This window comes from Anopheles ziemanni, chromosome 2, assembly GCF_943734765.1.
Source record: "Anopheles ziemanni chromosome 2, idAnoZiCoDA_A2_x.2, whole genome shotgun sequence".
In the NCBI taxonomy this organism is placed as follows: domain Eukaryota; kingdom Metazoa; phylum Arthropoda; class Insecta; order Diptera; family Culicidae; genus Anopheles; species Anopheles ziemanni.
In genome coordinates this window covers 13,613,491-13,755,930 of record NC_080705.1, presented here as the reverse complement: position 1 = coordinate 13,755,930, position 142,440 = coordinate 13,613,491, and the positions used below count along the sequence as shown (strand labels likewise).

Here is a 142,440-nt window from a genome sequence, read left to right as displayed (position 1 = left end):
ACGTGAAATCAACATTAGACGAGCGTTAGCAGAAAATTAATGTTTATTTGTTAACAAATTATGTCAACTTTTTGGATTGCTTCTGTATTAGACTCAGAGATTACTCTTCCTCATAGTTCTTACATATTTGCCATTAAGCACATTTTCGCTTACTTGTAATCAATAAATTTATTGCCTGAAAGCATATAATCAACTTATAGCACTACGCGGAAAATTTTACGTCAATGCCTCCATTGAAAATGCTTCATTCAACTTCTTATTGCAATCCAACTCTTACCATTTCTTTACCGTTTCCACGTCAACGCTCCGGTGCAAGCATTGAAAAATTGCTCGAAAGCAATCCAATACCTATGAATATTCCCCAACAGTTAGCTGCATAGGCAATGCCCTACAATGCATCCCAGTGCAACTTTGTCACCGTTTCCCGAGTTCAATTTATCGAGTATTGCTGCACGGGAAAACGGCAAGGATTGTTGCAATTTCGTGGCAGCAAATCGCAGCTATCGGTTGCGGATTCTAGTGCGAAAACGGTGAAATGGAAGCGCACTAGAGTGCCACCGAGAATGCAGCAACGACACAGCCGCGTGATGAAAGAAATACGCCGAAGAGGAATAAAAATCATCAGCGATTTATCACAAAAGGGCGGAATATTTATTTGCAAATTGAATGCAACAAGCTGGAACTGATTGTTTCCGCGAAGCTGCGCGATTTAAGCCGCCTGCTTTGTTGTTGCCGGAGCATTGGAACAAGCTTTCATTGGATCGGGTGATTGGGCGAGAGCATGGGGGTAGGGGTGGGATTGCAAATTGCACTAGATGCATTTGCGAAATGTTCCTGGCCATAGTGTTGCTTTTGCAACACGCAGCGTTTTCTTTTTTACGAAAAAAGTAAATCGCCATACTGCCGAGTGGATTTGCTTATAACCATATTCATCAATCAGAGCGAAACAAATGTCACTAATTCAAATGCCATTAGAATTGTTTTTGTCGACGGCAAAATTTGCTTACAACGAAGCTTACTGCTTTTATCACTCAGATGATTTTATTGTAATCCTATTCGTTAGCAGATAAAGATAACAATATTGAAACGAGATGAGTGTATTGTTTGATCGACAGAATTGCAATTTGCTTGTCTAAATGAACAAAAATGTTGTGTGATTAGACCTTATATACAAAAAAATATCAATTGTCGTAGGAGAAGACATATTTTCACTAAAGCAGAACAAATTAGTTTACTTACCCTTGGGTATAGTTGTTACAAAAATATCGTTCATACCGCACTTTCAATATACAACAAACCAGCTTGGTATAAATTTTGGTTAAAAACCTACATTGATTTAAAGAAACGATCGTTGAAAAATGAAAATTGTTACGTTGTTAAGCAAAATCCAATTAAACGGTACGCTCGTCCGATAAAGCTGCGCTTTAATCCGAACACGAAAGTCCTGCTCTCTGACAACGTGCGGCACCACACCAGCAGGCAGCATGTGTGGAAAACTATGAGCACCACCGACCGTGCTTGTGCAGCGTTTGCCCATGGAACGCGGACCGGAGCCGGCTGCATTTTCCAACGTCCGGGCCTCAAGCGCCTCGAAGCGGCTCTCGTGGATGGGACGCTTTCTTCCATTATGTAAATAATCTCAACACTCCAATCTGAATGGACGAGGAAATGTGCCCTTGTTCATTACGCCCGTGGCGAAATTTTGCCACTTATCTTGAAATCCGTATGCGGCAGCGCATCAAACTTTGCTTCTAGTGCGATTCCACCACCGAGGAAAAAGGATACTCCTTCACTCCATTCCACTGGTTTCCGCTGCCTCGCTACTTTTGCTCTGTACGTTCTTGCAGACGGTGAGGTCTATCAACTTTGAAGTAGCACACAACCAAACAGGCACACATACATTACCGTTTGCCACAAGTACATCCGCATAATGCGCTTCCTGTTTACATTAAATTCTCAGGTTCTCTACTCGGCGAGAGTAAATATAGTTTCCACTACGAGAATGCAGCTGACTTATTGCAAATTAATCGTTTTACTACAACCCAGTCCTGGTTTATTACATAAAATGTTCGCAAGTAAGAGACATTATTTCCTATATTTATTCTAAAATTGTTTTCATTGAATGCTGTGAAATGTTCACTCGAAATATATTTCCCCCCACCGGGTTGAAAATGTTTTCGTCTGACAAAATCTTCCACTCCACGAAAGCTAGCATAAAATATTCAAATAAAACATCCAGCATCAAAGGATTTCACCAGCTGTTACAGTCGTCTCATCTTGAAGAATCTTTGTTGGCAAAAGAAAAGGCCACTTTCATCGTGCTGGTCTCTTCCTAACACTAGTGGAAACCTTGTCGGTTGTTTTTTATTTTGCCAGCTGAATCTCTAACAGACGATGTCTGCTGCAACCGCCAAACATATCGACCGAAACCGAAGGAAAAGCATGTTCCACAGCCAAAAGCTCTGTCCCGAGCGTCTTTCTGGTGCGGAAAGTGAGTGCATCGGTTGTAATAGGAGCGCAACCTGATCGTGCACTCATATCGTGCAAAACAAACCCGCACGGAAGCGAAGCGAAGAGATTGCAACGAATGCATAAAATTGCAACAGACAAACCCATTCCAAGCGTGCATGTTTCAGTGCCAGCACACAGACACAGGACACAGAGAAGTACACATACGCACACGCAGTCGAAAGAAGAATATTCTGAAGGATTCTTATCACAATTTTACATTTATGAGCGCAAAATGCCACAGTCAGGAAAGATTTATGCCAATCACATGCATATGTGCACAAGGGAGGATGCATTCAGTACTATAGTCAACGTTGCAGTTCCAATGTACATAGTGGAAAATTAAGGACTAAGTTCGTCTAAAAATATATAAATTTTCCAATAAATACAAAAATATATCGAACAAGGATGGCATGTAAATACTCCTTGAAACCAATTATGATAATTACACAAATTATTCTTCAAGAAATAATTCTTTTATAGTACCTCATACAATAATATTTGCCTCTTTGGGTATTTTTCCCTTTTATAAGGTTAAATATTCTCTCTAAATGTTTATTTTAATATTTTAAATGGTGGAATTTTCTAAATCAACCACACAGTGGTCGCTTCTCGCCCATTGTATCACGTTCAGCATTAGAATGTATTAATGCAAACCAACAAACAACGTACGTTCATGTGAAATCTCTCGTTTTGCTTGTTCGATGGCAATATGCATAAGCAAGGGGCAAAGATTGCTTTTCGGAACTGTCTTTGCAGGTCGTCGTTGCAGCTGGGTGATTTTGTGGGAGACACTGGTACTCACTTTCTTGTCCCGAACGGAAGCACCATGAGGCAATCAATACGCTATATGCAAATGTGCTTAACGGTATTGTCAAACGCGGATTATGTTCGACGCAATACGTTTATTTCGCAATAAAGACCGATTCATTCGATTTGGCGTATGACGATTCGATAATGATCAATTGCAAAGAAGTCTACAAAAACACTTAATCTGATTATTATTTTTTGCCACTTTTCATCAAAAGTGTGTTTAGGTGCTTTAACTGCTTAACAGATTATTATTTTTCCAAATGAAAACTCTAAAACAGCATTATTTTGTGTGGGGTCGTATTTGAAGAATAAATCGGGACTATTGTAAAAGATTATTTGATCTTCTTGTAATAAATTTTACCAAAAAGTTGAAGAGCTTTGAAAAAAGCTCTAAAGAGGTTGGGAGGTACTAGAAAAATTTCATCTAATTAATGATGATTTGAACACTAAAAAAGTATTTTGCAGCAGGATACATTCCATTATTATCTTTTCCATAATCGCTTAAAGTCATGTGATCCTAACAAAAGTTAAAATTTTTCCATAAAAAATACACCCTGTCTTGTATGCTAACCTCTCAAAACAAAAGATAAGCTCAACATGAATAAACTTTTGCAATTAAAATATCTTTGTCAAACAAAGAGCACGCCGTTCAAATTCTCCGTTGATAAACAACGGAAGTAAGTTAAAACATCATACCAACTTTAAGATTCTTTCCAAATTCGTGTCCGTACAGTTGCCCCTTTCAGCTCATCTATCCACTGTAAAAGTATGTATGACTGCACATATTGACATAAAAGATCAGAGAATTGATCATAACCTTTCGTAACATTCCCGCCAACAGACTCGTTACACAAAGAAACATAAACACACATCCGCTCCAGGGAGGTTTGTTCCCTGCGCGAGGTTAAATAGACATCCCCGAGGGGTTGGGGGAAAATTCTTAAATCTTTCAACTCACCGGCCGCATCCGGTGTAGGAAAATCATTACATTTTCCACCGTACACCCTCGATTATGCGCGTCACTGCGGCAATGAACAAGGTGCCCATAATTACATGCAATGTAAATACTCACCCGGCGCTTCAATAAAAACCACCCTTCGAAGGGCGTTTTCCCGCCGTTCCCAGACACTCCCAAGCCTCGCTCGCTTTCGATTTGGTGATGATCCTTTCGAGAAACGCTTCATTCGGTCGGTTTCGTTTCCACGACTTTCTTTTCTCTATTTTAATATTTCCCAGAAGCTCGTGTAACATCGCCTCGCCAGAAAGATAACCTTCGTCATCATCGGTTTTGTTTACAAACCCTGACCCGTGGCCCGGACGGGTGGGGTTTACGTGTTTTGATTCATCCTTCGTCCTTCGTACGCGCGATAAAGAAGGGTGGCTTAGCCAAATATCCCCATCTTCCCATATTTCTAATTCCAGCATCTTTGGCATGTAATATTTCCACGCCGGGGCTAAACCAACCCTCGGGAAGAAGATAAAATGAAACGCGAATGGAAAGCCCAACCAAACCACTGGCACGGGGCCAATCTGTGGAATAAATCTGCCGAAGATACGCCGGCTAGCGCAAATCTCGACCAACGGAATAAAAAATGAAAAGCCCCTCCGTTTCGAGAGCATCCGAATAACTAAACGACCTGCCAAATGTCCCTGCCGGCTGCTGGAATGCTGGAAAGGGCAGGAAGCTTGCTCAAGGTGAATATGAACGATGGAAGGAAGGAAAGAAACAAACAAACAACGGTTCTTCAAACAAAGCAGGCACACAACGGAGAAGAAATGTTCAACCTTTCCCGCTCGCCGGTACCTAAATTATTCGCCGTTAGGCTAGCCCGACGGTCCAATTTTCACCTGCTGCCGGGATTGGGAGGGCCGGCCACTCCCATCCGCTCCCATTTGCGTCTTTAATTCCAGAGAAAACAAATCATCACCCAACACCCAAACGACCTTTCGGGCGACCGGAAATACGGTAAGCTTCCGGCATGATTGAACGGCGATCGACGAGGGTAAAAGTAGCAGGGCGAAGAAAAACGCACGGTGGTCTGCGGTGAGGGAAGCTGGCCAACGTGTGGAAGCGAACTGATCCGGCGGAATGGAAGTTAAACAACAGCGAAAACGCGACGCGTCAGCAAAGGTGGGAAAGATTTATCTTGCCGAAAATGAAGTGAAAATTTAAATTACAAAAAGCCCGTCGGAATCCGCGCGCGGAAATGGGTGGCCGTTGGGTGGGCGGCACGGGTGGAAAATGCCCACGCACCGAATCCGCAGGTTGCGGGCGCATGGGTTTTTGCAGCCGCTCGGCTGTGTAAGGGAGGAAATGAAAATTCTTCCACAGTTCATTTGCATAATGCGGCCCCGGGATGAAAGGCGGGTGTAAAACTTCTTCTGCAACAAACACTCTGCTTTCGGCGCGTTTTCGAGCGTTCGAGGGGAGGTGGGCGCGGTGTGGCAACTGGACGCAGGCAGCAATGATGGCTGATGATTTACAGTAAAACATCCGTCAACTGTCAGCTGGCCGATGAGATGATGAAGCCGTTGGATCGGGAGATGGATGGATTGCCGTGCAAGCAGTAGAGTGCAGGGGAAATGTGACGAGTAGGAAAACAATAATGGCTCCTCGGGCGTGGAAAAGTACCGCCCGGGCGATGTTTTATAGTACGAAGAAAAAGCCAACAAAGAAGTATTTTATCAAATGAACTTTTGTTAATAAAGGATGATTGGTGGCTCCACTGTTTATCCTCTAACAACTTTTAATGGAGATCTTGATGTATGTATGTTTAAGTTCGTTTAGGAAGAAAACACGTAAACACCTATTTTAAAGCATATTTTTCATAATTTAAACATTCCTCCATTCCAGTGCGCCCCAAAGCATGTGTTAAAGTTTACGAGTTGCTACAGAGAAAACCGACCCATAACACCGATCCTTGAAGCCTTTTCTCATTAGCATATTTATTGGCAAGTTAAAGGAAATCATTAGAGTGTGCAATGTAAATGGCCAGTATCACTATGTTTACCTGGTGGCGTTTGGCCGACAGAAAACGACAGGGCCTTGAGGACGCACCTGAATGCACCGTACGGTAGTTGCTTTCTCCCCTTGGTTCGAAGAATTCCTGGTGGAAGGAGCGGATGTGCTAGAGAATATGTAAATTTCTCGCACTTGCAAAGCAACAAGATGGGGGCAACCGTTTGTGGATGGGTTTTTAGTGGAAAAACAAGCCAACAGGGTGGAAGAGCATCGGTGCCTTCACTGTAGTGCAACATGATACCGACCGGTGTTTTCATCGAGAGCTGCTTTTGTGTCTGGTGCGAGTTGTTGCCCCGTGTGTGCACAATGAAGCATAGAAAGTTAATCAATCCAGATTAACTAAGCATACAGAGTGGGCCATTCGTTTGAACAGAGCCTTATGGTTGCATCGATTCTGGCAAGAGTGAAGCAGGAGGAAAAGGACGTATGGCCTGCCAATTGAGACAAGCTAATTATTCTGATTTATTCAATATTTAAAACGTTTCTTAAACAGATTTTTGTTGGCATTTCATACAATCTCAACGTCATACGTTTGTGCTATGCTGGTATAGAAAACATTTATAACAAAACATGTAGCAACTCTGCGTACATCTGCGTACATATGATCAAGTCTTGTTTTTAAATTGAATCATTTCATATAAATAATAATACAACAAGATAATTACGTATATCAAGTTAGATAACATAATACTAACAGGCAGATCAACATCAGAACAAATTCATCTTTTGAATGTCGCTCGTTAAATGTTTCATCTGAATATTAAATTTGAGTACAATGTTTAAAAAAATAAAATTTCAATTAATACATGCCTTAAATCTAAGAATTTTGGTAATATTTATTATAAACTATTTAATTCAATACAAAAAATATTTAAGATATGAGAAAAAAGAAGTGAACATATTCTTAAGAATTAAAAACTAAAAGTTACATCTAAAAAACAGGTAAGTGTGCCAAAGTCGTTAACCGAAAATAATGAAGTTAATCGGCTTTAGGCTATAAGCTTTGTTTTGTTAAAATAGTATCCCAAAGCTTGCAAACCAAATTATCTCGACTCACAATATTATGTTAAAGGTATACCGTCCAGGCTTAAAATACAATTTAATCAGCTTCATTTCGTACAAACATTACCGTGCTGCCATTATCGACCTCAGCTTTAAACTATCCATTTCGTTTCGGTCGTATATTTTCATTGATTTGAGTTAAATTTTCGTTAGCAATAATAGTTAAGACAATCCAATTAACACAAGCACTTATTGCGCCCATCCGGTCGTCTTCGGTTGGTAGGGCCGTTGGTTTGCCGTGTTCCACCCGCCGGAAGGGGAAACGCAGTTCCCGGAATCCGTGCGCACGACCCGGGCGGTAGCATCTGGTGAATTTGGAGTCAAACTTCAGCGGCGCAGAAAGTTTGCCCCGTCGACTGCCGTCATTAATTAAAAGTGATGTGATGATGAAACCATCCAAAAGCCAAAGCGCCTATGCTAATAAACAGGCCTGCCGCGTGGCGGGTCGCGTTTCACTCCCCTCGTCTCTTACCTCCCTCGCCCAGTTGACAGCCGCGAGCAATATTTTCGCTCCTGTTAGTGCCCTCCGCCACTCCTTGCTCCTGGGTTAAGGCGTCGACTCTGGCTCGCGAATGACTTAACCAACCAACCGCGTATACTCATCGGAAAGGCGAACGCATTTTTGCGCGGGGAAGCTGGTTCCAGACTTGGTTCCATCCGTCACGCAACGGCTGACACGAAATGGGGGAACCATTTTTTTTCCACCACCAGCAGCAGCATCGCTCAAAACGCCTCTCTGAATAATGTACTTTCCGCGTTCATCATAACGGAAAAGTTGCGCCTGAACTCACACATACTGCGTCCCAGAGGCCGACGTGGTTGCGGGTGTCGTGCATGAATGAACCTGCTAAAACTTTCCCAACGAGCTTTGCGAAATTATTTTCCGGCACACTTTGACTACGCCACGCTTTCCACCACCTCGCCCCCCCGGAGGGTTTTCCCCGGAGCGTTCCGTGTGTGGCCTAAAAATAATAATTCCACCGCGCTTTTCGGGGTGGAAGAAAATTATCATACACGAAATTGAAATGCAAATTGATTTACCAGCCACCAATCATCGTTTGATGTTGTTCCGTAGGCATTCACTCCGCTCACCGGGTGCTGGGAAAAGGGCACGATCACGGTGACACCATACCTCGCACACACGCGCCATGTAGAGTTGCCAAAAAGGGAACGAGTTTTGGAAGGAAGAAAAAGTCGACGCGCAAAACGCAAATCGAATTACTTCATTTAGGATATCGATTAGGGTACACAAATCATTTCACTTTTTGAGGTATTCCTAAAACAAACGAAAGGAAAAAGCTCTCCCGTTAGCACTTGATAAATCACGCCCGTGACATAACAAAATAAAAGTATCGCTTAATCTCTACGAAATTAGAGTTAGAGTTAGTAAATAAAGTAAATGGAAACTGAAACGAAAATCAAAGCAAATAAAATCTTCAACTTGATGACGAATATTTAAAATGAACGTAATCATGGGCATATTTTTTTTCAGCTTAAACTAACATCCTAAACAAAGATGCGTGCAATAGAATTAATCATTTCATTTCGAGCTTAAGCATTTAAAAAACAGCATATATTTAAATACAAAACTATTCATCTTCCAGATTGAATACATTTTCTAAATGGTTTCTCGTTGTTCTCGAATCCCGAAGGCATTTCTTAACCAAATTTTTAATTTACGCTGCAAAATGCATCTTTCTTATAAACATAATGGATTTATTATGTTTTCAGAATATTTCATTTCAATCAATTTAGTTTATAAATCTTACATCCATGATTTTTTACCTTTGATGTTAGGCGTTGATATTTTATAATGAAAACGAAATACATTGAAAAACACTCTTATTGTTAAATAGAGTACAATAAACAAATATTTTGAATAGAAATGAATACCTTATACAGAGTTAAATTTAATCAGGGATCCGAGGTTCGCTTTGGAAGTAAAGCAATTTGAAATAATATATCATTACTTCTCATCACTCAGATATTCAGATGAACACGACATTAAACAACGAACGAAATAAAACACCGTGAAAGTTTGCTTGACTACTAACGCTCATCCCACGCGTGCAAGAAGACACCATGTGTGATTTGTGGTTATTTACATTGCAAGATTAATGAAAAACAGATCATGTTCGCACCTGCACAAACCTCAACGCACCGCTTCCGGAAAAGATCTGCACCCTTTTCGTAGGGATTTATCCACCTCACCCCACCACCAGGAACACTTAGTGAGCACGTGTCGGTGGGCGGAAAGCGGATTAATTGGACCGTACGCTAAGATCCGCCCGATCCCGGGCGTTTGGCTTCCCGGCGCAAGTGCCGATCGTCGGTGAGGCAAACGCGACAACCACACCATCAAACGCCCGCGGCCCGATGGCAATATCCTGTTTCCGCCCGGGAAGTGGGCACCGTTAAACATCCTTCGGGTTGGGCATGCCAAGAAGGCTGTCGTTCCGTTCCGTGCGACACCGATAGCTAAACACTGGCAAACACCCACTGAGTGACAACGAGCATCACGCGTGCCTCCCCCCTCGGGACCCACCCCTTTCATCCCTTGCACCTCCCTCCCTCCGGCCATAGTGGGGAGTGCCTTTGATTAACTATACATGTGATTTATTCGTTAAATTTAATTTAGAAAATCAATTCAATTCGTGGCCACCCCTCAGTTTTCCCGGTTGCGCAGGAAGGAGGGGACAAGCAAACGACGCAGACTAACGACGTGTGTGTCCTGAGTAGGGAGTCACACGGTTTTTGCTCATCGCATCCGGGATCATTTCACACTTCATGGTACTTTGTGTTTTTCCGACATACCTACATGCCGTTTACTCTACACCTCCACCGGATTGCCATGCAGTAATTTTCCACACAAAGCATCGGCAAGGTTTAACGGAAGAAAGTACAAGTCCACCCGCCAACGCCTCCCCTTCAGTGATACAAGGTTTTTCCAGCGGAACGGAGCGGATGCGGCTGGAGCGGGATTCTTCCAAGACGCGCCGTATTGCGACACGCTGACTGAAAAGACTGTTTCTCCCAAACCACTCTCCTTCATACACGCACACACCGACAAACACTCCTTGGCTTACGGTTGAATGAAAGACGGAAGCGTCGTGAAGGCTTTTCAAATCAGGAAATTAATTTCGGATGTAATGAACTTCTTGTTGTTTGCCATGTTACGGCCATGGTATCGATGATACATTGGCGAAAGGGGGCAGGTGAAGCCAAACCGTGCGGTACGGATCGAATCCGTACGACCTGTTCCCCTGTCGCTGAGCGCGTGCTTGCGACAGCAGCGTCTTCGGGAAGGGTTTAGCCGTTTCCGGGAGGCCTCATCTTGGACCTCCGACCGACCGGAAGCCACCGGCAGACGCCGGAAGCGCAAACATCGTTAAACTCGGGCTTCATTAGGCAGATTGAACCGGGAGCGAGGCTGCTGTTTGTTTGAGGTTTTGCCTAGATGCCGACGATAATTTACTCACGGGGTAGGCTATAACAACAAACTAGCCATCGGTTGGCGTCTGGGAAAGCGTAGAGATGATTGTCGGGATTGTAATGGGTTTTATTTTGATTGCACTACAACTAGACGCAGTTTAAGGAGCAGCAATCAAAATTCAGCGGAAGAACCCAAACAACGCGTCTGGGGAGTTATCCTATTATCGCCTTGATTATGCACCGTTTCTGAAAACGTTCCATCACCGTCGGAATAATTGCAGCGCCAATCAAAAATAACGAAATAAAATCTGAATACAACTATAATCATCATTTAAATTTAATCAAGATTTAAAAATGAGTTCACTTGACTATCTAACCTGGTCCTAATTCCAGTAAAAATCAATGAAAATCGACCATTAAATAAATCGTTACCAGTTTTTTTTTTTTTGACAAAAATAAAACAAATATCACATTGATGATAAGTTTAGCTTCAGAGAAATCGGGTAAACTGAAACAATATCAAAAGCTTTTCCTTATAAGGTGATAACATTTTCTACATAACCAACAGTGTATATTCCGAGGGAATATCTGTGGTGGGGAAACTTTCTTTTTATAGAGCAGGCTCCCTTGAATTCCATTTTCCCACTGGCCTAGAGCGCTCATAGTACCGTTCGGACCAAAAATCGATAATCTTACCCCTTAAGATACCACGTACGCGATTGAAACATTATGTCTTCCGCTTATCTTGTATCAAACCTCGCGCGTAACGCCTCCATTAGCCATCGTCGGCCGGAGCACCACGGTTACCACCTGGCGTGGAATTGGTTTTCTTTCTTTTCGTTTTTTTTCATATTTCCCGACCAACCGGTAGCGCTGGGTAGGGCCAGGTTTTGCGGGCTCGGTCGGTATGTCCAATCCAGGTTTGGCTTGCATGGAAAGCAGAAAGCGCAGGAAACAAAACAAATCCTTTCCCTCCAAGCGTCAGCTTTGCGGTTCGTTCCTGGAAATAGAGCCTACACACACAAAGGCACACACATACAGGTACTCTCCCCAACATGGCGATGGTATACATCACGAGATAAAATTAAATGTTTGGCAAAGTCTGACATGAACATGCCGATAAATTTATCGGCCGACAGCAACCGTTGGTAGCAGGACGAAGCGGGACGGGAAGGTAATGGGGAAAGGGAGAAAAGACTGCAGGTAACAGTGTTCGATTCAGGCCATCGCTGCATGGGAAATGGGGGTGAAAAAAAAACATCCCAAAGAATGGAGAGAATACCTTCCGCAGTCCCGAAGTCCGTTCTGGCCGGAACCTAACCTCAAACTCGCGGAACGGTGTGCGATATTTTACTTCCGATAACGACCTGTAGGCCCTTGGACAAGCAATCCTACACACACACACACTCGCAAACACTCACACATCCACACATTTATCCTCCGTAAAGTTTGTATGAATGCATTTTCTGCAAACACCCCATCATGTAATTGCTTCATATACGCGAACGTGCCGGAGTTTTCCCGCACCCGATCGATTCTGGTCGATTTCCAAACCTAACCTCAAGCCATAAGCCTATCCTTGCGCCACCATCGTGTGTCCCGGACGCTTGCCACGGACGTTGTTGGGTGCCTGGCTTGGTCGAAGCTTTGGTTTGTTGGATGTTTTTCGTTTTTCTTTTCACCCTTCTGCCCGCCCTCCAGTAGGCCGTGTTGCTTTGCTGCATGGAATAGACTTTTGCTGCATGGGCCCTCCAACGCTGAGCGTTATATCGCACAGAGCGTGTCTCAGGTACGATCGAGCATAATAGATAGTAATGAACTCTGGCTTCCGGCGATGACGGGGGCTCGCGCAAGGGAAACGGAAACGAACCCTACGGGCCTAGTTTTCCGAACCTCGGGGGAGGTGAACGACATGTCGCCGGAACGAGATAGCAGCAAATCAAATCGGGGCGCACTGTGGTTAGCGTGCGCATGGAAAGTGGGCCAATAAACTTGCCAATTTATGAGCATGCTATAAAAACAAAAAACCCGGTAACTGTTGCTTTTTTCCAGGAGCATCTGTTGCAACAAACAATTTCGCTACAAAATTACTAAAACCAACCGACCAACGGATGATTCCACCGATGCGCACTAGGACGATTAAATTAAATACACCACATTGTAATTGTTCAACTCCCGCGCCACGGTTGCGTGGAATGCGCTTTCGATCGAAAGCATGCTCGAAATTAATACCAATTATTTGCGGCTATTGTTCGGGATCGGGAAAGAACTGCGCGGCCAACCCGACACACCACGACCTCCATACCGGGGGTTTCCGAGGCTCGATGCAAAATTAGACAGCTGAAATGAAATTTATTTACCCAAACGGCACACCATCCCGCCACCGTTGTGCGCTACACTTTACCAAACCGATCCAATCCCCCGAAACCACCGAATCCGGTCATCACAAATCTCTTGAGGGTGTCGTGGGAGGAGGGGGCAACCGGATACCCCTTTCAAAAGCCAAGCGCACGCACACATTGTGGCACCAACGTACGTGGATGCACTTCAAACCCATCGTTCGCCAGTGGAATTTTCGGCATGTTGACCCTTCGCTTCACGTCATCGTCGACGCGGTTTCTTCGCGGTTCGTCGCCTTTCGCAGAAAAGGGCGCATCGTCCTGCCCGAACTGTACCTGTCTAATGCTGCAGTCAAACCGGGCCGTCCTCAGGTCGTCCTTGATCGTAACTTTTGAGCTGCGTAGTTAACACAGTTTATAAATTTCCCACTTGCGAGCCCAGCGTTGTCCGGGTCGAAGCGTTCCGAAACAACATTGCTGCGTAACGCGGATGATGCACCAAAATGTGTACCGGCGTACCTGTCCCTGTCGAGGTGCTCCTGGGTCACAACGCAACGCACTTCGGCCCGGTTGTGGGCCGATGCCGGTGGCAATAATTATAAAAAACAAATAAAGCTATCCAATTTTCGTGGGGAAGCTCCCTCGCACGGTACGATTTCGCCAATCGCCAATCATGCACCATGCCGCTGCAGCTTCATTTTGTACAAAACACACATACATACACACACATGCGCAAGTACTACCCATAAACTAACCCTATGACGCCAGAGCAAACAACGACACCCGAAACGCCGTGACCCAAAAACAAGCAAAACAGGAACCGTTCGAAAACTGGAAACTAAACGAGTAAGAGCAAACTCGGGGAAATCCTTTCACCGGTGGAATGTTAGTATATCCCACCGCGTGAGAGCCCTTTGAATCCGGCCATTCAAATAGAAAGGCTTTGGGAAACCGAAAGCCTGCCGCACCCGTCCTGCCCCCGCGCTCGCACTGCAGGCGCATACAATTGAAAGCAAATACTGGCAATACTAGACTAAACAGGCGCAAAATTACACCGACCCGCTGCTTTCCTCCCAGCTGGCCGTTCGCGCGCCGAACCAAAAGCTAAAGCCAAACCACAAACATGGAAAAGCAGCATTCGAACCCGGAGCGAAAGAACGTTGGACGTGTTTCGAAAAGCTGGAGGGGTTGCCACCGAGGCGATTCGGCGAATGAAATTCCACTCGCGTAAAAGCGATTAAAAACGCACCGCACATGCACAACGCTGCAGTCAGCGTTTGTGTGTCTGTATGGCTGTGTGCCCGCCGGTGGCCCGGTCGGACTCGGTTCGACATTCGGCGGGGGATTTAAGCTCATAAAATTGCATAATTGTGTTTTCACCATTGTTTCGATTGCCGATTTCGACACTTCGCTTCGCCAATGTATGTAGTTTTGTCGTTGACCAACCGACGGTGTTGTATTCCACCAGGACATACCGAACACTTTTGGCGCACACAGGCTTCGTTTCTGTGCAAAAAAATGTTCAACCAGTGTCTAGTGCCTGCGTTGAGAAAGGTGCATTACACAATGTAGAAGCCATTCAGAGCAGAAATTTGTCCATTCATTTAAATTTGTGAAGTTAAATTTAACGTTAATTCAATACGTAAAACATGGTTCTTCAGGTAAACTTTCAAGAATAACTTTTCCTAACTTTTTTATAATGATTGGTTTATTATTTGAAAACCTACGAACATTGTAACTCTATGTTTATGTTTGGCAAATATTATTTTTAGCTTTTTCTGTATATTTTTTTTTCTGTTACGCTGTTCGTTTTTATTTTTAATTTCTCAAAATTTAATACTTTTGTTCATAATTCTTACGTGCTTGGTGAACAGCAGTTGTACCTAGTCGCGTCACATTTAGAGAATTAAAAAAATAATAAACATCATGCAAAGAGTTAAATAGGTATTCTACAACAAATCTCCTGAACAAGATGTTGTAGGATTCTATGAATAAATGTTCCTGGTATAAAATTACTAAAACAGTTTAATTTCAATTTTACCATTTAAACCATGCTTCAATTCATTTTTTTTCTTCTAACAATCAATAAACGCCTTCTAACTTATTTTGCTTTAAATCTGTAACATTTTTACACGTAAGCACCACAAACAGTGTCACAGAAAAAACACTTTCGCGGGATGTACACCAAGGGTCGCATGACTGCTCACCATATTTCCATCCATCTATCGACTAAGTTGCACACGCCTCATTCGCCGATGTGCACCGAGCGTACCACACGTGCTTTTTCCACTTGCCTTGCCGTAAATGGCGCTGGCTTTTCCACGGCCGAAAACTTTCCCGAAAACCCCTGGGTAGCCTAGGTGTGAGTTTAGGTGTATAGGGACTGTCCCGAATGTTGCAGTATATCAACAAAGATATTAACTTTTAGACACGTAATTTGATCCCATAGCACGCGGAGCACACACACACGGGCAGCACGGGATTCCGTGCGCCTACAAACGTTCCGCACGCAAACCACACCAAGCCAAACCCGACGCTGAGTGTTGTCCACGGGAACCCCTGAACACCTTCGGGATTGGGGGAGGCCGGCAAAAATAAACGAGACGGGCATCTTCCAGCTTCCCGCAGTGGCAACCATTTTCCGGGCATCGGGAAAAAACCCACCCAAAACCCGCGCGCCGGTGGAAGGCGTGGCCGGGGCCAAAGTTTTTAAGCAAAGTCCATCTCCCAGAAGATATATCGCTCACGTTCGCCGGCTAATAAAATGCTTTTCCGTGCAGAACAAATGCACAGCCGAAATCTTTCCGCGTAGCACGAAAACTTTTCCCCAACTCGGCACTCCGGCGCGTCCACCTTTCCACGCTAGCACCGGTCCAGGCCCCCCGTTTAGCGAACTGCTTCGGGTGCTTTCCGTGCCTGGATCGCGACGCGAAGGAATCATTCTCGATGATTCACGTCAAAGTTAGCGTTATTTAATCTTGCCGAAAGTTTCACTTGCACTTACGATAATGTAATGCGTTCGGAGTTTCTGGTTCCTTGCCCTTTTCCGAACACTGCTTGTTTTTTTTTTTTCTTAGAACGCGAGCGACTTCGAAACGTGATATGCATCGGGCGAATAAAAATCGAGGGCGTACGGGTGAAATGCCTTGGTCGATCATAAATCTATCCAAACGACAGGCGGAAAGCATTTCACCGACCAGACCGGTAAAGGAGTTTTATATAGCGAAAATAAAAACAGTCAAACGTTTGCAAAATGATAGCGGAAGGTGGAATGCTTACACAAACTTCAGGGAGCTTAGGAAAATGAATTAATCAGCACGTTGTTGTCAAAGCTTGAAAAATGAAGCTGGCACAAATGTGCACTTCTTAATAAATCGTTAATAAACTTGGCTCAAATGAATGATAGGTCGAACAACCGTCATGTCCTTTTTTGTCCGTCAAGGAGAATCTGAACTGTTCAAACATTGCCAAAGTAAAATCATTTGGAAAAGCCTGCCAAATACATATCTAAGTCATATTTTGCTTCATGATATTTGTTTTATGTTTTATATATTTTCCAATTTTCGGCTGAACATGGCTTCTCCTGTTTAGAATTAACACTTTATTTACAAGACAACACATTTTATTTCTAGCAAAAATTCAGAGACTCATAATCGAGTTTGTTTTTTGTGAAACCAAACAAATAAAAAAAAAAGATGTTTTTAAAATGGCAATGGAGGCGCCCAGTTATTCACTCGGCGTGGGAAAAATCAATTTTATGACAACCTTTACGAAAGCACGTACATCAACCAGCATTGTATTCCAAAACACTACGCAGCTTTTGTAACACTAGCTCAATTCCTTTAGTATGCTATAGTTTTCCAATTTTATCGACAAAAAAAATGATAAAAATTCAAATTTCATGTACGTCGTAAATGACGAAGTTCACGGAAATTAATCTCAATTCAACGTAAAATTTTTAAGAAATCTCTTTTATTCATAATCATGGAACGTAATCACAAACCATTTCACCAAGCAAACAAAACGAACCGGTCGAGTTTTATCATGTTTTTTCCTACCTCTGGCAAATGTGCGGAACATGAAGCAAAAACTATTTAGAAAACACTAGAACGCCCCATTTATTTCTGCAACTGACCGTTTGCACACAATTCTTCCCATTTCTCATCCTTTCTCCTCCCATTGAGTTCTGCTTTTTCTCTGCTTGCTACTCTTTTATCTCTTGCTAACGACGGTTGTGTCGCCCTTCGTTACGAATTGCGTTACGTTTGTCGTAATGTCTTCCTTTCGGTGCACTTTCGGGTGGCGCGTTTTTCCGCTGCCCAAAATCTGCATGCCGAAGAAAAACCCTCCCCTTTCCCACACCGGTGAAAGCAGATAAAGCGCGGCATAATTTTACCATTCCCATCCGGTGTTGAAAACGATGCAAATAATTCATGCATGATACATAGGAAACCTAGAAACAAAGGGGTTTTCCACATCGGCCACCCGGACTCGGGCTCCATCCCGTGATTCGGTTTTGAATTACGACCACTTTTGCGAGAACCATTCCGCCCTGCGCTGGCATTTTCGCCCCTCGCTCATTTCCGCCCCGCCCCGTTCCGGTTTGCGAATGGCTTCGATTTAAAGACACTCCGAGAAGCAACCGGGCCAAAGTGCGCTGGGTGGAAGCACAAAAACAATGCATCTTGCTTTCTGCCACCCGGTTGGAGGCAAGATCGCGCCCGAGAAGACACCGAGAGTCGTCGCGCACGCTCCCGGAACCGGATGGGCGCACTCAGGGACACAATGCCCCTAAATCAAAGTGCCGCTGAAATGAAGCAATCAACGGCAGCGGTAAGTAATAACCCGCACCGAAAATAACCCGGAACCGACTGCAAGTAAATGGTGCGATAAGAAGGTTCCCTCGCACACCGGGGACGCACGCGAGCACACCAAAAAGGACACTTGGTGGTTGGAGTTGGTGTGCGGTACGTGTGTATGTGTGTGTTTCTATGGAATTGTTTAGCGGTTTCTCTGTTTGCGGTTTACCGTGAACCGTGTTTCAAGTACTCGAAAGGTAGGCAACAACACAGGACAGCTCCATTGAACTTCGTAATGGGACTTTTGTCCTTCGTTTGGGATGCTTTGTCTTGGCAGAAAGCTATTTCTCAATTTACAAAGGAATCCTGTGACTTTGAACCACTGATGGTGATCAACTTGATAACGAAATTTGCTTGTCGTGTGATGTTGAAGAAGTACTATTCAATCCTTATCCCAATTTCAGTGTATGCATCGCTTTGTATAATCAGAAATTGAATTATTTTACTTCATTGTCTGCGTAAAAATATATGAAACCGTAATTCAATTAATATGTTTCAAACAAAGGTAAACGTTCTATACACATCTCAAATTAATCGAAAACAATCCTAAATCATCCCACAATACTTCATTTGCGTCAGATGATACAAAGTCTCACTGGAAACAAGACCTTTACTTTGCGATCTGGTTCGGGGAAACCTCAATGCAAGGAATATGGTTAAATTTATTGTTCTGAAATGAATCGTTATGTGGCCATCAAGGGCATTATTTTCCCTTCTCAAAGTTCGCGTTTTGCGTGTTGTTTTTGTCGCTTGAAACGTCTCACTCCACCCAGGAAGCCCAAACCGAGCCCTCCACAGGGAAACGGAACCGCACGCTCTACCAGCATCAAGCTCCCCATTCTACGAAAGCGAATTTTTCATCATCTCCGCCTAGCAAAACCATCGACAACGTGGCGCAATGGTTTCAGGGGAAAAACAACCGCATTTTAGAAGGAAAATAAAGGCACCTTATGCGCGACAGTCAACAGAAAAAGGGCGCAAACAAATGTTACCGAGTTACGTGTTCGTTCCTCCGCCACACGAAGCCAGCTTCCTCAACAATGCTTTAGGTTAAGAATAGTCGATCGTGGAGAAACCGGCACCACAAACCGACGCTACTAGAAGCCGGCGAAACCACTGGCACCGTAGGCGAGACTAACGCGGGCAGGAACCCGACTAAATATGCTTAATGAGAAGGAAAGGATATACTACTCTACCCAAGATTATGGGAATTCATTGCACTTAGGGATATAGTTTCGCCGTGGTGCATCGTCTGTTTCGGTGTGATTTTGCTTCCAGCTCCTTTACGAACTCGTTGCCTCGCGAAAGCTGCCGGGGTATGCTCGAGTTTGCAGTTTGGTTGCAGTTTGCGATTTTGTGAAGCGTAAAATAAGAAACACTTTGGTGTTTATGACACCATGCTTGACATAGTTTGCAAATGTTTAGAAAACGGCTGCTTTAAGGAGCAGGTTCCTGTGATCGTAAACAAGAAGCTTTCGTTTTAGAAGAATTTAGATGAAATCTTTGTAAGAAATACTTCATGGCGCTATAAAAGTTCAGAATGAAATTTTGTAGCTTTTAGATGTAGTGATCTCCATACATTGACTTTGATTAAAACGTCAATAACACTTTCGCTTAAAAAACAGCTGAAAAAAACTTCAATAATGATTGTAGCTTGTTAATAACGTTGGTATCTTTGCTCAAAAGCGTTGAAATTATTTAAGATGTATATAATCGAATAAATATCTGTTTTTATAATCATTGCACTTATGTAGTAGAGCTCTTATTTGCTTCAAACTTTATACATTCATCGTCCTCTTAGTAATGTTAATCAATATGGTACAAAAGCCAATCAATGATTTTTGTTTAGAATTTTTGTTCTTTCTCTTCTTCTGGAACCGGGTTTCAATTCTTTCAAACTCGGATTATGATGGGCTCGAGTTTTCTTCAGTATGTTTTACATCTGTGTTTTTTATTATTAGAAGTTTCTGTCAAAAACTAACGGTGTGTACCGCTAAGATGTTTTTGAAGTTTTAAAGAGCATTATACTCTACATACTACTACATGATAATTGTAGTTTATATTAATTCAACCATAGAAACAAGTCTCTCATCTTCATTATAGAGAGAAATTTATTAAAATGCATTAACCGTATTATTTTTTATTTCTATTTGTTTGAATGGTACGCACAATTAATGTTCATCAGAAATGTATCATATTCGCCGAAATTTGATGGATATCACCGCTAAAAATTACACCTTCATATGCCCCTTGATATTCTATCACAACTTACTAAACGAAAATGATAAATTGATGGTTTCCAACACTCACCATCCTGTTAATTGTACTTTTCAAAACAAAAAGCCCCACCCCCAGCAACGCACAGGAGCCAATTTCGGTAGATGACAAACTTTTCCGCCCTGTCAGCAGAATCATTCTCCCGAACGACTTCGGCCGACGCGGAAAATGGACTGCGACTACTGTATCAGCTCATTAAAAGGGCAATTTCCGGTTCCACGGGAACCCCAGCGCCCTCCGGGGGCCGCGCACAATCGTTAGCTGTAAGTGTCTTCTGCCGGTGTTGCAAACAAACAAACACACAACAACAGCAAACGAATCGAGCTCCGGAATGTCTAAAGACAACGGCGATGGTGGTGGCTAAGAACCAAGGGTGCAAGATAAATTTCTTGCGTAAAAACTCCTCCGAGTGTTATTGGTCGGAAAAGCGACTGATAGTCTAATGCGTCTCCCCTCCCCCTCGGCCCCGCGCGTCCCCCGGCTCGCGTTTGTCGAGTTCTGCCCGCGAACAGCGCCGGAAAACTGTACCTAGCTTAATGACTTGTTATTAGTGTTTGTGTTATAAAATTAAACAGCATCCATGTTTTCTTAATGACTACCCGGGCGTCCGTGTACACCGTGAATCATCCACCGAGCCAAGCCAGGCCATGTTGTTTCGAGGTTCCCGGTTAGCAATCTTCCGCGACAATACTAATTTTGTGTCCGTTCCGAGTGGGGGTGGGATTTTCATCGCCACCGACGCCGCAACGGCCACATTCCGCATCACGGTGAGAAAGATGATGGAACACAGTGCCAGCAAAGCTAGTGCCGAAACTTGCGCCCGCTTCCGAGAGGGAACGAAAACGATTACTGATAAATATATCATAAGCGCCGGAGCAAGATGGCACAACAGGGACGATCGTCCGTAGGTCACCGCCGACGGGTCCCTTCCGAGATAGAACGATTAGCAATGGCAGTAACGGGAAAGGGTGAGGGGAGGCCAGTGGTGGCAGGAGGCGATTGAACATCAGGGATAACTTCTTTAACGTGTACCCGTCCCGGCCCCTCCCCCCGAGAGAGGTGGAAGATTAATGCAATAAAGAACCGTAAGCTTGGTACCAGCTGCTGCCAGCGGAAACGTGATCAAACTTTTGATACTGACATCTTTTTCGGCGCTGCCGACCTCCTCGTCTTCGTCTAGGAGCGCCCACCCGGGGCCCGGATGTTTCGACAGTAACGGTTTTGAAGGCCTTTTTCCCTGGGCTCGATCGGTGAGTGTTGAATTGGACTTTAAAATTAAAGCCTACAAACAGTACCCTCTTGAACATCACTTACTCTCGCTCTCTCTCTCTATCGCTCTCGAAGGCACGAAGGAAGCCTCAGGGTGCTTCCCGGGTTTCCGGCAAACGACAAGCACTACACGTTGTTCACTTGCACGGCCAGTCTCGGCCTGTCGTATCAGGTGCCGGAGATAAATTTATATCGTACCGCAAAGGCAAAACCATTCCGGCACCCTTGGTGGTGTTTCAAGGGCCGGGAGGGGAAATTGTGTCTCCCTGGCGGAAGGTAGGATGCCCCTTCAGGTATGACGTATCGATAACTAAGCCACTTTCGGTTAGCCACGTTGTCGCTTCGCCCGTCGTAGGGTGACGAGGGAAACACCGGGGACAAACACAGCCGAAGAAACCGCGCATCGATCTCACGGGACGTAAATAGATAACAGTGATTAGGCAGAATGGCACGAGATATCATTAATAAAATATATCCACCACCAACACCAACACCACCACCATCACCGTGCCTTTCATCTGCACGTAATGAGATCAAATTGGTCCAAATGGCGCTTGTCAGTCCATTAGGCCGGCCCCGTGGCACAAGCAGATCCGTCGTTCCGCGGGAAAGTTGCCACGGCCGAAGAACTTTTGCACGGTGTAACGAATAAAAATAGAATGGACAAAGCTCAACCGAAGCACGGTACACGGGCCCCGGGAATGGCCGGCATTACTTGCCTTTCCACCCCCACCAACCCCTCGGTGACGTTCGCTTGAAGCATCACCACGGCGAGAACGGGCCGCATCATCCGTGACTCGGAGAAAATGAGCAGCTTCTGGGGCGGCGAGCAACTTTGCGGATAATTTAAAGTATTTTAATTAGTTTTCTAAGGCAATTATAAAATCGCAGGAAGATTTGCGCGACACTGGCACCGGTGTGGAATTACTTTTTCTCCGTTGCACTCGCCTGTTTGCTTATGGAAGATCAAAAACATAATTTATCAATTGCTTTACTTTACAACAAACGGGCAAATTTTTAAATTAATTACAATTTTTTTTATCGTCTCGAAACACGTGAAAACATTTGAGGAACCCTCCACACTCGCTTTGAGTCGGAAAGAATTAAGAAAGATTAATCAACCATTTGCACTCAAAATCAATGAGGAATTATTGTTTCATACGAATATTAAGAGGTGCAGTGTAGCATAAGAGAAATTATCGAGCAACCTTTTTGTTATAGGGACATACCATTGAGTGCTTTGTGCCACTACATACCACTATTGTAGTCGAAAAGATGGTCATATTATGGTTACTTCAGCACTATCTTTAAGAGGTTCGTAAATTAGGCTGTACAATTATTAATGGTATGTCCTACATTTGTCGGTTTTCAGCAAACACGGCATGCTTTAATCCCCCCACGAACCTCCGCAACGATAGGTAGTGCGAGGCGACTCGTAATCTCAACCCAGCAGCCTTTCAACGCTGTACGCGGCAGGCGACGACAGGACGACGTGGCCAGCTGCGATATAATCCAATAAGCAATTATTCTTATTAATACGGATAAGATGCTCTCCCAACCGACGATAATTAGATGCTGACTTTAACGGGAGTAACTGAATTGGCTTGCCTCCTTCCCCGTTCGGGTGAGCGTCCCCTGTCGGACACGTTCCCAGCACTAATATTATAGTGCTGCCGTAGCATAGTTCGTCCATACTGCTCCCAGCATAACCATCATATTTCTCCAACAACCACGACCGTTCGCCGGAATGGCCATCGGGCCCGTTCCCGTAGATAATGCGCTACCCTTAGACGCTGGAACGACGTTAGCCACCATCGACAAAGATGAGTAACGGGCTAATCAAAGCCAGCGAAGGGAAGGAGCCGCCGCGTTGGGTGGGGAACGTGATAGAATTAGCGGAAACTTTTGTTCTCTGTTGACTCCGGCTGACCATGGTGCGGAAAATATGCTGATTAATCAATGAGAAAGCATACAGATGTTGTTGCGAATACATTGCCTTGACCGGACCGAAAAGAAAACAACCGGTCGGAAACGGAACGATAGAGAAGACAACAAACAGGACGAGGCACTTGGGCGGGAACTCTATTAATTTACAGCCCATACAATCATACAAACCACAAACAAATGGTCTCTTGAGGTTGTGGGCAGCGACTTATGATTTTTGGTGTTTTTTTTTATTTGTTTATCTATTTATTTACTTCGGTATTTATATCCTGAAAGGAAGATGAAAGTGCTCTGCAATCTGTTTTCTTTTTCTGAAGTCATCAATATGCGAAAGAAAACAATGCATGAACGTAAGCAGTTAATTCTTTACAAAGAAGTAGGTAGATGATAAGTTTCTGGTTTATGCTATTCGTTGTTTAGAAAGTTTTCTCTTATAGAAAGATCTCTTATTTCTTTGTTTCTCAATTTTCGATAAACCTGTTTCGATTGAGCTAATGCTTTTCGGAACGCCATTCCTAGCAGAAAAAAATAGCTTCAAACAAACTTTCTACTTTCACTCATTTGTTTATCTTTTTATATAACGCTGTTCAATTTATTAATTCACATACATAGTTTTTAATTAATTTGGTTTGTAAAAGTAAAGAATTAGATATCAAATGTAGCATCGCGTTCGAATGAACAATAATCAATGTACATTCTCACCGTGAAATAATTGATAATGGTGATAAAATAGTTGTCCCAGTCCTACCTTTCTTGTTTCGTTGATTATTTTCCCTCCATACGAGGATGAGTCCATTCCAACAAACCCCTAACCGATGCCGATCGTTCGTAGCTGACTAAAAATGCAATTTCCTTCCATTAAACATACACCCCACGAAGGTTCACGCCACCTTCGACACTTTCAATCAAAAGCCTACCAACGCAACCATCCTTACGGGAACACCAGTCAAATGCCACCAAATAGATTCAATTTCCGGCGTTTGACACCAAACACGGCACCCGCTGGAAATGGATTGCCCTCCCTTTCCATCCGGAGGAGGCCCTAGTGTGACCGATACTACTAAAAGCGAAAGCATCTAACAGCACAACGCTTCACTGTGGTTGCCCACGAGAACGCCCATAACTGCCCTTTCGTGCCTGTTTTCCCTCCCTCCCCTCGCCATTTTTCCGCCTCGACCGTGATCCCGTGTCCGTTAGCAATCAGGTTTCATGAATGAGAAATTAATTAAAGCTAACAAAACTGGCACAAATTAACTCCACACTTTATGGCAGAAGCGTTTCGTGTGTATCGTGTTTCTTGCTCGCTTTCCGGACCTTCAGGTGTGGACGAGTGCCCGCTTTGCTGCCTTCGAGCAACACCGCGGTTACACCCTCGGGTTTTTGGTCGCTTATCGTTAGGAGCTGCTGCATAATAAAGCTACTTTTTCCGGTGGACGATGGAGCTGGAAAAAGAAAAAACATTAATGGAGTAAACGCAAAAACCAAACAAAAAAAAGTCGAGCTGCGTATCTGAAATTCTTCAGCCCATGGGGCATCGAAATGGCTCATCAAAGCCCCGGCCCCGGCAGTGGATTCTGGTGGTGTTAAATGAGCGAAACAAGGGGGAAAATATATAGCCTGTCAAAATATTGCCCACCTGCCTTCCCCTCCCCTCTGGTCATGCGGTGCTTGGAGAAAGAAAGAAGGGTATCATATTTTCCACAAACTACCCGCTCTGAAATTCCAACGCAGTTCCCGCAGGTGTCGGGTGGTTGGAAAACTCTCCAATACCCACCGAAACGTGCCCAGGTGCGCCAACGGTCGATGTGAAAGTGTAGCAAGAAAGTGGCAGAACATGAACTCGCCCGTCCGTGCCCAACCGTGTCCTTCTTCTCCTGCCAGTCATCTCCACCGATCGCCGCAATAGTCGCTTCTTGATCAATGGGAAAAAAGGGACGTAACTTTATCCCTCAACCGTTCCCTACCTTTTTATAGCTCATTTACCAAGCAAACTTGTTTACACGTAATCAACTACTCCGTCGCCTTCCATTTCAACCTCTTTCCACCCCGTGTGGATGAAATATGCAGGTTAGTAATATCCGAACCCGAGAAAGGCAACACTTTTGGGTACCATTTCGAGTTCAGCGCCACGGCTCCGTTTCGCCATTGTAATTTTTGATACACGGATAATTGTAATAAATGTGTCTGTGTCCCCGCAGCCACCGTGCCGCTTTCCCACGCCAAATCGGAAGTCATCATTTTAACCGCCGAACGTACCGATGCGCCGCCAATTTACTTCCAACCTTTCAGCAAGATTGAAGTACCGACGAAGGAAAGTGCAGTTGATTATACACACATGTTACACACACCGGGTGTACCTCTAAATCTCACAGAACCTGGGTGGAGCGGGCTGCTTGGTTCGGTTGGGAAGGATATAAAACATACATCACTCCCTGTCGAGCACTTTCTCTTAAAGGTTCCGGGCGTCTTTGATCATAAAATTGCTTGCTCATTAATGCACAGCACTGCTGGAGAGGCTTCTCGTAAAATCGACTCCAAATAATGTAAGTGTGAGTATTTGTGTGTGGGGTGGGGTTATGTGTCTATGAGCTAGTCTTTCGTTTCCATGGTTAGATCATAGTTCACTTGGAACGTCACACTGGGGCTGCTTCACCAAACAAGAGGTGGCTTAGTGCGCGATTGAAGAGAAGAAAGCTGAGAACAAACAGGTGAAAGATGCATTACCAGTTTGTGTTGCACTTGCATACCAGTCGTAAGTGCCTAGGGCAATGATAACAATAACCTGGGAAATGGAATTTGTACCAAACCCTCCTAGTGAAGAGACGACGCGAAGATATTTGACACGGTAATAACAATGATGGCACACTTTCTTCGTTATTACAGGTTGCCTAAATGGTGTGCAAGTAGATCCTGTCCTAATAAATCACTTAGTAGGACCATTGAACGAATGTTCATGGTTGTTTTCGGTTTTGTAATTCTTCTATGCATGGGCGGTAAACAATATTTCAGAAAAATCATCATTAAAAATTCTGTTTTAATGTTACTACATCCATCCCTAGAGGTGTTTTTTCATCCAACTGATTAATTTAAGTAAGTGCTGCCCGTACCATACATTAATTCACCATTCGGATGTGCTCACAATATTGAGTAAATAATTTTCAAAAGGGTGGACCGTGAAACACTAATGATTAATTAAAATAATTTCCATAAAATATCGCTGATTGATAAGAGTCCGATCAAGCGGTCGCACTTGGTGTTTTCAAGCACCGTTATCAATCAGTATAGTGATCGCTATAACGATAAAATATTCACTGTCATCGCATGAACTAACTTGAGCCATTATTTTCAGTGCGTTTCATTTTTTTTCTAAAATGAAATTTGCTCTCCGATGCAGCAGAGTACCGGTTGAAGAGGGTGTACTTACGTCGGTGGGAGAAATAATAATAATAGAAGGAATATACCAATAATAGCAAACGTAGATCGGAGGAAAAACGATCGAAAACATACGATCTCGGCATCTAAAATCTCTCTCAGTAGAGTTCCTTTTTTTTCCTCTTTGGTACCTCATCAGCATCATCGGCAGTGGGCGCCTGCGAAAACGGGAAATTCCAAAATCGATTTCCACTTAACGTGATTTGAATTTTCCGTGAGTGATTTTGAATATTTGAATGTTATTTTCAAAAGTTTACTTACCGCCCCGTCCCACCCGGGGCCAACCGTCCCAGTGGTTCGGCTTCGGCAAAGCAAGCATCAAGCGCACCATATTTTCATTGTGCTGCGCCCGGACAAAAAGGGACCACAGCTCTGCCGGAATCGGCCTGCGGAATGTCCGGCTGCTGGCAAACGGCCCGAGCCGTTCCGGCGCTGGGAGGGAACCGACAACCGGCCGGGAAAATGGAAGTGAATATTTGAAGTGAAGATTTTTTTCTCTCCCCCCTTCTTCCCCGATTTCGACCGAGGAGTGGACTTCGATTTGGTGAGGCTGACTCGCTGGTCCACTTGCCCGCCCCTTTGCGAAGCGCACTGTTCGAATGTGAAAAGCACTCGCCAGAAGTACCACACCCACCGATCCGGCAGCCGTGGTTCGGGGATTGATTTTCAAGTGGAGGAAAATTTACATTTAAAGTGACTTTCATTTTTCTTCCACTTGGCCGAAGCGAAGGGCGGAGGGTGCAAGGGAGGCCGAGAGAGAACGTAGAACCGTCCAGGCAGTCTTAGAAAGCAGGAAAATCTTAGCCCGGCAATGGCCGCCGCCAAGAATCATTCAGCCCCGTGGAACGTGGAACGGCCAAATTCATTCTGCGGCCATTTCGTTCGATAGTCACGATCCGAATTGAACCGGAACTGGTCGTAAACGCGAAAGCGATGGGGAGGCTGGAGGAAAGTGTGTGGAAAAATAAAGTCACCGAACGTGGAGGTCGGCGAAGGATTCTCCGCGAGGATTTGGTGCACATCCTGACCACCTGCACGCGGAATGTTTGCCGTTCACGAATTTATTACTGTGCACACCGAGACCCACCCGTTCCATTGTGGCCAAAGGCTCTCTCACACACACACACACACATACCCACGAATGGTAAGAACTCCGGACTACGTACATTACACAAAGCGTTTTTGGGACGAGGGTCTTGAAATGCTCGTTTTTCCATCTCATCCGTTGGATGCATTTTAAACACGTGCGCATCCGTTAAGGACATGCATCGGAAAATCGTAAAAAAAAACTTCCCTCACACGCACATACACACACACACACACCATCGAATTAAGTTTTACGGACACGAGATGAACAACCGGCTCGGTGGAAACATTTATTACCGGCGTTTCAATAAATACCATTACGGGAAAAATTTAAATTAATGATTTACAGCTGCTGCAATGACTCGACAATACGAGAGCGAAAAAAATATATCCTTCCCGGAAATTCGCCCACGAAAACCCTGTAACAAAATAACAAATAAAATAAAAAACACAAACAGGGCAAGCGCTGGTCAAACAGATGCAAAAAGCAATTCGATCAGGTGGCGACTTTCGGCGAATTTGGCTATAATGGGAAATTTTCCGCCAACTGCAGATGCCGCCGACAAACAACGGCAGAAGGCTGACCGAGGGCCACACGATCGCAACGCAGCGCGATTATTGGCTGTTTTTCGTAGATCGATCAACCGGGGCAGCAAATCGACTGAAACAACAACACGCGATAGGGACGGGAGAAAAGGATGTGAATATGTTTTGTTTTTATTTTCAACGTGTACTTTTTATCTCGCGTAGGCAGCAAACCATTTCCTTATACGGTTGGATAGTGAAATGTTATTAATTGGCTGCATTTTGCATCCCGGTTGCCAATTGGTGTAAAATACGAAATTGAGTTGGATTTGTTTTTTGCGTGGCGTTTTGTGCTTCGCAGCAAACGAACAGCGGTGTTAATGGCGTATTGTTATGCTGATGCACCCTTCCGCCGCACGTGAAATTGAATGTGTTGCTGGCGGAAGTTATAAATTTATAAACGGAAACAAGTGTGTGAGGAAAACTTTTGTCTTGCATTGTATACACCTTGTTTTTGTGTGGATTGAGGTTTTGCAAAGATAACTTTTATTTCTTTTTTGTGAAATGTTGTTTGTTTTTGAATAAAGAACATACATTTTTCCAATCCTGATAACCATATTCCTTGAGAGATTTAAGTATCAACATTGTCTATTAGTTTTACAACATTAAGAGTTCTCCGAAGATATCCTGTTGATGAGAAGCTTCGTTTCGGTAATTTTTGAAGAATATTTCGATCTAGTTTAATGTAAATGTCTGACACAAACCGTCAAGCCACCATCATTTATAATTTTCCTTTTAAAATCTTTTCACACTAGAATTACGCGTCCAGAAAATACCACTGACAATTCGACATCTCAAGTGGAAATACATCTTCCTACCCAATTGAATGTTGACGGAACGCTCAAACAGCCATTACCTTGTCGCCGATGCTAACCGAGGGGCTAATTAATTTTCCATATCTCACCGGCTTTCCCACACATTACGCAGCGGCCCGGAGTTTCCCGCTCCGTCGGGGTGCCATAAATCTTCCGAAGCATTTCGGAGTGTTTCCGCTTTAGCTTCCACTGTCTCGATCGATCGATGACGTACGACGCAGAAGCCGCGTGGTGGTCATTCCGCGGATTGAGTGCATTCGAATTGATGGACTCGCGAGGCTGGCCGACTCGGCGGGTCGTTTAGACGTGTCGTGGATTAATAATGATAAATAGAGTTAATCGGCGGTTGCCTACTACATGTTTATGTATGTAGGTAGGAGGGAGAGGGTGGGTGCTGGTCGGGTTGAAATATTCACGGTTGGAATCGGCGATACCGACTGTACTTCCTTCGCGACGCTATGGATCTTAATTTAACGCTCGAATAGCCGAGCCTTCCCAGACCCTTGCTCCGTGGAGTGCCAGGGAAAAGCAAATCGAGCGATAAATCACCGACCATGAAACGGATGTGCCTAATAAACAAATCATCTCTCGAAGGGTGGCTCGTCCTGAACACCGCTCCAGCGGGGCATCGAGCCTCCGCTACACTCAAGAACTCAAAAATCAACCCTGACTTGGTCTCGTAATTTCTATCTAGCAAACCCAAACAACGTAATCCGTGTCGTTCTGGAACCATTCTCGAGATGTGTTTTTCCACCACAACAACCTTTTCTTTTGTGTTCTTTCTGGGTGGCACCGGCAATCCGATACGCCCGACGAACGGTGGCGACATGGTGGCAAGCGACCAGAAAACACAATAATTAAATCATCTCTTGTGTTGTCGAAGTGTTTTTGTCCCGAACTGAGCTTAGTCCTAACACGGCAAACACATTCTGTGCCATCAAACCCGCCAATTCCATCTCTCTCTCTCTCACTGTCTCTTACCCCGTGTAACTCCCACTCCATGTCTCGTTTCGCTTCCTTAACTCCTGATCTATTCTCGGAAAAGCCATTCGGCGGATGGGAAACCGGTGTGTCCCGGGAGCGCGAACGCGCCGTAGATCCGACGTCCGTGGAAAACAAAAGCATTATCATAGATCAATCTTTACGATGTTGATACGATTTGTTGGATTCGGTTGCGGCCGAATGTTTATGTGCGATTGTGCGTCCCACCCCCCGGGATCAGGTTAGATTGTCCATCATGGAGGAGAAGGAGGAAAGGTGGGGGGGGGTCACCTTGTTGTGCGATTCCTCGCGCAATCGGACATAAACTGTCGGATCCGGTTTCATCAATTCCTGCCAGCTCAGGAAAATACGGCCCACGTCGCTCCTCCTCCGTTCGATTCATTTTCGTGCAAACATAACCAGAAACAGTTGTAGGACACCACCGAAGGCACACTAGAGCTTTGCGGTGTGTTTGTGTGTATGTATCGCTCCCCTCCTCCGGGTTCCCCTGAGTACACATCGCGATATGAATGGCCTCTCGCGTACTTCCGCCCGTCGAGCTGAAAGACAGAATTATGATGGTGTGCCCTCGGCTGCTTCTTATCGCTCGAACTCGCTGCTCGGTAATAAATGCAAATATCGTTCACCATCGCAGGAGCCTTTGGAGTGCTGAGCGCGCGATGTCTTTCGAAGCGCGGAAGAAGAGCCTGTAAACGCGGGCACAAAGTGATATTGACAGCCGTCCGTCAGAGGCGCCTCCCGTTGGGAAATCCGAGCCAAATGGATGGCCGTACCGAACGGGAGAGATGAAACTAGCTAAAAACAACCTCATCCTTCCCGGGAGTTTTTCACACGTTTTCCCAGACAAGTGTACACGCATGACACACACGTAAACAACCACTTCCGGAAAGTTGCAACCGATTTCGGTACACAGGACAAAAGCAACGACGATGCGATTTCTGTCCGCTGACGAACGCAGAGCAAATACAGGAAGTTCGTGTTTACGCCACCAAGTTCCAGCCGGGATGCGCTTGTTGGTTTGCTGCAAACGTCGTTTTCCCCAAACGACGACCCCAAAGTGGTGTGCGAAACCCGTCGACCCGGTGATACTCATTCGTATCACTCAGCAAAACATTGCTTTCTTTCGGCGAAGCCATCCTTTTCCTTCAGGGTAGTACTTGCTCCCTCGCTCTCTTTCGTTCGCACTTCGGTTTTCCCAAAAGGATCCATCCTGCTGGCAGGGAGAGGGAGGGAAATTCTTTGATATTCATCTTTGCCGTTGGAATGCCCAGCCCTCAACGGTTGTCCCCGAAGGGCCGGCCATGATATTGTTCTATCGACAGTCATCAAGTTGTAACGACTCTTTTGCGCACCAGATAGCAGTAGACAACGGACACTGCGTGGACCACCGGCCCGGACACAAACACACGTACAGGGGGAGAACAAGGGTCGACTCAGCGGCATCCGGAGCCCCAGCACAAGCCAGGCAGATCCAGTGTCCACTTGAGTCCCAGAAGGGCCTCGACTCCTGGACGTCGACCGACGGCCGGCCGAACCGGAAACGGTGCGTAATGGTGCAGTGCCCCGGAAAACGACGCCCGATGCAAAGCAGGAATAACGAGAACATTAGGAGGATTTATGGCTACAATGCTGAAAACAATAATAATGATTGTAAACAAGCTCGGGAGAGCTCCAACCCGGGAGCACGTCCCTCGTGGAAACCGCCCTGCCACCGGATTCGGATCCTGTGCTGCTGCTGATAGTCGGAGATCGTCGGAATTTAATGGATGGCTGGCGTTTAGTTTGCTTTTTGTGTGGGAGCTGGCCTTCAGCTTGACTCGTACTTGACTAAATCCAACTTGGTAAACCTGCCCGGGGTCGGAGGTTGGGGGGTGAGGATGCGTTGATGCCGGCAATGATTGAGACGCTCGTCGGAGACACCGATGATCTCGGACTATTTTTTCCCTGCCCCAGTTTTCTACACCACTTCTTCCACTGGAAACTTGTTGTTTTGCTGTGCTCCTTTGTAAGTATTCGTTTGATGTAGCCCTCGCCAATCGACGGTTGGATTCCGGGCGGAAGTTGCAGACAAACCGGTGCAGGAGAAATGCAAGATAAAGTAGCCTAATTTAACCAAGTCCTTCAGGGAGACGAGCAAGCTGGACGCACATTGATCAATGCGGCGAAAGATAAAAAATTGCTCTACTTATTTCTAGTGTAAGCTACAGTAGCAAATTGTCCTAGATTAGAACACCATACGATAATTGACTCGAGACTCGATAAGGAATTAAAGATAACGATAAACTGAAAATCTATTGGTTTTTGGCTTCCTTAGTGACTCTTCAAACAAGTTATTTAGTTGGTTTAAAATAAAATACCGAGCCGGTTTTACTCATAAAATAAAACGAATTTAATAAACTTTCCATCTGCAAGAATCCATCTACATAACGATAGATTGAAACGATATCCTTAACTCCACTAGTAAAAGTGTTTCCATAAAAATAAATAGTAAAAAATATTTTAAACTTCACTGAACATAAGTTATTTTGATAACAAAATTCAAACCCGAAATCCTTATTCCAGCTATGATGGCAAGTAAAATATTTGCTCTTTATAAAATTGTTTTTTTTACTTAGTAAGAAACACTCCATTACAGCTTGATTTATGCTCAGAAAACATTGTAGATATCGCTTATTCGATAACAACCTGTTTCCAACCATTTTGAAGCCATTTGAAGATCGTCTCTTCTGAAATACTCGATGAAGTTTCCCGATCGTTTCACTAGAGTGATGCTGCGCGAGAGGGACCGAAAGATTTATCAACAATCAGCTATATCTCACAGAACCGACTCTTAAAAGTGGCTGTGGTGCGGATCCATGCTGATCCAAAAAAAAAAAAAAAACCCCACGGTCGGCATCCCTGAAGCAGCTCAAAATTACTGCTGGGTGGCCCAGGCCATGAATTTACTTAAAAAGCTTTTGCAACAGCAATTTATTCGACGTGTTTCAGCTTTGCCATCAACGTTTAAAACTGGCAGACAAACGGAATCCCATCTAATGGAACATAAATGTAGCAACATGCACACTCTCGCTAAATGTGGCCCTAAAGAGGGACGGACGGCCCCCGGGGGTGGGAGCCGTGGTGAGGGGAAGGAAGGAAGCATAAGGAAATGAAACTGAAAAAAACAACATACCAGAACTGAACCGAAACCATAGATCTCCTCGTCGCACCGATGGGGCCGAAGTTGACCCGCCTTCGGGCGGAACGGGGAAAGCTTCCGAGGAGGTTCCGGCTGGCGGGGGTCGACGATTTTCCATAGAGTTAAAAGCTTTACAAGAAATCCTTCCAACCCTGGGGAGGATTCTCGCAATCTGCTCGCTGGAAGGAAATGTTCACCAGCTCACACACTGGCGCACACACACAAACACCCAGAATGACGCACACTTACACTCCAGTGACCACTTGTGCAACCTCTTCCGGCATCCCATCCTGGGGACCGAAGCCGGACCGGGCAGGGCTATTCGATTTGCTCGCGCGAACGATTTCATCCTCGTTGCTGCGCCGGGAAAACCCGCTCGTGCAGGGTTCACCGTAACCGTGGCGCTATCTCTTTAATTAGAAACTGTACCGAGATTATGTGAGATTACACTTGAAAATACAATTTTCCCACTATTTGCGATTCCTCCTCTATCGCGATGGTCGCGGGAGGGAGGACGGGAGGAGAACGGGCAGAGGACGGCACTGTCTCGCTGCATTAAGCGATTCCTTTTTTCGGAGCGTGTCCCGACGTCATTCGTTAAATGTTGCAAAAGACACCGCTTCTGTCTTTACGACAATGACCATGCAGTAAGGAGATTTGCAAAGCGCGACCATTAGGGACGATATGTCAATTTATTTCCAACGGAACTATTTACGACTGTCCCGCTCCCATGCATGTGAACAAAGAAGTGGAACATGTAGAGACATTTATTGAAATTAAAACTCATGATACTTCTATCGTTCGCGATAAAGCATAGAGTCTTAGTTTCCAATAATTGTAAAAGTTAATTACCATTATTATCTTACGATTCTGTTCACTCCATTTTGTTCTAATAATTAATTTCATGATATGCGAGTCATTTGATTTCACCAAATTTATATACGTACCTTATAACGTTGCTACCGTTTAACGTTCCTTTCAACGATTACCTTTTAACGTTGGTTTCACCGAATTTAATACTTATGCACACATTAGTTTGCTTCTGTGAAATTACTTTTTCTTCTAAAAATGTTTTTTTTGTGACCGATTTTTATTACATCCAACTTTTTTTCAGCCATATCGTCCGACTTTCTGAGGGAATCAAGCAAACATTAATTAGTTTATGTATCGAACATATTTCACGTAGGAGAAAGCGAAGTTTTTCAATATTTTCACTTACCATATTTTATTTTCCTCAGATACAAAAGCACAAATAAGAAAAGAAAAGAACATTATCATAGAACATAGAACATTTTCAAAACCTGTCTGAGAATTATGAATCACCACAGATATGAACCTTTATTGGATTGTTTTTGAAAATAAAATCCGCAGCTTGCTTCAACACCATTTCATCAAATGTGATACCGTAACTGTTTCTGTTCGCGTTTCCACACAGTTTCAATGCGGGAAAATTTCTCCAAAGGAAAAGCACAAATCAAACAACATAAATAAACCATGCGCGAAACACGACATCAACTGGGACATCTTCATGCACCGCATTACACTCGCCACTATTCAGTTTTGTAGCGAGCAACACCTGATGACAAAAAATAGAACAAGTTTGTCATCGTTAGCGCTGCGTCCGGTGGGAAGCTGGCAAGTCGGCGGAGAAGCAGATTAAAAATCACCACAAAGAGTCAAGGGTGTCCGTTCTGCTGCTACAGTCAACCACCATCCCATGCTGCATGCTTCCGAGGGCGCTCGTTTGTCAGAACCAAACTGCTGACTTGCGCCGACTTGCCGGAAAACGATTGCAACAGTTTACATTTTTAGCACTGACGGTTTTGACATAATGACGTGCAACATTTATTACGTGCTGCACGGTATAGCTTCTCGCCGGTGGGAGGGGAGAGGGAGGAGGGTGATGTCTTGGGCTGAGGGAACTCGAAAAGGGCGGGTCAGCGAAATAGTCGCTTGCTCCAAATGCAATCGCGATGGTTCACAACGATCAGCCCGAATCCGATGATGATGAACCATGATGGGTTGGTGGTAGTAGATGGGTATGTGTGTATGTGTGTGTAGTTATGGATTGAGAAGGAAACGGAACATACAAAAAAATCAGAAACGATTGCCACGACAGGTCAGGGAAGCCGAAACGGTGCAGCGCCTGATAGAGTACGACCGCCCAAGCTCAGACAGCTGCTTGACATCGAGGTTCTTAATCTCAGCGTACGCTAGCGCTAAGAGCTTTCTAGATTTCCACCCCCTCCCCCGGCCGGCGGTGCACAATGCTGCTTGCTCTAGCATGGTATCTAGAAAGTGCCGTTCTTTACACGTCCCACCAAGGCGCTTGTTAGAAGACGGCGACGAGACGGCGATGGTAATATTTTTCGAAAAAGAAACATCGCCCACCGCACGGAAGAAAAGACGTTTCTGCGGGCACACTCAGCCCTTCAAATTTGGAATCGCCCGAAGGTGGGCGACTGAAGAGGTCGCAGGATACCCGGAGAGTACGAGAGGAAGTCTTTCAAAAAACCGGACAAGTAGACATTGTGCCGACTGATGGCTAACTTGATGCTGTTACGAAGCTAAGCAAGCACTGCCCGCCTTCAGCATGGGGGTGGGGTGGCTTCCGTGAAAGTGGGCGTGACAAGCTGTTGAAGGTACTAAACTAAACGATCAGTTTAAAAGTGGGCAAACCGTGATTGAGGTGAGCAGCGTTCGCAGCGCTTAAAATGATGAAGCAGATAATGGTGTTTGTTGATTTTTCACCATCGATGTTGCAGATTTTTCCTGTCTAGGAATACTCCTCGATGCAGCTCGAAATATTGCATGTTAAGATCGGCAAAGGACTTTAATAAATGGAAACTTTAATAAAACTGTTGTACCATTTTCCTTACATGATGTACACAACAATGATAAAAAGTATTATTTAAACTTGCATTTTAATTGGTAACTAGAGAATTATTTTACTTTTTATAGACGATATTTTATCTCAAGGAAGTTTTGATATGAAATTTTAATAAGTACTCTGCTTCGCAACAACGAACTTCGGTTATCCTTAAAGATAACAAATATTGGTCTATTTTATTCAATTCAAAGAAAATGTAAACTCTTGTGATAAACATTTCACGACAAATTTGAAGTAATACTTTTATAATTATAATATTAGTAATATTATCTTCTTAGTATACTTAAATAAACGTCATTATTATACAATATTTCCGAGAAAAATTTAACAAAGAAACTATCGTGGCATTTATCAAACTTAATGCCGTTAACCCGTTCGCTTTGTTTTTCATTTGCTCGCCTCGTTTCACTTTCGATAAAGATTATGGAAAACTTTCCGCCACGCATTAATTACTAAGTTTAATTGTTTTCCATCCGTTCATTTGCCTTAAGCTTCACGGGCGCTTACTAGGAAGCACCATATGGCTGGACACGTGTCTACGGCGCTCGGGAACGGATCAAACGCAGAATGCAAATAGGTTTCACACGCAATTGCTTTGAGCCGGTTACAAGCGGAACCGTTCCTCATTGGGAAGCAATTTTCAAATCAGACAATCCATTATGAAGATTATGATGGATGCGTAGCATACGCATACGTACTACATCGTGTACGCCCGTACGGCCCTGGTGCTGGTACGGGATTAGGGATTACAAGCGAGGTCTGTTCGTGTACGAGCATGAGGCGCTCTGAATAACGATCAATCTAGAACAAGGTTACACTGAATGTGGTTACACAAAATACACTGTTACTTTTAGTAAATCATTATAAACAGGACTTTGCATCACTCACGGGTAACATAAATATATGTGACTATATTATCATTATTTTTATTCGTACAATTTGTAAACCATTATGCCTTGTGCAGCCACTTCAAGAGTTAACGGTCTGGAATGCTTTCTAAATACACACCTTGTATACGTATCTCGCACTCGATCATTCGCTCCGATGGAACATATTTCCAAAAGCGATATGCTTGCATGCACAAAACGAAAAGCTAACGCATAACGCGCTGGTTGAAAAGCTTTCCCACACTTTCCTTTTAATGATCGGGCCTGTTCTATATATAGGGGAAACATAAGCGTTCCATATGCATCATCGGTACGCTTAGATCGTAGAGATAATTATGAGGGGGTGCCGACTTTGAACAACGGCGATGATGTTGATGACTACGTGGAAACTGTTCTCCCATAAGGTCTAATGAGTTGAAAAATAATGGAAAATAGTCCATGGGCTAAATGTCTGGCCAAGCAACGCATTACGATGGCCCTTAATTGTCCTCGTCAAATGGAAAACGATTGCGTTGGCGTGCCGTTTTACTTCTGTTTAGCTGTCACATTACTTGTGAGGACGGCCAAATCGAAAGGTTCGTCATCATTTTCCATTTCCCAACGACTTCCATACATTACACACAACTACCTCTAGTGATCCATCACCGAGTCGGATGTTGTTCATCATAGAAAAACACCTCGAACAAGTTACGCATCGTGACGTGCGAATCGGAGAGTTTTGTCAGACGTATTATTGCCATGTTGAAATAGAAAGTAAAAAGGGCAAACAAGGGTGAAAAGCTTAACACACCATGTCACGTACGGTACTGTTATTTTCACTGACAATTATCAGTATACACGCAGGCTTGTACATGTGAAAAACGCAAATCTTGCTTAAATTTCTAACAATAAAGATTGGTATGGTGCAATTGGAATGGAAAATAGCCTTTCATTTTTAATGATTCAATTGATTTTGTACACGAAATTTTTTGCTTACTAAAAATAAGCTTCTCATGATATGAAAAACTGAAAGAACCCGTCAATAACATATTATATGATCATACGAAAATTTAAACATGATTACAAAATTTACAAGGTTGATTTTGAGCCTTTTATAAATCGATGATTTTTTAATTATAAACAGTTTGCAACATTAATTGCTCGGTTCCGCAAATCGTAATCAAGAGTCAACCGACACGATCGACAGACAAACCGCACAGAACACACACGCGTGTGCCCAAACTCCCAACCCCGCACACGCTAATGGTATTCTGCCAAACATCAGCCGAATGCGGCTCTGCCCGAAACGCTTGTGGCGCGTGTAAAAGTAAACGAAAAAAAATCGTTATTTACTGTAACGAGTGACATTACCGAGCAGAGAGTCGCCAAAAGTTCAAATCCAATTAAACCAGAATGTTGCTGCTGGTATGTTCCCCCTCCGGCCCTCCCGTCCTTTCGCGTACGCTTTGAAAATGTAAACTGCGATTTTTCTATTTTCACTCGAGGACAAACATTTCGGGGCCGGCCCTGGTTCGTGTTTTCCACCGAGCGAACCGCATCGTCGAACGATCCGAACTCGTCGATCCTCACCGGAACCGGGTGCGTCACGGGCGCAAACAACACTTTGGCAGTTGCGATTAGAAACAATCACGCTGATCTGAATTTCAATTATCGCACAGAACCAGCGCTCCCCCACCAGCCCAACACACCAGGTTCGCCGTTCGATCTGACTCGCTCGGATCGAATCCGATTCGAGCCCCGGAGAGGGTAGGACTTTTCCTGCCTCCTTGCGGTTTTGTACGCTCGAGCCCCCGGGAGGCGGGTTGGGGAGAGCCGGCCGGTGTCCGCAAAAGTTTCCTGCTCGATTTAACATGGCCACATTGGCGCATTGACCACGGCTGCTGGCGATGACACCCGATGAATCGTCGATGCCCCGGGAACCGAAGGGGAGTTCGCCACAAATATCCGGCTCCCTCACCCCAGCCGAGCGCACTTTTCCGACGAAACTTTCCACCGTAAATCACAAAACTTTGCCCAATATCTGTCGATAAATAAATGCTCTCTCTTTCGCTCCTCTGTTGGCCGTTGCTCTCTATCCCTCTTTCTCTTGAGTATCCGGAAACCATCCGGAAATGCCGTTTTCTGTTTTGGTTCAATACGCAATTGTCCCTTGCATACGTAACATTGCCGGGGTCGTTCGTCGGCAGACACCATTTGCAGACGCCATATTTTTTGGAAGCGCTCTACCATTTTTTGAGTTTTTCACTTCCATACCCCCCTGTTTGTGTTATTCGCGGAAAATTTTGTTTTTATTTTGTTATCGCCAATCGGCCCCGTATGCGGCTGCGGCGATGTCGGAATGTTGCGCTGAGTTCTAAAATTAATAGCCCGGAAGTTTTAAGGCGTGCCGAGCCGATGGGTTTGTTTTTTTTTATTATTACTATTATTTCGCTCCCAATTCTTTCTAAATTTGACACAACCCATCCCGCGAAGAGCCTAATCAAAGTTATCGCAAGTGATTGATAAGACATCGTTGGAAATTTATGGCCCGCGGAGGGAGAAAACTGTTCGTTGATAAATAGAGCTTGGTTAATGTTGTGTTCGGGAGATAAATTGTTTTTCGTGGACCATCGAGATGTTTATTCGAAGCATTTTGTAACTGTGCAATAACTAGAAAGAAGTAATCAAAGGGAACCTTTTTTTCCAAATTGTGGTTTTTCATGATTAAATATTTCAATAAGGTGGATAAATGTGAGTTTTTCTTTAACTCAATCAATTAATTTTACTTTATACTAATGAAGTTAAATGGTCAAGTAAAAGAATCCTTCAGATAATACGGTTATGAAGATCCAACACACTCCTGAGTCAGTTTCCATCAATGATGGAGCCATCCAGATACTGGATAACAATGAAAACAAATGTAAACAACCTCGTATCCAAATATTGGCTCACCATGATGATGCACCATATAAAACGATAAAATTTACAAGAGGCGCATTCCACCTGTGGTCAATGTTATATTCCCGAACTATACCAGATTAATTGAAATCATATAAAAACATCCCTAGTTTTGTTGTCTAGCAGATTTTATCCCAGCGGTAACCTAAGCCAAATCCTTCGTGGATTCATTCCTCGGGAGTTCATGGTCAACAATTTAGTGCACTCGGTTGTACGGCTAAATCCGAGAAATCGACAAAATACACCATGGAAACAGGCATACCAACTGACCCGTTCAAATGGAAACCCCCCTTTGGGTGGTTACTGAGTGTCCGATAAAGGATGCACCTTGTAATCTGTTGCCTTTCCAGTGCGAACGAGAGTTCCTGGGGATTATTATTGGACTACACTATTTTTTCCAACCTCTTCCTTTACTGAAACCTTGTCAAGTAAGATAACAATTTTCAGCTTGGACACATTCGATGCACACCAAGCAAAGCTTGGGCAGCCGTAACGGAAAACGGAGCTTAAAACGCCATCGAGCTCACCATGGCAGGTGGGAGATACTAGCTTTATCCTTTACCTGGCGTGGTCGAAGGGGTTTTATGTTAGCCTTAGTAAGCTTTCAATTTTATAAAGGTGTTCATTACCATTACCAACGGGCCAACACAAAAAAGAAAGCTTCCGAAAAGTGAACGCTGCCTCGTGGCCATGGGAAAACCTCGCACTCGTCGATCGAAAAGTGAAAAATTAAATGGAAAAGTTTCCTTCCCGTCCTCACGTTTGATATTTTCACGAGTTTTCTTGTCTTGTGTGTTCTTACGTTTCTTCGCTAAGTGATTCCGAAACAAACAAAAAGAGTACTTCGCGAAAATCGCACCCAAGTACAGGTCACCCGAAACTTGGCTGCTGATTCTTGTGCGCTGCGAAAACATACCATCCCCCCTACCCCGCCGGCCACCAAACAACTTCTCCCGGTACCAGGGAAGAGTGTTGCCAAATGGATTTGATGAGTCTTATTGGCACTTTGTAGGTGTCGCTGGACGAACAGGAAGAAACTAGAAGGAAAAACAACCACGAAGCCTAACGAACGATCCCGGGCCTTCAAGCGTACCGGGGGGGGTGGCATCTGTCCTCCCTCAACGGTGGCAACGATTGGGAAAGTTTAAATGAAAAGTAATGTAAAGCGAGTCGGGAGACTAATTTTGTAAGTAATATGCTTTTAGCCTTGTGACATACGCCCGAAAGGCACCTAAATCGTGCCGTGCGGTGCGTTCCCTCGGCGCCGTTTTGCGGTCCATTCGCCAGCCAATCGCTCGGAGGAGACGGCGGGAGCACCGACCTTCCGGAAGCGAGCGAGCGAAAGAGAAAAGTTGACAAAAACACAACTTTGAGCAAACATTTCACCGATGCGCCGCGCCGGTGGCTCCAGTGGATGAAAATTCAATTGTTTCGTGATGATTTTTGCAATTTCGCCAAACTTTAAAATTACTTTCAATGCCCGTTTTGGTCCGAAGACCGGAAAAGTTCGACCGAGAGCGACCGAAGGTGTCATCCATTTTTAATTAAAGTGAAATCGACAGCTTCTTGTTGTTTCTTCGTAAAGAGTATATTGAATTTGTATGAAAACTTACTATGAAAAATAAGTTACTTATATCGTATTGCCGGTGAAATTGATTTTTCAAATATTTGCGCAGATGTTTTACTAATAGTTATCTTTAAAACTCTGATGGATTCCTTTTCTATTCGTAGAACAAGATACAGAAGGAAAATTATAATTTCTACACAACAACATAAGAAAACAATTATGAGAATTGATAACTTTTTCAACGGAAGACTGTGTAGTTTTTGTAAAAATGTGTGCGTTTAAAATAATGTGCCTTTCAAATAATGAGTAACAATAAAAAAAATTATGAAAATAAAAGAAAGAAAATAAACCCACACTTGTACCCAATCATAAATTTCAAGAAAATAAAATGAACAGCTACTTAAGGAAATCAATACTTCACCGGCTTACGATGGTAAGCTGCCAACATCGAAGGTGCGATCGGTTGCTGGGTGTCTTTCCCTTTTCCTCGGCATATTTCACGTTCGATCAGATAGGAAACACCACAAACCAGAAGGTGGTACCGATACAAAAAAAAACGAAGACAGAACGTACAAGACGTACTCATATTCTAAGTCATAAAACGTTGATCTCTCCTCGGCGTCGATGTGAGCAAAAGTGGCTCGTTCTACCCAGTTCCGGAGGCAAGTGAATGCATCAAACGTGAAACGAGACTGCGGGCACACCACCCCGTATCGGGTCTGGGAAATTGTTGAAGATGACTCCCGCCACACTCCCATCCCCGCCGGAGCTTTGTGATACTTTTCACCTGCCTTTGCCATGGCTCGAGTGGCTTGCTTTTTGCATATATATGGAAACAATTTATCAAAACTGTCAGTGTTGACTGGTGGCGCTAATGATACCAATAAATTTCGATTTATGGATGCATCCCGGAGGGCGGTTTCGGAACGGAACGCGGGCATCGTGGGCGCCCGGTGGAAAGTGGGCGGAAAAACGAAAGGCATCCGAATCGCCGCGGGACTCACCGTGTTATTTATGCCTGAAAAGTTGCCCCACCAGGTGGTGGTTCGGTTCGGCCAGGTGCAGCCGTAATTGCGTTTCCCGTTCCTGGTTTTATTTGCGACTTTTTTTTTGTTTTCTTACTTTACACCCGATGGAACGTTTTCCACCTCCCAGATGTATCAAGTGTTTTATCGTGGTGCAGTTAAGGAGAACATATAAAAAGCTTCCCCCCCCCCCCCCCCTCCCCCCCGAATGGCAGCAGGAATTCGGTGTCAAAACACTAGAAAAATAAATGATTACCAATCTTACGACCATATGAAATCTATTGAAAGGATGTTTTATCCTTTGCATGTTTTTTATTTGAATAATAAATTTAAAAATAAATAACTCCTTTACATCCCTTTTCCAATTCATGAAAACACCATTCTTTTACAGTTTCCTCCACAAGGGAAGGAAAATAAATCCGCTCAACAAGCACTCGTGTGATGAAACAATCGAAATGCAACCGACACTGACCAGTCCAGCCAGCCCGGACAATGTGCATCAGGTTGACCGCAGAACAATCCAGCGACCGTTTAACAGGATTAAAGTAAGAGTGTCATTAAACGGTCCAAATATGCTCCGGAGAGATTCGCGCCCACGGTGAGTAAAAGCAAGATTAAGAGTTGGTTGCGGTTGGTTTTTTTTCCACCTCCCCCTTGACGCCTTTGTGCACTTGTTCCTTTCGCCTTGTGCCGTCCGTTCATTTTCCGCAACCATTCCGAAATCAACCAGCCACGATATATTTATGAATAAAAAAAAAACACAGTGCACCTACCAGGAAACAGGACAGCCTTGGGGGATTAATTAAATAAAACTTAACAAAAGCTTTCCCATTTTCCGCCACTGTACCCGGTGTGGGAAAAGTTTGCGTGGATTTGCGGACGATGTGCCGGGATGGAGAGCATGCAAAATTAAAAAATAAAAGCCAAATCCCAATCTTTGCGTCCCCGTTATCCTTAATCTGGACCAGGGGATGCATCGTACCACGTTGCATGAGTGGGTTAATATGGTGGCTGCTGCTAACAGGAAAGGAAAACTTCATCCCATACAGTGTGGTTTGAAAGATTTGCCACTGGGACATTAAAATCACGGTAAAAAGAATTGTTCTTTCGGTCAGCCCAAGGTTTGTTTAATTGGTGGTATTCCATTAGACTCGCTTTCAAATTAAATTAGTTTTTTAAATTGAGTATAAAACTTAACCAAATACAGCACAAAGGGTTGCAAACGTAACTATTTACTATCAAACCTATTTTTAAACGTTTTTCACTGTTAGAAAATAAATAATCGTTACTCCACAGTGTCCGCTGGACCATGTCTAGAAGCCAAAAAATACGATATGAGCAACGCCCACACCGCACCGACCGCAGCCCAAACATGTTGGCCGTGCATTTGCCGGTGTGCGTGGCGAACTATCATTCCGGGGCGGAAACATTCTCCTTTTGTTCCACACCCAAACCCTTGTTTTCTTCTGGGGTGCCATTTCCATCGGTAGGTGTTTTAATGGAGCACAGGAAAAACATGCACCATGAATAGGCTCCAAAGGAGGGTGGCACCTGTTTTCCGACTCAGCCAATGCTTTTTCTATTGTTTAAGCGTAGTGAGAATTACAACAGGAGAGAAAAGTGCACAGAACCGACGGGCACAGTGAAAAAGGGAGATGAAAATCACAGTGAAATTTATTTAAGAGCAGCTAATCCAGCTAAACTAAAATTAAGTTTGCGAGAATCCTGCCAGCATCCGTTACTTTAATAAAAACAAATACAAACCAGATACGATCATGTCAAAAATAACTTTAAAATATTGGTAATAGAAAATTATAGTAAAAATATGTATAATCCTTTAGTAACGTTAATATTATAACACATTATGGAAAATTTTACTTATCACCTTATACCTCCCAGTTTCACTGTGCATCGCCATGCTTTACAAAGTGGAACACCCACGTGTGTGCATCGGTCGTTTATGCGAAATTATAAAACATGTTTTGTTCACGGGTTGAAACATGCTACGGTATGTTTTTTCTTCAGGTTCCCCATGCTCTGCGATCGGGCGTTCACTTTCCGGAATGGCTAAAGATGGCGTTCCCCTGGCGGGTATCGGGTGGTGCAACTTTATCCCTAAAACCATCCTGGCCTGCTTGTGGAGAAACGGGAATAAAGTACAACGCGTCCACCAGCGTTTTCCGCCAGTGCCTTTGTCCCCTTCCTCGAGGGGTTTCGTTTGGGTTGGTTCGGGGGTTTTCCCCCCCCCCACCCCCGATACCCACACATACCCGAAAGGAACACGCTTTCAATGAGATTTAAATTTAAAATACCACCACCGGAGCAAACGGGTGGAGGAGGAAACAAGTGAACACAAGCCTGCGAAAGGACAACCCCGTCCGACCCCGGTGGGAAAACCCGGTCCAGTTCTATCCCCGACCTAGAGAAAAAAAAAACACGATGGAGACCGGGGGAAAAGCGAATTTTCATTCAGATTGTTTGTGATGAAAATGCCCCGTAACAAGCACTGAATGCCCTTTGCGTGGGGGGTAGGTTTTCGGTGTTTTTCCTCCACACTTCAATTCCCCCGGGGAATGTGAAGCATTTTTCCCCGGGATTAAACTGGACGGAGGTGGGCACGGTGGTTAACAATGGTGGGTAGAAATAAAACAGTCACCTGCGAACAATTCCCCGCAACTGCAACTGTTCGGGTCTGCGGGGGCGGTGGGGGTAGGGTTTTTTTAAGGTTATGCACCAGCCCTGGATAATGCGATAATAAAGGATTAAATTTAAAGCCCTATAGATTTCGGTGGCCAAGAACATGTTTGGATTAGTACATTGCCGACAAAAAGGCATGGGGCTTATTTGACCATTTTTCCTTTGCTCCCAAAGCCCAAAGCTTAAGGTCAGCTAGGAGAAATGACTTTGAAGCCCTACGGGTAAACTATTACATCGCAAAGAAACTGTAATACTTCGTACAATTGTAGGTAATCGGCGAACTATCCTTATTTATTACCGTAAAATGCTAGCTTCTAAATTTAATTTAATATTTCTACATTAAATATCATTGAGAAAATATATATCTGGTTTATTTTGGTACTTTATAAGACTTAGAGAACAATTACCAACAACATATCAAACCCTCAAAATATCTTAAAAAGAAATAAAAATGCCTCTCCGTATAAATATTTCAACTATAATCTATAATGTTCTTGACAGGATACAACTTACACGTGACTGTGCATCCAATGGACCCTTGACTAAGCAAGTGCATCCAATTATGCTCATTACGCCGTCCTTAAAGAGATTTTCGGTGGCGTGCGTGTTGGAAGATTTATGCATCCAGCGGCAGGCTGGAACGGCTGAACACGTATGATTATATCTGTCATTAGCAGTGCCTTATTTGATGTACGGTCTGGCTTCCCTCCTTCCCAGAACCGGAGCGCCATCCTAACGAACATGATTATGTATCAAATCGCCGTTGCACGTGCAAGTGCATTCCCGGGCCGAGGCTTACCCAGCCCTGTAGCAAACCCCACTGCACAGCAAATCGCACCTCAGCGCCATAATTAACGTTCATAAACTGTCAGATTTTCGGTCCGAAACGGTTCGAGCATGCACTCCCAATCGCTGGCTGAACTTTACGTTCTCGAGCGATGCGAGGCTGTAATCCCATAAGCACACATACACTTCTCTCTATTACCACTCGCTATTCCTCCTCCATCCCCTCCACACACACGCACATTAGCGGTGGGGTGCTTGAGCGCCGACCGCTTCTCAATTATGCACCTCAAGTGCATTCGATTCAACTACTGACCCGAAGTGCAGCGCCACCCATGCAGCACTCGAACTTCACCATAATTGAATCGATCTTTAATGCCAACACATTTGGGTGAGTAACCCAGTGGACTTTTTTTCTCTGCTTTTATTCCAATCACCGACACCAGCAAACGAGCGCGCGCTTATGCACCGATGCACCGACGCGATAATAAACGAGCCAAAGCCCGGTCGGCTCTGGTGGAATCATAATTTATTCAAAATATATTACCAACGAGATTATCAACAAATTCAGTTCACTCTCTCCCTATCTCTCTCTGAAAGTGTGGATCGCTTGGTTGGTGACTGATCGATGCATCGCCGGTACATTAAAGTATTTGCTTTTCGGGGTGGAAAGCGTAGCTAATGGGCAATGGTCGCTGACCGGACACCATTTTGCTCTAATAGAATCCCCTTATTGCCACGGTAAATATTTGCGTTCGTGAAAGTTATCGCTGCCAAACATCGCAACCGGCCTTCGGCATATCCGGTTTGGGGGTTTGGATAGGGTTGCAGTTTAGATGGGAAACATAAATGGATCGCTCGTCAGGGGGTCAGGCTGGAGGATTAACTGGACTTTCTAACATAAACATGACTGATTTTCGGTTTTTGCTTTTTCAATTACAGTTGCAGTTTTATTTACAAGCCAGCCTTTTTTCGCAAATATTAGCACAAAATTCCAACCGCTACACTTTGATCAATCATTACCATCTGTTGCGGTGGAGCATGTTTATTGAATCACAGAGGGGTACATTATATTAATTGCAAATATAATCCCAAGGTAGAATTACAAATAAAATTGACAGTAAAAGTAGATACAAACGATGACCGGCAGGACAAATTGGAAAATCTGCTTGAAATGACACATGTTACCTGACCCAGTGCATTTTCCCTTGATATCAATGTCCAATTCTGTCTTATTTGTCTCAGAGGGAAATGCAAATATTTCACTTTAATTTAGTTAAATTAATTAAATCCTTACAAGTATTATTTTCAGTAACCTCCCAAGGCAGGTGAGATGTAGAGAGCTTTTAGACGTTTTCTATAATTCAAGCTAGCATGTAGATCGAAATTGCAGATATGCTTTGTATGCCATGGTATGACGGGAATTATCTTGTTAGATCCTTATTTCGATTACCGGGAGAGTCTTTCCGGATAAGGGATAGAGGCTCCGTTGACGTAGAAGTTTTCGATTGCTTCCGAAGCATTATCTTAGAAATCCACCATTTCCAATGCAATTGCATCGCGTGCTAAATTCCCTCTAAAGAAACCCTAATGAAGCTGACAGCATAACTTCTTCGCAAAACAATTAAACCACCTATCATACGAACCTATCATTCCCCCGGCATAGGGACCCAACGACGTGTCAGCTAGGGTACGTAGTACATTTTCTCTTCGGAAGTAAACCCATCCCGACGTCGATCAATTCCGCGCGATGCTTAACTTCTTCGAAATCAAGCTGGCGCATGCATGCTGCATTCCCCGCTAAACGCTTCAAAAATAGTTTATGATAAACCCTAGAGTTCCCTCTACCCCGTTCGGGGTGGACCGAAGCTTTTCCGCCGTAGCAGGAAGTAAGTTTTCCACGACTCTCGACACTCCTCACGAACTCAGCCCCGTAGTGGAACCGTGCTGGGCATAAGAATACATAAGTCATGCGGAGATGTTGAACGCTGTCACTATCCTCGCTGCATGATGCTACTCCCATGGTCCCTTTCGGTTGTTGTGCGTGTCTGTGTGTTTGTGTATGTGTGCACAACTGCACCGGCCATCTCGATGGTGGCACTTCAACTGGAGAAGGCACTGCCTTACGAAATACAGCGTACGCTTTTGAACGGTGTGAAAGTTCCAGTAATTGCTTTCTAAACACGTTCTCCAACAACCCTCACCGGCGGACGGACGAACGGACGGACGGATGGATGGATAAATGGCAGGCTGGCATCGTCGGTGTGTCTTAAGCATCGCCAGGTTCCTCGGCCTCTCCAACCGGGCCCGGCTTGTCTTTTTCGAGTACATCAGAGTGCGCACACCATTCGCAATTTAGGACACGTTCTGGCGATAAAATTGGTGAACATTTTCATCAGCTTGCATAAATTTGATTAAATGAACTTCACTTTGTTGCCGTGTTCCGTTGTTTTGTAGCAACATTCCTGGGATCCGCACCAACAGGGGGAAAGCATCAGCTTCCGTCAGCTAGCCGGACGAGCCAGCGCCAACGCACGGATGGATAGATGGATGAGATCTGCATCTTTTCCCCCCAGCTCCGTCGCGGTGTGTCTATGTGGGGTTTTTGTTTTCTTCAACTTTCAGCATTCGTCGCACGCCACGTGTATTGTCCAGAGCTCACTTCCGGGAAGCAACATTTTTCCACTTTCGGCACGTGCTTCTTTTTTCGGTAGCTTCTGCTGCGAAACCCTTGCATGCGAAGGCTTTTAAATCCGATGATTGAAGTAAATTATAATGTATGAGGGCGATACAGTTACCTTGGATTATATTTTGGAGGCTTCAAGTATTTTATGTACTTTGAGGTGAATATTTAAACGTGACCTTTACATATAATTTCTATCGAAGGATCTGTCCTGAGTTTCAGCTTCTAGCAAAAAAAGATCTCAATAGATTTAAAAGGAAATATCCTAGTATCTTGTACTTAATTACTTTACAACAGAGATAAAAGTTTACCAACGATATGGCTCGAGCGACTCGATAAAACAATAAAATACGCAAATTAGGGTAGGATTATGAACATCGCATCAGTAGACTAATCCCGAAACCTTCGATAAATTGATCTTATTTGTTTGTTGTCGGAAAATATGACTGACTGTGGTACATTTCTTATCAATCAACTCAGTCAGAAAAACGAGCCCAACTTCTAAGTAGTTCCTAGAAGAATGAATGAAACGATTGTTACGCATATTATATTGGAAAGGCGAGGATAAGTTCTCTTTCATTAATTGCCAAATTTTAATAAAACTTTACATGATAGCTCTTGTTATCGAAATCAAACATTACATTCAGCGGCAAATAATCTACTTAGTAAATTTGAACAATCAAGTTGGTTGTTGGTCGAGTTTGTACATCGTCTCAATATCTCGTCCTTCGTGGAAAAGATCCTTCGTCTCCCATCGAAGGGTTGGCCTATCCAATTCTTCGTCGCACGGAATTGTTCAAACCACAGGTGGAACAGAAACGTCAATCCGGCCCAACCAAATTTTGAGTTGATCCCTGGCAGTCCGTTCGAATTGCCAGTTCGTCTGCCGAAGCTTGAAACAACCAAGGAAGTCTCTCGCATGCCAGCCACTCAGTGGCTGATCCCTCCCTCCCCCAGGGTGGTGCAGGACAGGTCGACCACCACCAGGAACATGCGTTCGGACTAGGCATGGGCAAATTGAATCAGAACTGTATGATTCACTCTGATCTTTCTACTGAGCGAACGATTACCGCACATTCAAATCAACCAAAATGATTCTTCCGCACGCCGATGGTCCCGACTATGCATACATAGGAAAAATCACGACTCGCCAGCTGTGTGACGATGCCCTAGTGGCAAAATCAGCATGCTTTCTCGTTCTGCCCAATTGACAATTGATACCGACAGAACGAGAAAGCATGATCATTTTGCCACCGGGGTGGTTCCTTACCGTCTATAGCCGTACGCCAGCGGTGCGATATTGATTCGTTCTACGGTTGATCATGAATGTGTAAGACAATACGTCACCCGCTGGCGGTGTGGTATAGGTTCTACGTACGATCGTTCACTGTGCTCCCTAGCCCTGCTCAACCGCACGCCAGACGTGCGGTATTGATTCCTCGTGCGGTCACCTACCGTGCAGGCTATAGCCGCACGCCAGCGGTGCGATATTGATTCGTTCTACGGTTGATCAAGAATGGATAAGACAATACGCTACCCGCTGGCGATGTGGTATTGGTTCTACGCACGACGATCGTTCTTCGTGCTCCCTAGCCCTGCTCAATCGCACGTCAGACGTGCGGTATTGATTCCTCGTGCGGTCACCTACCGTGCAGGCTATAGCCGCACGCCAGCGGTGCGATATTGATTCGTTCTACGGTTGATCATGAATGTGTACGACAACACTCCACCAACCGGCGGTGTGGTATTGGTTTATTCATTGATCAACGAGCTGGCTAGCCCTGCTCAATCGCACGCCAGAGGTGCGGTTATGATTCTTCGTATGGTTGATCAACTTTCCTACTATGTAAGTGTGGGGCAAATCTTTACACCATTCTTTCTTTCGTTCGTACATAAACGATAGCAAAAAAAAAGCGGTTATTGTATCAACCGCTATAATTTTGAATGAATTACTGTTTTAGGTGGGCAACGATATTAATTATGGTTGTTAAAATCACATCCAGAAATATCATGAATAAATATTCTAATATCGAATATTTATGTAAAAAATATTCTGAATGTATGTGATATCTTACAATATATCCCATTTTTCACGGTGTTATAATGACCAGGCCAATATTTGTCGTTTAATCTATAACCCATTCGACGAAAAATCGCTCTTGGGACGTGCGGAAGAATCACCGCACGCGTTCAGTTCATCTCACTGAGCGAACTGCACCGCACCTGATCTTTTTAAAGAATCATCTTTCCCATCTCTAGTTCGGACACCGAAACCGAAAATGGCAATCATCATTCCCAAGCGCCACCCAAGCATCATCAGCATCATCATCACCCCAACACCCACGAGGAAGGGAAAACCGGGGAGGGAAAAGAAACCACGGTGGGGAAAAATCCCACCGGTATCCCATCGACGGGGCGGCTCACGGCTCAGTATCATCATTTTCGCCGGGCTTTGGCAGTAATCTAATACATCATCTCATCACGTTTCTTCCTTCGGGGGAGGGAGTGGCGAAGGGAAGAAAGGCTCGGCCCGACCACATCCTTCCTAACGAGTGGAAAGTCGGGAAGGGAGGAAGAAAAAAAGGCCAACAGGCACGTTCTTATCCCTATCCATCCCACAATGGCTTCCGGTTCAGCCGGGCCGCGGAAGCGTGAGTTGTCCATTTCGGTGCGCATGTGGTCGTGTGGTTCTCGCTTCTTCTACCATTCTTTTTCATTCTTCGTCACCGGAAGTTCGTGTTTCGCCCCGAGAAGGAGGGAAAAAATAGAACAATACCGGGCGGAAGAAAAACTGATCGCCGGGGGTGGCAAAAAAAACAGGAGAAAGTGTGGACATGAGGCCCACGGAGAGCTGAGAAAATGCGTGACCTGATTTACAATCGACGTGTGCTGCTGCCAAAGGCTGACGCTTCTTCTTCCTTCGATGGAGGGTAAAAATAAAGCCGCCCAATCCGCCCTACCGATCGCCCGGTGTGTTGCTTCGACTTGCCAGCGAAGGGCAGGAAATAATACTAGTCGGCTGGAAATATGCGCCCTCCGATCCCTGCCCTACGCATTAACCAAATCCTACGCCCGCCCCTTGCCGATGGACGGCAGCATTAAAGTGGCAAAATTGCGAATGCGACCGCAAATAACGTCACCGACCAAAAGCTGTATATAACATATAGGAAATGAAAATAATGGAAAGATTACGGGTTCGCATCATTCGTCCATGGGTGAATGTGGATTGTCATTCTTCGGACCGCAAACACTATTATTAATAAAAATTGACCATAATGAATATTCAATGAACGGGGTGTGGAGTAATCGAGGGAAAAAACGTCCACCGAGCGGATATAATATTAAATTGGCGAATACGATCGATTTCAGATATTGGCTGTTTCGTTCGATTGCTGGTTTATGACATTTACGGATATAAATAAAAAAAAGGAAATAAAGCATTAGTCATAACTAACAGCAAAATAATGTAACTAAAACATTAAAACAAACATTTTTAAATATATCCTTCAGACAAAAGGATAGAAGTTGATAGGAGGAGTTAATAGAATTTATGTAACACAGGCAAATGATAATTTGATTCACATCGTTGAAGTAATCTGATAGGGTTTAAACAATTTTAAAAACAGGTAACAAAACAAAAGTTATAACAAAAGTCGACAAAAATTCGGCCAGAAATCAATGAAATCGTTTAAAATCTGCAAACTTTTATTTCACTTTGGCGACAACATGTGCACAGCATCGCATAAAAATAATTATCATTCTTTTACAGCGACCATTTTACAATTTTGTGTAGCAATGTTCTTTTTCGACATTACAACACTTTCACCATGTGTCCTTCCATGGTTCGGTGTTGCATTGCATAGACAGGTTATCGAATCGATTCCTCTTGGACTATAAACTACTGTCTTAATATTCGTTTTAAAACCAAATCCGTTTCGCGCCACATGAGATAATTTTAAAAATTCTCACAAAAATGGAACAAAACCTCCAAAAACCATAAGTTTGGTACGGCTAAGTACGCGATACCGTATTTCTGTCCATATTCCAATGCCCATAACGCTTACTCTTGCGTCCGTGCCCGCCGACTTTCTCAGTGCTTCGTGTGAGCCTTTTTCCGGAGGAGATAAAAAGGGTTATTTCGTTATAGCCTGCCACTTCCCGGACGTTCCGGAAAACCTTCCCGCGGGAGTAGCGAGTGAAATAAAGAACACACCCCGATGTATTACGCGAACACCCCTACCCAACTTTAATTCAAGCCGAACCGGGAACCGAGATACAGCCCCGTCTGCGCTACGTATGTACGGTCATATCGTTCTTCATACAAATACGAATTTATTCAAATTGGATAAAAAAAGAAACTCTCCTAACGATTCGACCGCGTTCGCTACGCCACGATGTAGCCTTCCTTTTGCGCCACTAACCGTCACGGAAGAGCGGGGTTCTTGTTGCTTCAAACCGCGCACTTTGGTAACCGGTTTTCTGTTGTTTTTTTTCTATCATTCTTGCTCTGTTGCTCCTTCCGGTACGACTTCCCCGTGAGCATCCACCAACCCCGACTACGCGAAGGGAGATGATACACATTTTCTACCACCAACGCTACACTCGCATCGCCATTTGCATTTATTGGTGGTTTTGTGATGCGATGTCAATTTTAGTTTTATTCCGTCTTTCATTTCTCCACCCTCCCACACACTGTCTGGGGGTGGGGCGGGTGAAGGGTAGCTTCCGGAATCCTTTATTTTCATGACGCTGTGGCACATTTGTTGCTCGGTGCTCTGGTATACAACGGGTATTCTGTTTCAGACTGAATGGAATAAGATGCACATTTCGATAATTCTATTGCTCCCTAGGCCGGGTCTAAGTCTTTCGATTTGCTTTTAAGCCAATCCGGTGGAATTATTGACTGGATTTGCGAGAGAAAAGCACCATGGTTCTTCTTACGAGGTCGCGGCGGGTTAACCGAAACCACAACACGGCGTGTCCTTGCGGATCGATCCGAGGTTGACAAATAGGATACCGACACCGACCGGTAAATTGGATTACGATTGGATTTACAGCAGGCATTTTGTCAAGCATTACAAATGGTACGCGCTGCACGGGCAACGATGTTTGGAAAAACGACATTATGCCTCTTGTTTGCAAAAAAAAAAAAAAACTATTTCAGTTCAGTCTGTGAACATTTCAAGGATCATTTCTGTAAAGCGTTGAAGAGTTTAATTAACTTAAAAAGCAAAAAAAAATACTGGTAAGAAACCTATTTAGGTCCTCAATGCAAACATATAGATGTTCTTGATGTAATGTTAGTTTAATATCGTAATAGTAGTGAATCTGAAAATTCGACAAGTGCAACCACGTATTTTAAAGTATGATCATGACGGACGAATCAATGGAACTTCAGTTTCTAATGCCAAAGAACAAAAAGAGAAGCAAATAATTCATCTTGACTTAGCGTTGAGATTGAATTGATATTTTTGATTAAAAACATTGTCTATAAAACACTGAACAATTTAGTATATTTTCTACGAATTAACTACAACATATTTTATTGAGTGTACGATGATGATTAAATTGACATGTTTTCATCACATTGACCTATCCTACTGCAACTGGCATATAGATTAATTCAGAAAGCTGAATGAAGTTATCGTACTTTCAAATGATTTTCATTACTATTTCCAGCACGTGATTGTCCACCCAGTTCGTAAGGCCACATAATACTTTGCTTACAGTTAACACTTCAGCTCATTCAGGCCAGCATCGGAAGAGCATGCAGGAAAAGGATGAAGTGTGCCTTACCATCGCTAATACTTCATTTCGTCTCCCATCATCTTGCACTTGATGCCCGATACACCCTTGTAGGTGGAGGTTTTCGATGCCTCGGATTTAATATCGTTGATCGCAGCCACAACCTTTTTCGGCTCCGTCATGAACCATATCCACAGCCGCTGATTAAAGAACCAAAACTTTTGATTTTGCTATAACAAGAGAAAAACATGTCCATAAAGTCTTTATCTTCGCTTGATAAGTGAACGGTCCGAAAGGTAAATGTAACAGAAAATTGAGTGGGTAGTTTTTTCCCGTTGAGCTGTCACCTACCTTCCGTTGTTCGATATTTTGTGCATAGTCTTTGCGTAAATTCCGAGCATCTCGATCCAGCTCGTTTAAAATGTAGTTAAGCTTCTGAACACGCTGCAAGTACACTTGATCGAAGAACTGAGGGTAATTCAGTGGACCATCAAACACAAAGCGGATGAGCAATTTCTCTTGATTATTTCTGAAATGTAAAAACGTATATCGAATAATCAACCCTGACCAGAGAAAAGACCACTACGCAGCTACTCACAAATGGTCCAGCAATTTAGCAGCTTTTTTATGATATTTCCCATTCGCCACTGATTCGCATTGCTTCGACAGTCGTTTTTGTAACCCGGCAAAGTGCTGCAGGCACCATTTTAATGCTCCATTCGTGTTATTTTCAGTTCTACTCTGCTTTTCAGCAATCAGTGCGGTAAGTTGCGCCAAAAACTCAGCAAACGCTTCCGCTCGGGTGGAATTTTTCTCCACCTGCTTCATGGTATCGATACGCTTGAAGCACCTCATCGATTCACCGTTTACTTCGTCCGCATTGTCGAACCGATCGCGTATCTTCTCGAGGTCCAGCTGCATCAGAATCCACAACAATTCCGCATTCATTAGCTCCTTGGAGATGTTTTCGGCCATCCGCTGGATGTACTCGAGCCGGCTAACAGCGCGGTCCAGCTTTGTACGGTTGTTTTCATACAGCACCGATTCGATTTTCAATTCATTCACCCCCTTGATCAGCGTATCGAGCTCGTGTTTAAGCAGGTCCATCCGCAGCAGATCCCGGTCGTTGCTGCTTTTTAGCTCAGCGTACTGCTTCCTACAAAAACAACAGCCGCCGGACAAAGGAAACACTCATGAATCAAACTGGACATAGCGGGCCATGGGCAAATCCGTTACAATGCCTACTTCAATCCAGACAGCTTCATTGGCAACCAGCTGTGGTGTTGTAATCGCTCGACAAGTCTTTTCACTCCGGCAAACTCCCGCTTTACGTCGAGCAGCTTCATCTCTTCGGTATCGAGCCGTAATTTGATGACTTCCAACTCCTCAATAACCTGCTGATTGTCCATATCGTCGGTCGATTTCGAGCTATCCAAACGCTTTACAGTGAAATGCTTGTTGACGTACATCTCTAGATACTTAAGAAATTGGTCGCATTTGTCGTTGAACTGCTCTATGGGCATTTGATAGATAAACAGGGGAGGATTTTGCTACAAATATTGGGACAATAAAAGTGGTACTATAAATTCGATCAAACGAACGAACGGATTAGTTGGTTGAAGGTTACCCGCTGGAGATAGCAATGGTGTAAATCGACAATCTGTTGCTGCGTTGCAGACTGTTTATCTTCCAGCTGCTTGGCCATTGCAGCAGAACTGGAAACAAGCTTCTCCAGCACGTACTCGCCATCCATCGTCTTCCGTTCCAGCTCGGATAACTCTTTCGTTAGAACTATATCCGTTTTCTTGGCACCATTGAGAAGCTTTTCATACTGTTCTTCAATTTCCACCAGTTGCTCCAACTGCTGCTCCAGTGTCGCCAAATCGCCATCGGTGTACTCGAGAATGTTTTCATACTCCTCGTTCAACTCTAACAGCTGTGCATCAAGATCTGCTTCATTCTGCACGGTCCCATTTCGCTGTAGCTCATCGTAACTGCGAAAAGAATAGCAACATAAGCTCACCCTGTAGTTTATTCCCTTCACGGGCAGTGGCATACTCTTTTAGCAGCGAATCCGTGACTATATTTACGTCGTCGATTTTGATAAACCACTCGAAAAACTCACGGTACGCTTCGTCGTGGATGAACCACAGGCGACGCACGTCGAATTCGCCAACCTTTTTCAACGTTTCCACCACCTGCCGGGGAAAATAAAAGTTAGGACATCAAACCTTGTTAACAACGAATGTAAGCTTAATTTCGTGGCGACAATATACCTTACTAGAATCCTCCATGCCGGTAAACGTTTCGACTGGTTTTCTGATACAAACAAGCCTTTTTCTTCCGTTGCACTTTTCTCACAATTGAATATGACAGCCAAACTGAAAACAAGGTTCATACAACATTTCATGTTTTGATCTCGAGAAGTTTTACTGTAAAGTTTATTTAAACACCTGGGAATAAGGAGCATAAACAACAATTATGTGGAACAAATGGTTTAAAATAAATAAACACAACAGTAGAGTTATTCTTTACCTTTTTTGGTAGGGTAGTTCGATGATTACATAAAATGTTCATATGAGCCAACCTGCTTTCATCTATTTAGAAAACATTTTATTTTATAGCAACTTTCAAGGTTCAGCATTGTATATTCAAATGAAATATGTTAACCATTGAGTACTTAATTATTAAGTTTATCAGTTCTTGTATATTTTTATTACCAAAGCCTACTTTAAAAATACTTTAACAAAAACACACCTCTAATAACCTTTCTCCGCCATAAACGATGTATGTCCAGTCAACAGGGCAAACTTTTGCTGTCAACTGCAGATGACGGTCAGAAACAATTGTGAAAATATAAAAACAAAAGAAGTTTGGAAAATGGCAGAATCGCTGAAAGGTAATGTTTATATTTTCTTTTAAAACTATAGTATTTTCTTAGCAAATCCATGTAATCACACCGTATCTTGCAAAAGAATATGTTTTCCATTCCCTGTGATGTGCAATAGGCTGTGGAATCGCGTGTTATTTAACTAAATTTCTTGTTTCTTTTTGGCTTCCTTCACATTACTGGATCGCGTAATGATGAATAATCACTATCAAATCGAACAGTGTAAGTGGTCTGAGGCATCTTTGCGTGGTTTTGATAACTTATGAGAGATTTTTCTTATTTCAGAATCGTTATGCTAGCCATGCTTGGCTCAATCGGGATGACCATGATCATCCTGGCCTGTGCACTTCCGACTTACAAGTAAATGATCTAATTAGATTAGTGGTTAGTGATGTATACAGCATCCGTCTGATATGATATCCATTAATATTACAGCCTTTGGTGGCCGATTTTTGTAGTACTCTTCTACATATTATGCCCTATACCGACAATGATTGCGAAGAGAAGCCAAAATGCCGACGACGGCGTGCGTGCGCCTAATGCAATGTTTGCTACAATCGGAATCGTTCTCAGCAGCTTTGCTTTGCCAATAGTTCTGGCTCGAGCCAGCGTGGTAAGTTTAAACTGTAAAACTATTTTTTCTCGCAGTGATCTCATGTACCTTCCGAAACACATTCTAGATACAATGGGGCGCTTGTTTGCTAACGCTGGCTGGAAATGCCGTCGCGTACACGTCCTTTTTGGCGTATTACTTCGGCTTCGAATCGGGTGACTCAAGTATGTGGTGAAGCGATGAAACTGGAGCCACCGGTATCAATCATATTCCATAATCCAAATATGCCTCCGAAAACAACGTAAGTCGCAGCAAGTAATGCTAGAAATTTGATTACTCTGGTTTCGGATTATTTTTTACCGCTGTGCGCTCACACGGCCGTGCAAATGTCGTATTCCTTGCAAGAGAGTGCTTTGAAATAAGAGATAATCCTCACCATTACCGTGCTCTGTGGATTTGCTGTTATGAATCTGATTTGAGTGAAACGAGGGTCATTTTGTCAGGACTTAATGTATAAATTATTTAACCATTCTTACCGAAGGATCATTCAATAAAATACGAAAACTAGAATTATTATTTCACAAATTCTTCCCTCTAGTTTTTTTTTTTTTTAATTTGTATCCGATACCTTGCGAGAGGCCGGGATTATATTGCGTAAACGTATCAGAGGGTTACTTTTAATGAAGACACTATCACTCCTCGAAACGAGCTCATTTTATCGCCTCCATTACGTTCCTCTGAGTGGGAGACATCCAGTGCTTAAGTCCACATTAAAATTATATTCGAATGCTTCGTCTTATTGCTAGACATTTGAATCGAGGAAGTATTCATAGCATTGCAATCTGGGAAGAACACATGTGTGTACAGAAAAGCAATAGACCGCAGTTAATCTGGCTATAAAATGCTTGCTTGGAGGCAGATTTGAGATTCTTCATGATTACTCCCGTCTGTAGAACGGTTGACTCAGAGAGCCAACAATTTAAATACGGCATCAGTTACATTTTTTATATGTTTTCTTGTTCATAATAACAGCGTAACCAAATCGGATTAATTTGATTCATAGCACCATCTTACGGATAAAAACGTAACTGTAACGGTATCCATATTAACCGTCTTGGATCACGGGCTATTGCCATATATGGTTATTATAGTTATTTTTGGAGGTATCCATAGTAACCGGATTTGGATCAGAGGGGAGTTTGATGCAATAGACGAATAGTCATGTCATTCTCAGTGTTTAGGGCTTGTTCAAGTAGAACGTTCATCCAATATCCCCCAGTTGTCGAACATTTAACGAGCCTAATGTAAGTAAAGTATAAAATGTAAATGGAAATGTTTTAAAATGTTATCTAACGTTTTTGCCATGTGATATAAATTCCAAAAACAGCTTATGGAGATGGCTTCCAAGAACGGAACAAAGCAGAAAAATCAACTAGACGTTGTTCCACACAGTGCCTTCCGTTGGACAGCATATAATCTAAATCGCTGGCAACAAATTTTGGCGCAGGTGAAACACCGAAACAAATCAGTTAATCGACGCGATACAAAAAAGAAATACGATTGCAATCATTGCAAAAGTCGGTTCGTACATCTTTCCGGTTTGGAGCTCCATAAGAAAAAGTTTCACACTGATGAAAATTCGACGCCTGAAACATCCGAACAGCTCGCAAAGGAGCTGCACTTTGCCAATGCCATTAAGTGCGTCAACTGTGGAGCGGTCTTCGCCAACGTAGACCAGTTTGAACGCCATAGCAGGATGCTCCATTGGGATGATTTGTGGTCTTCGGTACCATTGGACTGTGAGGACCGGTGGGGTGTCGCTTTCCGGAGCCAACTGCGCATCATAGTGATGGGTATCGCATACATCTGCGAATTTTGTGACATAAGGTTCGCAGACCAGCAGTCACTTTTTAATCATGAAGCATTGCATGATCCGACCGATGGTTTCCAATGTGTACTTTGTCAGACCAACGTGAACACCTTGGATGATATCTTGGCCCATCGGTTGAGCGAGCCAGAAGAATTGAAACAGCAATACGTCGGTGAGATTCCAAACGTGGCAAATGTTTACTGCTGTAAAATTTGCAAGACCTCCTTCGCTTCACTGCAATTGCTGTACGAACATCGGTACTCGATGGATCATCATTTTCCACGAAAATCAAAATCATTTGTAACCGGGAATGCGGATATCGATAGTGAGCTGATAGATAATTGCGCCTACTGTGGTTACATTGCCAATCGTGCAAATAAGTTACGGATGCACTATAACACAAATCACGCTAAGGACCCTTGCGAACCACTGAAGCCAATAATTTTGGCCGGAGAAAATTCAAACTCTCCCACCCAGCTGGGGTCGGATGAAGAGAAAACACAGCGCCCGTATTTATGCGACGTATGTGGTAAAACGTATACGCAGTCCAGCCACTTGTGGCAGCATTTGCGCTTCCACAATGGCGTACGCCCATTCGTCTGCCCGCGAGAACCGTGTACTCGTAGCTTCACCATCCGGCCGGATTTGAACGACCATATCCGCAAGTGCCACACCGGTGAACGACCGTACGAATGTGAAACATGCGGCAGACGCTTTCTGACAGGCTCGGTCTACTATCAGCACCGGCTGATACATCGTGGTGATCGGCGGTACGCCTGTCCGGACTGTGATAAACGGTTCTACCGGGCAGATGCGCTCAAGAATCACCAACGTATACACACCGGCGAGAAACCGTACGCGTGCGACATGTGTGATAGAAAATTCCGACAGCGTGGAGATCGCGAGAAACACGTGCGCGTTAAGCACATGAAGTTCCGTTAGATTTGCGTTCATAATCCTACAATTAATTATCAATTTTGAATCAACGACGATGGTGTGCGCAGTACCCTGTTACCTATCAAAGTTGTTAAATACTAGATTTACTTGAGCAGGAGGTTAAATTATTCAACTTATTGTATGGTTATTAATCATTAATTTCAAATTTATTGCGATGTAAAAAGCATCCGTTCTATAGGATAATTTAATAAAGCATAAATAAAATGTGCAAGTCCTTTTTTGTTTTATTACAACACTCATTATTATGCTGCGAAAACTTCTTTTCAAGAACTGGTAAAATTGAGAAAATTAGTTAAATTGCTTCGTACTCTTTCTTGTTGCTAAACTAACCACCACAGTAACCAAGGTAAGTTGTTTTTATCCCTTGCAAAGAATCGCTGAGCGTTCTTAACCTATTAAACCTGCACTCGAATCACCGTAATTCAACATTTTTGGAAGACCGATTTCATTAGATTAAGGCTATGTTATGATATCAAGGCTTCGTATGGTATGTTTATGAGGGTGATTTTTAAAATTTAATCTATCAGGATTTTTACTACATTTGATCGGTACACAAACCCTTACTGTATTGATTCCCTTGTACCCGTGATGGGTTGTAGTATGGACGTTTGCCCATGATAATGCCCATTTGGAAGCCTATCAGAACGCATCAAATCATTTCCATCATCTGTTTCCCCCTAGCATGCCGTGATTTTCTCTAGCTTCCACTCGAAAGAATAGGATCGGGTTTGCCGTAGTACCAACACGGGATTAATTTCGGCTACGGTCGGCTTCGGGACGGATAACAGCAAAACGTCCACACTGGCGTGCAGGCCGACGTTGAAGATAACTTAAAAAACCGTGAATCCAAGTTGCTTCCGCCTCTTTTAAGGAAACGAATACCAGCTGTCTCGAAGTAATCGAGCATAAAATTGAAGCACCGTACAAGTTTCTCGCGAGTGATGGCGAACGGGTCGCTACGCTTCACCTGTAGTGCTTTACGAAGAGGATTTCTGGATCGAGTTGTAATATCCAAAAGTTGAAACCGACGTGTACCGAGAAGGCATGGATCTCACGATGAAAATGTTCGTTGGAAATCGATGATGGAACAGCAACAGTGCGGTCGAGATGATGGTGCTTCGATTGAAGTGATAATGATACGGTGGTGCAAAAATAATAGCCAGCTCCAAAACAGTGCCACGCTTCCGCTTTACTCCTTTGCACCCAATTTCAATCCCATCCTCCAGAAAGTGCCGCCAGATCAGTGCCTTCTCTGTCGCTCAGTAGCGCCGTTAATGGGAAAACCCTCGTTTCCAACACGCCGCCCTGTCGTTCATGCCTCCCTGAGGGCAACTGGGAGTTGCGGAGCGGATGCTAGGAAACGGATATTTGGAGGGGCCCTTCTGGTCATTCAATCAGTCGTATCCACCCCAAGTTGATACACGCCAGGCGAATGTGTCCAGTAGGGCCAGCACGAAATCAAAAAGCTAGCGCAGATGACGGAATCGAGCGTGCAACAAATGGCGGCAAACACCAACATCGCCCATCCATGGGTCCCCGTTTGGTCCTGTCGCCTTTCGGATCCGGATTGCCGTTCGGTGCCGATTCGGATCGGGCTCGTGAACGGTATAAAAGGAGCAGCAGTATCGCCATGCGTGCTCAATCGGGCGACGGTTACTGGCGGCAACGTTGGAGCTGCCATTCAGGACGGAGTTCTAAGAAGTGTATTTTTATATTGCAAAAACACTTAAATTGAAGTAGGTTTGACCAGAGTTGTGTTTTCCAGTTTAAGTGAGGATTTTTCTATTGGATGATACAAAATATGAAGTGTGATGCTTTCAATAATATTTGGAGCATCAGATATTTACTTTGTAAAATAGGAATACTAAATGTGAAAAAAACTGCAATTTACAATTTAAAAAAGTTCCGTTCGACAAATAGGTCCCTCATCGAGTAAACCATTTCAGTGGAAAAAAAAAACCGTGAACAGTTTACGAGCAGTGATTATCCTTACAAGTTAAAGTATCAGTTTCAGGACTTTCGCAGTAAAACTGAAACTTTCCCTTGAGCCAATAATACCAACGGTAGTGTGCATCTGTGTGTGTTAGCTTCTTCAAGGCAAATTCCTGTGCCCAGTGGCTAACGACAATCTAATAATCTAGCACCCCATCGAAGCACTCCGTCAGTGCATTTCGTTGATTTTGTTTGCTAATGCCCGCGGGTGACGAGTGATCGATTCCAAGGGAACGTCTTCCGCATGTAGTGTTTGAAAAATCCAATATCATACATACACCGGACGGCAAATGGCCCTGGAGGGCTCTACTGCTCTTTCTGTGCCGTCGACGTGCAACGTCCTGGTTGGTGGTCGGAGTGGTGGAGGAGTTTCCATTTGCAAATCCATAGGTGACTGTGATGTGCCTTGCACTGTTCAAATGAAGATGGTTTCTTGTCGATTGTGAAATTTTTTACAAGGAGCGTTGTATTTACTTAAACGGTGATAATGCAAATTGATGTCAAGTACAAAATGGCCGCGGCTACATCAAACGAACAAGAATCATGAACAAAGAATTGAAGCTACATGTGTCACTGTACAACGTCCAAAGAAAATGGTGAAAATTAACGTAATAAAACCCTTGCCCGAAGGGGTGTTTCACGTAACGGACCGCTCGTTAAACTTGGTGGCATAATAGAAATCATAAAACTAGCCCCGCCGGTCAGCTTGGCATCCGGTGCCCTTGCATCCCAAAAAGTGATGGCATACATTCCTCCGGTGAACGCAACAAGTGGCTCGCTTGCGGTAACCCCTTCTTTAATAAGAATGGCCAAGAAATAAGAACACAATTACGATGGTCGGCAACGGTGGGCATGCTGGTTGGGGGGCCAAATACGAGTGACACCGAATGATGATGATGGTCATTTGATGGTGGCCATAATTTGTCGTGTTCCGTTTGGCGCGCAACCGGTTCCGCCGCAAGGCACAAAGAAGCTCCTAGCGCTCGAACGCCCTTTTCGTCGGTGTCGTGGTCACGTCCCCTACTTTATGGGGCGTTGGAACTTGGTGGTCTGGTGCGGAAAGTATTGTTATCAATTGTGACACTCGGAACGCACGGGATGATGTGCCCTGCCCGACGGCACGTCCTTGCACGATCGCGAGGACAAACCAAAGTGTGGTCCAGCGTGGCGTGAACCTCTCACTAGGGGTGTGTTTATCTTTCGCACCATGGCCGCCCATCTCGGAGCGCCCACAATGCGACGGTAGATTGGATACGTGCCCATCTGGTGTGGAATGTTACTGAAAACAACAGAAAAATACAATCCGCACCGCAAGAGCGCAGAACAATTCGTTACCGTCCCCAGATGGCGATTGTCGCAACCCATGCGGGACGAATGTAAAACAAATGTGTACCGATCCGACGACCGAGTCTAACGGATTGCATTTTGTGTCATTTCAGCTGATGGGTATAAATGCACTTTTGTAATTGAATTACTGCAACTGGCGTTTCGAGGTGTCCACTGGTGTTGATTCAACAACACCGAGAGAACATGTGGACATATGAAATTAACACTTTGCTCTCCTTCTAAATTCAGTTAAACTACTATGTAGAAAAGATTTTAAAAATGAATTAAATATTTTATGAAAGTATTGTGACGATTTCAATATTTTTAAACCACTTTTATTAAATACTTTTTCTTTAGCCATAGTATAACGTGAGAAGAAACGAAACTTACATACTGCAATAAGGATTAACCGTTTTCGTATATTTTAAAACAATCACTTCGTAAGCAAATGTTGGACTTATCCTCGAATTACTCACCCGAAAGGGCGTATCACAGTATATTCGTAAAATCTTTCCACTGCAATAGCGACCGTCATCCATCTCTTTAAATACATCAACGAACACTCCTTAAAAATGGCGGTATAATGAAGCGATATGCAAATGAACCGGGTGATTCCTTTTGTTAACCTTGCAACAGTGTAAAAATCAACCGCGTGGAAAATCGTTCAACAACCGGTCGTAAAACTGTCTCCAACGTGGTGCGTGTTTGTGCGTGTGACTGCTTATGTCCTTCCGAATACACCGCTCGGAATTGGGTGCCGAGGCGCGAGGAGCGGTTGATGAAGAATTTATTCGCTAAATAACTACACTTTTGTTGATTCGCCATGCAAATGAGTGGACCGATGGGTGGGTGGAAAAGCGCGAGCGTAACGTAGGGTGTTCGCGTGACGCGCGAACAGTGTCAACGACGTCGGTCACTGGACAGTGAGCCTCGCCCCGTAGGCAGGAAGCGCCCGGTGTCCTCGGCGGGCGCAATGTAAGCTTGTTGGAACGAAGTATCCGGTATCGAAAGACTGCTCCCGATGATGGCGGGACCAATGGTGCTGTGCTATGTCGTGCTGTTGGCCACCGGGAGCGGCGCCCATCGGGACCATCGTGCCAGGCCGACGGCTTCGGCGGAGGAGTCGGAAATTGGGCAGCTGCTGAGCGCACTCTCCGAGTCGACTCGGGAGGCGAACGACGATGGCTACGAGGTGGACGATTCGGGCCTTCTGGTACCGGCGTCCCTCGTGGGCAGGAGTGCCAGAAGCAACGGGAGTACGGCGACCGCGGGGTCGCCAAGTCCCAGCGGGAGATCAACGAACGACCAGCGACGGATTGGGAAGCGGGGACTGAACACGCTGGCGGTGCAACCGTCCGACAGTAGCAAAAACTACACCGTTTACTACGTTGGGGTGCTGATGGCCTCCCACCTGGGTAAGTTTCGGTCGACACGGGGTTTGGCTGGCTTCGCCAAAAGACTTAACACAACTCGTTCACCCACTCACACCACGCCTTTTCCGCCAGACTCACCGTTCGACCTGGAACGATGTGGCCCGGCCATCGATTTGGGACTGGAGATGGTGAATCTGGAGCTGGTTAAGTTGCACAATGTGAAGCTGGAAAAGGTCATGGGAAGGTAAGTGATCGTTTACGATGGTTTCAAAAACACGGTACCGAAAACAACACAACTTTAGTTTAATAGACGCTGAAGGAATAAATATGAGTGATTAAACGCTTAAATAAACATATTTGAAGTATAAAAGAAATGAAATTAATTTCAACAACCCTTAGAGGGACAACTCCATAAGTTTCATCAGCAATACAGCATTCGAGTCATTGTAAAAATAAACGGATTCAAATCTAAGTCTAGCTATACTACGATTAAATTGTCATGGTTTTTGCGCTAAAAATTCATATTGTTACGATAAATTTTTCATACTAACTGTGTACTTTTTCTGTTAAGAGCTTTTTTCTTCCTTAGACTGTATTCAAAATATTGGCGCTTTTTACAATGAGTTTACCTAACGCTCGTAACAAGCTTAACATTTCGTGTAACAATTAATTTTCTATTTGATAGAATAAAATGTAGTACAGAATTTCTTCTTTGAAAATGAATTAAATTAAATTAAATATTTTCTTCTTTGAAAATTAAAACAATTTTAAGAAGTTTCAGTTACCTTCACAACAACAAGTGGCTCAATAAGCGAAGGGCAAAAACAAAACTAAAACCTGGAGTTGAACTTAGTTTTCAACTATCCAAGCGTTAATAGATATCCTGCCATTGCCACGCCTTCAATAAAGTTCATTCTCCTTGGTGACAAACTCTTCCCGGAATCACCCGCGGTTCATCATTTGAATTTGGTCGACACAGACACACACTGTGGTCGGTAGATACACCGAGTCAACCCTTGGTGGCACGGAAATAAATTCGAAGAAAACGCTGCAATGCACCCAATCAACATGTAACCGGCTGCTTCCCCCCCTCCCCCTTTAGGGCCAAGTGAAGTTACCACCTAATCATCACCACCAAACAACCCCAACCCCCATTCGAATCAGGCTGTGTCCATGTTTGAGCTTGTTTTATGTTAACTTTACGCCCCGGTAAGGCCAACAGATTTCCAATTCTTTTTTTCGGGTTTTCCGACTGACATGTCTCTTCCCCATCGGTCGTCTATTGTGAAGTGTGACTTCGGAGACAAGCAACAAGCCTCCATCAAACCCGGCACGTGCACGTGCGGTGAACGTGAGATGTTTGTAATGAGCGGATTCTCCAACAAACAAAAATGTCCCATCCTGTTCCTTGATTGCGTGTGTGTGTGTGTGTGTGTGTGTTTGTATTTTTTTTAAAAGCTACTTGGATATGCCTATTTCTAGCCTCGCACGGACGCGTATCAGGATGTCCCGTCGTGATGTGACCGTTTCGGGCACGGTTCGTTTGGGAGAAGAAAAGGGTGTTTGTCCAAATTTGGACGCACTCTAGTTGCTTTCATCCTTATCATCCCACTGTGGGAGCTTTCACCCGCGTGATGTGTTTTTCCCTATTTCGGATTTTCCGTACCCCCACTTACTTTCGTCTTTCTGCCCCGCCTCACTCGACAGTTATAGGTCATCGTTTGTCGAGAACGAAAGTAAATAAGCATACTTATGTAAATTACACGTCCATTTTCTTTTTTTTCTGTCACTCGCTCCATAACGCCTCAGCATACAGACACACACACAAACAGTAACCGGGCGGCGGCTCGAATGACTTTTTCGATTAGATTTTTGTCTCCTTTGACACCCGCCCGGAACGATACGATGCTTGGCGCCAAGCTGTTGGAAGGCAAAATGGCTAGCAGTGGCTTGAAATTAAAAGAAAAGGCCACTCGGTCGACACAGCTCGGATGGTGTGAGGTTTCCTAGCGAAGGCAGCAGGGAAAGGATACCGCCCTCCTACACCGAAAAACCCTTGCAGATGGCGAACGATGTGGAGCGCTCGAGGCGATTTCGGCTGGCCGTTGTTGTGTTTACGCTCGCTAAAGTATGCAAACACACCGACTACCACCGGCGCACGTTCGAACGGAAAACGTGGAAAGCACCCGCCAGCAATCGTACGACGGCGTGGCAAAGAGGTGACAAAACAGGGCCGGGAATTATCCCCTCCCACACGACAAAGCGAGCGCCGAACCGAACGGCAATTAAACGGTCGACCGATAAAATCTCGCACGCCATTTCGTCTGCAAATTAGGGTCCCTTGAGCTGTTGGTTTTAGTTTTGCCGGACCAGCGTTTCTTCCGAAGGGGTGGTGGGCTTCGGAGCCGCTGAGGGCGCGTTATTGACCGTGTTTGAGCGCCGAAGTGTTTGAGGATTTGATGATGTCAAAGGGTTTTTCTTGTTTCTTGACAATTGATTTGATGCATTTAGTGTAGATCATGACAACTAAATAAAGTTTATTTCTATTCTTTTAATAAATCGTATGGCATGTTAATCTCATTAAAAGTCTCCAAAGATTAAAGGACTCCAATTAAAAAAGAGGCTGTAACGATAGACAGAAGGAAAACTGTCATAATTAAACCGTACTTTGGAACAGCCTTGCTCTAACTGGCGAAATAATTTAAAAAGAAACTTGGGGAAAAATGGGAGTTGTTATACAGAAGCATCGATAGAGAAAAAAATCGATTGCGGCGTCGTCGTCATACCGGATGTTGTAACTTATGTGAGGCTAGATTACAATGCACCTGATACTTTATGACCCTTTTGAATGTAAATCCCAAAAACAGGATCTATTTCAACATATTTAAAGCTCAAGGGGAGCAGAACGTGACCATAAAGACCTCAAAAGAATTAAAAAACAAGCCCACAAGAATAGTAGCGTCGGCTGTAATTACAATGGCTGCCAGGGTCACCTGACTGGTCATCGGAATATTTTTTTTTTAATACTAAATTAATGTAATTTTGCATTATTTTTTAAAGTTTTTCTACTATCACCAACGAAAGTTTGTCCATTCTTTTGTCCAAGAACCAACCAACATTTGAATTGGCTTCTAGTGCGGAGGGAAAACCTGGATACTTTTCTTTAATGAACAAACATATTAAAAAGTTTAATGATTTAATGAACAAGCATACGTTTAAAAAACCGTGATTACTTTTTATCATGATTCAAAGTGATTTATATTTATGCTGAAGTACTTTGAGAGAACACTTCAACTATATCAATCAATATTTTTAAGCTTATAGCTTTTTTATTTCACTTGATAATTCAGTTTTTGATAGTGATAACTTTTCCTGTATATTTTCTATATTTAATTGAGTAATGCAATTTTCAGTTTTTGTGTCCATCTTTAGTCCTTGATCAATATCTGTCATGAGCAGGAAGAGAACTATTATAAAGCTATTGCATCAGTGTGTATATTTGCAATTCCATAAAACAAACTCTATCGCTCCATCTAAACTACGGCCCTATTATTGGACCATTAAAATGTCTGCACACCGTCCTTGGCATCGTTCGTTTGCTCCCTCCGAAGCTACTAACAATTACTTTATCCTAATGTCTTTTTCGGTCCCTCGTCCTGCATCTACCGATTTTCGATCGTTTACTTCCGCCTTCCATCGCGCCCACAGCTACGCCTCCTGTTCCGGTTCCAAATCGCCCGGACTGGCGGCCGACATGCACTTCAAGTACAGCGTGATCGCTTTCATCGGGCCGGCCTGTGCCTTCGCGCTGGAACCGGTAGCGCAGCTGGCCGACTACTGGAACACACCCATCATCACCGGGATGGGCGATCAGGTAGGATTTGCCTTTGCCGTTCGATAATAGTTCAGCCGCCCGTTCGCTTACAATAATGTCCTCGTGCCCTTCGAATGGCGAAAGAAAATGGACGACGGTGCCGCGTGACATCCTTCCCGCGTGTCCGGTGCCATTTTGATTCGAAAAGCAAATTTATTTAATGAATCACCGCAATTAGTGTTTAATCTACCGTTAAGCAATCAACGGAGTCGGAAGGAATACCCATAATCCAACCATTTTTCCTCGTGGACAGAAATGGGACGCGGCGTTTGTCATTAGTTTTCTTTCCCCTCTGTGTGTGTGTCTGTGTTTCTTCTTTGCGTACCGATAATTTCCTGATCCCGATCTCGATGACTGTCCTCTGTCTTCGGCTGGTCAAAGTGCAGATAAACTTTGACTTGCCGCCCATTAAGCATCGCGTGGAGTGGTTTGTACGACTGATTCGCGTGTTTTCCCAACGGAGGGTGGGAAATACTCCATACGAACGACCAGTGTGGGGGTTCTATAAATACATCTCAATTTGTCGATCATCTTGCGTGAGCTTATCATCACACGACTCGGCTCAAGTTGGCTGATTCCTGGAGTATTTTTATTCATTTAACTTCTTCTCATTCCGCGTCTGCCTTGCTTTCCTCATCCAGTTAATGGACTCGGGAGAAGAAAATGATTGTATCCCGCCCGAGCTAAGCGTTTGCAGTCGATATCCAATCCAATCTCAACTCGAGGCGTGAATGTAGGAAAGCGAACGGGAAGGATAAGTTAGACCAAATGGTGCAGAAGCATATCAGCTTCAATGATTGCATGGATTTTGTTTTGCTGTTCTCCATCGTTTTTTCTCTCTCCTTTATCACGGGAAATGTAGAAAAACTCGGGATCCATTCGAGCGAAACAGCTCAAGCGATTTTTCCTTTCTTTTCTTCTATCCATCACCATTTTCCCTTCGCCTTAAAACTATTTTCACATACTTTCGCTGGCCCGTGGCTCGATGTCGCCATGTCGCACGATTCAATACCCCCACCAGTGTGTGTGTGATTTTATGCGCATAAATTGCATAACTAAGCCGTTGCAACGACAAGTTAGTTGTTTCCGCTTAAACGCTATTGCAACGAGCGCTCGTTTTGAACGATGTAACGTGCTTTGAATTTAAAACAATTATAATCGCGATGAAAATACATGGCGAATGGGGTTTTCCTTTTTTGCGAAACCAAGACAAAGGAAAAAGTAGGCGTCGGAATCAGGAGATTATTTTAATTTGCAAAACGCTATTCAACCTCAAACTGATGGATCGAGCCATAAAAGCAATGTGTTCAAAATGTATATTTTAACATGAGCATGAAAACTTATTAAAACAAGTGAGACTCAAACACTATTTAAAAATGTAAGTTTCCTACTTCATTTTTCACTTATTGCCTAGAAATGTTCCTTTAAAACAAGTTTCATCGATTTTTCAATTTATTGAAATTGAAATTGAAATCTCTTACATCTTCGCAATCACTCGTTGTTTTGCTGGCGTTTATTAAAAACTTTTAAGGTTTACCGTCGTAAGGCATGGCTCCTTAACATGTCACCCCGTCGTAATGTACTTCTTAATTGGCTGAAGCCAAACGCCGCGTACAAGAAAGTAGTACTCGTCCATCCTCGACCCTCGGGTAGGGTGTCAAGTTTTGCGAGAGATTTATAACATGTGTCACCTGCCCCCCCCCCCCCCCCTTCCCCTCCCTTCTGAAACACACACACACATTCATATATAAAAGCTGAGCTGAAAGGTGCACAATATCGGTGGAAAAACCGGGAAAATTATAGTTCCATGCTTGCTACCGTACCGGTGCTTCATTCTCGTTTACCTTCTTGTTCGATTCCTTGCGTCGCCTGTCAACGCCGCACGCGTCAACGATACGCCTTGTGGACAATGCAATCTTGCTAACGGACACACTCCACACTCTCTCTCTCTCCCCCACCACCCCTTTGCAGCCACCGTCCGAGGGTGAACTCTCGGTGACATCCGGAATACTGGGTCGGCTGAGCAACAGGTGGAAAAACGATAGCTCGGTAAGGTCCGTCCGGCCTTTCGGTTCGTTGGCTTTCGGTTTACTTTATATCTTTGCTCTCTCTCTCTCTTTCTCTCTGCCCACCATTTGCCCTCCCTTTGCCCTGTTCCCTACCCATCCCCAGGGCATGTTTAAGGATAAATCGCGCTACCAAACGCTGACCCGCATGTCGTACTGCCAGTGCCGGCTGAAACTGGTCTTCTCGAGCATTTTCCGCAAGTTCGGGTGGCGCCACATCGCCCTCATCATCGACCGGTCCGACCTGTTCTCGCTGACGGTCGGCAAGAACCTGGAGTACGGGCTGAAGGACGAGGAGCTGCTGAAGTTCGTCCGCGAGCTGGACGGCAATGACGAGGAGGATATCGATGAGTACCTCAAGGACGCCAGCATGTACGCCAGAGGTGGGTTTGGTTGTAAATTTCAGTTTATTTTAGCAATATGTTTGCTAGCGGGGATTATTGGAAGCTCCCCCTCGGCTAAATGCTTTCAATTCGTGTTTTACCAATTCATTAGATTGACTTATAGAAGTAGGTTCATTAAAGTTAAGTAGTAGCGAAATTTAAAAAATGTCTTAATAAATAACAAATTATTTTAAGTTAAAGCATTCATTAAACTTCATATAAAATTGAAGGAAAAAGCACTATTTTATTCTGAGTAAGATATCAAAAACATGGTTTGATAAAAATTCACTTCTTCATAACATCTTCTGTTAATTGAAAACATGTACGTAAAATCAAAACAATGTATGAATAAGAAAAATGATCCAAAAGGCAATTTTTCAATTCTAATTAGTTGTCAAAGAAAACAATATACTAAAAAAATTACCAAAATTATGTTACATTGTAGGTATATGAGAAGAAAATATTACTGCACATTATCTTTGGACGAGCTATAAACGACGAAAACAAAGTTATAGTGTATTTTGTTTCACAACTTCTCGCTAACATCTCCATCATCCCAGTCATCATTCTATCCGTGCGTGGCTCGCTCGTGCGAAAGTTTATGCTATCAGCGCTGGCCCTCGGGATGACCCGCGGCGACTTCACCTTCCTGGACGTGGAGATCTTCCAGAGCTCGTACTGGGGCGACCACTACTGGGAGCTGGGCGACGAGGACGACTTTAAGGCGCGCAAGGCGTACGAGGCACTGCTGCGCGTGTCGCTGCTGCAACCGACCAGCCCAACCTACCAGGGGTTCGCCGAGAAGGTGCGTCACCTGGCGAAGACCGACTACAACTACACGTTCGTCGAGGACGAGGAGGTAAACTTCTTCATCGGTGCGTTCTTCGACGGCGTGTTTCTGCTCGGGATGGCGCTGAACGACACGCTGAACGAGGGTGGCGACATACGCGACGGGACGGCCATTACCAAAAAGATGTGGGGACGTGACTTTGAAGGTAATCTGGGGAAGGAAGACGGAAATACACTGGCGGGACTAGTGGTGGTTATTTGACACAATGTGAAACTTGCGTCAATGTGTGGAAATGGAAGTTAGTTTGAACTCTTTAGTGCTTCATTAGACCGTGCTCATCTGCTCGTCGTCGAGGCGATTGTTTGGCAAAGTGATAATATTTTAATTATCCCATCAATTACACATAAAATAGATCATTTACTCGTGAATAACTTTGTTTTGAAATCGCAAACATTGAGGAATAGCTAGTTTTATCATTTTTCCACCCGAACCAAATTAAATTGAGTTAAATAATTTCCTATGTTCCGTTGTTTTACAATATTTGTTGTTGGACTATGTTTTAAATACATAGAACTTATTTAACTAGGATTAGATTATTTGTCACTTAGTTAAATAGACCCTTTGAATAATTCACCTTTCACTTTCGTTAACGATTTTCGGTTATATTTGCTTTAAACATTCTCGTCTTATTTAGTTTATGGTTTCAACTTTTTTCTCTTTTTTTTACTAACTTTTACTAATCTACTATCGCTTGTACATATTTCTTTTTTTTAATATTCTTTATACCACTTAGTTTATTGTTCTTCTATCTTCCTTTTTTGTGGGTCAACGGATTTCTTTTGATGCACATAAAAGCAAGACATTTGGTGTGTTCCGTCGAGTGTCAGAGGAACCGGTGCGCGGTCAGCATGTGTCAATTTTCGCTTATCCCGCAGGTATCACCGGCCACGTGCGGATTGATGACAACGGCGATCGTGACGCCGACTACTCCATCCTCGACCTGGATCCAATTACGGGCCGCTTCGAGGTGGTGGCCCACTATTACGGCATTACCAGGTAATGGTTGGCCAACAAATCAAGATCATCATCATCATCAACATCGTCGTCGTCGTCGTCGTCGTCGTCGTCGTTGTCGTTCTCGTCAGGGATTAATGGTTATGATTTTCTTTTTCCATCTCGCTTTCCTACTCTTTTCCGTCCGAATCTCGAGGGAGTACTCCGCCGTGAAGGGAAAGAAGATCCACTGGCCGGGCGGACGGGAGGGACCACCGCCGGATGTACCGAAGTGTGGCTTTCTCGGCACCTCACCGGCCTGCCAGGGGAACAGTGGTAAGTCGGATGCTTCTTCTTTCGAAACAATTACCACTAAATCACTCGAACACACAAACCGCTACGGACAATGATCATTTTACGTCCATTCTTCCTCTTTTTCCTTGTGCTTTCTGCTTCTTCTATGGCGTTCTCTAATTCCTACTCTCCTTTTATTGCTGATTTTCATCGCCCGTAGAAATGATTATCCTCTATGGACTCGTCGGATTTGGCATAATCTCGGCCTTTGCCGCCGCCGTCACGTATATTTTGTGCAAGTGAGTACCGGGCCTGCAGCTTTCGCTTTAACTGTTCTGTTTTCCCATTCGATCGGACACCATTTTCTTGACCGCTACCATTCCATTTCGCCTAGACAAATGAAACTTAATAGCGAGCTAAACAATATGTCGTGGCGCGTTCGGCCCGACGAGGTCCTGCTGGAGGTTGGCAAAATGTTTGGCAGCAAAATGGGACTCCAGAAGCTGAACTACGAGGTAGGTATGGGGCTTTGAAAAAAGGAGGCAGGCCGGGCAGCCGGGGCTGATGATGGCCAGGATAAAGTGCAACTCATCGTTTCAATTATAATTGCTAGCACGTTGCTTCGCTGAATGGCCCGTCTAATGAATTATTCAATCGAAATCGGGGCCGCCGAGTTTATTCATTTGATGTCGCTCGTGGGGATGCCGGCAAAACCGGTTGTGCCGCATCGCGGAGCACAGCATAATTGTAGGTGTGCAACAATCGATTGGGTGCAGGATGAAATAGATCCTTTTAGTTTCCAGTAGGGTTGCTCATTACGATGGAAGGTTCAGTGCTCATGATGCTAGTTGTATTTTGTCGTGAAATTGTATTATCCTCTTAGACCGGTCAGTATTTGAAAATTGCTACTTCATTTTGGCTTTTTATAGTTCATTTAAAGTGACTGCTTTTACAACTGATAAAGAAAATAATGTTTCAAAATATGCCCAAATTTAAAACAATTTTTGATAGATTTTTTTTATTAGCATAAGTTTTCACAACAGCTGGGAATTTTAACTTAATCTTTTCTGTAACTTTATTTATGTTTATTGAAAAACTTTTTGTAGTACAATCCCAGTCCAGTTAGTAAAACCGGAGAATATTTTTTATGATAAATAAAGAGTAGCTAAAATAAAAAAAATATATTGATGCGATTATTCAAACTGGACCTAGGGCTTTCGATTCAATTTAAGAGAAGAAGTATATTTTTGCCACCGAAAAAAGATTTAAAGAACTTTACAAAAATTTTCCCATAATCTTTCATCCTGCAATCGCTCGCTGTAGAACTTTTCGCTCCAACAATTCGGCCTCAACTCGGGCCGTGTTTCGATAGCGTCGGGCAACTCGCAGCTTCCGGCGCAGCTGTTCACCACGATCGGCATCTTTAAGGGCGAGCGGGTGGCGATCAAGAAGGTGGCGAAGAAGAAGGTCTACATCACCTCGACGCTGCTGTGGGAAATCAAGCAGGCGCGTGACGTCAGCCACGAGAACACGGTGCGCTTCGTGGGCGCCTGCATCGACCTGCCCCGGCCCACCATCCTCATCCTCACCGAGTACTGCCCGAAGGGCAGCCTGAAGGACGTGCTCGAGAACGAGGCGATCCAGCTGGACTGGAACTTCCGCATGTCGCTCATCCACGACGTGGTGAAGGGCATGGCGTACCTGCACAACAGCGACGTCGGCGTGCACGGCAAGCTGCGCTCGTGCAACTGCCTCATCGACGGCCGCTTCGTGCTGAAGATCTCCGACTTCGGGCTGCGCACGCTCACCACGCCGTCGGAGTACGTGCGCGACCAGAACTACTACAACAGTAAGTCCGTACGACGGCCGGCCGACGGCGACCAATCTATAGCCGTGTGATAAGAGCTGAACTTTGCAGAGCTGCTGTGGGTGGCACCGGAGCTCCTGCCCGCAACCGTCATCCCCGGGACGCCCGCCACGCAGAAGGGCGACGTGTACTCGTTCGCCATCATACTGGAGGAGATCGTGGTGCGCGGTGGGCCGTACGAGACGGCCCGCCAGTTCATGGATCCGCAGGCGATCGTCGAGCGGGTGGCCCTGCACGAGAGCCCTCCATTTCGGCCGTTCGTCGGACAGCGCGACTGCCCGCCTGATCTGCTCGATCTGATGGAGAAGTGCTGGTCGGACAGCCCGGACGATCGGCCCACTTTCTCGAGCATTCGCAGCAGCGTTCGATTGATCATGAAGTAAGTTTTTGGAATGGTCGATAGTTCTACAAGTAAACCATAAACATTTGATTATTTCAACGCTGTAGGAGAAGATTTGTGATGAACTACTGGTCCAACTACTATTCAAACACGAACTGTCACCTATTACTTAAAAACTATTTTAACTCATTCCCATGAATTGTTCCTGGTTCAAGGAAATGTAAATTAATAAATATCTAATAATTAAAAGTAAAAACATGTAATCATAAATGAAATTGCTTTTGAAATCGAATAAAAACACCAAATTTAAAAAAAAAAAAACAATGAACGTCAATTTATAGACTTTTAGGCAAAACCATGAGATTAAAGTATCATATGATAATATCTAAAGTAGATTTGTTGAAACCCAAACAATAGTGTATAAACTTGCTTAAACTAACAAGTTTATCTGAAAAAATCGAGTTATTTACATTAAATTGAATGTTCCCACAGGATACAAACTGCTATAAAATATCTTTAAATAATATCATGAGTCTGTTTTAAATTACAAAACTGTGTTTTCTATAAACAAATCTATGAATATTTTTCGGCATTCAATAAACTTTCCCTTTCACCCAAGGGGATTCTGCGAGAACCTGATGGACGATTTGCTACGCCGCATGGAGCAGTACGCGAACAACCTGGAGAGCCTGGTCGAGGAAAAGACGGAACAGCTGAGCATGGAGAAACGGCGCACGGAGGAGCTGCTGTACCAGGTGTTGCCACGGCCCGTCGCCCAGCAGCTGCTCGCCGGCGAAATGGTACAGCCGGAGCAGTTCGAGTGCGTCACGATCTACTTCAGCGACATCGTGGGGTTTACGGCGCTCTGCGCCCAGTCGCGCCCCATGGAGGTGGTCGACTTCCTGAACGACCTGTACAGCACGTTCGATCGGATCATCGGGTTCTACGACGTGTACAAAGTGGAGACGATCGGCGACGCGTACATGGTGGTGTCGGGCCTGCCGGAACGGAACGGCCACGACCACGCGCGCGAGATTGGCCTAATGGCGCTCGCCATCCTGGACGCGGTACGTTCGTTCACCATCAAGCACAAGCCGGACTACCAGCTGAAGATCCGCATCGGCATCCACTCCGGGCCGGTGTGCGCTGGGGTCGTCGGTCAGAAAATGCCCCACTATTGCCTGTTTGGCGATACGGTCAATACTGCTTCCCGGCTGGAGTCAACTGGACATCGTGAGGATATTTAAAACATCCCTGAAAAAGTCTGAAATAAATAAACGGAATTCTGTTCTTTTTCAGCACTCAAAATCCACGTCTCCGAAGCGACCAAACAGATACTGGACAAGTTCGGAACGTTCCGTCAGGAGCTACGCGGAGACGTTGAGCTGAAAGGAAAGGGAATTGTAACGACCTACTGGCTGCTGGAGTGTTCCGAACCTGATCCAAGGTATTCATTCAAATCTCTTGAATCTTTTTTTCGATAATCTCTCTCCAAAATTCTTCTTCTAGACCCCCAACACCGCTGAGAAACTACGTCGAGAACGAAGTACCGTTCCCGATACTATTTCCGGCGATCGGGAAGTAAATGTCATCATCATCACCATTATGCTGGAGAGTGCCCTTGTAACAGTGTCAATGTTAGTCAACTCAGTGTCTTTCGCTTCGTAACAGTATCCGGTGGCTAGTGGGAAGGCGTGCACCATTCGCATGCGGCGTAGGAGCTATATCAGAAGAGTTTTGTGTCAATTGAGCTCGTTAGATCAAGCGTACGCATCAGAGAACTACAATAATAAACCAGAAGTGCATGTTAGTAAGCTAGGCAAGCAACGACAACCACCTAGGAAAAGAAGGTAGAAGAGTGGAGAAAGCTATTTTGCGCACCAGACGGTGTAAGGAAAACGTTTGTGTGAACTATTTTGATGTATTTTACTGTGAAATTGATGAAATAAATCCTCATCTATATACAAATGTCTAAACCTGATGGTGTTTGCATTGAAATTCACTTAAAATTAGTTTCAAAAAGAAAATTCTTAAGCACAAGGGAAACTCATCCACGTGAAACACCAGGCGTCTCCATGCAGAATTTTCAATATGTGTAATTGCATTAAATATGTTTAATAGCAAAATAGGTGAATCAGATTTTATTCTTTTATAAACGCAATGACGTAACCAACAGGGAAGCTTACGAAAATTAATCGGATCATTTTAAAAATCATAGAACAAAGTACTGGGCGGCTCCATCAAGCATAGTTTTATGTTTCTCTTTAGAGAAAGCTTTTTTTCTTATCTTTTCATATGAAAGATACCTACATAGTGCAGAAATAATTCCAAAAATATTTTCTTTAAATCAATTGACTACAGATGATTGGGAAGAAAATTTTAAATCATACCACAATTAAAGTAAAGATTACACTTTTTTCAATTGAAGATTTTTCCAGTTTCTTCCCTTTTATGTTCTTATAAATTTTTTATAGGCATCTTTATCCTTGTTAGGAAAAGCTAAATGCAGCTCACGGTTTAATACCTCTCTAAAAACGTCTTACCATTAACAGTTTCCTTTTCTCCCATACGCACGGAAGTACGGTCGGTGTAACTAGGAAATGCACCACGAACACGCCGTTCCGTGTGAATCGTCTGTTTACATTCAACAAATACCCAGTTAGCCCGTTCACTGGCCACATCCGGAGCTTTACCCTCCTTTTCTGCCTTTTTTCTTTTTGAAATGCTAACAAAAACCACATGGTCTGATCCGCACTGGCGCTCATGGACAACGGCGCGTTTTCTCTTTAATTTAGCCAAACGACACATAAATGGCTCTCTGTTTACAAATCGTCACAACAAAATTGCCAGCTCGAGCATAGAATAACAATCCGGTAAATGCAGCGTAGGGGCTTGCGGAGCGTTTCGGTGAACGAAAAGTGTTGAACACCGGAAAAGCGTCCACCGATGGGCACTCAGAGAGTGAAGGATACTGGGAGAGAAAGAAAAGCGTGAGAGAATGAGTACTAGAGAGAGAGCTTTCGCGCATCCTCGTTCCCACAAGGACTGCGTGCGATGCACGCTGACCTAAAGCCCATCGCTGTTGGTGGCGATTCGCAGTCAGTTCCATCTGGTAGTTCGGTGCGTACGGACACGTTCCGTGGCTTCGGTTCCGTGTTTCGTAGCATTAACCTCCCCAAAGCGCAGAGGCCACTCAGTTCAACTGCAGGTTACAAACGTTGGCATTCATCAAGTGCGGTGAGCATCAGGCAGCAAAAGGCCAGGATCGTTCCCTGGGCACCCCGTTTTCCCAGCGCGACAATTTGTCCTGTGAAATGCCAAGGACCGTACGGCAGCGCTAGGCTACAGATAAAACTTCAAAAGCACACGTACTGAACGGAACAAGGACGCTCTACGTTATCTTCCTCCTTTCGGGAACTGCATTGTATGTCTGTGTGTGTGTGTGTCTATGCAAGTGGCTCCCTATTGGTGCTCGGGGACAGCCTCTAGTGCATCGGTTGGTTGCGGTTGCGTTTGTTGTTCCTGCGTTTTGCATGCGTACGGGCCGTTGGTAGCGTTGTCTTGCCATCGAAAGAAAAGGAGGTCACAATTTGGCCACAATTTATTGGCCCTCTTTCGCTTTATCTTACAAGCTGATGTGAAAATCTGGTTTTGTTTGTGAATGATAGTTTACTGCCTGCTCGTGTCCTTGGAGTGAAGTGAGTAAGATGAATGCAAGCTGCACCAATTGCAACTGGTTAACCTTGAGATGGAAATACAAAAGGCTTTACGAGGAACGCAAATGCGTTTTCCACAGAATCGATCAATAAAACCGAAGCATAAATCGAATACAAATTAACAATTACTTGTACTAAATAAAATATTAAATTAAAGTAATGCTTGTATTAAATAAAATATTAAATTAAAGCTACGAAATTTTTTTTAAGTGACAACAATGAAACCATAATAACCAAAACTAAATAAATGTGTGTATGACCTGTTTGTAAAACACTCATCTCTTGGTTGGTTGACTACCATCTAGTACTCTGTATTTTCTAGAGCCCCTGCTTCGATACTAACTTTGTGAGTTGTTTTTCTAATTTAACATCCCCTTCAAACAAAACCCCTTTCCTAAACCGTCGTCCCATTGTGCGCACATATAATCCTACATACTCATTGATTCTTAACGTCCTACACAGGCCCTTCGCTGCGAACGAGCAACCGGACAGTACAAAAGGACACTCTCTTGATGAAAATAATTCGATTACCATGTGAGCGAGCAGCATTTCCCTGTCGGCAAATAAATCCCTCCGTGTCCCTTTGAAGCACCAAGTGTGCGCGTGTGTGCGTGTGTTTGTGTGTATCTAGTGCTTAGTCCCCTCTTTTGCCCCGGCTCGTTGTGGGTTGCATTTCCCTGACGTGCGATGAATGCTGTGATAGGTCGCTGCGGTGAAGAGCAACGGTGCTGGTATCAAAAGGGTGTAGGTGAATAAAAAGTGGATGGCCATTTGCCCTGCCCTTTGCATCACCCTCGCTGAAGGGTAAAATAAGCAACGGCGTGTGCGTGCGTGTGTGGGGAAGGCAAACAACGGCAAGTATAAAAAAAGGGAAGTCTCCTAAGGGGAACAGTATCTAACGGTGAGATTGCTAATCATGTTTTTATGAGTGCGTGGTGAGGAAGATGTGACCTACCCCCCGGGGTGGAAATGTGTTAGAAGAATACCACCGGAAGTAGTGTATATTAGCACATTAGCCTGATCGGTACGCGCGCCAGCTTTACCCATGAAAGCAAAAAACATGCGCATGAAGTACGGGAAGCTGTTTATTTTCTTTATGATCTGCTTCAACCTGATCGTGTTCTACTACTCGTGGAAGTACTTCCTCACCAGTGGCCACTACCTGGCGGAAACGCTCGGTGGTGCTGGCTCCCGTGCCGGCTCCCACTCGGTGTTGCGCCGTTCCGGTCCGGCACCCGATTCGATTCCGCTCGTGAGCTACGAAAGCTCGTACCGGATAGGAGACCCGGGCGGAGCGACGTTGAACCGGTTGCGCTTGCTACGTCCAACGGATTCGGATGCCGCACAACCACCACCACCACCTCCGGGGCCCAACAGTGGTCTCCCCGGCCGGGACCGGGTTCAGCTGACGAACGGGTACCTGCGCAAGAGCATCACGTTCGTGTTCCGTGACTTTTACGACTTCGACAACGATCTACTGCAGTCGATCGGGAGCGTCACGAGCCTCATCCCGGGTGTGAACGTGTTCGTAATCGCCCCGGAACTACCCTACCCCCCGCTGGACATCTTCAACGTGGCATCCGCGTCCACCGGCACCGGTCAGCAGCGCGCCGGCAACCAAAGCACCGGAGCCAAACTCGGTGCCGGTTGGTTCGAGAAGGGTAGCAACGTGCGCTTCTTCAACCTGGCGTACGACGTCACCAAATCGCTGCGCGACACCTTCCCCATCCTGCACGTCCGCACCCGGTACGTCCTCTTCATGCCGGACAGTGTGCGTCTAACCGGGCGTGGACTCCTCTCGCGAATGCTGCACGAAATCGACACACCATCGAGCGACGAGCTACTGCTTCAGCAACATCAGCACCTGCTGCTGAAGCAAAACGCCTACCGGCTGCGGAACGAGCAGTCGGCCTTCCACCAGCCGGGGCAACCCCCATCACCGCTGCACCACCAACCACCACCCCCACCGGCGCCCCATCTGGCCCTCCCGTTCGATGTGAACCGGAAGCCGGAGCGGCGCATCGTGGCGGTTCCGTTCGGGGCGGCCAACGCGAAACCCGCCAGCGCCAACTGTGTCCAGATTCAGCTCGATCTGCCCAACTGGACGCTCGAGTACGTGACCGGCAACGAGACGGATAATTGCGACATGGTAATTGGCACACATTAATCACCCCCGAGGAACTCCCAGGATTCCCGATCCGCTCGCTCGCTGTCACTCATTATAGTTATTTCGTTACCCGCACCGTGGAGGAAATGGGGCGCCATTACGAATTCCCCCGGCAGCTCATCAATATGGATGACGCAAATGTTGGGCCACGAGAGAGGCCACGAAAGAGGTTTGGGTGGCAAAGGGAAGCATATTTGAAACCTCATTTACGGGCAACCATTCATTTCCATCAAATTCCGCCGAAAGAAGCATTGATGGAGTCGAGCCGAAAGAAATGGAAATGTAGATACGGAGCCGCCGCCTCCGTCGTCGGGGGAATCGGAATCAATACGTGCGGATTTGTGGGATATATCTTTCATCCACCGATAATATGCTTCATTTCCATTCCCGGCACGGACGAAAGGTGGGAGGCAGAGGGGGGGGGGGGGGGGGGAATCATTACTGGGGTTTTGCATTCCGGCGTTGGAATGTCGGTCGCATGCGGTGAGATTGCAAAATATTTTGCCTCAATAATGTCGCACAGCTCGTGGGAGGAATTTCTAATGGACGTTGCTGTGGTAAAGGTTGTTTGAAACATAAAACAAATTGTATTTCAATAATTAAAAGAAGGTAATAAAGTAACAGTAAAAGAATTCAAACAATTTGATACACTTTTTACTACCGTGTGCCAAAGCTCGTACATCAAAATGTACCCGATAAGAAGCGCACAGGAATCGTTTGGCAGGGAAATTTATTGGCTCATAATTTTCAACCGGCTCGCAAACACGCGCCACCGCTTTTTTTTTCGACATGCGAAAAACGGTTTTGCCGGCTCGAAACGCGCCATACGGTTTTGGTTCATTTTATTATACTTTCTACGCCATCGGTGGCATCAAACGCGTGCCTTTTTGGTGGAGCGTATTGTATGCGGGTTGTTGTTGATGAAAAGATAAGCCACGCATGGTAACGCAACGTGGGGCCGTTGCGTCGGAAAGGTGCCGGAACCGGTTGAAATTAATAAAAAGGTTCGTTCTAGTAGGGGCGCACAAAATGGCACACACGAAAAGAGGGTAGGGAACGATGGGTGGGTTTATGAGAAAAAGGTTCACTTGTTTAGTCAAGAACGCTTGTAAGAAAGAAGAGCTAACAACTAAACATAAAGTGTATGATATAAGGAAAAATTATAAAAGACTTAGTGCGGTTACCCAACAACTCTCGCTACGCTGCTCACCAAAATCACAATTAATTTTAACAACACCGACCGCCGACACAAATGCCGGATGATCTTCAATGAATGAAGCTTTGCTCCAAAAATTAGGTCGAAAGGACAGATGCATCATTTCACGCCAGTTCCTTTTATTCATGCTCCTGCTTTGCTGTTCATGTTTTAATTTCCACACAAATCGTGATTGCAATCTTTCCAACCCCGATGGCAGCATTCAGGTTCGGGCAGCGTTAGCTCCGTTGTTGTCACCGCCTGCCCATGTACCCCTGTCGGGCGTCAATCTGGTGCAGCCACTTTCGACCACTCGATGCCACGGTGCTTGTGTCGTTTTTCTCGAGCTTGCAGGCGATGAGGGCATTTTTATTTTTGTCCTCCCGTACAATCTTTCCACTGCACGCTGCGCTGCAGATGGCTTATCGGTTGGCCTGCACACTGGAGTCTGGTGCCTTTTTATTCCGCTGCTATACTTTTCTTTCCCAGCCACTTGAAGCGGAATGAAAAGTTTCAATGCTATGCTCTCGGGCCCGGTTGGACGATGACTTCATTTTTTTTTTATTCTACCCCCCGAAAACCTGTCCGGGCAACGGAAGCGACCTATTTGTCGCTGTCTCTTTTCTATTAAAACACGACAGTGCGGAAGGAAGTAGAAAAGATTTTTCAATCATTAAGAAAGTGGATTATGCCATCAATTTTCTCTAAACGTGGAGGATATTCTCCATTAGGGGAAGAATAACTCCTTATCGATTTAGTTTTTCGATTCTTATACCTGAAAGTAGAATAGTTGAACTAACTTTGATTTGCTTTATTGTCGTAATATGCCCAATAGAAAGTGTGTCAAGATGTCCCGGTGGGTTAAAATGAACCGGCACTTTTTAAGTAGAAATAGGTAATAGTAATAGAATATGTTCATTGGCGTCTCTTATACATACTATGTGAATTACATAACTCTACAATTATATTAAACAGACAAAACAATCTAAAACTAATTTTGCTTGAAATCAGGTAAGATTTCCCTACAATAATTTAAGTTATTACAAATGTTAAAACAAAATATTTAAATCAAACAGACATTCATCAAGTACCAGAATTTAAAATGACACAAGGAAGACGCAATAATTTAGCAATTTGATGTCGTAGTATTATTTTTATTGCAGTAAAAGAGAGGTCAGAGAATTGAACTATGAAAATTTGAGGTCGTCGAATATCGTCGATGAATGGTCTCCGAGAAGTTTATATTTTAACTAAGCATTTTTCCCCACATAATGTTATTGTTGTTTTTACCATTGAAATTATTTTGTCAGCTAACAAATAAATATGAAAAACATGAAATATGAAATCATAAAACTTACTTGGCATTAATCGCCATGACTTACATGAATCATCCCTATCCTTTTTTAAAGCGATAAACATGAAGTACCTCAAAAGTTAAAACAACAAATTTGAACAGCTATTTACATATTTTTGTTATCTTGATTTTAATTTCTTAGATATAAAAGCGTGTAAACATTCCTTAAATTCTTATTCAACCAATGCCTATCAAATATCACACACAATACACTTTTACTTAACAAACATAAGCCTCGCTTTCCCTGCTGAGTTTACCACACCTGAAGGCACGCCATGAAACAATTGCCTAAATGGCGACCATTTTGGTTTGCCTTCAGCTCCGGTGACATCGTAACGAGGCGTTCGGTGTGTGCCATCTTGGGCGATAAAATATGTATCGGCTTCTCGGCTTCCCCCGGGCCGCGGCATGTTGGGACGGGAAGGGGCACACACAACAGTCTTCACTTAGCATCAGCAAGTGACACACGGTCGGATTTAACGTAAGCCTCGGCCGCAATCAGTTGCGACAGGACAGGTGTTGCTTCAGGGTAATATTTTTCCATCACCGTGCGAGGATTTCCTTGGGAGGGAAACTACGTTCGTGACCTCGTTGTATGGCATTTCGTTCCTCCTCACACACACACACCCACACACACGTACATAAATATACTTTCACGTCACTCATGCTGTTTTTGTTTCCTCCACCCAGTGTTTAACTCTGTTAGTAACACTGTCTTTCATTCTGTGTGTGTATCTGTGATTTTTTTTCTCTATTTACTTCCAGTTCAAACAAAAGCACGCGATCCTGGTCGAGACGGAGCTGCTGAAGGAAATGCCCGACGCACTATCGTCCCCCTTTCCGGACGTGTTCTACATTCAGGCCAAGCTGGCTGGCGTCAAGGTTCGTAGTAGCCGTAAAGCTCTCACACATGCATCTCCAGTACAACCAAAAAAAAAGGGGACAAAACAACAAGCAAACGAAACGGAAAACGATTTACTTGTTTTTCCTTTTGGCCTTTACTCTCTCCCTTCCCCCTCACTGGTGTTTTCTCGTTCGTTACGAAATTTCTCCAACGTTGTTTTGCGAGTGTTGTTGCCTTACGCCTTAAGATTGTTGCCGGAAGTGGCCGGATTCCGGATACGCCATGGTGCGGTTTGTTTCTCCCTCCCCATTTTGCTTCCATTTTCCCAACCATTTGTCATACACTTCATCTCGCACCGGGTGGTGGTAAGGCATCGTTCGTGCGGCGTTGGTTTGCGGTAAGCTTGGTTCCGTCCATTTCCTCCCTTCAATTTTGGCCCGTGCAACACAAAAGCCCGCTCTCGTGAGTTGAGGAAGCGGGAAAAGGGAGGTAGGGAGGACTGGAGTGCGTGAAATTGGAAAACGCATACGGCACGCTGGAAAGCACCACCTTATCAGCGGAGAGAGTGAGAGGAGGAGAGGAAAACACCATCAACTCGCATTACTCGCACCGAACCGTAAAGTCATTAAATGTTATGAGTCCTCCGGGAATGCAGGACTGGGCAATATTCTTTTCCTGTTTTTTTTCAACACTCGAACGAATTAAAAGATCGACGGGCTGGGATAGGAAAAAGGACGTCAAGTTTTGGAGAGTATTAATACGGGACAGACCTCACGAACAACAAAACCGATTAAACAGCACTTTTTATCGGCTGCCGACCCTTCGGACGATTTAGTATTTTTCCACCCATTTGCTACCGGGCCCCCCGAACAGAGTGCCCTGTTTTCCTCTCGAACGCTTTTCCATCGTTTTTCCAACGCATTTACTTGATACCAATCATACGCCTTGGAATGGAACGCGTTACTTTTTTGCTGCTGCCTCACGTGAGGAAAAACCGTTTCCCAAAGCCAGCCAACTGAGAGAACACACAGCGAATTCACACACATACATCGCACACGGAGTAAAGGAAGAAAAGCGATTCCGTAAGCTTAATGCGCCTCGAATCGACAAATGAAACGATTGTGCCCAAGTCGGCCAAGAATACGTCGGTTGCAACTGGTGAATGGTTATGCGAACACTTCATCTTACGGGTTCTTACCGCATCCTAGCTTCCAGCGCTTTTTCACATCGGAAAATTTCATACTTTTCCCTTGCGAACCATGCTGTTTGGTGGCATTTTCTTTTCGTCCCTAGATTCAAATGCCGAGCAAACTGAAGGACGTCCCTACCACTGCGTGCCTTTGTTGATTTCAAGGTCTTGGATTCTCTTTTTTACTCGTTATTTTCCCTCTCGACGAGTCATGAATGATGAATTTCAAAGTCGTTTTGGGATCGTTTAAGCGAACGACTCGAGATACGCTGAGGTTGTGCGGAAGAATTCGCTTCAAATTGAACTAATTCCACACTTGATTCGCCATGAGGTCGGGGGGGGGGGGGGGGGGAGGGGGAAGTGGTTCAGGTTTCCCTTTTTTCTAAACAGGAATTTTCTGTCCATTCCATCAATACACGGTCTGTTTCTGTTTCACTTTTTTTTCCTTTTTGCCGGTGGAAATGTTCGACACAAAACCCCCAAAAACTGAGCAAAGTCTTAACCGATTACGTGACCTGGTTTTTGGGCATTTTCCTAAGACCGGAATAGAAGGTTCTTGGACAAACGACATATGAAAAAAGGAAAAGAAAACTTGGAGAAACCCTATTTAAAATCCCTACCAAAAACCGCACAGGTGAAAAGCGCCACTCAAGGGGAAATATTTTTTCCTCCAACTTTCTGTGACTATTTCGGCTGTTTTTGATACATGCTTCGAAGAGTTTTTTTTTCTCCAGAAATTCCTTCTTCTTCTCACAAAAAGCCTCGTACGCTCGTCGATCGGGATAGAGGACTCGCTGACAAACTTCTGGTCCTTTCTTTTGGGGCAGAATTTTATGTGCGGATTCCTGGGATGGCAGCTTTGGTGGAAGCATCGTAGAGCACAATTTAATGGGCCTTTGCGTTCCAACAGCTAAATCTGTTGCAAACGAGGACAAAAGAGAATGTTTGGACCACAGGAAAATAAAACTTTACTTTTTCTTATGTGCTTTAACTTTTTTAGTTCTTAGATCCTTGCGAACTTTTAGGTAACTTTAGGCTGTCATCGGAGTCGGAGTGGTGTTGGCATATTCGTGTTTTTCGAATTCATCTACGTAAGCTAAACAACATTAAAATGATTTTAGTTGGAGAAAATGCATAGACCTAATGCAAATGAATGGTAATGAAATTGTTATGACACTTTCATTTTCTGTCCGACTCCACGCCTTGCTTGGATGAGCGAAATTCCACATCTCATTCGCAAGCCCAAAAGTGGCTGGGCAACTTCCAATCATAATCCCATGATTAGCATAATTTCGTTTTAAATCCAAACTGCGGTTGACATCGCCTGGGTTCCTTCCTATCCCGCCCGGTGATTGGTGGTACTTTTTTAGAAACTCACTGAGGCGAACGCTCGGGCGTGCGTTTTCCGTGAATCATTTTCCGCCAGCCACCGTGTCGGAGATGTCACGAGTAAAAACCGGATAACTTTGCGTAACGATGACGACGAGGAAGATGATCGCGACTTACGAGAAAGTTGACGAGCGCCAGAGTTTAACGCCGGGGTGGCGCAAAAGTCAAGTGTACCAATTTTGCATTTCCCCCAAAAATAGCACATCATCATCCGGGTGGCGTGGCGAAAGTTTCTTCCGCCAAAAAGCGGGAGGAAGTTGCCTTTGCAAACTTTCTTAGTCGCGTTCGGTCTGTGCGTTCGTTCCGTTGTTGGCAGAAAAAAAGAACCCATACGCACGCGTGTCTCGCGAGGTACCGTAACGTGCCGGAAGCAACGAAGAAAGGAAGCTGTGGCACCTGTTTTGGCACGGACAAACATCCACCCATGGCGGGGGGAGAAAATCTTTCCCCGCCAGACGGTTGTGCGGTTCGGCGAAAAACGCGTACCGGCCGGTATTATGAAGATAAATATTTGAGTTTTACGACGTCGACCGTCACCGGCGTCTGTTGGCCCAAAAGTTCGGCGGTAATCTTGTTGATTCCGAAGAAAATACACTCGCCCAATCGCGCGCCTTGGGATTCGCGAGTTCCGGCAACCGTCGTTTTCGATGTCCTTCCTTTTTTTTCTGTCTCCCCGGTATTTATTTACTTTGGAAAACAAACGCCACAGCAAGGGCAAAAAGCAACATTTTCAACCAACAGCCAACCGGCGCTCTCGGTTTCGAAGTCGTGAAAATGGCTTCGAATGGAAAAACAGCCTCGTGGATGATTTTTCGTCGACAAATAATAACAACAACAACAATAACCAAACGCAACCACCTCCTCCCTCTCGAGGGTTTGCCCGAGGCAGCCGGAATAAAAGCGTAATGAAAAGTCTGACGGACAGTTGCTAATACGCTCGGCAGTGTCTACGAGTTGGTCCAGCACGACAGAGAGAGTGAATGAGTGAGTGAGTGAAAGAGAGAAAAAACTCCACAAAGGCAAACAATTTTCCCCAAAACCTTGAAAACTTCCTCATGTAGGCCACCGGATTCCCTTCACTTTTCCCGTTTGTCAGCGAAATCTATCCAGCGTCAAGTTTGAGAGGTTTCTAATTTGCTTTTGTTTGGTTTTTTTTTTGTCGAGCGGAAGACGAAAGAACGGAGGAACCGATGCTTTCCACAATTGCTTTTCTTCGTGACGGGAAAGAATGAAATTGCACAATAGATAGGAAAATCGTCCGGGCGGTCTTCACTTTTTCCGCAAAAATGCTGAAAGCGGATTGTAGGATGTGTAGGATGGACGAACGGAGAATTTTCTTTCTACACCGCTTTAGGTCTGTCACAAAAAGTCTATTCAAAGATCGCCACACACACACACTAACACACGAACATTCACAGACATCCACCTATAATTAGCTATTGTTCATAGCCCACAGATACGTCCCCACGGAGTCCATCAATGTCCGGCGAGAAGACGTACGAGTATGGTCGCTGGTGGCGAGGAAGGCATTTTCCGGAAAAAGGAAGCATTTTGCGTGAATTAAATTTTCACTAACGATCGCTTTGTTCACACACTGTCCTGCGCTACGAAACAATGCGTGCAAATCTAGTACTCTAGGAGCCTACTGCGACAGCAAATTGCGTCGAGCCACTTGAATTTCATTTGCCCCAACGTTTGCGCGACGAGCCCAAAATTGCGAATGCGTGACGTTGAAGCCACTGTTGTGGACGTGTGTGTGTGTATTTGGAGGGTGGGAGGATTGCGTTTGCAATTCAATTCGCGGCCGAGCGCACACTCGAGAATGAGGCTTTATGCTCGATGCCGGTGGAATCACGCAAGAAATTCTAGTTAGTTGTCCTTTTCCTTCCCATTTTTTATTTGGCAAGCTTTTTGCTCATGCAAATGAAGCAATTTCGCCGGCTTCGAATGGAGTCACTTTGCCATGTGATAATAAAACGAGTACATGTGTTTCATGGCGTGCAGCGCACCGGAAGAACGGGATGAGATTGAAATTTGGAATCTGATATTGGGAAGTTAATTTCAAATTAGAATGATTACTACGGAAGCAACGCGTATCTCTTTTGCATTTTTATTATTTCCATAAACATTAACCTTTTTTCAAATTTCGTTTGCGTTAAATATCTAAAGGGAGTGATAAGATCTTTAAGTGCTAAATTGATATTAAATTCAAACAAACATTTTTGACTTACTTCACAAATAAATGGTTATGGAAAGTAAAAAAAATCCATATTATATTCTTCATCAACTGTCTGTGTTTATGCCATATTTATTTTAACTTCTTTACTGGTACATTTGCCTATGTAGAGTTCAATCAAATATGCAAAACTAATCCCCGATTTGGGGGTGCCCATGGAGCAGCGGTAGCGCGAGGAAACACCACACCACAGGTGTGGGATCGAATCTCGAGTCTGGCACCCTCCGGTATTACGAACGGCTGACCACCGATCTATAATATACCGTCTTTCGGTCACACAAACTCTCTTCGGAGAGAGGCCTTGTCCCACTAGGGGATGTCGTGCCACATAAAAAAAAAAAAAAAAAATCCCCGATCTCTTTCACCCTCAAGGTTCAGAGGTGGTGAGTTCGTTTAATCAGACCACTTCACAAACATTGATACTGGTTTGGTATAGCATCGAAACATGCGGGCTGTTGAAAGCAATCGATTCACCTTTCCCAGCTATTAGAAAAGGGAGAACCGGGAATAAAAACGAAAGAAACCCACAAAAAAAAGAGGAGCAAATAGAAATTTCAGAAAAATCGAAACAAATAAAACCGGAAACGTTTGCGAATCGTTCCGATCGATGGCTTGATACCGAACGGTGGCCCAATCTTGCTTCACCTGGCTCCTATCGAGAGTCTACCGTCGGGTCGGGAAATATTGTTCCTCCTTCCGGTATGGAAATGAGATTTGGTCTCCGGTTTTCCACTGCTTCCGGCGGGCGGACAAAAGTGGCCTGAAATTTGTGGGAAGGATTTTTGTTCTCTCTGGTTTTGTTCGTCTGTGTGCACGATTCCCGCTGATTGTATTGACCCGGTTCTCTTTGCAGAAGGTGCTCCTGAATGGCGCCTTCCAGGAGGGCCGCAAGCTGTTCACCTCGTACCACACGAAGACGAAGCGGCGCAATGTGCGCAAGGACCAATTTAAGGCACTCTACCGACGTCTGCAGGTGAAGAAAGTGATCCGCAAGAGCTACCTTTACGACAAGTCCGCCGGACGGGGCTCGCTGCTGACGGCGGGCGGTGGAGCAGGAGGGGCTGGAGGGCCGGGCGGGATCGTGGCACCCCGGCGGAAGTACGTCAAGAGTTACGAGCACAACAACCAGACCATCTCGCTGCTGACGGAAATCACCTTCTACGGGTGTGAGAAGCAGACGAAGAGCTGCATAGGCCAGGTTCACAATGGCCGCCCGTTTTACCGGTACCTCGGACGCCACACGCCACCCTGCTGCATGGAAAAGCTGAAGGCCGTCTTCCGGCACGTGGTGGACGAGTTCGAGAACGTCGGCATCCGCTACTGGCTGGACAATCGGGCGTTGCGGGACGCGATCGAGCTGAAGACGCTGGCCGAGGACGCGTACGAGATCGACCTCAGCTTCAACGGGGACGACGTGCAGCGGTCGGTGGCGCTGCGGAAAGCCCAGACCAAACCGTACACCGACGAGGCCGGGTTCCACTGGCTGAAGGCCACCGATGGGCACTACTTTCGGGTGCAGTTTTCCAAGACAAACCAGATCGCGGTCAACCTGCTCCCGTTCGACCTCTCGAGCGGGGAGCTGGTGCGACCGAGCGGGTTCTACGGCTGGAAGGCGCGCAAGTTCTCGGTGGAGTTCCTGCACCCGATGTCGACGGTGCTGTTCCTCGGCAAGCCCATCATGTGCCCGAACAATGTGATAGAGTATCTGGAAGTGAAGAATGTAAAGTAATCCGATGGCCGGCCGCTTGGGCCAGGAATATCGCGGGAACAAACTGCGTGAAAGTAGGTAGCGCTAGAGGAAATTAAGGTAAATCTTAAATCAACAATAAATATCAACGGTGTGGAACACCACCCACCTGAGGACAATGACAATGTAAATATGATTTAGCTAGTATATGCGTGCGAGTAAAACAGAACACCAATCAGAGACTTATTAAATGTTAAATTGAGCAAACATTTACATTTCCTATCGAAAGGAAAATTACGCATATATGATGGTAAAACAAAACGGTATTAAACTCATTACGTTTATTTTTAAAGAAATTCTTTAACTATTAGATTTTCTCAAGGTGAAATCACAAAACCTTTTAGTTTATCGAGTAGATTTAGAAACTCAAATATCGTAGAATCAATTGGTTTTATTACAATATTTTAAAGGGTGGCAAACGAAAATACGTTCTCGACAAATTATAAATGGAAAATCGAAATTGTGATATATGAAATTGAAAATAATCCCCCTTATCGAATCTTATCTGGTCAAATAACATACAAAAACGATAGGAGCAAGAGTGTTGTAGGAAAGATTTTCTGTATCATCACTTCTTACAAGCGCAAAAGATAGCATATAAAACTGCTTTGAACGAAAAACATGAAATAATATAAAAAAAATACACCGGATTATCCATATATTTCCATCAACGCTTCGTACTTGTAGAGTTAGTCAATTAGTTTATCAGTATCGTAGTTAAAAAAATTGTAGCATGCTTACACATCTACACATGATAGAACCACACCTGAAGCGTGATAATCCGGAACTGTTGAATGTCCAAGATAAAACAAATTTGAAAAAAAAAGCTATGGATGTTGGTAGATAGTACTATACATTCCATGTGATATTTCCAATAGCTTGAGGCAATCTGCTCCTCAAGTAGACCTATGCAAAACTTGTAGGAAAAATAGCTATCACAAACCAGAAATAGAGAAAAAAGCCACATCCTCTCCAGTAAAACATAGACAATTAAAAGTAGCTTAGCGAAAGAAAAACATTATTCCAAAACTCTGAAATGTACCACGCTCAGCTCAAAAACATAATTACAAAAAGTGTTCGACATACTAAAAGCATCACAGATTCGTTCCTTAACCGGTATCCTAATAAAGGAAAGTGTAACACACTTAGCGCTCCAATTACAAAACGAAAACAAAACATACCTGAGATCTATTACAAAGAAACTTTAATCAATTTACAAACTGTTAACTGAACTTCTCCAATTATCTGTAAGCAGCTTACTGGTGAAAAACAATTAAAACACAGCAACTGAATAGAAAACAGTAAAAAGACACTTTCCCGCTTCCATATTTCCTTATCGTTGTCTGAAGCTCTCCATTCCTACTGTCAAAGCTGGTTAAAACAAACAAGCTGAAAATAAACATAACATACATAACGTCACAAGAGGATAGCTTGAAATCTTGCGGTAAAACGTAAAATTTATTGTTCGTTTCTGTGTAACAAAAAGGGACACTACAAATATCCGAAACATTTTATCGCTAAAAACATCGTGCCCGGGCCATCCGCGTGGCATCCGTGGGATTCAATTCGCTTTTGGCTGCGACGTCTTTTAGTTCGACGCCACCGTCGAGACGGTTTCCTTGACCGTTTCCCCTTCCGGCAGCTCGCGGACGAGCGACAGCAGGCGGTCCAGCTTCTGGCTTTCCAGCAGCTGCGGATCGACGACGCCCGCCTTCTTGCCCATCTTCGTCTTGACGCGCAGGTTCGGCGAAAGCTTCAGCGTAATGGTCGTCCCTCTGGTGGAAGAAAGAAGAAAAGTAAAAAAAAACAAATGAAACAGTTGTTGAGAAAAGCGGTCCCGAGAGGGGGGGGTAAAAGCGTGGAAACCGAAGGAAGGTTACAAATTATACACAATCCCATCGAACGACGACGATACCCGAATCCCGAATGTGTTGAATAGGCGGAGGTCGGCGTGTAATTGAAAGAAATGTTCCTACCAGCCACCATTAATTTGAGGCTAGCGAGCGAAAACATCAACGCCAAATTATGTTTCTACTTGTGGATCGCTGTTCGGAGTGTTTCTCCTTCCTCGGCCCAAGGAGGTTCCGATCCCCTAAACATGATAAATGAATGTTAATATTTCTTCCGACGAACGCACGAGGCCAACGCACCAACGCCTTACCCCGAAATGGTAACACGGCGAAAAAACGATAAACAGAAATAAAACAATTGGGCAAAAGGCGACCCAAAAATGAATTTTCATTAGGAAAATAATTTAGCTCCAACTCCCAAATGGAATCGAATTGGGTTTAATAGAGCGGGTCGGGAGACACGCTCATGAATAATGGTTTACGGTTTTCCATAGTATTATTTGCTGGTTTAGAATAATTTATTTTTAATTACTTATACTTTTCATAACTAATTTTGGCAACTTTATATACGAGTCTATACGGTCAAATGGTCTATAAATTGTTACACATAAAGTGTCATTGAAAGTCGCTTAAAAACACCGCCCTCCGTCTTACATGAATCAACCTAACACTCAATTGAAACAACAACAGACACAACCGTAATCCACTTACTAAACCACTCGTCAGCGTCAACAAACTCGAGCTCATATTTAACCTAGCGTCTTCAGACATTCTCAATTCCGGCACGCGCTTCACCACACCGTCACCGGGATAAGAAGTATGGCGACAACCGTCCCGAAACCCGCCTATAAACAACCTATCGCACCGGGAGGGAAATCAACCCGAAAAAGCTTAAACATCAATCATCGTTAACCGTTTAATTAAAGGATTTGATAAATGGTCCCCAGGAACAGTGAACCTTGAAATGAGCAGCAGTGATAGTGGGGGGCGGAGGGGTGGAGCTAGGGTTGGGTTTCTTAACTGCCCGTCCCGCTCACACCAACGAAACTAAACCCCCTCCATTTGACCGTTTGCGCGCCGGTACGTAGTGGTGGTAAGAGGATTACGTTTATCAATTATTCGCAAAGTGAATTTATCAGCAACAAAAGCGCTTCGTCCCGGTAGGACTTGCTGGGAGAGCAATAATGTTCAATCATAATTATCGTCACACGCCAGGCACGATAATGTATGTTTCGAGTGCCGGCTTCGTGTCCCGTAAGGATTGATCAATTAAGTAGTTATTTTAATTTTTAAGTCAAACCGAACGTACACGTGTACGTCATTTGTTCAAGTTGTTGATCGCCGTACTAAAACTTAATAGTTTTAAATCTTCCAAGAAGTTAGCCTTATCTTTGGATGTTAAGTAAAAACATGTTAACAAAGCAGAACATATTTTTACACTTATTGTGTTGTATAGTTTGAATATTGGTTTGAGATTGCTAAGCAATGAAACAAGAAACTTAAAAATGTGACTCCATCCATTTAACAATTCCGAACAAAGTATTTTGGTTAAACATCAATTCCTTTCCAAGCATCATAAGCTTGGAAATGCATAATTTGGTAGTATGTACAACTTTATGAACAAATCTCCGACATCTAAATCGATTCCCGGCGTTTCCTGCCCCTTTCATTATCATACCGACACACCAACCCGACGTCCCAAACATGTGCGAGAAAACGTCGACCGAACAACTTCCCAGCCACCCTTGAGTCAGTGTCTCCCGGTTAGTCGGAATTGGGCAAAAGTGTTCTCGGGTCTTGGGTCCACCACCACCACCACCAAAGGCAACGGGCCCGATATCGAAGCACAAAATCAAATATTCAAGAGCTCGCAGGAAAACGAAACAACCGAAAAAGTGTTCACCATGAATTCGTTGAACCAAAAACTCTCGATAGCTTGTGAAATCCGCCGCCGAAGAGTGCTTGCAGGCATTCAGACGTCCAATCGAACCATCGAAACACCATGAGCTCACCCACCATTACCCACCCACCTTCCCCAATACTCACTTATCATCACCGACGATGATAAACGGTAGCTTCTGATTGAACGCCAGCCGGGAGAGCTTGTTCTTGCGCTTGGAAACGATCGCCTGGGTGCAGATGGCCTTGTACTTGTTCACGTTCAGGTCGAAGACGAACACCTTGCCCTCGGTGGTGACGGCGGCGAAGACGGTGCTCGAGTACGGCGCCCACTTGACGTCCCCGACCGACGAGCCGAGATCGAATATGAACAGTGGTTCGCTGGGAAATACGGAAAACAGCCATCGTATAAGTAAGCGTGGAACTGTTGAGTGGATTTTGCCTCTTGCGGACAGCTTTATCGCATTGAAGGCAACAAGGAACGAGCCAATACTTACGGGCGCATGTCCTCCCATATCTTCACCCGCCAGTCACCGCTGCAGGAAGCGAAGATATTCGAGTTGAACTTGTTGTAGTCCATCCGGTGGACGGGCAAGTAGTGCGCATAGTACGTCATTAGATACCTACGGAGGAGAAGGTAAACAGATGAGGGATTTTTATTCTCGCGAGTATCAAATTGATCCCAATAATGGTCCTCCAGGAGTGTCACAAACACCACCCGATGAGGGATCCATCTCCCACACCTACTTCGAACTGTACGCCGTGCTGCACTTGAAGATGTAGCCCTCCTCGGTGCCGACGAGAAAGATTTCCGGATTGTGCGGGTGAAACACCATGCAGGTACCGCAACCCTTCAGCCGGAGCGTGCTGCCATCCGGGCCGCTCACGTGGTCCAGCTCGAGAAACAGCGAGATGATCGTCGTGATAGCGAGCTTGTTCTGCATCAGCACCCAGTTGAACACCTTGCCGTCGCCCGACACCGAAAAGAAGTTAATTTCCCCGTCCTGCATGTCCGGGCCCCACTTGATTTCCCACACGCACTCCGCGTGCTTGCCGTTGACGCCGTGCGAAATGTAGACCGGATCCTTCGTCCCGACCTGCAGGTTGTACACGATGACGTTGCCATCGTACAGCCCGATCGCTATCAGGTACGGGTACTTGGGATGGATGTCGCAGCACATGGCACCACTTTCGGTGGCAACTGAAATTAAGGTAAGAAAAGAGAATATTAGCATTTACTTCCACCACAGAGACTATTTACTATTTTAATGTTTACTCACTTCGGTAATCCGGAAAGGAGGGATTTTTTATCGTGAACAAACAAACGGCTCCCTCGGCGTTCTGTTTCATAAAATCCACTGAAAAAGTAATATGAATATTATAAGATAAACGTATAATTTATAACATAATCGTACAAAGTAAATGCTTGATTATAAATTATAATACCCAAAAATGCGGTTGCATTTTAAAACCATAAATTAAATAATGTAAATAGTGTTTGGGTATATCAATATATTATCTGTTTAGATTATTTATTGATTACCAGGAAAAATGAAAATATATTAATAGTAAACATTTCACAACAACATATGTATGCATTTCAACGGCGGTTTATCGTATATGTATTTCCGGTGCAGCTTCGCTGCCTGCACTCAAACAATATCGACTCCGTCAATAACGCGACCCAAAATTCCACCCACCCAAACCCAGTTCGAGTAGTTTAATTTAATAATCCACCCACCATTTGTAACCGCTCGAGGGTCCCCGGTTCCCAAAACCGGGAACAATGTGTTCTTCGTTCCGGTCCGCATCCCATCGTCCGCAAGCCGATCGCGAACGAGTAGAAATGTGTGCAAAATGTCATAAAACGGGGCAGGCAGTATTAATTTTGATTTTACTGCAATTTTATTGCCCGCCTACCCAACCCTCTGTCAGGTTTCCCCCCGGGACGGGAATGAGAACTCCACCCCGGGGTTGTTCTAAAGCGAGCGAACGAACGAACCATTCGACACGGTGAGCGATTTTTCGGCTGCAGGGAGCCTTCCGGTTGGAATGCGAGAGGAAATGAAACCACCGGCAACACCGGATGGGGCCGAAACCGAGCGCGCAGTACTCAGGAGTGTCTTTTTTACGACCGCAGCTCCAGTGCCGGTGTGAAAAAGGGTTGAACATCGGTGGTCCAGACAGACGAACGGACAAAGAACGACGACCACGAGGTACCGAGTAAGGTACCGAGGGTTTTCCAGCCGCCATGGAACACACGGCCGACAGGCAAACGGCCAACAGATCTCATTCATTTCTCTCTCCCCCCCCGACACCCCGACCTCGACCCCGTCTCTAGCGTTTTTTTGAGACATTTCGGAGTGGCATTCCGTCGCCCGGTGGTAACGATTTAATGGATTGTAAAGGAATCTTGATTTTATGATTTACTTTCAACAGCAAGAGCGAAGGAAATAAATATCTCCTGAAGCGCCATGATCAAGCTGCCCCGAGGGAGCGTGTTTTTGTGATTCATAAACAGTAAATCAAAGTAAATTCAACCAAATGAACAGCAGCCGTTCTGAAAAGTTTACCAGCAGATTCTTGTTTTTCGATTATACGCTTTGATTGTGCTTTGTCGTTTTGTAAAATGTTTTAACTTCACTTACTTATAACTAAATAATTTTTCATTCCCAGTCTTGATATTATAATAAATTCGGAGGTTTACATACTTTATATAACTCAGAAGGACTTAAAGTGAACTGGACAAGATCTTCTAATTTTATATTATTAACTGCATTTATCAACGAAACGAAAAAAAAGCTATGTGATAATTTTTATCTAGTTCATTAAAATAAAAAAGTTCATAAAATCCCAATTACAATTGAGACGTTTGTGAACTTGACACTAAAAATTAAGAAACAAAATATAAGGAAGCTCCCAAAAATATACCGAACTCTATATTTATGTACTGTATCAATAATGATTAGAATATAATTGTTAACAGTATTTTGATAACTAAACAGCATAAATGCATAAATGTGTAGCTTTATGTTGATAAGATTGATATCTCAAAAAGGTGGATGAGTCAAACACAACAAAACCTCAGTGGCCACACTGTATTTAATTAACACATACTTAACTTACAACATTCCCACCCGATACTTCCTTATGCTTAGCCATACATCTTTATGTTTGCTCAGCATAATGGAACCTCCATTCATCAATCACGATTTATTGGATCCAACAGCTCGATTTGGGTAGGCTGCAAGGAAGGAAATTACCATGCAAACATCGATGGAGGCGCATGGTGCTTTATACATTCTCAGGTTCGAACCGGACGCCGGACCGTTATCGGCGCGCATTCCCAACCGTAAATCAACCTGGGGCCTGTCCGTTAACTTCAACCGAAATGAACACAAACATATCTCTCAATTAATATCCACAGCCGGCGGTAACGGCTTGCTCCATTGATTATCCCGCTTTCGCCACCCGACCGGCAAAGTGTCCGCTCGCCCTGACCTATACCATTCGAGAGGAACTTTTTCCTTTTCCCGCTCCCTTTTACCTCCGCCACTAGTCGCCCGCCTTGACTGGCGCTTGGATAGATTTCTTGCGCCGTGCGTCGACTTCGGGACGAAGCCGTCGGTGGCCGGAGGGAACATCAAAACTTCCGCAGCACGTAATGAAGTCATAAATAACGGAACCAAACCGGAGGCATGCATACCAATGTTTGCGGCCACCAATCGATGTAGCGACGCTGCACACAAAACGCCACGCGTCGGGAGCGGAAGCACGGAAGCCACCCAAAACTCTGCCGGAGGTCAAGAAAGTGAACTTTCGCCCGGAGACGACCGATGGATGGGGTGGGGAAGTGGAAACATTGTCGCAGTGTCGTCGCTGCGGTGCTCTAACAAGGACGAAGCGCAACGACACCGACCGTTAGTGTGACACACACACATACACACATAAAAAACGTTTGTCACGTCCCGCTCGTCATAGTTCCCTGGAGCATGTCGTTGCTTCCCGGTACCGTGAGGTCCTGCAATTCGGTTTGCTGGAAGCCTTCGCTCGCCGTCGAACAACGAGGATCATTTCAATCAATTTCAATTTTATTGATTCCATGTCGTCAATTTGCGAGCAGTACTCCTCGGCAGCAGGAATCCATCCGAGAATGAACAGGTGAAGATGCGATGAGAGTCGTTCCGGTTTGATCAACCGAAGGGAATGAAATATTCAACTGTAACTTATGCTTTGATTGGAGTTATACGGTTTGCGATTTTATTACATCTTCTGTAAAGATTTACTGGGTGTTTCACATTAGGAGGAAATTGAACATTAATTTCGAAGCTCAATTCATAAATTCAGTTTGTTAACTGGAATATAAATTCAATTTTCATATATAAGACAGACTAATGGGTGGAATTTTGTACGTCTTTGGTAAAATTTTGTTTCAAACAAAACATTACACACAAACTTCATAAAAATATCCAACCAAATTTAATGTAAATTTTCCCAATTTTATACTCAATCCCAATAACTGTAAAACAAACCTATAAACTTTTCGTAAGCGACCGTCTCTTTTTGAAATAAACATAATTTGTAGTTAAATATTAAATATTACCTCTGATCAGCTTTAAAAAATATGGAAACCCAACCTCGTTAGAACTGAAGGAGATTTTTTAAATTGCAAAATTAACTCACTAGTTTTGTGAAGTGATTCCGATAAAAAAAAGGTGATGAGAGTGAAAAAACTGAAGTTTTAAAAAAACCTTTACTGATAGCTTTCAGTTCACATGAAAGGTAATAAATTTTTGAAAACCCCATCTGATGTGAAATACTCACGCGTTCCGAAGCAAACGGCAAACAGATCGTAGTACAGCGTGTTGAAGCACAGATCGGTGACGCACATCTTCTTGGTGCGCTCGTAGGAAAACTTCCACAGCGGAAGCAGCGTGCCCTCCTCCTCGCGGAACTCGTCCGACGGATCCTCCCAGTAGCGGTAGTCCTGGGCGATCTCGTCGTAGATGTTCTGGTTAACCATCCGCTCGATGATCTGGCAGGCCTGCAGATAGCGCTTGTTGAACTCCTCCGCCTGCTTCGCCTTCTCGTCCTTGCGCGTCTTCTCGTCCCTCCGCTGCAGGCCCGGTTTCTTCTCCTTCTCCCGCTCCTTCTCGCGCTGCTGCTGCGCGTAATCGGCGATGTACGAATCGTAGATCACCCACTGGAGGACGCTCGCCCCGAAGGTGGACCTCGGCGGGGGTATGGTTTGCGTGTCGACCGACTGCAAAAAGCGATATATCGGAAGAATTTTTGCGTAAATCTTTTCCCCATTAACGACAGGATAATGCTAGACTCCACCAACTTAAACCGACACATACCCGCGATGGATTTGCAATCGTCAGCGCGGCCCGTTCGCAGAAGTTGAACTGGTTCGTTAGCTTCTTCTTCGGTGCTTCCTCCTCCTGTGGAGCCTGTACCTCTTCTTCTTGCTCCTGCCCTTCGCCCTCAGCGTCGGCCTCATCTAAAAGCGAACCATGAAAGGAAACACAGCACATGGAAAAACGTTACTTTCATGCTCGAAGCGATGCAATCGGTTGAGCAGCACAACTTTCTTTGGATCCTTCCCCGCTAAACCCAGCTTAAGAATACACACATCTCAATACAAGTAAGCAACTCCTAGGCCGTACTCAGCGTAAAAGAGAGATAAAAACGGTAGTAGCAGCTACAGAAAGCTGGGACGGTAGCGTCACTACCAGCAGGATACCTGAAAACAGGAAACGATTCTGATTGTGCTGAACAAAAGCAATTCGATTGGATGGGATGGTTCACATGAAGTAGACTCAACTAGATGCAGAGCATTACCAACGTTTCATTCCTTTCAATGTATCTAATTCGAATAAACAGTTAATCATTTACAATTTTAAAATATTATTAAAGGTTTCAGCAAACTGGCAATGTTATTTATGTACACTTTGTGCTGTTGAAAATATACTTAAATTACCATAGGCTCAAATTTTTACATTACATGTTTTGTTCAGCACATTTACAGCAAACAATGCTGCAAGAAACAAAATTTATAGAAAATAACGAATAATTTACGAAAATCAATAAATTGGGAATACTATTCAAACTACAATATGTTTAATCTATACCGAACATTGAAATATCAGTACTGCACTTGTGCGTTTAATGAACAACTTCTTCTACGAACGAGATTGATGCAGTTGCATGAAAAAGTACGTATCAAAATCCAACTCTAAGTTACTAAGCTAAACAACTAAACCGATTCTAAATGACAGAACAGGAAAAACATTTAACAGCGATAGAGACAGAAAAGACGGAAAGATAAAGGAAACAATGCGCACAAGAACAAGTAACAGCGACACAACGACACAAGAACATTTTTCTTGCGGGTGTTACGGATTAAGAAACTGTTCGTGGTTTACCTTCGTCCCGTTCACCCTCTTCGCCGTCACCAGTTTCCGGTGTATCGGGCTTTTTCGTTTCCTCCTGGTCGTCGGCGAGAGACTCCTTCGGTTTGTCCAGGGTGACATTTAACTCTTCGCGGTTAAATTGAGGTGGGTGTTTTTGTTTTTTTCGTATATGAGGTTTCAGTGTTGCAGTTTCATGCAGTTTTAAAAAGTGTGAGTTTTTCGGGGTGAGAAAGATGTAAAGAGTCGCAGTTTGGTGTGAACGTGTGGGAAATTGATTAATTCGGGTGAGAAAGTGAAAATCTAAACGATAAGATAGCTAACGCTAGTGGTACACCAGAGAAAGTCTTTTGGAAACACAAAAAACGGTCCAAAACCATTTGAAGAAAACAAAACATTCCTTTTCCAATTGGCATCAATTAGATAAATTACGTTTTAAATGCATCGCTGTTTGAACGATTAACTAACGAAAGAGTGAGTAATTACAAACTCATGAATAAAGAAACAAATAAGTTAATATATACACAAAATTCCCAATGTAAAATTTGACTAGGAAATATTTTTAGATAACGGTCGTATTTATACAAGACTTTCTCTATTGCTGGAGATCCTTTTCTATGCAACACGCTAGAGAATGTGTTAAGATTTTATTTATTTATTGTTGATAGAGACGCGAAATTTTATCTCATCGCGCTGGTAATTGCTATCAATGTACATGCTTGAAGGGGCAAGGCTCATCTATACAAATGGAAATGATAACAAACGTATGTAGAGAAACAACTGAGATATCATGCCGTATTTTGGAAGAATTAAAAGAATAACCATGCACAGGAAAAAGTGAGAAATTGCATCCAAAAAAGATAGCTGGCAAGATTGAACGATTAACTTTTTCCCCTTTTTTTTAGTCATACAATTTTCACTCAAGAGCGCACTTGAAAAGGTTCCGAAACAGCGTTAAAGAAAAGGCTATGCTATCTTATAAGTTCTGGATGTTTTCATTTTCCGATGTGAAAACAACACCGAAACATAGCGCAACCTCGAAGCGAGATGCACAAAAGGAAACTTCCATAATGACCAAAAAATTGAACAAATGTGAGAAAATTGGGATATTAAAGGAATACCGGAGTGGGTGGAAAAAGAAAGAAAAAGGGCACGGTGGGTGGGGTGGGGGAAAATCGAAATCGAGAAACACGCTTCCGATCGTTACCGTCGGTTCCTTTGCGCGAGATCTGCTCCTTCGCCTCGTCCGTGTCCTTGTGGATGGAGGTGCCCTCGAACTCCAGCAGCGTGATGGTGTTTTCCGGCGGCGGCACCGGCAGAAACGCACCCTCGCGGAAGTCGTACACGACCAGGTTGCGCGGCAGATGGCGATTCTCCGTCGACAGCAGCTTCGGGATCTCCTCGCCGAGCTCGGCCTCGGTGAGGTCGAGCTGGTCGTCCGGCTTGAGCAGCTGCTTCGACTTCATCCACGTGTCGAACTCATCGTTGTCGACCGGTTCCCCCTTGCCGAGCTTCTGCATCGAGGAAATCCGGTGCTGAAGTCGCGGGAGAAAAGAAAACGAAAACAGTGTCACACACACACAGAAACGCACAGATTCACGAACCGCCCGCACCACACATGGTGGGGAAAATGTTTTCCTCGATAAAAATAAAAAACACAACACCACAACCCATACTTCGCTGTTATCACTCTCATAGCTAGCCAAGGATGCTGGAGATGCCATTTTGTTGAGGGGCTTTGTTTTTCGTTTTACGCTTGGTTTTTCCTTGGTAAAATATCCTTCCGTGTTGGGTTCAATCCCTGTCCCAACCGTGGGCACAGATTTCCGGGTGAATTGATACACCGTGTCGGGTGCGCGGAAGTCCCAAAGCTGACGACAGTCTTAACCAAACTATCCGCCGCTAACGGAGGCCGTGACGAGACTAACTTCTAACCCTCCAGGTACATTCAATTTGCCACCTGTGCTTCCCTTGGACAAATTCCATACGACAACAACAACAACGACCACCACCAACAGCTTTTTTGTTTCTAACCTCCAAGCTTAACTATGCCTAACTTTATCCCCCTTTTGTACCGCAGGAGTGACACGCTCCTCAAGTTTCCACTTCAGTTTTTATTTTCTAACTCATACTCAGTCCTGCGAGGAAGTTAGTGTATAACTGCAGGGCCAACTGGCGAAACCCTTTCCCTTCCCCGACCTCTTGTCTGTGGCATGTTTTACTAGCGTTCCTCCGGATTTTTGTCGTGTTGATTTCAGGCTTCGTGTCACCCCGCGTGTAAAGATGGAGGCTCCCGGGTGCGCATCCCTGTGTCGTGTCAAGCTTCCATTGGCACTGCATATTAAAAGTATATAATTCGTTTTCCCAACCCCTCACACTCTCCCACCCCCAGGATATGTTTCCGTACCGCCTACATTGCGAAAAATATTAACCTAACGTTGCAACGCGCAGCAGCTCAAACAAAACCACGCTACAACAAAGTAATATGCTTCGGTTTAGCCAACAAACAAGCACGGGTGGTGGTGATGGGATAGATTAAGGAAAAACTTTACAACTCCACGCCCAACCTCGGGGACGGAAGAAAGCGGGCCCGACACAAAATCATCGTCGTCGTTGCTTGCCGCTTGGTTTTGCTTTATTTACCTTTCCTTCCAGCGGCTCATTTTTGCAATCACATACTGCTGCTCCTAAGCCAGCCGAAAGCCCAATTTAGAATTTGAGAGCCAACGGCTTTGCAGAATACGAAACTTTGGTGGGGTTCATGCTTTTTCACGTCCAACCTGCTCTCCTTCACGGCTCAGTTTTTTCTTCCATCAACTGAAATTTCCCAACAGGCTTTGTCAGCTGAGGGGGGAGGAAGGTTTCCGCGCGGGTGCTGGCTGGCTGGCTGCAGGCACGCTCCATATTCGTTCCGCCGATGACAACAGATAAATCATAATATAATGGATTTCATTTTATATTTGAAAAGTTTTCCCCCACTTTCCCCCCCCAAAGTGCTTCCCTCCCGCAATTGTCCCTACGAACGTGGAAAATTATTGTATTATTCATGTTCCCGGTTTCCCGCTCAATCTTGTTTTGGGCATTTTTGTTTTTTCCTTTCCGTTTTTTGTTTTTTGCTTTTCATCCACGCTCGTGTTTTGCTTTGGTTTAAACTTTTCCTGCTGAGCGGGTGGAACCGGTTGAGCAATAACGGATTATCATCCTCTGGCACAACGTTTGTAGCGGTGTGCATATTGTTTGGAGCGGGCTCGTTTTTTTCCTGTTTTCATTTGTTTTTTTTTCTCCCACTTTCCCTCTTTCTCTCCTCTTCTCTCTAATGAGATGATGATACCAGTCCCTTATCGGATTCAGACAGAACATTAAATATACTGCCGTGGGTGCTGGGAGGCATTACAAAACGGCATAAATATACATGGAGGCAAAAAAAGCCCTCCAAACGACCCCAATTTATGGCTTAGTCCAAATGGTGGCGAGCCGCCCCCTTTTCCGCCTGCAAGGGATTACGTAATTAATGCACAGTAATTAAGAACGATTGGCGAAGTTAGATAACGGCAGCAAGACGACTGCCAGGAAAGTTCTTAAGATTATGAACCAACAAACGCAGGATGGACCTGGGCGCAATGGGTGAAATAAAAATTCTTATTAAAATTACACTCGATGCTCTGAGAAAGTGTTTTTGAAGGGATAAACGGATTACTTCTGTCGATTTGCTTCAGTTGATCTTTGCTCTGCTCATTTATTTTTGATTTAATCTTTAGTTAAATCTAATGATTGTAAATTTGCCTTGCTCTTATCTAAAAATACATCGGAAGCAATAAAAGCGAAATAAACCTCTGAAATGAAAGAAAGTTTCTAAACATTTCAGTTCAATCCGACTTTAAATGAAGCTAGCTTTAAGAAAATTCCGGATCATCATGAACAAATAGAACTGGAAAAGAATAGTAAATTTTCATAATATTAATTTCAATAATCGTTCCTTGCTTTTGTGCTTCATCGCAAGTGTTAACACAAGCAAAATTTGTGCACTTATATTCATTAATAATATTTGATTCTAAGTGTGCTTCAGCTAAAAAGAAAGAAATGAAGCACATAAAAAGTTCTTCAAACTTTTTCTCTGACCAGTAAGTTCTGGTTGACCGAAGTCGACCGAACACATCGTTAACATAAATATCCCACCCTTGGCACTTTCGCCACAGACACACTCTCACACCCACTTAATGCCTCAGCTAAAACCATATTAACCCAATCCTATTTACTGCTCGCTTTCCTATCTTGTTAGCGCGTGTAGGATGGTAAGTCTGTGTTCTAACCAAAAATTAAACACCCAACCAAACTGGCTGGGCCATCTTTTCTTTAGCTCCCGTTTTTTCCGATAAAACATTTGCACCTTCTTGCCCTACTCCAAGAGCATAATTCTGGCTGGTCAGCCTCACTTACGGAAAAATGAAACCATACCCAAACAGTAGGACGTCACGGCGTCCCACGAAACATTGCATCGGTGGAAACGGGAGCAAACATACGAAGGACGACAAAAGGAATGCTACTTTCGCGTTCGACGATCGCCAAAAGTGGGGTTCGGGAAAGTGCCCGCCAGCTGGGGCGACTCTTGCGCCGGAAGCAGTAAAGTCCCATAAAACCAACAACGATGTCATTACTAGCCATAACTTCATTTGTCGACATTCTTCCGCTCGGCGGCATAAAACTAAGTTGCAATAAACGAAATAGCTGTTGGTTTTTGGGCTCGACTAGTGATACTTGGGCGAACTACGCTACTTTGCAAATTCATCGGAAAAGGAAAAACAAACCCAAAAACACAACCAAACGCTAGTATTTCTTCACTTCCCTCCTCCGGAAAGAAAACCACCGCCGTTCTGCGATGGGAGTGGAATTTAATCATTGGTTTTATTATTGCTTTAGCAACTGACGGCAAAGTGTACGCCGCCTGCGGAAAAGTGTAAGTATTCTCATATTTTCACTCCTTCGCCCTTCCACCATTACCCTCACCACCATCGTCACCATCATCATCATCATAATCATCGCGATCAACACGGCAACGAAAAAGCGGGCTCTCTACTCCTTGGCGGATCAATTGTCACGACGTTGCGACCCGCGTCATGCTTTTTTAATGTTCATGCAGTGCGGCACCACCGCCAGAGCCAGCATTAGCGGATAATAATTTTCCCGCAACAAGTTCCGCACACGGCAAAGGGGAGTTAAAAAAGGAACACGCCAAGCAGAAGCAAACGAGAACCCATTCGTGTGCTGGGAAAGCGTTGCGAAAGCTAGGCACGAAATCGGAAAATCCTGTGCGAATGTCACGAACTGCTGCCCGTGGTGGTGGAAGCGTTTTGCCGACGGCCTCGGAAAAGTGGCCTTTTTTTCGTTCTCCTTCGACTTCGGCAATATTTTGCCTAATCCAGCCAATTGTAGAAAACGTGTTTTCCATCAACAACCAAACACGCACACGGCCCGTTGACCCACTGTCTTCCGTGTTCCATTTCCACGTGCAATGAATAAAAGCTCACGGCTCAATGGCTCAAAGGGGGTAAGAAAATAATCATAATTAACCGCCTCTGCGCTACGCTTCAAAACGAACCGCTATGCCGAAAGCACTAGGCTACCTTCGGCCATAATTTATCCCCAGTCGTGCTCCTTCAACATTTAAGGATTCAAGTGGAAAATCAATGTGCTTCCACAACGGCACGTTGTTCCCGTTTCACTCGCATTCCCCACCCAGCCAGAGGTGGGAGGTTGGTGCCAAAAATGTGATCCCCCTCCCCATTAAGCATCGAAAAATATTTGCCCTAACTTTTCTTCCCGCCCCATTTCACTTTGGCGCAGGCTAGTGGCTCTGCGGAACTGCATTGTGGAATTTGGCTGTCAGTTTCCGTTAGCCGCACGGAAAGGGCGCTTCTGCAAAATCTCGCGTATTTTGGGAGAAAAACTGTACAGACGCAAAGGACACAAAGGTTTGAAGGAAAAATGCGGGCTCTAGAGGCGGGTACAAAAGGGCGGAGGAAAACTTCAGCGTGCATCCGATAAGCATGGCTGAACTATTTGCCGTCGCATTCTGCTAGTTTTCGCTAGAGAAACGAACTTTTTCAATCGAAAATGACACACTAGTTTAATGGAATGATGTACTGCATGCCCTTAGGGGACGTGAGCGAATTTGAGACTCTTTGCTCATAACGAGACTTTTTCTTTTTGTGTTAAAGTTTAAGAAGGGCCACACGTGGTCAACGGAGTTCCGTTGGGCTAAATAGAGGACCAGTGCAAATTAGGAGTCATATTTAATTTCCACTTCGTTAGGCTTGTGTGCATCACTCAACTAGTTTTTCAAAGAGAAATAATCAAAGTCAATTAGAATATACAAAATAAATACAACGAAATATTGAAAAATAAACCCAGCCGAGAAAAAGCCCTTCTTGCAACGCATTACACATTTCTACGGGAAAATATTACTCGCTAAACAAAACCAATTCCGGTGACATGTTTCTGCACTTCCGTCGGGTTGCATATAAATTCTTTTTTTTACAGCACAAAATCATAAATGAACAAACACATACACACACACACACTGTCGAACTCCTGCGATACAATTGGTAAAACCATGTTCAACGGAAACACCGGCGAGGAGAAATTAATTGCGAAAATATGTAAATGTACCTATCGAACAACACAGAACAAGGGCTAGCGGGATGCTTCCACCTGTCGCATAATTTATGTGTTTATGTTGTACAGTTTGTGGATACTTCTACTCGTTTTTCCGCCTATGTAATCAGTCAGGTAAATGCTTACACCTGGGCAAAGCGTGTCGACCAGGGGGGGGACGGCAACCACTAGGACCGCCAGAACAAAGTTAACAATGGAACCGAAGAAAAAAAGCCACGAAAAAAAATTGTTTTAAAAACATGATTTACCCTCTTCTTTTCGTTTGAAACTTTACGAACAACTTCGGCTCGGACAAGCGATAGTTGTCTAGTTAGCAGCTAACGTCTAGTCCGTGTTCCGTACGAGCCACTATGCTGGGACTGCGTTGAATACGCCGACTTGTGTAGGGAAAATAAAAAAAATTAAGCCCACGGGCACACAGTTTTAACGTTCGCCAGATTCGCGCGACCGCAAGAATGGATGGACGGAAAACTTTTTCAAGCGGGCCGATCGTTACGACCGAGATAGCAGAACTAAACTAAAAATATGAAAACTAATCTACGATCGTAGCGACCTGTTCCCTGCGGCCACCGTGCCTCTGTTGCTTCACCATTCTTGTTTATCCTGCCTTGTTTCCGCTCAAACGGTCCCGTTCCCCCCCTTGGGAATCCCCCAATCTCAATGACCTTAACGGTTCCCCGGTTCAGCATGAATCCGGTGTACCTTGTTGCACAAACCTCAGCGGTACGAAAGCGAACCGTCTCCCGTTTCGATTTCCACCAGTCCACCAGTTGGCCTCGGTGGCAGTGGTGGCGGGAAAATTATTGTACCTCTCTTTCCCGTTCACGACAGCAAAACTTAAACAATCACCCCCAACCATTTTGGGCCATTTGGCAAAGCAGAACAGGTTGTTTTATTTTTTTGGGTAGAGTTTTGTTTACAATTCGGAGGATACAGACGAGGCCAGAATCGTCTGCCACGACGTAGCGCTTTTCCAGTTTTCCGCCGTTTGTCAAACGTGCTGAATCAGCAGAGGATCCACGCAAGGGACCGTCGAGGAAAAGCTATCATTTTCCATCAACCTTGATGTGTCCATCACGGAATTTTGGCGCTTTACGCTTCAGGTTGTTCTCGGATTGGTCGGCATGCATGCGGCGAGTCTTTCGAGTTGTTCCGTTGAATGCATTCACGTTTGCCGAATCAATTACGAAATTCTACAGTCTGTTGCAATCGATGGCTCATTTGCATGAGAATAAACATAAGCCTTTTGCATTTGTATTTTGCAGATTAAAGGCCGCAATTTGTCAAGAGAATAATTTTTTTTCTGATTCTTATTAGTATAATCTTTTTCTAACTAATTATAAAATGGCTTTTCATGATATAGAATATATTTTAGTGCGACATGAGCAAGTATATAGTCAATCTAACCGAAACCCGTTAGGTAAACATCCTATCCGCTCCAAAAAGTTAAGCTTCTTGATAAAATTGGAAAAAAAAACTCGAGGCCAACAAGGTTCTATTTCAACCTTTATATAATATTGACAGAAAAACACGACCCACAAACTGCCCGATGGGAAGATTTCAACTTTACTACATTAAAGGATTTTAAAATCCATTCAAACTAATGGATTCTATAAACAAATCTTCCAAAGGAGAAGAAGATAAGCCCCAGACACAAACGAGAGTCTTACATTGTGTGAGAAACATGAACGGCGTTCTTGAAATCAACATTTGAAACCGCCTGAAAAGTTTCTTGTAGTATAGCTCATAACAATTTCGACCATCGAAATGGGAAAATATTCAGCAGCCGACAAATTGGAGACATTTCTCTCCGTCCGTACCCTTTCCCGTCTTGCATCAACAAGCGAGCAGACAGACCAGCACGGCCTGTAGACGTGATAAACTTTCACCAAATCGTTTACCACCGTAGACAACATCCATCACTTCAACCAGCGCTCGCCAGCTCAACTCAAATCAAGCAGCTAACGAGCGAATTCCGTCCCTTTGTACCGGTAGCGCACAAAGAAAAGTTCCCAAAAACATCCCGAGGGGACCCCGCGCGACGGACCCCATTACGTAACAACGTAAACATCGTCATCCTTCATAGGCCAACACGTGAATGGATGTCACCAAGAAATGTTCTGCGCCGTCAGTGCGACGAAAAAGGCACATCCATCTCCGTCGGCCGCCCTGCCCGGGTCTAATCAATCCCGTAATGTCCTGGAAGCATGCAAACGATACATCCGGCCGAGAAAGAAAATACCGGCGCTCCTTGGGCGCTCGCCGCGGGTGCCCTCGTTCTTTAAAAATCCCATAAATCAGCCACCCATCCGGAAAGGGACATAGCTAGTCATACTTCTTTGGCAGGACGCTGTTAGCTCGAGTGTTTGTGTGTATGTTTTTTTTTCCTAAAAGGAGACAAAGAACTTGAGAAAGGAGTCTACCAAAACTACGGAGTATACAAATTTATAATGACATGCACCGTGTTACGTCGTTTGAGCGGCATCCTTGCGGCAGTGTAGAGTTTCTAGTTTTCCTTTCCGGCGGAGGGGTAAGTTCTCGGCGTCGGCCGCCCGTTGCTGTTCGTTCCTTGGACGCAATCCTCTCGTAGCTCGCACCCAACCTCGAAGCAGCCACCGAGACGTTGGTTCACGTCGCGTTCTTGGGCTAATTAATCAAGCCGTCACCAGACGGTTTCGATCGGTTTCTGTGGCCTTCGGTCGAATGACGGCTAGTTTGTTTCCGGTATTCCTTAATCCTTGGCGTGCAAAACGTACACCGACGCAAAACGTGCCAACAATAAATGGTGGCGGTGTGTTCGTTCGTGTTCGTTACACAATCAATGAAGCGGAAAACGGCGGACGGAGCACCGGAAAAGAGCGATCGAAATAAATGAACTTTATAGAAAACACTCCAGCGGGTCGATTAGAGTTGAAAAAACTTTCCAGATTTTCGGTTTTTTTATATCTCGCCCTTGCTAGAACGGCTTGAATTACGGAAAACTCGTCCTTTTGGATAGATTTTTCACCACCCGTCGGTTGACGTTTCGCTTTTGCCTGTCGGTCAGGCGGGTATAAATAGGACCATCGACACTATAATCAGATCACAGCAGGCACCGCCGGGCTCGATTAAAAGGCTTTCGCTGATTTCGTTCCGTTCACCACCTCCGCCCGGGGTAGGATAAATTTAGATAAGCGGATTCGGATCGATTTTACACTCCCGGCTTCCACTTTGGTTCGTTAATTATTTTACGCTTTATTTTCGTGCAAACTTTCAAGTGCCATCAACCGACGGAAACTTGTGCAGTATTTTAGCCGCCCGATACGTGGCGGAAAGGCCTGGTTTTTTCTTTCATTCACTCTCTTTCGCTCACACTCGTTCGATTAGGGATTCCAGTTTTTCGATGACTGTTTATTGGAGGTAAATAACGACCAGGTTGTCGGGTCGAGAAAAGTGCCCGTGTTGGTGCGTAACTATGCGGCCCGTTGGCAGTCGATGGCTACTGTGCCGTACTTGGCGTGCCTTTTCGCATCGCAGCACGAGCAGTCACACTCGAATGCCTACTAGGCAAGTACAATTCATATTCTACAAAAGGATTTTCAACACAACAGTTAAGGCAGAGGAAAAAGAAAACACAGGAATTTATATTTTTACGTTAAAAGAGGTATAAACATTCTTCTTTTATTCACTCCCATGTAATACTTATGGCTAAAAATGTACAAAAAAGAGTTATCAAAATATCATCATTGTTCACTGTACCACGAAAATATGCTCTCTTTTAAGGCACTGAGCTGCAGCATGTTGACGCTTTCTAATATAGAACGAATCATCGGAATTTCCTGGTTTCCGTTCCGAATCGTCTACCCATTCATCATCAATCGAACGATCGTTTCTGGAGGGAACGCTTCGAAATCAAACCACTAGCAATCACTAGATGCAGTAATGAGTTGAGAGGAATAAAACGGCGGTAAGATAATCACATGACACCTCAAACGATGGCTCCAATTACGCTAATGGCCTCCGGGGACAAGTGGAGTGATCTACGACCGATTACACATCTATACCTTCGTTTGTGCTATCGGGGCATCCTAGCTCCTGCACGCCAACTTCTTCTGCCACTACTCGGTCCAACGCTATCGATAAACTAATTTACTTGTCTTTGTATTGTCTCACTAGAATAAATAAGCAGTCTCTGAGGAGTTTTGTCCCAAATTTTCCGGCGAGCCGGATGAAGCTTCTTTCCCCCAGAGGGAAACTATGTGCTCCCATCCCCCAATTCTGCAACCTTCTTTCCCTTTCCTATACACAGCACTAGGTTTACATCTTTCGTTTACCTACTCCCTCCTTTTCCCCGGGGGCCATTTGGGGCGGTACTCAAACGGAATCGAACGGGATGTAATGTAGGCGTCTGATGAGCAGCAAGGGCAGCTCCGGAAGGCATACGCTCACCACGAACAAGACCGGACTGAAGACCAGCATCAAACCGGCCCAGATCACCATCATCCAGAGCGTGTTGGCACCGATCAGTGACAGCATCATCTTTATTATTGCAGCGTATCCTCGAGGATGTGTGAATATGTGGCTGTGTATGTATAGGTGGCTCTGGAGGCTTAGGTGCGCTTTGATCCCTTGTCCTCCTTTCTCAGTCCTCCGAGGATGATTAAAAATACGAATATGTACTCGAACGAAAGGTCGGGAAAAATTAAGCTCGGCACTAGTGGCTTGGAAGCTGAGAGGGACTGGAGTAAAGCTGAATCCGTTCCGCACCTAGGAACGCCACCTGAAAATGGAGAATTGAGGTTAGAGTGAGTATATGTAGCGCTACAGGGTAAGTAGATTAAAGTTAAATAAATTTATGGTCCCTTAAAATTTAGTCTAATCTGAGAAATACTACACATTTATAAAGTCACTGCATGCGCTATGGACATAAAATCTGGTATTGGCATGTACTAGATTATCATTCAAGTAAGTAGAGTTTATGACATGTTAATGCTCGTTTGGGCAAAAATCGAACAGCATGAGCTAAAAATATCACAATTCTTTTCTCGCTTTATTTGTGTAGTAATGTTTTTGCTCGATATATTTAAACGTAACCTACTTCTTAACTAGTTTAATATCGTTCAATTTCCGATGTTCTCAACAAAACTTTTATCCATTTTTCCCCTTTCGTTGGCGTCTTTTTCATCGATTTGAATATCAAAAGCATTTTTTATAGCTAGGTTTTCACCCAACTTCCTTCTTTCGGAGTGTTTAAGAAAGGGCGAGCTTTTCAGTGAGAATAAACTAATAAGGATCACCGATAACCAAACGTGCGCAACCTAAAAATGTCATTTTCACATTTTCATCTATTTCCGATTCTTGTGGCGATTATATGTCACGATATGTACGTTTGTTCATCTCTTGCTCGCGCAACGCAGCGTGTCGCAAATGGAAAAGAAACCCAAATGTGACCGCACACCACGGCATCCGATGGTACAAATTCTGTCCTTTCCTTTCGCTCCTGTGAGAGAATGAAGAATGGTAAAGCCATCAATTCCCAGCTTCCGCTATTGTACGTGCTGTCACTTGCAGCGGCCGAGACGATTTCTTCCTTTCGATCCCTTTTTCTCCGACAGATCCTGTTTTCCAAGCGAGGCCCAGCAGTTTTCTCGAACGAAACATCTTCGTTGAAGCAACGCTGGTCGATGCTGGGCTCAGAATGGCAACTCTTGTTGATATCGGAACAGTGGCAACGGACTTTCATCATGTGGCCTTTCGGGACGAGTTCGAACTAGAGCTGGTAATGAGGATTTCCTTCAACACGACATCGCACGCCCCGAGAGACTCGGTGGTCGGCTCTCCATTGGCATGTCGTTCGCATTTGATTAATCATCTCCAAGCGTGCTGATTTGTCCGATCTCAACGAGCAACAACATCCCACCGTTGGACGGTTAGCTCTGTGCGTTTGTTCACCCTGACCCGCCGACAGGCTCTCGGGGAGCTCGATAGCCGGTGGGAGGCCGCAAAACAGCATCGCGGCTTATTGCGTAGCTCACAACACAGCAGTGAGCATTAAAAAAGTCTAGCACTCACACCGTCCGACCTTCACAAGGCATCGGTTACGGAGCGGGAGGGGGCAGAAGCTTGAGAAACTTGACCAACTTACCCCATGATCGGCGTACACGCGCCGTGAGGCACGTCCACTTCCAGCGCTTTTCTCTATCTCTTCCTTCGCTGTGCGATCTTGGCTGCCCACTTAAGTTCTGGTGCGTGTTTGATGTCATTTTTTAAATGTTTCATTGCCAAAACAAAAACGTCTATTGCGCATAAAAACGACTTCGTGTGAAAACGCCTCGCTCAAAACGGACTAAGGAAGTTGGCACGAGCGTTTTCTCAGCGGAACCTAAGTTAATCCGCTTCTATTTGGCTTAAAATCAGTGTCATTCAACTATTCGAAACGAGCCCGCTCAGCCATTCGACCGTAAAACGGTGTCTGCTTAACAATTCCCCAAATTGCCTTGATCTTGATCTTTAAAGCTCGGTTAAGCGCACAACTCTTCCGTTCTTTGGAAACGGTCAGCCAAGCGCGTAGGCTCTACTAGACCAAAAGAAGCATATACGAACAGCACATGAGGTTCACTACCGTGTTTATCAACGACATCGAATGATGGGCAATTAACGTTCTTGTGTGATAACCTTGAATTTAATAAATAAAAAACACGCAAAGTAGCTTTTATGATAGACCAATTAAAAATTCAAAGGTTTTTTTTCAAACCTCGCCCGAAGAAAAAACCTAAAAATATTTCACACATAATTTTAATAATAATTTTATTAAATCATAGAACAATCGAACGATGTTTGGACTGTAATTTGTAGACCAGAAAGATGTGAATTTGCGTCTTTTAAAACCAGTTCACCCCAGTTCTGTGCGGTACGTTTTGTTCCGTTTCAATGTCATTCAACCGGATAAATCCATTCATCAACAGCAAACCCTCAAGAACTCTTGCCAAAAGTCCGGTGACTAATGGTTGTGGGTTTCTAGCGCACAAATAAAAAACTGTCCCATAAATGCGTCACATAAAACCCCCAAAGATCTATCCGCGACATCAAGGATTCCCCAGATATGCAAAACAAAGCAAAACAAAAAGTTGTTCGACAACTTTATACGTCTCCGGAAATGTGGACGGAATTCCGCAGAGTTTATTTAACGTCACGTCACCAAAATGGAGACCTTTAAAAACTGTTCAAAATGGGGAAGGCAATGAAGCAGACGTGGGTTTTATTTGTAACTCGGAAATCATCCCATAGCTAAGCACACAAGAAGCATCAACATTTACCGAAAGTAAATGGCAAAACCTATCGATTCCATCCACTGCATCCGCGTGTCGCAATCAATTCGACCAGAGCCGAAAAATTAGTGCTGGTTTAGAAAAAGTTAACGGACCATAGGAAAACCAGTTTCCGTGATCGAATAGAAGCGCTAGCACTGTGAAAGTTGGCACTATCATCCATATTTCAAATGCCTCTCTCTTTTGTAGCGCGTGCAACGTTGTTTTTGGGGTGCATTATGGGAACTTTGGAGAATATCGTCCGTGTGTCATTCAAGTGGATAAGACTACCGTTTGAAAAATCATGAGACCACAACATTCCAATCGATAAACCGTCCAAAGACCCCTCTGTAGGTTTATTTGTGTTGTTTTTTTACGTTCAGTTTATTATTTCCCCATACTTTACGGACACAGTCAATATGCGGCAATTGATGGGTTATTTTTTAATTATTCATTACCACAATCCCAATGCAACACCGTCACGGATCGATATTGATTCGTTCTCGGTGGTTTAACTGTTTTGCAGTGACTTGGCTAACATTCTCCAGCCGTTCGGGTTGATTTTATTAACCAAATATCAGGGGTCGGCAAAATGCTGATCTTTTGCTGGATCTTTTTCTTTTTGCTCTACACATTGTGTGTAGCATCTTAAAAAGCTCATAGTATCTGCATACTTTATACAACAAAAACGAAATATTAGTTTATTTATTGGTAATGAAACAATATTATTCGTTGTTTTCACTTCCAGATACCACAACGGAAATAGATGTTCTTTCTAAAAAAAAATCCAGAAGAGTTCCCAAATTCACAATTTATAATATTAATACGAACAAATTTAGTTGTTCCAGCCAGTATTGTAAGAAACCTAGAAAGGTTGTCTACGCTTTGATAGTTGGGAAGTTGGCCACCACTGCCATGCACCAATCGAAATGTTTCGATTTTCGTACCTAGCTTTAAGTTAGGTTAGTAGCCATCTTTCCAAAAACATACTTTGGCCACGGTAGCGAATATCTAGGCCCCTACACGAGATTATGGCCAACCAGTATTAGAGTGAGATGACATAATCTACCCTTAGTAAACCAGCGGTAGCCCAGTGGTGGCCTGGATGCAGGTAGCCACTAACCGTAGATAGCCCGCTCCGGTGGTAGTGGTTGAAAGTAATCGAGCCAGTTCGTTTCCCCGCCAGCTTCGCCAGACCCTTGTATGATTGTAACACGATTACCCACATTTTATTCCTCGACGAGGTAGACCTTAGCTGAGATTAACAGATACATACTTTAGTTTAGGGCAGCAGGTATCGACAAATCGTACGATCGAAGCGGTTTACTTCGAGCTGATGCGCCACGAACGGGATGATGCGTCTGGAAGGGAAGCGACCGCTTTTTCCCACACACAAAACACGCCGTTAACACTGATCGTCGTTCTGGTCGATTAATAGCTTGATGCTGTTCAAACAGGTTGCGTTCTGCTGGGGCGAATGCTAGCACCTTCACCGTCGGGCTCAAATCTCCGGACCACAGGTTGCAACAGATTGGTGCAACTTTTTAATTCGGCATTGGCTCTATGACATAAAACAACAGCCACAACGGTGGCTCACGGTGAAACACACTCTGCCCTGCCCTCGCCGATTCGATTGGTTTGCCTCGGTCGTCTTGCACCACACAACACACCGCGCACGCCAGCGTAAGGAAACTCGGCTCCGCTCTGCTCGTGGCCAGTGTCGCGAAACAACTAACCAAACCTGCACCTCTAGCGAGCGAGTTGTGGCAGGCCAGCGCGCAGCGGAGTATGGTCAATGTGATCGAGAAGAAAGGCAAAAAAACATGACGCACCGTGACGCACACCAGCGAACACCGCGGGCACGCGAGCCTCCTCCAAACAGCAGAACCACGCACGTACGCTTCGATGATCGGTCGAGTGGCGATCGTGTCGCGATGTTTTGCTTCTGTCGGTGAGGCTGTAGTAGTGGTTCTTGGACCGTTTTTTTTGGTCCATCCCATTCTCTTCTCCGTTTACTTTTTCATTCTTTCTTCAATACGTTTCGTTTCGTTTCTTAATACTTTCTTTTCCACCTTCTCTTCTTACGAGCAAAATTATGTTTACAAACATTCCTCACGTTGTTTCTACTACACCTTGCTACGGATATGAACATCATAAGTCATTAATCTTTCAAAATTTTGGTTTTATAGAACAACGATATCGAAGGAAAATATATTAAAACGATTTAACGAAGTCGCAAGAGATTAGAAGCTCGTCTAGAAGAACTTAAATATCCGCTTGCTAGGAGTAACATTATCACCTGATTCCCCATTCACCCCACCCCACCCCAGCCACTGTCGCACTGGCTGCGCCACAAACAAAGTATGAAAAATAAACATGCCCAACAAAGGTCACCGGCGGGAGACCGCACATAGCATCGTTGAAGGTAAACCGGCAAAGTTGAAGGTCTCCTCCCTTGGGGTAGGTGCGAGTACGGTTCGGTGCGGCTTAATGTAATGGACAGAAAAGCAAAAACCCATCATATCGTCATGAGTCTTGCATGCTCTGCGAGACGATTAAGGGTCGGTTGATGTGCGATGAGGCGCATGGTGTGGAGATACCAGCACCAAGTATGTAATTGACAATTCATGCTGGTAGCGCGGTCTAGCGACAAAATAATTATTTGACAAAAAAAACTAGTTAGATTTAAAAAAAGGTTTTAGACTACGTGTCTGGTTTATAGATTGCCTGTAGAGTAGGTCAAGATTTCCCGGCACATTTGTAAACGTGGCCAGTGTCGCTGGCTTGTTTATTGATTACTCCATTTAAATGCTACACAATGCGATACAAGAGTAGAATTTTGCGTTGAAAGGATATTTAAGCCTAAGCTTATCACACACAATAAACGCAACCCTGCCATGTGCTTTTCCTAATGTATAGACAATCGATACATAAGCGATTCTTGAATTCCAAACATTCTTCTCCTGTGCCCTATTTGGTTAAAATTTACATACACTTTATCCCAACTTTAGTAGGTTGAATTTTGCATAACATCCTTCGCAACTTCTAATAGACGAGGAACCCCCATTGGGTTGATTGCTATGGATGTTTGAATTAAATTAGGGAGAATTGTATATTTGCGAATATTTAATTCACCTTTTGCATTGCCATTCCACGGTATTTCAATAACTAGAAATCGAATACTTCAACAACGAGATAGAGATAGACACATGAAAAAAAAGTCAACCAAAAGAAAATGATTTTACGAAAAGTTGAAAATTCCAATTATTTACGTAATAAACATTTCATAACGATATTTGGGTAGGTCATGTACGTGCCTTATCGAGAGGGTATTTCGACTAGTTTCCTTTACGAAAACAACCGTAGCATAATCGTAGTGTACAATAATTTGATATATTTTTGTTTCAAAAATGGTAAGTATCAAATATACATCTTCCGTTTTCTCAGAAGCAGCACAACCAAGAAATCATAGCGAAAACGTTCAATGTCATTACAATGAAAGAAATGAAAGTACAATCCAGAACCCACGACATTGATATAAATAACCAACATAAAGTCTCGTTGAAACATTAAACCACGAAGTGGATTGTAAAAATTGAAAAAAAAAACTCCCAGCTTCCACACAACATCGCATCATACTTCTCGCCAGCATTGCCTACCATAAGGCGCACAAGAAATTCGTTCTTCTCACAAAGAAACCAATCCGAGAAATGAGCCTGACAATGGATGCCATAAAGATGTTGAGCAAAAAAAGGAGCATTACAGCTTTCCGTGTTCGCTTCGTTCCATGTAATAATCCATACCCAGACTCCCCGTCTGATACTTACATGATGTAGTAGTAACTGTCCCGATCGGCCGTTTTATGGCCTCTCATCGGGCCACTGGAAGCAGCGGCGGAGCACGGGCCCCCGGAACCGGACCGATTGCCTCCGCTGCCACCGGACAGCGACGACACCGAGGGGCTCGCCGTCGATGACTTCATTGACGTCATTGCTGACACTTGCCCGAAGAGATTTTTCAAGTTGTCCATGGTAGAATGTGGTAGGCCGCTCGTTGAACCGACGATGGGAGGAGGATCGCAGGAAGACAAAAATTGTTTCACACAACACGCAGACTGGTCAGCGACTGAGAATCCGGGTTGTAGTAGTCGTAATAAAGGCGAAACTAAAGCCTCGTCCGGTTCGAGATTTCACTTCTCTCAGTGTGTTCTTTTCGCGCTCGTTCTTGTCTGAATAGTGGGGAACTGAGCGTTTCCTCAACCGTCGCGGATGCTACTCGACGCTGGACTGGATCCGTTCGACTTCAGGGTCGTTCGCGAAGAAGTAGGCCCAAACAAAAGACTCCGAGACCAATCAGCAAAATAATCTGTTAAAAAAGAAGAAGAGAGTGACAATGAAGTAAAATAACTGAAATAGGAGGCAGCGACTGGACCCGGGGGTTGCTGTTGTTGTTTGATAATTCAATTTTGGAGGCCCGAGCTCTTATCACTCAATTCGCACAGTTCGGGTGGCGGGAGGTTTGAGCATGGGAAAAAGGTTCCTCCTTTTGTGTGTCAGCTGGATGCACACAAGCCGTCCACCAACGACGTATTTTCGGAGATAGGGGGCTTGTTGCCAAGGCCGCGGAAACACTCGACACGCGGTCATAAAATCGAGGCGGGTCAGTCAGTTCGATTCCAATCCACCGAGCAGCTCTTATAGCCTCCTATCGAGACTTTTATTTCCATCATTTGCTATCGGACACAATGCTACGTGCTGATTGAATTCAGCCAATTTAATGGAACGGTTCGTTCTGCCAACAAAGGTTGCCATGGATAACGTGTATGGAAGAAAACGTTAGTGCTTTTTCTCAAATAAATAAAACAAGTTTACTATTTACCTTGCTTTAATTTCGTAATTCGACAGTCTTATACATATTCTCCAAAACTATGCTGCAAACATGTTTTCAAACGACAAACATTTTATGTGTAATTAAACGCCCTTGCTAGCTTCATCTACGCCTCGCGTTTCAAACTCCCACCTAACGCACAAGTCGGCGTCGAGTCGTGGATCATTTACAAAGCTTCACTCTACGGCCTAACTCTCGTTGCTCCATGAGGGTACAAAGTACAACACTCGGTTGACGGTGACCCTGTTGAGCAGGTTTGCTTCGTTAAACCGTATGCATCGGCCTGGAAACATGGTAGCATTTTGCATGGCATGCCTCTCATAAGTTTCCCTGGCAAACCATAACAAACAAGTTTACCTGGTTTAACGGGGTATCTTAAACCTCCCAGATTTCCCATCACAAAAACAACGATATCTACGTGTACCATTGACCGGTCCAGAAAATGATAAGGTTTGCCCTAATCTCGCAATATTGATAGATAACCCGCAGTGATCGATTTTGGAGGACATGATTTCAGTTTATCGTTTGAAGTAAAGAAAACCAAAATTTATTTAAGTATCGGGATTAAAAAGATCAAATGCTAATGCACATCAATTTGAAGATAAAATATTTTCAAAGTATCATTCAATTTTACACCAAGCGATACCGCGTCAAATGTGCGACTTTAAATGGCCTTTTCTGTCCGGGAAGGTTATTTAATCCGCAGTCAAAACACGTCTTTCGCCGCAACGATGTGCGTGAGCTGGGGATTCACTTTCGAGCTCCAGCTGCGCCTACCAAAACCAAAACAAAACAAACATATCCAACGCTCGCTTTCCCTTCTTCTCTTCCACCCGTACTTTCATTCTTCTCCGTCCTGCCGTTTTACTACACTGTTTTGCCTTTGTCACCTGGTGCGGGTTGTTTTCATTATTCATCGTACGCGTAGTATTTTCTTTTTTCTTGCTATTCGTCGAACTTTAAAGAAAAACATTCCAAAAAACCATGCAAGAGGAAGCAGCGCATTCGCATGAATACAGTTTGTTATCTCTTTTATGGATTATTTTTGGCACACAGTTGGAATATCTGTATTGATGAATCGTACGACGGTTGCCTCATTATGTGGTACGTCCATTATGGACTAGAAGCAAACATTGACTGGCATTTTCATCAGCGAATTTTAGAGGAACTACAATCTGTTTTTGGTCACAACTGCTTGCACTTAAATGACACAATATTCACACAAGTTTCACGCCATACACAACCACAATAAAAAACAGGAAAAATGAACGGTTTTGTTCGACCATACCAACCACATACCTGGTTTATTGATTGACTTCGTTTGGCACTGCAGTTTTAATAATGATTATTCTGGAACTAAAAGGCACAACTTTAAGATTCGACGGTTTTATGATGTTGGTCGCAGAAGAAATTAAACTGAAATCGCTGATGAACTCCACCGACGGACTTTATACTAGCACCACGTTCGAGAACTGACTGGCCGACGACTTTACCGAACTCCGCAATCTCACTCCGACCGGCGCTGGTTGGTGGAACCGTGCTGCATGGTAGGGTTGCCGGGAGGTGTGTCGGTAGTGAAATGGAACGAGTTCGACTGGCCGTGAGTGTAAGCGAAACGGAAAACAAACAAACCTCCACTGCTAGATCGTTGCTGCGGTGTTGTACGGTTTCGCCATCGATAGCATTCTTCTCTTTCCCTCGTACAGCAGGATTGAACACACCCACGTCGATGGTGACCCTTTTTCCAAGTCCCTTCGCTGGTTTCGAATGATTCAATCACAACGAAAATCATATGATCTTTTGAAAATCCAACGCGCAACGACACGACTAAACTTAAACCATATTCAAACGGGATATGCTGGACAAACTTTTAGTCAACATGATAAAAAAAGTTTGGCGGGAGTCTGTTCTTGAGTCCTTGGTCCTTGCGTAGAACGGGCTTTGTTGTATGTTCAGGACATCAGAAAGAAACGGCTACCTGCCCACCAAGTAAGCAATGGAAAATTTCCAGCGTGTGGAAAAAAAATCAACCCTAAAACTGTGGAAAATTTACAAACACATCTCAGAAGGTCAGGTAGACGAAAGGGATATAAACTCCACACCAAACGAAGAGAATGGAGAAATTTCAAAAGGCATTTGGAAAAGATAACCAGAGAAAAAGTTGATATGAAATCAAAACCTACTAAATAAGATTTTAATTTGAAAATTCCTCATTTCTACAGTATTCCCCACAAAATTTCCAACAAATGATTACTAGATGCGCAAGGAAGAGAGCTTCCCCGCTATTAAAACTTCTTTGAACGTTGTATCCATATTTCCATATCCATATTTTTTCTATCCAATGACGGATTCATTAAACATCAATCTGATTCAGGTTATCATTCCAACCCCTCCCCATGCGGTGCAATATAGAGCGCAAAGTGCAACCGGCTTTACTATCACTGTCCACATTGATCGAACAGAATGCAATCCAGCCTTGCCGCGATTGAAACGCAGATAAAACCGCTCGCAACCAGTTCGCGACGATGTTCGTGTCCACTAATGTAAGTTTTCATTTCCTTCCCGACTGGTACACTATGTATGACCCGCTCCTTCTGTCTGCCTGTAGGTTGATGTGTACATTAACACTCTGGCAGAACATAAACATTCAGTAGGCGAACCGGGGGTTTGAGATTGAGATTTTCCTACTCGCAGTTGTGCTAGATGCGCAGTTATCGGTCGGGATGTCCACTCCAGTGGGAAGAAAGCGATCCAATTGCAGGCACACGCTCGTGGGGTAGATTATCAGATAGTGATCTGCTACTCCCCGATAGTGTCGTTGCACACTTTGATGTCGCTTCTGATGGCTGCACTGAATGGAATATGAAATTTCTTTTTTTAGATTCTCCACGCTTCACTGCTAAATTATGCGACATGAAAATAGACTGATTACACAGGAGAGCGAGGTTGGATTCCGTTTCTCAGGAGGTCAATTGAAATGGAGAAAGAGAGATGAGAAATATAGCACAAACGTATCACGTTATTTCCTACTCATAATACAGGTAAAGTTATTATTTACCAAGTTTGTCACATACAAAGAAAATACATGCGTGCACACGTGTTGATTGTTTTAAAAAGAGAACATATTAGAATTAAAACTTCCTAAGCACATGCACTCGATTTCACAAGGGGCGTTTCGTAAGCATCGCCAAACAGTCCTTCCCTGCATTTAGGGACACTTTCGTTCGACTTGACTCTTGCCCGACTCCTCGTACTCCTGCGACGAGATCCACATCTGCTGGAATGTACCGATGCTTGCCAGGATCGAGCCCCCGATCCACGCACCGAACCGCCGCTCGACGGAACCGTTGGCAGAAATCATCTTCAGCCGCGTGTTAGACGGTGCCCGATGCTGTAGGTCGCGATTTAACCGTTCGGCAAATCCGGGAAGCAACGAATTACCACCGGTGACGACTACCGACCCGTAGAGCGAAAGACGCACATCAGCATCACACATGCCAACGCTAGCCGACGCCAACTGGCCCGCACCGAGCATGTTGTGATCGAACAGGCTCTCGGCCAGCTTGAACCGCTCGGGACCAAAGTCCTGATGGTATCCGTTCGGGAACTCGTAATGTACGGCCGGAATTTGAGCAGCCGTGCGCTCGTCGTACGGCGTCTCCAGTACCTGCACGGCCGACATTTGAAAGTCCTGGAGCAGACCCTTCTGCATGTACTGCTGCCACGAGGCCGTCAACTTTTCCGGCAGAACCTTGGCCGTGAACCGGGGCGTATCGCGTTCCTTTATGACATCCTTTGCGGCGATTGCATACGTTGGCGTAAGGTCGATATTTTGCCCCTCGAGAAAGTGACGGCACTGAAGGGAAAGATAATCGCCGCCGAGGGGGGACTTTACTACGGCTTGACTGAGGACATAGCCTTCCTAAAATGATGAAGCAGAGAAGGTTTAACTAAGATGAGGGTTTAAAAAAAGAAAGTCAAACTGCTATACATACATGCACCGGTACTGCTGAGGTATGAGTTGCTCCACTATCTACAACCAGTGCCGTAGCACGGCCATTTGCAAATGCAGCTAGAACGGCGTTTTTTACCAGAAAGAATGCCGGCACGTTGTACTTTTCGAACATCAACTCCGTCAGTCGTTCTCGATTGTTGCGCACGTTCCATGCGGCCTCAGAGAATAACACAGGATGGTACATTGATTCCGATTGAACAACCTAAAATGCAGACCAAGCCAGTCATTAAAAGAAGTTTGAACCAAATAGACACCGGTTCCAAGACGTACCTTCGCGTAGACATGATCTACAACTTTTTCGAACAGGTCCCAGTTTTCAATCATTCCATCCTTCATGTACGATTGGATTTCCATGTTCGGCCGGGCAACATTGATGAGCGTCGTGTCCACATAGTATTTGTTGGCTGGAAAAACAATACACAAATTATTTCTACCGTTTTGACGCAACACTGATCCAGTTACGTACTGCTGCCAATGTTGTTGTCCGCTTTCGTTTCCAGATCAGAATTTATGATCGGATCGGCCGGCCCAACCCCTACCACGGAGGGAATGTCCGCTTTCGGTGTGTCCTCCTGTGCATATCCTACACGCAACGAATGGTGGCCTGGATCGAAGACCAACGCCCCGATTTCATCGCCACCGTACAGCATACCACTGGCACTCATGGCGGAGAGGTACTTGGAGCACAATAGAACACACAAATGGTCGTAATTTCCTCGCCAATGCCTCGGGAATTTTAACAAACTATTCTCATCCAAACAAACACACCGGCGTCGGTTTTCGGTGTAAAAATGGCGGCCACCGTGAACTGTCAAAATCAAAACAATTCGCACAACCTGATCGATACACGTATCTTGACTGGTGGGTACCTCGGCTGTAGGAATCTTGTATGGCAAATGCTATAAAATTGTTTTGATTTGAACACAATTGGAAAATCGTAAACTAGTGCATGTTGATCAATCTAGTTAACATTCGCCATTGAATTGAAACTTCTGCAAAAACTGCCGCAAGATGCTCGAGCTAAGTAATTATCGTGAAATTAATTGACCGAGCCATCTACTTTTAACTATAAATATACTTTATACTTCTAGTGCCATCTTCCATTGTTGATGTCGGGTCAGCTCGTTTGAAGAAGGCGGTAGATAAGGAATTATTCATCTCTCGATGTCGAAACCGATTGAAAGGGGTATAGTTTCCTGCTTTGCTTCCAAGAAGTGATTTATCAAGCTTATCGTAATTCGCTTCATCCGCACAGAAAAAGAACCTCAAGAAGTACCTGCCTGAACGCTTCAGTTTCCTCTACCAGTTCCTATGGAATCAGATGCCTACAACCATCTACGAGAACATTATCGGAAGACTCAACAAATCCCACCAGGAGTACCGCACCAAAGTAATTAGCTCGATGGTCCCCGACGAGGTGCTGTACAATCCGGATGACTACAAACCCATCAAGTTTATGACGGCGATGATGTTTCTCGATATTTCAGGTACGTTCAATTCTCACGTTTTTATTCCTTTCGCTACCGGACATACAAACGATTGACGAACTGTACAATGTCGGCGTATAAAACATCCGGTAGTTGCATCGCTGCAAAGTGGCCTCCATCGTCGTAATGATTGGTTTGCATTAGGTTCGTAAAGTGATCTTTTAAGATCCAATCGGGATACTGCATAAGTTCGTGCCGAAATTTGGCGCAAGCCGCAGGAACGTTGGTTGGAATTCTTTCGTAGCGCTTGGAAGTCTCTTCCATGTTGAACGATTCCGCATACAGCCTCTGCGAAGTAGTGATGCTGTTGGTCAGATAGTAGATCATGACATTGTCTAGCAGCGCGTCTAGAGTGTAGTGTGTCTCCAATCCACCATCGGCTAGATCCCGATTGGCTGGGTCTGTCCAAGTGGAAAACTTCTCCAGTATGTACGCCGCCAGTCCAACTGGATTCGCTTCCAGAGCAGTCCCGATTGTGTCCGGTTTGGTAGCCTGAAGGTGCATGTAACCACTCTCTACAACCAACTGAACAATCTTTGGCCAAACGGGCTGATAGAACTCGACATACTGCTCCTCGATGAAGTATCTCGGAGCGAAACTGGAGACAATCATCTTGCCGATGGTCAGGGGGCTTTCACTTGCCATGCACATGTTTAGATGGATACCTGGGAAATGGGAAATCGCTTGAAAATAATGTGCGAAAATCTCTCATAGTACTCCTCACCTAAGATATCCTTTTCGAATAAAATGGCCATAAGGTTGCCTATGATGGCGCCCCAGTCCCCTCCTTGGATGTAAAACCGCTTGTAACCCAATCGAGCCATCAGATTTTTCATTATCACCGCCACCTTTGATGCACTCAGACCCGGCTTCGTGGTCCCCTGTGACCATCCATACCCGGGCAGGCTGGGCACAATCACATCAAACACGTAATCCTTGTCGCTCGTTCGGTTGCTTAGCCTCGGGATTATGTCGTAAAATTCACGAACCGACCCGGGCCATCCATGCAGCATGAGCAGTGGAACGATCCGTTTCGGATTTACAACACTTTCTGATTTATCCCGAATGAAGTGAATGTCTAGGCCTTGTATTTTGGTTTTAAAGTGGTTAAACTTGTTCAGATACGCCTCCCGCTCGTTCCAGCGATCCAGATAGTCCGTGCGCCAATAATCCACAATTTTCTCTAGCCGGCCACTGTTAAATCCGTACTGGAAGTTCGTTCCTTCTAGCGGTGCAGTTAGGCTTGGTCCATCGTAAAGCTTTTCCCGCAATCGTTCAATCACAGCGCTCGGGTAGGAAATGTTAAATGGAACTATTTCGAGACTATCCCCGTAAGGATCACCGCCCTTAGGGCCCCAGTATTCGTAAAACTCGATATTGTTCGGTACACTTGGCGTGACGGACAGTTCTTCGTGCACTTTGTACGCAAGGGCGATAAAAAGGCCCAAAATGAGGGGTGCAGCACGCGCTAGCAGACCCATAATATCACACGGCCGCTCGTTACCTGGGTAGAATGCTACTGATCCTACTACAACTGCCAATTCCCTTAGTTTGGCCGCGATTAGACCGATATGGGTTTCTTTCTTTTTTTGTTGGCTGATAAAACATCTTATCATTTATGCTGCGAAGGAAAGGGAAGGGTAGCGCAATGGGATTTCCAAGTAGGCTACATTGCATTCGGTATCAGTGGTATCGATGGCGGACGTGTACACGTTTCATGATGTACTAGGAATTTAAAATTGTATTTATAAATAATTGTTGTATTTGTTAACATATATAAAATTTATCCTTCCCTTGAAATACTGCTGACTTTAGTAGCAAACGTCACTAAATCTCCGTACACTACCTCGGGCAACTCCATGACCGAAAAGTGTCCCCCTTCATCAAAGTGATTACTCTGCACTAGATTCACGAAATGATCCTTCAACGCCCAATCGATCGTGTGCAGAACGTCGTGTCGAAACTTGGCACACGCCGCCGGCACCCGGTTGGGGATTTTGCCCAGCTCACCGGAAAACATTTCGCGCACACTGAACGCCTCCGCGTACAGCCGCTGCGAGGTGGCAATGGAGTCGGTCAGATAGTAAACCATCACGTTATCCAACAGCGCGTCCATCGTGAAGGCCCGTTCGAGTCCACCGTCGGGAAGCGAGCGAAATGCTCGGTTTGTTTGGGTGGAGAACTTTTCCAGTATGTAAGCCGCCAATCCGACTGGTGCTCCGACAAGTGCCGCACCGATAGTGTCCGGTTTGGTGGCTTGCAGGTGCGCGTAACCACCTTCGAGGATGGCGTCTTTAAAGTAGGCTGTGAGGGGGAAGTAGTACGGAATGTGTCGAGGCTCCGCTACGAAGAACGACGGGGCAAGACTGGCGATCAACGTTTTCCAGGTGGCCAGTGTACCTGCTACACCGCACCCAGATAGGTGTACACCTGGGGATGAAATTATTAAGGCTTATTATAAACCCTCTCGGAAAATACGCTAATTAAATTCTTACCAATTACGCTTTCTGGGAAGAACGTGCCCATAAGATCCCCTATGAGCGTACCCCAGTCACCCCCGTGGACGTAGTACCGCTCGTGACCGATGCGTGCCATGAGATTCCTCATAATTATCGCCATCTTTCTCGGACCCAAACCAACTTTGGCGCTTCCTTGTGACCATCCAAAGCCCGGTAGGCTCGGTACGATCACTTCGAACACAAAATCCCGATCTTGCGAGGGCGCAATGAGTCGCGGAATGATGTCATAAAATTCCCGCACCGATCCAGGCCAACCGTGTAAAAGCAGCAGTGGAACTACCGTTTTCTTCAACCCACCACTTGCCCCAAAGTCTGGCCGCACGTGGATGTAGTGGATGTCTAATCCTTGTATTTGTGTTATGAACTGAGGAAATTGATTTAAATACGGTTCTCTTTCGGTAGTCCACTTGGGCAGGTATACGGTACGCCAATAGTGCAACACTTCCCTCAATCGATGGCCGTTGAAACCGTATTCAAAAGCTCCGGCACCTTCCAGCGGAGCCGTGATGTGCGGAAGATCGGTCAGCTTCTTATGCAGTTTGTCAATCACCGTTGAATTGTACAAGATGGTAAAAGATCGGATGGTGGTGTCTTCCCGGTACTTTGATCCATCTCCCGGACCCCAATATTGATCAACTGTAAACTCTGGAATCGGCAATGGTACAGTGAGGCTGCGGTAATAATTATAGCCCGCCAAACTAACGCATCCCACGAAGAGTACAAGAAACTGTCGTACGATGCCCATCGTACGAACGGACACGTTTGTCAGAGACGCTATGTCGCGGTTTACTGCGGTGAATTTGTTAACACCCGGCGCGGCATTCCAAAGCATCGCCGAATTACGTTTATGTTTGCCCGTCAAATAACGCACCGTCATCATTGATAGGAGTGTATGAGTGGACGTACGAACTGCATCAAACCTTGAGATAAGTTTAGAGGTCGTATGTTAATTGAACCTCCGACAATGGTCCAATGTTGCCAGGACAAATAATGGCGGAAAGGAATAAAAAAAATCTGAGAGAAATTATCTCCGGCAGATTTCTAACCTTTTTCCATGAAACGTTGCAATTTTCGGTAAATCCGGCGTGTCTTGTCGGAAAAGAAAACATTAACGATTAAACTGAATGAACTAGAAAGTCGTTCACCTGCCCTCCGGGAAAGAATAGTTATTTAATCCTAAAGATAGAAAAGTACGAAAGCAAACGCCAATCTGTGGGTTATGTGGACTATGTCCCTTATACCAATTCCCCGGTTTTAGGTGCATTTATTTGACAACATGAAAAGATCGAATGAAAACTTAAAAACAAATCAAATAACACATTAGATTAATATAATTTCCTGAGCAAATGTATCATAGTGAGGTTTCGAGTTTCAACGATCGTGTGGGTTTATGATGTGAAGTCTAAAACCATTTTATGCTGACCTACAAGACGCTCCTCTGTATCACTAGCTTTTATCAATGTTGAATTGTGAACCTTGCCCTGTTGAATTCTTATCAATTCATCTTTAGAGGTGTTATTATTTTTGTTTTTAGAAACAGATGTGATTACTTCGAATATGAAGAACCTTTCCTACCACCGATACTGATGTTAACGTTTGGCATCTCGCTTGTTAATTCTGCCTTGTTTGTGTAAAATAAGCATCACTTCCTTTCAAAAGTCTGCTACTTTGCAGCTGCTCCCCGTACGTCACGTCACCTACTTTCGCACGGTGTTAATAAATTGAACAAAATCTTTGTACAAAACGTCCGGCAGTTGCATGGCTGCAAAGTGGCCTCCATCGGCGAAATGGTTGCTCTGCACCAGGTTGGTGAAATGATCTCGCAGCACCCAGTCGACCTGCTGTAACAGTTCATGGCGGAACTTGGCGCACGCAGCCGGTACCGCGGTCGGAATTCGATCTAGCTCTTTCTTCAGCTCGTCCGCTGCGAACGCTTCGGCGTAAATTCGCTGAGACGTAGTGATGCTATCAGTCAGATAGTAAATCATCACATTGTCCAACAGTGCGTCGAGGGTAAAATATTTTTCGAGACCTCCATCGGCCAAGTTACGATAGGAGGGGTTAGTCCAAGTGGAGAACTTTTCCAGGATGTACGCCGCAAGACCAATCGGATTACCCTGCAGAACCGTTCCAATAGTGTCCGGCTTGGTGGCTTGAATGTGCATGTAGCCCGTCTCTTCGATTATGTTGGAAAACTTGCTGCCCAGCGGATAGTAGTAGTCAACGTACTGTTCGTCGATGAAAAGAGAGGGTTTGAGTGCTGCCAGGAACGTTTTCGGGTACGAAAGCGGGGTCATAATGGAACACATGTTCAGATGAACAGCTACAAATATAGAAAAGAAACACATGCAATGAAAAGTGGTCATAGGACAGAGCCGACGCCTACTTACCCAACACATCCTGCTGGAAGAAGGTTGCCATGTAATTGCCAATAAGAGAACCCCAGTCGCCTCCTTGGATGTAGAACTTTTTAAATCCAATACGAGTCATAAGATTTTTCATCACAATTGCCACCTCGGATGGACTGAGACCCGTTTTGGAGCTTCCTTGCGACCAGCCGTACCCGGGCAAGCTAGGAACAATCACCTCGAACACATAACCAGGCTTATCGTCCGACTTGGCCGTAAGCTTTTGAATGATGTCATAGAATTCACGCACCGATCCGGGCCATCCGTGCAAGAGGAGCAGCGGAAACACCTTCGTACCCTTCGGAACGTTGTCCGGTTTCACGTGAATGAAATGCATGTTCAATCCCTGGATTTGTGTGTGGAAGTGCGGGAACTTGTTGAGGAACTTCTGACGTCCGCTGGACCACTTGTCCAGGTAGCTGGTGCGCCAGTAGGACACAACATCCTTCAGTCGATCGGTGTTAAACCCGTACTCGAAGGCAGTCCCATCCAGGGGTGGGGTTAGCGCGGGAACATCGTTCAATTTGGTGCGCAGTTTGTCGATCACCTCGGGGCCATAGTCGATTTTGAAGGGTTTAATGCTGACGTCCTCCTTGTACTGCTTCTCATCGCCCGGTCCCCAGTACCGTTTTAGGTTAAGTTCCGGTACAGGAAAGGGGGCTGACATTTCCCGGTATTGTTTGTACACAATCGCCGTAAGTAGGGTTGTTGCCACAAGTAATGCTTTTCCACAGAAACCCATGTTTAAGCGCTAAAATGAAACTAAAAGCAAGAAAAAGCAAGATTTAAATACAGGGCAAGAGGTTTCTGTGGGTTTCGACGACCCGCAGCTGCCGTAGGATTTTATTTTATCGATTTAGAAAATACCCCCAAGCAAAGTAAGATAACGATAAGCGATAAACGCACATGATTACAATGATCATGCTGACGCTGCTGGATACATGCAGCCGTTGCATCAGTGATACAACTTCTTGATCAATGAGGAATATTAAAGAAATCAAAAGGTTCAACCCAAAATTGCTATAAACATGTTCTAATGGAATGGAACCATGACTCGGCAATCACGGTAATTGTCGGCCTTCAGCAACAGCAAAAAAAAACTATGCGATGAATCGTTTCTAAATGGTGAATTTACGGACACATTTAGAGCAAGTGTTTCTTGAAGATGATGCTTTTTATCACTAAGAAACAAAGCGACGATAGATTTTTCACATTTACACGACAAATCAACGCTGCTCACCTGATAGCGATGGACTTTTTCGTCACGAAAGTTGCTACGACGTCCGACCACGACCGACAGCTGAAATCAACTGGAATTGCCGGGACAACAAAATGGAATACGCGCGTTATTAAGCGTGAAACGCAAAGTTCCTGGAATCGCCAGCTAAAACGATGGTGATGAAATTAATTGTTAGAATTGCTACGCTAGAGGTTTTATATATTTATGTTAACGAAAATTCTTATTTCCGTAGAATATATCTGCAAACGTTTTTGTTTAATATTTGATAATTTTGCATCCTGACAAAATCTATGGTACAACCTTGACTTCTGTGGATCTTGATCGACATCAAGGTGAATATAAAAAGTTGAAGTCGACGAAAAATTACGAAAATCATGAAAAATACGTTATAATTTGTATCTACATATTTGTCCATTCCAATCACAACAAAATTTTTTATTGCTTCAACCAGGATTTACAGATTTATCTGAGCTGTACAGCAATCCGGAGAATGGAGGCGCTTCAAAGTTATCGCAGGTTCTCAACAGCTACCTGAGCGGGATTGTGCACGAAATACTGGGACACGGCGGAGATATACTTAAATTTTCTGGTGATGCAATGCTCGTCATATTCAAGTCAAATGCTTCCGTTTCCCTGCCGGACGCCATCCATCGGGCCATCGATACTGCGATTATCATTCAGCTCACCTATGGCCATTACAAGACGGACGTCGGTGTGACACTACGTGTGAAGATGGCAGTGTCTGCCGGAGAGGTCTATTTTGCACTGGTCGGCAATGACTCGTTTTCACACTACATCGTCGTCGGACAGCCGGTGTGGAAGGTAAAATTAGCCGAGCGGATTGCACAGCCCGGTGACATTATTGCCACGTATAACGGTGAGTTATGGTAGCGGTTGACTGTAGCATACATTAGACCAACCATTCCTATCAATGTCTTTCTTTACACAGCATGGAGCTACATTCATGATAACGAGTATGTTTGGGAGCCTTGTCCGGACAGGGTGCATTTGAAAATTAAAAGTTTCACAAGCGTCTGGCGCTCTACAAAGAGGATTATCTTTACCGACTTTACTTCCCGAGAAGATCAGGAGAGCGAGGATTCGATGGAACTCGAAGATAAAATTAGAATCGACAGTGAAATGCTTGCCAGTGAGTTGAATTAAATCTTCATCGCCAATGGTACTTAAAAGGATTTAATTATAATATTTATATATTTTTAATAGTTCGCCCAAGGTTAAAACATGTAACAACCCATATAGTGTCGTCATCGCTGCAAAAATTTCTCATAAAGCCCGTACTAAACGCAGTGGAAAATAATGAACCACTGGAGCTACTAACGGAGATGCGCCAGATTGTGACCGTGTTCTTGAACATTGTCTTAAAACCGAGACAAATCGGTGAGCTGGTTAAAGAAATTAACTCAATCTTTAACTCGGTTTGCAAGTATATATCGCACTTAAATGCGGGAAAAGAAAATATGTAAGAACGAAAACTAAACAACACTTTTTTTGTCCAATAGAATTGTTGAAGGATACGAAGGCATCGTGAACAAGCTATCGCTGTTCGACAAGGATGTAATGTTTCTTATCATTTTCGGACTTCGAGGCATGAAGCATGAAATGGACAGCCAAATCGCACTTCACTGTGCGTCCGAAATACAGGAGACTTACGCGAAGCATCCTTCGATCTTGTCCGCCTCGATCGGTATCACTACCGGAGTGGCGTACTGTGGCGTCGTTGGACATACGGTCCGGCGGGAGTATTCTGCCATTGGAGTCGACGTGAACAAGGCGGCTCGGCTAATGATGGCCTACCCGCACAAAGTGACGTGCGATAAGAGTACGTTCATGATGAGCAAGCTAGATCCGGCCCACTTTACTCTCCAGGACGCTATCCAACTGAAAGGGCTGCACAATGTTGGTCCGATCTATGAGTTTCGGCAGTTTGTCGCGTTAGTTGGGATGAAGTGAAAGTTTAATGTAGCATTTATAAACATCTGTTTCTATTCCAGGGAGCGCGAATTACTTAAACCAACGGTGTACAACTATCCCTTGGTCGACCGGGATCAGTTTATTGAAATATTTCAGGAAATGGTCGAAGATGGAACGGTACTCGCGCAACAGGCATCGCAAAACGCCAAAACGGAGTTCCCCGCTGGCCAGTGGTTTCAAAATTGTCTGCTGATACGAGGAGAAGCTCAGATTGGCAAAACCCGGCTAGTGAATGAGTTCTTTTACCTTGCACTGCGCAATAAGCACATCAGTTCGCTGTGTTTTTCACTCAGTTTAAAGGATTCGAAGGTAGGGTCGGTTGGTCCGTTTGTTTAATGTATATTTAAGTTGCAGATTTACAAAAATCAACTGATCCTATCTTTGCAGAAACCATTTTCAGCTGTTAGTTTGTGTATATGTCGGCCACTCGGTTTCACCGAAACTATAACGACGGTTACGAGACAGAATCGTACGAAGCAGTACCTACGCGAGCACAAGATGGATCAGTATCTTTCGCTGCTGAATGAAATTCTTGGCACAAACTTTATCGAAACGGAAGCGGTCCGCAGTTTGACGAAGGTTGAGCAGGATTCCTCGAGAAAGGAATTGTTCCGCTTTCTGTGCCAGAAGGTTATTATCACCAATGATGTTATTTTTTTCTTCAATTATTTCTATTGTGTACGTCACGATTATTCATGACTTCTTTGAAAATTTTGCTATAACATCCATTCGTTTTCGACCTGTTGGAGGTTCTGGTTCAACGGTTCCTTTCAGAACAGTTGGTGCAACAAACTTCGCATAACTTCGGGCGTACCCGATCGTCGCATGTGAAATCCTTTGGCAAGAAGCTGATGCGCGATGTTTTTAGTTTAATTTCAAATTTTCAAAATTTGAAGTTCAACTTTTCTGTTTCTCCTTTTTGCAGACTTTTCAAAATCTATGGGTGCTCATTATCGACGATGCCGAATTTATCGACGACGATTCGTTCGCGTTGTTTGACGTGTTCTGGGAAATGCCACAAATCGTCACCGTGCTTACGATCGGCTACCAGAAACGCCTCAGCCCAACGCGAGCGCGGACACTCGACAGCCCGCACGTATGCCAGGTTAAGCTGCCTCCGATCGAAATGCTGCTACACAAGGCGGTTGCCTGCCAGTTCCTCAACGTTAACGCGATTCCGCTGGACTTGGAACGGTGCGTACGAGGGGAAGTAACGTACGGGTAAAGGCAAAAGTTGGGGCTAGGAAATGAGAACGAGAGTCACGTGTTGTGGGCTTGTTGAGTAAGCGATTCTAAAATATTTGTCCCCCGCTGAGTCGGGCGGTCCATTGCGAGAGTCGTGTTTCTGGATCAACAAGCTCAAGCTTCCAATCCACGTATGGAGTCTGCTCCATGTGCTGCAGCGTACCGCACGTGATGACTCGGTAAGGAGGCGAATGATTGTTTTATAACCGCATACTAACGCTTGGTATAGATACTTGAAGGTGTCCCATGCCCCATGTCCCATACCCCATGCCCCATGTTCCAAGCCCCATACCCCATGCCGCATGGCCCATTGGGTTGGGGTGCGTTAGGATGTGCAAGAATAGATTTGCACAATTAATGCGAAAGTTACACTAGGAGCGCTAGGAGTTGGTTTCGTAATTGTCCCACTGTTGTTGAAAGAGGTTGCATCCCAAAGCCTTCACTACAGTACATTCACGTAACTTTCCTCTCGCGAGAGGCGTTTTCTGTCGCCCTAAATTTGGAACCGATGAATTTATAACGGAACTTTTTTTACTATCCCTCCCGATCCAGGTGAAGGTGGTTCCATCGGCTAGGTATATGGTAATAATATAAGACTCGAACATGGTGGGTTTCATCATGCGTTAAAGAATTAAGATTTGCATGAAATGCCCTTTTGCATCTTTGTAACTTGGATAGGTTAGGTCACAGCGCGTAACTGCATCTTGTGTTAGATCGAATGCAACAACATCGAACGAAATAGAGTTCAACGTTGAACGCAAGGAGAATATCGTACTTGAACAAGTACAGCATACACGTGCTGTGCATGTTTAATGCACATTAAGTCATTATTTAATAGGCAAAATTTAGCATAGGGAAATCTTTGGGAAGTAGCGTGAGTCGGGGACCATGATTTTACATTGTATTCATTGTTCACGAACATTACAGACTTCTCCACACCATCAGCGATGGCAATCCGGGATGGATTAACACGTTCCTGCTTTGCCTGCGTCAAAGCGGGCTACTGAATGTCAAGCGTATGGGATACTATGAGGCTCAGGCCGAGGGTTACGTGTTCTGTGAGTCGACGCTTCTGCAGCGCGAACACGGAACCAACACGAGTACCATGGTGCGGCCAAGCCTGACCGATTGGAAGCTGTTCGAAGCTACGTTCGAGCCAGAGGAGCAGGACCCCTTCCTGGAGCCGGCCGATCAGACGTCAACGCTGTTGAACAAGATCGTCGACGTCGCGTACCTCACGGGTGTGATCGATACTCGGGACTACAAGACGTCACGCAACCTGGAAGCGTTCCATCTGATGCTGTACGACTCGCTGTCCGCCTTTGAGCAGCTCGTATGCAAATGTGCTGCCTTTTTGGGGCAGAAGTTTCTACGCGCCTCGCTCATGCACACGATGGTCACCGAGAGTGAATGGGACGTAGCCATCGGTAACTAGTACACTTTTCTTTTCTTGCCGTTAATGTGGTGTCGGACAAATTCGTCTAGCGGCTGCATTGGAGATGCAGCAGACACCGGTCCGTAATTACCATTGCTGATGGCTATGGTGGTGGTTTCCAAAATTTAGTCCAAAATCGCGACTACGATCATCCTTCGGCATACACCACGTTATCGTCTGCCATTACGTTTGTTTATTTTTTCCATAAATGTTTCATGTCTTCCTCTCGCAAATTTTAAATCATGTGAAAAAGCAACGAAAAAGCTGTTTGACCTTCAAATACTCTCGTGTGCCATTGGAGACTTTAGCGAAGGCTTCCGGTTGGCGCAGAAGAATGTCAACAGCGACTGGCTAGGACGGAGTGAATGTGGTTGCGTTGCACTAGATGTAGACCGTACGTACAGTGACGTAGTGTATATTCAAATCCTAGCATTAAGCGTAACCATTTTTCGTCCATCCATCAAGGCACATGCAAGGATCTGCCTAAATACGCCGTTTGTGGCTACTGCAAGTTTAATTCCAGCGAGTTTCATCGTACGGTGTACAATCTGGTGACGGCGGAACAAAAAAAGCAATACCATAGCAATGCTTTGGAGTTTATAGAAAGCGAAACAAGGAGGTTAGGGATGTTGTGAGAGAAATTGGACAATTAAACCAAATAGGTAGGTCTTGAAAATTGTTTGTACTTAATCTCATTTATTGCAGATGCAACTCCTGTGGAGCTACACCCTTCAAGAATCTGATGAGTAGTGAAGAAACGTACGAGATTCAGATTGGTTGCCGAAGTTCTGTGGAAGCAGAAGGAAATGAGATTTTAGCAGAAACCAGTACCAGTGTAAGACCAACAGGATAAAATCAATTATTTTAAAAATAGCTTAAATGTACTCACATTATCTTCTTTCGTCCTCAGCGTTTTTCATTGTACTCCTCCCAGCGTAAGACGCAGAACCATGAAGTGTTAGTATTCTATTATTAGATTAACGTAATGCGGCTTTTTTTTCAGCATCGGTAATATTCGATTGCTTTAGAAACCGACGCAGCTCTACTCGCCGTGCACCGGTGCTCAGCTACGGAGCGTACAGTTTCGTGTCCTGCAACTGCAGCATGATTCTGTACAGCGTGTTCAGCGAAATCGTGCTGCACAGCAAAGGTGCGGGAATGCTTGAGAAGTGCATCGAGGCCAACATAGAGTGGGCCCGGGTATGCATTAAAATGGGAAACATTCCGAAAGCCATCACCATTCTCGAGGAAGGCGAAAGGCTGATGGAAGTGAGTTGCAATAGAAGGGGACACCGGCTCGATGGGAACAGTTTAAGCTAACGAGTCTTTTTTCCAGCACATAGAAACAGCGAAAAATGTTGCCCTCGTGACGTACCTTAGAGGGCGCCTGTACACCATGATGGCGAATGCGAAGTACCGTCTGGAGCAGTACGATCGAGCGATCGAGCTGTACTACCGTGCGTCCTCGCTGATGGGGATGCCGTTTCCACGTTCTCGGTAAAGGATATTAGGTTCAGGTTCCCTGCTGATGAACGCTAGACTCCGCTTAACCTTGTCTGCTTTTGTTTTCTCTATGGTAGGGTAAAAGCTCGATTAAAAACATTCCTTTTGCATGCTAAAGTCAAGAAACTGCTAGATCCGAAAAACGGTGCCCAGCCATCGATGAGAAGAAGTCTGTTTTATTGCTTAATTGTGTCACAGATAGCCAGCTGCTTTAATAGCATGCACAAGATGTTTGTGAAGCTACGCGATTGGGATAGGGCTGCCCTTGCAGCAATTTGGGGACTGAAGCACGCCCTGCGCTATCGTAAAGGAAGTGCGGTGCTAGTGAACTCGTTCGCGAATTGGTTTAACACTGGTACTTAATTAGAGCTTGGACAGTTAGTGGAACAGTTTTAGAGCGGCGATTATATTACATACGTTTTTTTTAGCATACCATGTCGGTTTCTCCGAGAGCATTGCGTGGATGCAGGAGCGTTCGTTGTTGATTGTGGCCGAGAATGTACAATGGGTCAATGCAGAGTATCTGGAAGCGGTGATGCGATTCTACACGGCACTTTTTCTATGTCAGTAAGTAGATTATTTGTATGACCAGAAATTCCTTGTGTTCGGTATATTGTTGTATCCCGTTTACAGGACCTTAAGATCAACGAAAACGTTGTCGATCGAGCTGGGTAGGGTCGTGTTGCAGATCAACAAAAACCTCCAGTATCAATCGAATGACTGGCAAATCATTCCTATTCTCTGCGAGTTACTGCTATCCCAACGTCGCGTCGGGGATACGGTGCAAATCCTTCAGAATCTATGGGATCTCGTGCGCCATAGTCGGGATCGTATTGGTCTCATTTGGTATTACGCCCTCTGTCTTGACGTGCTGCTGGATACAAGCTGTACGATTGTTCCGTACCGGAAGTCCGAGCACTTTTACTTTGAGAACCGACAATCATTCGTCGGTGTGCGCGAACGCTACGCCATATCGCGGTTGTATGCGAACCTCTGGCTATGGTGTGTCCGTTACGGGGCATGGACTGCGGCGGATAACTGGGTCGTACTGCTGCAGGATCAGTTCTCTCTCAGTGCGCACGGTTCGACCATCAATGTCGGCACAGCCCTTCGAATTGTAGAGGGCCTGATCCTAGCGCTGATTCAACACATCGAGACCCGAAACGCGGCAATGATCGGTCGAGTGCGGACTACCATCGAGCAGCTGCTGGAGCGTATCGAGGAGGCGCTTACGATCAGCAAGAATCACGTGGCCAAGTACGAGCTGATGCGTATCTACTACCGGCAAGTAGTAGCTCCCAGTGATCGGGTGTTCCGACGGCTGGCGGACGCCTCGAAACTAGCCCACAGCAGGAACGATCATCTCTGTTACGATCACATCAACCACACGGCCAAGGTCTGCTACTCGCTGTCCTCCCACCCGCTGCCCTCTCTCCGTTTGGCGTTGTTACATAGTCGAACGTTTGTGTAATATCGTTTCAGTTTTGGAACCGCGAACTGTCGCCGGCACTGGAAACCTTCTGGCTCGATCACGGTGCCGGAAGCGAGCCGATTCATAACGCCGCAGGAGGCGGTAGAACGGTGAGCGAGGATCGGACGCATGGCCGGAGCTTTGCTGCCAGTTCAGCATTTGGCATTAGCAACGAGCAGCTGTACGACTTTGCGAGCTGCCTACAGAACCACGAACGAATCTATCCCTTTTCAATGCCACTGCCAAGAGCTCGGTTCCGTTGATGAATATGCAATCGGATGGTGTCCGGAAGATCAACATGTCGCACGAGGAGAGCTCCTTTGCCACGCCCCTCCCAACCGCCCGTACCGGAGGCGTTACGTGAAACGGAAGAACCACATCGCGCATCGTGACCATGCTGTGCTGTGTTCCTCTTGCGATGCTTTGTGTGTTGGTGGAGAAAAATTTGAATTTTTGTCAATGCGTGTGTGGAGCGAATTGATTTCAATCACCGTTGCATAGGGCACAGGACGTGTGGACGAGGTGGTTAGATTGAACTGAGGGTGGGAGATATCGCCGGAACGGATGGGCTTCGCTAATGTTGGTAACGGTTTTCGCTTACACGCCCGGTTTTTGTCGTGGTCGTCGTGGTAACCAAAATTAAACATCAGTTATCCGGAAAATAAATTTTCATGAGTAGCCAGCAACAACCAGTTTCCTCCGTCCCTTGCTACCATGCTGACACACGAATATACACGCATACAAACATAAACGGGATGCACTCGGAGCATACGAGGATAATTAATAATTTCGTCCGACGTCGATGAGATTCTCGCTAACCGCGTCATTTCTCTTGTCGCTGGGCAGGATAGTTTGGTGGTTAACTAGATGCAGCCGATCTTCCCGGCCCACTCCCCCCGCTCAGCCACCACCCATTGACATTCGATCCACGGAATTCGATCAGGAGCGAGCTGGGCCGGGAATTCGTGGCCGAGGGTAGACCTTTTTTACGCATGCGTTACGCATGATATGCTTCTTTGGAAGCATTGGTTCGGCGCCGAGCCGCCTATTAGCCATACAATACAGTGCCCAGTTCAGGTCGCAAAGTTTAAGTGCGTATATATTGACTTTGAAAATTGTAATGTGTAACCTCCATTTCTTTCATCCCCCCCGCCATTGACACGACGCCCACTTTCGGCGGCCGGTTTCTGTGCGAGGCCAGCCCAGATTGGGCACGGCACGGATAGCTTCCATTCTGCGATGAATTGGAGATTCTTTTCGCCCCTCGAAAAGAGAGAGGATCGCCGTCGACCGGCGAGGGGCCGTCTGGTGGTATGAATCCGGATGTGATTTGGGTAAAATTCTAGGTTGAATAAATTGCACTTGAACACGGCGAGATCGGTCATGGGATGGGAAACCAGCATTCTGGCAGAGTTTAAAATTTTGTCAAGCATCTCTCGTTCCCAATTGCTCAGAATGTGGAATGTGGGAGAAAATAAATGTTATTTTTATTTTAAGTGGATGAATTAGTAATTTCACTTTATGTTTAGGGTAATGCTTAAATTTTTTATCTAGGGAGAAATTAAGAAATTCACTTCGTAAGAAAAGAAAAGTTGAATTTCTTACACCAGAACCGCCTCTAATGACACTAGATACACACCAGAGCGAATTTGTCATATGCTTACCGATCTAATATGCATTTAAAATGAAAAACGAAAACGTCGTGGCACATACGCCTATTTACGCACGCGCCAAGTGCGCTCTGTAACTCCTCTTTCCCCGTGCCAAAGGCTCGCCACTTTCTACCGGCAACGCCTTCTTTATCCTGTGTGTGTGTTTTTTTTTTATTTAACACGGCACGCATCCTAAGCCGCTCCACAATGCGGTGTCACACCGA

The 142,440-nt window shown here is 44.5% G+C and overlaps 12 protein-coding genes across 12 annotated transcripts; 5 read left to right on the top strand and 7 right to left on the bottom strand.

The window, feature by feature from the left end:
- Positions 1 to 54,849: 54,849 nt before the first annotated feature.
- LOC131293782 (augmin complex subunit dgt3) lies at positions 54,850 to 57,188 on the bottom strand. Its single transcript, XM_058321839.1, has 7 exons — positions 57,114 to 57,188; positions 56,896 to 57,035; positions 56,465 to 56,831; positions 56,083 to 56,387; positions 55,436 to 55,993; positions 55,189 to 55,366; positions 54,850 to 55,067 (listed from the first exon to the last, which is right to left on the bottom strand). The coding sequence occupies exons 1-7, from the start codon at positions 57,129 to 57,131 to the stop codon at positions 54,894 to 54,896; spliced, it is 1,740 nt and encodes a 579-aa protein (XP_058177822.1). The 5' UTR covers positions 57,132 to 57,188; the 3' UTR covers positions 54,850 to 54,893.
- An 831-nt stretch (positions 57,189 to 58,019) lies between these two features.
- On the top strand, positions 58,020 to 58,849 carry LOC131281067 (leptin receptor gene-related protein). Its single transcript, XM_058310319.1, has 3 exons — positions 58,020 to 58,087; positions 58,163 to 58,340; positions 58,408 to 58,849. The coding sequence occupies exons 1-3, from the start codon at positions 58,020 to 58,022 to the stop codon at positions 58,513 to 58,515; spliced, it is 354 nt and encodes a 117-aa protein (XP_058166302.1). The 3' UTR covers positions 58,516 to 58,849.
- An 827-nt stretch (positions 58,850 to 59,676) lies between these two features.
- LOC131293008 (testis-specific zinc finger protein topi-like) lies at positions 59,677 to 61,092 on the top strand. The gene has a single exon (XM_058321086.1). The coding sequence runs from the start codon at positions 59,677 to 59,679 to the stop codon at positions 61,090 to 61,092; it is 1,416 nt and encodes a 471-aa protein (XP_058177069.1).
- Positions 61,093 to 65,449: 4,357 nt separating this feature from the next.
- LOC131293005 (atrial natriuretic peptide receptor 1) lies at positions 65,450 to 77,990 on the top strand. The gene is made up of 15 exons (XM_058321085.1): positions 65,450 to 65,840; positions 65,931 to 66,042; positions 69,507 to 69,672; positions 71,644 to 71,721; positions 71,845 to 72,121; positions 72,682 to 73,116; positions 73,847 to 73,967; positions 74,122 to 74,240; positions 74,419 to 74,497; positions 74,593 to 74,713; positions 75,522 to 76,047; positions 76,102 to 76,444; positions 77,025 to 77,638; positions 77,705 to 77,852; positions 77,915 to 77,990. Exons 1-15 carry the CDS (start codon positions 65,450 to 65,452, stop codon positions 77,988 to 77,990), a joined length of 3,606 nt encoding a protein of 1,201 aa, XP_058177068.1.
- A 3,176-nt stretch (positions 77,991 to 81,166) lies between these two features.
- LOC131281723 (ribitol 5-phosphate transferase FKRP) lies at positions 81,167 to 92,224 on the top strand. The gene is made up of 4 exons (XM_058311070.1): positions 81,167 to 82,004; positions 82,095 to 82,270; positions 85,603 to 85,719; positions 91,349 to 92,224. The coding sequence occupies exons 1-4, from the start codon at positions 81,167 to 81,169 to the stop codon at positions 92,222 to 92,224; spliced, it is 2,007 nt and encodes a 668-aa protein (XP_058167053.1).
- Positions 92,225 to 93,830: 1,606 nt separating this feature from the next.
- On the bottom strand, positions 93,831 to 104,128 carry LOC131281561 (dynein intermediate chain 2, ciliary). Its single transcript, XM_058310903.1, has 10 exons — positions 104,081 to 104,128; positions 103,612 to 103,939; positions 102,420 to 102,533; positions 101,352 to 101,494; positions 100,816 to 101,254; positions 97,272 to 97,349; positions 96,739 to 97,192; positions 96,489 to 96,614; positions 96,139 to 96,372; positions 93,831 to 94,017 (listed from the first exon to the last, which is right to left on the bottom strand). The coding sequence occupies exons 1-10, from the start codon at positions 104,126 to 104,128 to the stop codon at positions 93,831 to 93,833; spliced, it is 2,151 nt and encodes a 716-aa protein (XP_058166886.1).
- Positions 104,129 to 113,346: 9,218 nt separating this feature from the next.
- LOC131281113 (uncharacterized) lies at positions 113,347 to 120,395 on the bottom strand. The gene is made up of 2 exons (XM_058310365.1): positions 120,190 to 120,395; positions 113,347 to 113,835 (listed from the first exon to the last, which is right to left on the bottom strand). Exons 1-2 carry the CDS (start codon positions 120,390 to 120,392, stop codon positions 113,823 to 113,825), a joined length of 216 nt encoding a protein of 71 aa, XP_058166348.1. The 5' UTR covers positions 120,393 to 120,395; the 3' UTR covers positions 113,347 to 113,822.
- Positions 120,396 to 124,277: 3,882 nt separating this feature from the next.
- Positions 124,278 to 126,031, bottom strand: LOC131289103 (actin-like protein 6B). Its single transcript, XM_058318307.1, has 4 exons — positions 125,731 to 126,031; positions 125,535 to 125,668; positions 125,245 to 125,466; positions 124,278 to 125,171 (listed from the first exon to the last, which is right to left on the bottom strand). The coding sequence occupies exons 1-4, from the start codon at positions 125,927 to 125,929 to the stop codon at positions 124,458 to 124,460; spliced, it is 1,269 nt and encodes a 422-aa protein (XP_058174290.1). The 5' UTR covers positions 125,930 to 126,031; the 3' UTR covers positions 124,278 to 124,457.
- A 244-nt stretch (positions 126,032 to 126,275) lies between these two features.
- LOC131290094 (adenylate cyclase type 10-like) lies at positions 126,276 to 140,827 on the top strand. The gene is given in 20 exon segments (XM_058319476.1): positions 126,276 to 126,288; positions 126,356 to 126,450; positions 126,520 to 126,751; positions 133,370 to 133,795; positions 133,868 to 134,068; positions 134,143 to 134,362; positions 134,439 to 134,870; positions 134,931 to 135,540; positions 135,836 to 136,104; positions 137,083 to 137,582; positions 137,844 to 137,984; positions 138,056 to 138,209; positions 138,296 to 138,425; positions 138,501 to 138,525; positions 138,594 to 138,859; positions 138,927 to 139,087; positions 139,171 to 139,448; positions 139,522 to 139,660; positions 139,727 to 140,489; positions 140,576 to 140,827. Coding segments are annotated over 20 exon segments (5,307 nt in total).
- Positions 126,785 to 128,232, bottom strand: LOC131290126 (juvenile hormone epoxide hydrolase 1-like). Its single transcript, XM_058319478.1, has 2 exons — positions 127,476 to 128,232; positions 126,785 to 127,416 (listed from the first exon to the last, which is right to left on the bottom strand). The coding sequence occupies exons 1-2, from the start codon at positions 128,230 to 128,232 to the stop codon at positions 126,785 to 126,787; spliced, it is 1,389 nt and encodes a 462-aa protein (XP_058175461.1).
- Positions 128,535 to 130,015, bottom strand: LOC131282801 (juvenile hormone epoxide hydrolase 1-like). The gene is made up of 2 exons (XM_058312343.1): positions 129,247 to 130,015; positions 128,535 to 129,181 (listed from the first exon to the last, which is right to left on the bottom strand). The coding sequence occupies exons 1-2, from the start codon at positions 130,013 to 130,015 to the stop codon at positions 128,535 to 128,537; spliced, it is 1,416 nt and encodes a 471-aa protein (XP_058168326.1).
- Positions 130,789 to 132,425, bottom strand: LOC131290110 (juvenile hormone epoxide hydrolase 1-like). The gene is made up of 2 exons (XM_058319477.1): positions 131,661 to 132,425; positions 130,789 to 131,593 (listed from the first exon to the last, which is right to left on the bottom strand). Exons 1-2 carry the CDS (start codon positions 132,418 to 132,420, stop codon positions 130,968 to 130,970), a joined length of 1,386 nt encoding a protein of 461 aa, XP_058175460.1. The 5' UTR covers positions 132,421 to 132,425; the 3' UTR covers positions 130,789 to 130,967.
- Positions 140,828 to 142,440: the final 1,613 nt, after the last annotated feature.

Excerpts from the sequence above, each read along its gene's own strand:
- LOC131293782 (XM_058321839.1), bottom strand. Across the intron at positions 56,388-56,464 it reads ACCATTGCTATCTCCAGCGG|CAAAATCCTCCCCTGTTTAT; the intron begins GTAACCTTCAAC and ends CAATATTTGTAG. Across the intron at positions 55,994-56,082 it reads ATGAAGCTGTCTGGATTGAA|GAAGCAGTACGCTGAGCTAA; the intron begins GTAGGCATTGTA and ends TTGTTTTTGTAG.
- LOC131281067 (XM_058310319.1), top strand. The coding sequence starts at position 58,020 with ATGCTAGCCATGCTTGGCTCAATCGGGATGACCATGATCATCCTGGCC. Across the intron at positions 58,088-58,162 it reads TGTGCACTTCCGACTTACAA|CCTTTGGTGGCCGATTTTTG; the intron begins GTAAATGATCTA and ends TTAATATTACAG. Across the intron at positions 58,341-58,407 it reads TTCTGGCTCGAGCCAGCGTG|ATACAATGGGGCGCTTGTTT; the intron begins GTAAGTTTAAAC and ends AACACATTCTAG.
- LOC131293008 (XM_058321086.1), top strand. The coding sequence starts at position 59,677 with ATGGCTTCCAAGAACGGAACAAAGCAGAAAAATCAACTAGACGTTGTT.
- LOC131293005 (XM_058321085.1), top strand. The coding sequence starts at position 65,450 with ATGGCGGGACCAATGGTGCTGTGCTATGTCGTGCTGTTGGCCACCGGG. Across the intron at positions 76,445-77,024 it reads AGCGTTCGATTGATCATGAA|GGGATTCTGCGAGAACCTGA; the intron begins GTAAGTTTTTGG and ends CTTTCACCCAAG. Across the intron at positions 77,639-77,704 it reads GCTGGAGTCAACTGGACATC|CACTCAAAATCCACGTCTCC; the intron begins GTGAGGATATTT and ends GTTCTTTTTCAG.
- LOC131281723 (XM_058311070.1), top strand. The coding sequence starts at position 81,167 with ATGAAAGCAAAAAACATGCGCATGAAGTACGGGAAGCTGTTTATTTTC. Across the intron at positions 82,005-82,094 it reads CCTGCTGCTGAAGCAAAACG|CCCATCTGGCCCTCCCGTTC; the intron begins CCTACCGGCTGC and ends CCCCACCGGCGC. Across the intron at positions 85,720-91,348 it reads CCAAGCTGGCTGGCGTCAAG|AAGGTGCTCCTGAATGGCGC; the intron begins GTTCGTAGTAGC and ends TTCTCTTTGCAG.
- LOC131281561 (XM_058310903.1), bottom strand. The coding sequence starts at position 104,128 with ATGGCATCTCCAGCATCCTTGGCTAGCTATGAGAGTGATAACAGCGAA. Across the intron at positions 96,373-96,488 it reads ATATGGGAGGACATGCGCCC|CGAACCACTGTTCATATTCG; the intron begins GTAAGTATTGGC and ends CGTATTTCCCAG. Across the intron at positions 94,018-96,138 it reads ATCATCGTCGGTGATGATAA|AGGGACGACCATTACGCTGA; the intron begins GTGAGTATTGGG and ends TTCTTCCACCAG.
- LOC131281113 (XM_058310365.1), bottom strand. The coding sequence starts at position 120,392 with ATGGACAACTTGAAAAATCTCTTCGGGCAAGTGTCAGCAATGACGTCA.
- LOC131289103 (XM_058318307.1), bottom strand. The coding sequence starts at position 125,929 with ATGAGTGCCAGTGGTATGCTGTACGGTGGCGATGAAATCGGGGCGTTG. Across the intron at positions 125,669-125,730 it reads GGACAACAACATTGGCAGCA|CCAACAAATACTATGTGGAC; the intron begins GTACGTAACTGG and ends TTGTTTTTCCAG. Across the intron at positions 125,467-125,534 it reads TAGATCATGTCTACGCGAAG|GTTGTTCAATCGGAATCAAT; the intron begins GTACGTCTTGGA and ends TCTGCATTTTAG.
- LOC131290126 (XM_058319478.1), bottom strand. The coding sequence starts at position 128,232 with ATGGGTCTGCTAGCGCGTGCTGCACCCCTCATTTTGGGCCTTTTTATC. Across the intron at positions 127,417-127,475 it reads ATTCGAAAAGGATATCTTAG|GTATCCATCTAAACATGTGC; the intron begins GTGAGGAGTACT and ends CCCATTTCCCAG.
- LOC131282801 (XM_058312343.1), bottom strand. The coding sequence starts at position 130,015 with ATGGGCATCGTACGACAGTTTCTTGTACTCTTCGTGGGATGCGTTAGT. Across the intron at positions 129,182-129,246 it reads CTTCCCAGAAAGCGTAATTG|GTGTACACCTATCTGGGTGC; the intron begins GTAAGAATTTAA and ends TTTCATCCCCAG.
- LOC131290110 (XM_058319477.1), bottom strand. The coding sequence starts at position 132,420 with ATGGGTTTCTGTGGAAAAGCATTACTTGTGGCAACAACCCTACTTACG. Across the intron at positions 131,594-131,660 it reads CTTCCAGCAGGATGTGTTGG|CTGTTCATCTGAACATGTGT; the intron begins GTAAGTAGGCGT and ends CTATATTTGTAG.